The sequence below is a fragment of the Pleurodeles waltl genome, chromosome 7 (assembly GCF_031143425.1).
Source record: "Pleurodeles waltl isolate 20211129_DDA chromosome 7, aPleWal1.hap1.20221129, whole genome shotgun sequence".
Classification (NCBI taxonomy): Eukaryota; Metazoa; Chordata; class Amphibia; order Caudata; family Salamandridae; genus Pleurodeles; species Pleurodeles waltl.
Genome location: NC_090446.1, coordinates 21921785 through 22065963, shown reverse-complemented (window position 1 = coordinate 22065963; position 144179 = coordinate 21921785). Strand labels below are relative to the sequence as shown.

Here is a 144179-nt window from a genome sequence, read left to right as displayed (position 1 = left end):
CACACCAAGTGTGCACTGTAGGACATCACATCAAGACTAACCAACCACTGACATGTTCTGAAGAAATTAAAATTGCAAAGTACTGCAGAGACAAGAACTCATGAGACTTTACAAATGAAAATAGATAATGGGTCCTTCACAACTGATTTTTTTATTATTGGTTTTTCCGATTTCCCCTACCTGCAAGGCCCCCTCTTTGCTATATTTCTACTGATTTACCTTATCACTCTAGGAGGAAATCTTCTTATTGTGGCATTGATTTGCCAAGATTCACACCTGCACAGTCCCATGTATTTCTTCCTTGCCAACCTGTCATTCATTGATGTCACCTTCACCACCACCATCTTCCCAAAAATGCTAGTCAACTTTTTTGGACAAAATCCCCGAATCTCAATGAAAGAATGCTTCATTCAGTTATACTTTTTCATGGCCATGGTGTGCGCAGAATTCCTCCTTCTCACAGTCATGGCTTATGATCGGTATGTTGCTATCTGCAATCCCTTGCGCTACACTGTCATCATGAACAAAGTGGTGTGTTCTCAGCTCTCAACGGGAGCTTTGATGTTTAGCTTCATGGAACCGATACCACACACAGTCATGATCTCTGCACTGTCTTTCTGTGGTTCCCACCGGATCAACCACTTCTTCTGCGACATCACAGCCCTAATGAAGATCTCCTGCACCAGCACGCGCAGCATCGAGATGCTCATCTATGCCATCGGTTCGGTGGTTGGGATGTTCTCCTTAATTCTGATTCTCATCTCCTACATCTACATCATCTTGGCGATCCTGAAAATCCAGTCTGTTGAGGGCAGATCAAAGGCCTTCTCCACCTGTGCGTCTCACTTGTCTGTAGTGATTCTGTTCTACGGGTCTCTGATCGTTATGTACCTGCGGCCCCCCTCAATGTACTCTCTGAGCCAGAACAAAATCTTCGCCCTCTTGTACTGTGCAGTTGTCCCTCTGTTCAACCCGCTGATATACAGTCTGAAAAACAAGGAGCTCAGGGATACACTGTTAAATGCCAGAAGGAAATGTGCAAAACAGTAGTGGAAAATATTCAGAACTGATTCAGTGAGAATGACTGCCTTACTAATAATGATAGAGGGCCTGATTTAGATTTCAGGGGAGGAGTTACTCCGTCACATCAGTGACCAATATCTCATTCACTGAAACCTCAATCCAATAGGCAAATGGGATTTAGATTTCAATGGCTAGGATATCCTTCACTGTTGTGAAAAAGTAACCCCGCCGTCAAAATCTAAATCAGGCGTAGTGTTTGTGCTAACGAAAACAGGCAGAATTAGATCTTTCAGTCACTGTCATATGCCTCGATGCACTTGAGCTGGTACATGACACAGTGGCATAGATGCCTAGAAGTCTTCTAGGATTTTAGTAAATTTAGATCAACAGAAATCAGTATCTTACAATAGGTCAAAACTGGGCAAACAGCAAGATATTTGGAGCACTCTTGATGTTGCAACGCTAATAAACAATGTGTGAAGCAGCTATATTTTTTCCCATCTTGCAAAGTACTCCTGGTTCTAGGGCAGCTGTAGTTCATTTTCCATTCATGAGTGAGCCCCATGCAGTTTGTTTCCTTAATTTCCTTCACTGCGTGTCAACTGTGGCACAAAAGGTGAAGAATGGGTCAAAAACACGAAAATTGCTGATTTCTTCAAATGCTGGCAGGGCAAATAATAAAATCACACCTCTGCAGTAAAATATAAATGATAATCCAAGTTCTCTCAGTTAAAGGCACAGAAGGAGGATTATAAAGCGGGTGAGCTTCTTATTTTGAATGACTTTTATACAATAAAGTATCCAAGTTGGTGAATTTAACATGCTTTAGTTGTGTATCCACCCTATGTTTTCACCCTAAGGGTTCAGGAAAAATATCTCACTCTTGAAGCGCTAAAAGCTGTAAAATGAGCTACCTAGAGTAGACCATGATGATGTCATGACTGGGTCACCAGATGTGAATAGCAAGGTAGATCTTAATTTGTCCTCCACGGGGAGCTGACGAGGGTTACAAATTTATGATTATTCTTCTGCTTACACAGATTTATTGCAGAAAATATTTCATGTGTCATTAGTATTTGTGGAGAAACCAGGTCACAAAGTTGATCCATTGCTGCTGTTTGCAACACTTGCAGATGCTTTGCATCACCTCATTGGCAATGCAAGCCTATAGTAAATGTGGGTCATAGTGTTACAAGCCATCTAGCTAGATGTTCTAGTGAAGATGTTACATCCATATGTTACATCCAGATGTTACGGCCATACTAACAATCAGCAGGATTATTGCCATTTCTAGATCTATATTCAACACTAAGGCTCTCATTATAACCCTGGCGGTCGGTAACCGCTAGGGTTATTGTGGCAGTATTACCGCCAACAGGCTGGCAGTACTGCCAGCCATATCATGACCGTGGCGCTTTTGCCACGGTCATACAGCATGGACTGGCGGTATACCACTATAGCGGTCCCGGCGATCGTAATCTGCCAGGGCAGCGCTGCAAGCAGCGCTGACCTGGGTATTTCGACTCCCCTTACCGCCAGCCTGTCCATGGAAAGACTGGCGGTAAGGGGACTCGGGGTGCCCCTGGGGGCCCCTGCACCGCCCATGCCATTGGCATGGGCAGTGCAGGGGCCACCAGGCATAGCCCCATCGTGCATTTCACTGCCCGAATTTCAGGCAGAGAAATGCGCCACGGGTACTACTGCACCCGCTGCACATCAGCATTGCTGCATGCTCAATTACGAGCCAGCAGCAATGTTGATGTGACTTTTCCGCTGGGCCAGCGGATGGTAACACTGTTACCATCCGATGGCCCAGCAGAAAAGTCGAAATAGGGAGCAAGAAATACCGCCAGCACTGGCAGTATTCTGGCGCCCCCAGCCTCGGTGGTCTTCTGAGAAGACCGCTGAGGTTGTAATGAGAATTGTCATAACAAATGAGGCAAACCCTTATAACCCTTAGACCTGGGTAATTAAATATAGATCAACAAATTAGGTCAATTCGGAGGAAGTATATGCCTAAACTCCTATGGCATTTCTAATACCTTTTCAATCAAATCTAATCTCAAATAAATGTATAATACTTTCAAACAATTTATATCACCATTTAATAATTATTTTAATGAAAAAATATATCTCCTTCAATCATAAAAAACATCTTTATAAAGTAGGTGCTCCCATTAAACGGCACAGTGAAAGTGCAAATTGATGTACGCGCAAAAGTGTTATGTACAGTATATACACAAATGTGGTTAAAAAAGGTTGTAATGAGGGCCTAAGTTGTATTGATGAATAGTCAATGACACCTCAACAACTCAATTGTTATGGGTTCTCATCTTATGGTTGGTTTTCCTCTTGATCTAAGTCCTTCGTAATGGACATTTAATTATCTTCAATTACAAGCAAAGAAGTTTGTTCTTTCTTCTTCAAAAAAGTATACTATTGCATGTTAAGCAGCCATGATAGTTTCTGTTGCAGCTATTTGAGTAGGATGGCCAAGATAGCTTTCAACTAACTCTAAATTCTGAGAAATCACTTCATTAACTACAGAGCATGCATATGGCTCCTTTGTCACCGTGTTGTCTCTGCCACAGATCAAATACTACACAAACTGAAGAATGTTAATGCAGATATCCTGACAAAACTACAGGAAAATGCCCTAAGCATAACAGTAAATAGGTGCAACATTTAAACTGTGTGAATCTTAGCTTCTATACCTAAAGGTGGTCAACTTCAGGAAACAGTAGGGTTAGCAGTGTGCTCGGGGTGGAACAAACAGGCTTTTAGGGTATGCAGTGTATTCTTTTCTGATTTGATTTTTGCACCAGCTTCTTTCATGGATATACTCTGATGATACACACAAATGACCGATGCAGTAAGGTAAGTGGGAGAAATTGAATAAATTTGAAGGAACGGTAATTATGTAATGAAACATCCAAGAGACAAGAGTCAAGGAGCCAGACATACATCGGGGGTACTGAGACACAGCTGAAGAGATTTGGGGTGAAATGTTGGCTTTCTGAAAACATAGAGGAAAGAGATAAAAAATAGAGGGGTCTTCTCTTCAAATAAAGAAGGAATCCTACTGGACCATAAAACATTTTTGACTAGCGTTATTGGATCTCCTTGATGGTAAAGAAGGCTGAGCATGTCAAAAACAACTTCTGCCACTATATACTACTCACAGGAATCCATCAACTGTGCTTTTCGTATATGTACAATGCATATAATACAACGGCCACATACACAAACACTCACAACATACACAGATTACATTAGGTGGGAAAACAAGGCATAAATCTAACTGTCTACTGGCAAGATGCTCTCAGCCAATGCCAACTAACAATTGTTTGTGGTTAACCCTCTAATTACAGACTAGTGAAGGAAGATCTTTAAATGAGCCCTTTTCATCATCATCATCATCATTATCATGTCTCTTTGTCTCAGCTAAAAGCCATAAAAGTAATCATCACAATAAAACAATACATACAACCATGAATACAAGCATAATCCTAGATACCCCCTGTTACAACGTTTAGGCTAAAAAATCTATTTACAATTTTAAACAGAATACATTGCATTTAGGAATAAAAGGTCCAATAAAAAGATAAAGCACACTCCCCAAAGTAACTAATCTGGGCCAACTCCCCTTGTTCAACGTACAGACCCTGTACCACTGTTTGGTTAATCCAGACTATGTGAAAAAGCACTGACATAATCTTTGCACACAAAAGGTTAAAACTCTTAATGTTTGAATGATGTGTACACTCTGAATCACTCTTCTAAGCTGCCTGCCCTGGATATGGAGCACTATGCACAACGTTGTTTCTTTCTCTGACTGCTTCCTATCGCAGAACACTTCTCCCTCTATACTGCTGAACCTCTACATGAAAAATTGTCTGTGCCTTTCTTCTGCTTGATTCCTATCCTTTCTTTTTTCAAAATGACACTACTCCTACCTTCATGCTCTGCATTCTTTCCATTTCCATTTCTAGGTATAGTCTCCTCTCATCCCCACCTATCTGCCTTAAACCCTCTTGTTGTAATTCTGCAATTGGCTGATACTGCATTTCTTAGATCACAACCTCTCCTCTTTAAATCCTAATCCTGTAATCTAACATTACCGAACCACCAACAGCCTATCTATCTCACCAGTTCTTCATCTGAACCCGCATAGCCCCCACTAATGATCAGACCTAACTAGTATTATTATAACCTAGCACAAAATAAGTAGAGTAAAAGCATGCAATTTTTCTTGAGAGCACATGACTTATCACAATAACCACAGGATTAACCACTAACTTTGGGTGAGAATGCTATTCGCCCTAAAGCACTTCAACACTCTTCAGGGGTAGTAAGTGCTATGTAAATAAAATGGCGATTTCAAATACAATCACAACATTGTGAAGGGTAAATTGTGGAGGTGGGAATGTGTCAAAAAATTATTGGTGCAGATTTGTTTGATCTCCCTCTGGTCACCTCTTTTCAGCACCGGTAAGCCCAAAAATCACTTCCCTTTTAGGACTCTTAGTGAAGCTAAAAATATGTGCTACACACAAGCTAGCAAGAGATGGGTAAATGCAAATGAAAATGCAGCTATTGATCATTAAGTGAGACTGTAAGAGAGAGGACTTAAATTTAACTTAAATTAACTTCAGCAATCTCAAAATTATACTCCTAACCAGCCAGTAAAGTCCAATGAAATGGACCAAAACCAAGCTCATTGTTGTCAGGTACAATGCTGTATTTATGTTATTCTAAAACTGGCAGAATGTGAGATTTTCCCCGACTAGTACTTGCTGGTCCATCAGTGGCATTTGAAGAAAAGCTATGATGGACTTCTAAGGAAAGTAGACATAAAAAATTAACAAAATAATCAGGTCAGTGTCATAATTCCAGCCTGGCCAGCTGCAAGTTTGGAAGGAACTACTTTACTTCTTGAATCACAAAATAAGAAAAAGAATGAGATGTATTGTCCTTGGTAATTTAAGGTAAGTTAAGGCAACCACTGACACGCTGCATTTTGTACTAGATTTATCAGCACTGCAGAAGTACTACTCACTTAGTATAAAATGCTATTTGCAAACCTACTTTTAAAGACCTTTGCCACTGCCTCTCCTCTCTTTTCTGTGCAGATGTTTCCTTTTTTTTGTACTCATCACCTTGCAAACGTGCCCCAATATCCAATATTAAATGTTAACACCTCCTTAGGAAGGTGGAGTGTGGGGGGTGTCTAATCCTTTCAGGTAGGGTCTTAGGCTGTTGCTGTAACATGGATGTTCAGAGCTTACTTGGTGCTGACATTTGCACACATTTGCACACTTAAGATTAAGGTGTAAGTAGTATATATCTACGGCATGAGGACAGTGACTGAAAAATGTGGAATGCTTATTACTGAATGAACTTATTCTGACTTGTAAAAGATATATATTTTATTTAATGGTAACATGTTTTTATTTCAAAATATTATTTTATTATAAATTATTGTATTAATCCTTTTTTTTAAGTACATTTTATTTTGTATATAAAATGAAATTATTTAGCATACATTCCATACATACTATTTAGTTATTTTTAATACATAATAAATCAAAATAAATATTTTATTGTATGCATGATTTGTTTACCATAAATCTTTACAAATTTGTAAATTAATGAAATATGTTTGTTTAATACATTTTAATTCACTTTTCAGTTAATTGTGCTGTTATATTTTAATTTATTTAACCCAGGTTTAAGATAAATATATAAAAATATTTCAGCTTAATATTTAACAATAAAATCTTTTTACAATCTTCTTTAAAGTTTTACATCTTTTATCATTTTACCTATATTTGACAATAAAAAGATTTCCATCCCAGAGGTGGAACCCTTCATCTAAATGTGAAAAGTTATTAGTAGAAACTTTACTCTTGAAAATGTGGCTTCACGTCCTGGTTTCAGAGGGTGGAAACATGTAAGAGTACACTTTGAAATAAATTTATACTGAAAATGGGGCTGTTTGATAGAATATCAATGACAAAAATAATGTGTGGACCCAAGAACCTGCCAAAGATATTGAGGTCCAAAATTTCAAGATGGTAAGTGCAAATAGGTAAATATAGGTTTACTATTCTTAGTTCCTCATCTACGTACCTTGAAGAAATATATATTGTCAAGGTACATATAAGTGGAGCTAAGTATATTAAAACTTTCCTTACCTTTAGAAACCTACCTTCACAATAGTTTCATCTTCGATATTCTTTTTTCCACACAATAGTTTTGACTCAATATTTTGTCTAAACACCTCAAATGGTGAATATACAAAAGTAGTAAAGTTACTCCAAAGCGTAAGAGTAAATTTTCATATGAGTAAATCTTAAGAGGTAAATTTACCTTTGTGAATAGGTCCCTAGGAGTATAAGAGTAACAGTGTCCATAAAAACAGAAGACAGGAGAAAAGGCTAGCACCCAAATTAATACTTTTTTGCCTAGTCTTTGAAATTAAGGATACTTCAATGAGAAGCATGTATTGAAGGAAAGTCTACATTCATCAATACATTTTCTAGGTATTCATAAAATGTTGCATTAGATTCAGTGTTATGTAACATGAACAGAAGCATAATAGAATATTATTAAGGAAACACCACCATTGCTCCGGGCTGAGCTTCTGGGATGAGAGACAGACCCTAAGGTAGCTGCATTTGGTATGGAATACCTTGATTTGGGTATCATTCAGGATTGAATTAGAATATATGAATGGATGAATGGGAAAGGGGCATGAGATTAGTCCTTACATGAGTATTTTGATGTATGTTTAACAGAGAATAAAGAAGAATAGCCAAGAGCCTCCCAAAATGGGTGAGTGAAAGTATAGATTTGAAAGGTGCAGAAGTAATCCGACCTTGAATGTTACAAGTGTAGTTTGAGCTTGAATCAAAAAATCTTCCTTATGTAGAAAGTAGTAGTTATTAAACTATCCTAAATTGCTAGGTAGCATGAAAAGTATAGGTTTTGCATGCCAAGCTTCTTCCATACTACATCAGCTAAGTATTGCCATGTTTAGGTAAAACATTGTTAGTTCTAAAAGAAAGCACACTGTGGGTGAGTTTATAGATGTACCCAGAGAGATTTCCCCTACTACAGTGTACAAGGAGGTGAATAAACTTCAGTAGTAGTGATTTCAAGAGTAGAAATATCACCTTGCAGGATGGTTTATCCTTACACACAGTACATATGCAGATAATACAGCATAACAAAAAGGAGCACAGTGATAGGATTTTAGAAATCTTTGGGCCTCATTACAAGTTTAGCGGTCTTTTCTGAAGACCACCGCGGTGGTGGCCACCAAAAGACAGCCGTGTTGGCAGTAGTCTGACCATTGTATTACAACTCAAACTGTGAAGACTGCCAAAAAACAGCCATAAATCTGACACCATCAGGAGACGGGAGGGCGGGAAAGAGGCGGCTCCACCACCAGCACTGCCACGCTGACATCATTCCACCCACCAGATTATTCCCCACAAATCGGTACAACGGTTCTTTCACTGCGGAGAACCATGGCACTCAGAACCCACTACTGACAGAACACAGCATCACATTGGACTTTTTGAATACCCCACTCTTTTCACCCATACACACACCAGCCACACCTACCCATGGCACTATACAATGCACCCCGATACAACCCACAATCGTTTGCGACATTAATAGGATCACACATATGCCGAGAGCAGCAAAATACACATATATAGCACCATTACACCATGGGCACATACATACATTTCACTCAGCATACACCACACAACTGCACTACCAATACAAAACACACACAAGAGCACACACACTCACCACAAGCATCCCTCACTCACAACGCACCACCAACACCCCACCAATCACCCTACACTGCACCCTTACACACACAACACACACACACACACACCCTCAACACAACCACTACCATGTCCCCACAAAAGTACCCAGGGTTCACAGATGAGGGGTTGAGGGTCATGGTGGATGACATTGTCAGGGTAGAGCCCCAACTGTTTGGAGCACAGGCCCTGCAAACCTCCATAGGCAGGAAGATAGAGTTGTGGCAGAGAATAGTCGACAGGGTCCACTCAGTAGGCAGCCATCCACGCACAAGGGAGGACACTAGGAAGAGGTGGAATGAACTCAGGGGTAAGGTGTGTTCCATGGCAATGAGACATCAAATAGCCGTGCACAAGACTGGATGTGGGCCCCCACTTCCTCCCTCACAGTTCACTTCTTGGGAGATTAAGGTATTGGACATTCTGCATCCAGAGGGCATGACTGGAATACCTGGGGCTCTACTGACCAGGAAACCATCTCCCAAGTCCTGGGAGCATTCCAGCAATCCCAGGACCGGGTTGCACAGATCATAACCATGTTGGGGGAGAACCAAAGGCTGCAGAGGGTATACCACTAGGAGGTCATGCAGCAGAGGCAGGCCCACAGTGCCATCATGGCCTCCATTGCAGGGGTGCTGAGGGACATCAACACCACCCTGTGTGCTTCTTCCACCAACCAGCAGGCCTCTTCTGCTAGCATCATAACACCTGGCCCATCCACATCTGCAGCAGCTAGTGGAAAGGAGGCTCTGCCAGGGGTAGCACAGGCCTCAGACACCACTCTCTCTGTAGCTGAAGAACTCCCCTCAAATGAGGTCATCCACCCAGACATCCAGCTGGAGCAGATGCCAAGACCCAACCCACTACCATGAAGTGAACCACACGTGTTTTGCCTCACTTGTGTGCAACTGAGACACCCTGTTGACTGTTCAATGACATAACTCCATCTTCCCCCTGGCACATGGGCACTGGACCTGTGCAACCAACTGTTGTACCACCTACTCTGATGATTTCAACTACAATGACCCCTCTCATCACCTGTTGGACAATGTGTGCACCGTATTTTTTTTTCACTATTATTTACTATGCATAATAAACACCAATGGAACCCAGCTACTGTATATGTGTCTACATTCAGACATAAACAAATGTCATGAATCCTATTACAGATCTGTTTATGCCCCCCTACATCGAACAGGCAGTGGAATGGACAGCAGAGGGAGCCATGCTCAGCAGGAGACACAATGTAACAGATATGTTCCAGGACAGATGTCAGTCAGTCAAATATTCCAGGCCCACACAAGAGTATAGTAATGACCGAGCGTACCATCAGGTAGAAAACATGGAGCTACACACAGCACTTATGCAGTACATAGGTGTTGTACCCAGTGTACGATACCTCCTAAGCAGGGGCCACCAGAGATTACCTATACATCACCAGTCCCAGTATATACAGTATATACATGTAAACTGTCTTTAGCTGCCATCTGTCATGTACAACCCTCAATTCTAAAAGTAATTTAGCAATGGCTAATGCTTTGAATGCCTCAAGCCATAGGTAACAGAAGCACATATTCCAATACCAGTTAGTGGGTGGACTGAAATCAGAACAGGAGAATGCAGCAAACATAGCTCAGTACTGGTCTGTACATTGGGGCTGTGAATCTTGGTAACCTCAGTGAATACACTTGTTTGAGTTGAGACACTTTTACTGTGCAACTTAAAGGCAGGCAGTCTGCTCCCCCAACACACACATAGGGATAGGACCACATTACACCCCCACTGTTGAGTCTACTCAGGACGACTATTGTCAGCAAATCACGTGGATATATAACCCTTGCAAATCCACACCCAACATACCGTTATGTCACTGGAAGTGCTGATTGATGAGCTCAGCCTAGTCAGCTGCACCTTCCTCCTCTGACTCTTCATCACTAGCCATGTCAGCATTACCGGCCTCTGGTCCAGCTGCCTCATCCTTATCAGCTAGCAATGGAATCTGACTTCTCAGGGCTAGACTGTGGAGCAAGCAGCAGGCTACTATCATCTGGCGTACCTTTTGGGGCGATTAGAGGAAGGCACCTCTAGATAGGTCCAGCACCAGAATCTGGCCTTCAGGAGGCCAAATGTTCTCTCAATTACACACCTCATCCTCCTGTGGGCCTCATTGAAACTTGGCAGGGTACCTCATTGCTATCAACAGCATGAAAAAGTTTGGATAGACAGAGTCACCGGTGTGTAAAGATTTAAGACTAGTGAAATGACAGATACAGCAACAGGGAAGATTGTGATGAAAGGTGCCATAAAGCAGAAACATTAACCTATACATTCATACTAAGGAGCCAGGCCCTCTCTCTGTCTCTCTCTGTGTAGTTGTCCCATCATGTGTGGGACATTGTTGTTCCTCAAAATGAAGGAGTCATGAAAAGATCCAGGAAACTTGCCTGTAACCTGTGAGATGTATTGGTCTGCCAGACACACCAGCTGAACATTTATAGAGTGGTAATTCTTCCTGTTCCTATACACTTGTGCATTGGCACTGGGAGGGACAAGGGCATATGGGTGCCATCAATGGCCCCTATCACATGAGGGATGTGACCCATATCATAAATGACAGACTTCACGTGGACCAGATCTGCACCTTTAGGAAACCCTATGTAGCTGTCCAGGTGTTTAAAAAAATGCACACAGTATATCCTTCAACACAAGACTGACCATGGGCTTTGACGTCCCTGCTGACAGGCCCTCTGTATTCTGAAAGGAGCCTCTGGTTAGAAAGTGTAGCACTGACAGAACCTGTACTGTGGGAGGGATGCAATAAGGATTGCTTAAGACTAATAGCAGATCAGGCTCCAACTGTGTAAAAAGATTCATGATGGTCTGACGATTCATACAATAGGTTTGGATGATTTGCCTGTCCTCCAAGGTTGCAAGGTCAACTAGTGGATGGCACACTGGTGGTTGTCTCAATCTCCTCATGGCAGGATAGCTAGGATAGACAGGAGGGAATGTACATTAAGAAATGCACTTCACACATGTATTCAGGACATGTCAAAATAGCCCACATCTAACACAGTGGGACATGCGTAGCACTGCTGACATATTCTAATATGGGTATGCTGAATCGCTTTGGACACCATCTGGGCAGCACAATGCTACACCTGTACGTCGTATAGGACACATTTTACATGTGTAATGTATCATATGTGCCAGACTGAGCTGTCCTGCACTCATCACTAGTAAACCAAGGGGATATGCCAATATAGTGCCACAGCCCATGTGCCACCAACTATCTAAGCATGCCCTTCGTCGGATATACTGCAAAATCACGTCACTTTGTCATGCATGTCACATTACATACACTACCATGCTGCCAAAACATAGGCGTATGCCGTCATTTGGCCGAATATGTGTGTGGCACATTTATTTTGGCACATCTATGTATACTATGGGCACAAAATGGCAGCCGTCTGTCTAGCTGCACTGGACAGCTGGAAGTGACCTAAGTCTGCCAGCATATGCTGTCATGGCGGAAGGCGGAAACATCCGCTGTGCAACTTCTCATTGGTTAACATTGCCGTCTATGCAGGCCTGGGGCCTATGGCGATAACCACTTGCGGTGATGGTCCTGTACGTGGTGGCCGTGACCGCCATTTCCTACAGTCTTGCTCACTTGACTCCTGACACTGTTGGTTGCAAGACCTCCACGACCTGAGTTGCTGTGTTCTGTTTCTGGGAGCTATCATATCACGTCCTGCAGGTAATAGGGTCCCAGCCTTTACCCCAGAAGAGCTGGAGAAGCTTGTGGAAGGGGTCCAACCCCTGTATGGACAGCTATATGGGCACCAGAGGAGCAGGTGAGCCCAATGCCATAGTCATGTGTGATAGGGGTGCGTGTGACGGTGAGGATGGGTATGTGTGGGTACTTGGTGAGTCAGATGTGTATTGGCCACTGCTGTTGTAATGGTGCCATTGTGCATGACTTTCTCTTTCTGTCTGTGTCATCCCTGCAGATGAACCCCCATCAGAAGAAAGGGATCTGGAGTGCCCTTGCCAAGGAAGTGCAGTCCCTGGGGGTCCACAGCTGGCGGAACACCCATTGTCACAAGCTGTGGGAGGACCTGAGATGCTGGGCCCAGAAGACCGCAGAGGCCTAGCTGGAGATGGCCTCCCAACGAGGGCGGAGTACACGTTGGAGCCTGATCCCCCCTAATGGCCCACATTTTGGTAGTGGCCTACCCTGAGGTGCATGGGCATTTGAGAGAAGCACAGCAGCCTCAAGGAGTACTGACTGTATCCTGGATATGGCTTGGGTTGTATAGGGTTTGCTGCCTCACTGTAGCTTATGTGACAGTGTAGTGTATGCAACATGTATGTAGACTAGTGGGAATGAGTTGTTACCACCCGGCCAGAGTATAAGTTGTATATGTTTATGATGGTGTGCTGTCAGTGGATGTACATCTCCCATATCAAGTAATCTCCATGTCTGCTTTGTGGAGAATATCTAATGACATTGACACATGTGTGACTTCATCCTGCATTTACTGTGGATGTGAGCTTGTGTATCACCCTACCATTTGAGTCTGACCTGCTCAATCCATCTCCATTTGTGGCTCTAAGGTATCAGTCCACTCTCATCTGCACAGCACACCTGTATGAGCAATTGTGTGACTCACATTTTATCACAGGGACTATATACATCAAGTACTGGTAATGGTAGTGACTCCATGTGAGATAGCCATTGCATATCCACCACAGATATGGCCTGTATAGGACTGGACTTATGACTTGATAGTTGTATCCCCATATATTGGTCATCTGCCATCTATTGGTTATGTGAAGGTTGCTAACGTGTGAGATTTAGATTAGTACCTTAGATTTGGTCTGATTGCATTACTCAAGCATTTCTAAGTGCTAGACTTGTGGAGATTAATTCTTAAACCCAATGGAATAGTACTAGAGATGGTAAGTGCCCAGGTAGACCTCGTCATTGTAAATATGTAATGTAAATGCCATGTATGCCAATGCCCTAGCAATTACAGTGCAACATTGCTTAGTTGCTGCCTACATCATGTCTCAATGGTTACTTGTGGGCACATCTGATGGATTGGGACTATTTATGATATACTTGCCCTAGCTGAAGCAGGTGATTAGGACTGGATTTGGTATTGTAAGACTTATCAGATGTTGACCTGATACATGTGTTGGTTTTTCTCTCCTGAGGCTGCCCTATGTAGTAGTGGGATGTGTTGTCAGTGCAAAGGCTGTGGTGTTGGTCCATGTGTGCAAAATGCTTACATCTATTTTCTGTCTGAGATGTGTGTTGTCTGGAATCAGATACAGTTCCTAACAAGTCTACAATGGTGTGAGTGAGGGTGGTGTTATCACTTGTGAAGTCCTATGGGGGGAATTGCATGTCTGGTGGTATTGTATATAGACCATGATGGCATATGTGTGTTCCTGAGGTTCACCAGTTGTGACACTGCACACCCTGATTGAGTATGGATGTGTTATATGGGCCATTGCAGATGCTCTTAGATGTATGATCAGTTGTGATATCTATATATATGTGTATGGTGTCTGCAGAGCTTCCTCTGTGATTGGGTCAGACTAATACTCTGCCTGTACCCCAGACTTGTATTGTACACATCAGATGTCCCTGTAAGGTTGTCTAACTAGTAGTGGCTAAATCAGTGTTTATTTCTATATTGGCATTACTGAACAGAGTTTTAGGTCAGCCATGAAATGTGACAGGCAGATGCTGTGTGGTGTGTGAGTGGTGTAGTCTTCACTGTCATGGATATTGAACATAGGACATAAATGGATGAGCTGTTGTAACTGTACAGGTGTGATGTGTTAGGTTCAGTCAGCTGCACTTCCAATGGGTAATAGGTGCATAGAGAGTTATGATGTGATATCAAGGAGACATTTGTACTTCACCCCGGGCATGATGTGCATGCAGACACCTCTGTTTTGGTGATCATGTGCATGACTCCAGGCGTGGTGACTTACTTGGTTGTAGATGTAGGTGTGAGGCTTGGCATACAGGGTTGGGTAGTGGTGACATGTTGTGACTTGATGTAGGGAGTGTGTATTGGCACCTAAAATATGCTACACAGGATTTGAATAGTCACAGATGTGAATGTTTACATGTATGTATGTGGGGTATATGTTAACCCTCTCTCTCCATATCTCTCTCCCTCTCTCTCCCTCCCTCTGTCTATTTGTGGGCATCAGCATCAGCAGGTAAAGGAGAAGGGGCACAGGCAAGGTGGGTATGCTGCAGTCCACAGGACCCAGAGTTCTGATACCAGCGACAGCGAAGGACCCAGTGGCATGGAGGGTGAGGGGAGTGCCATGGGGAGACCGGATCTTCCAACTTATCATTGGTATCCTCCTCCAGTGACACTCCCTGGTGGTGGCGGACCCTTCTCGGACCACACGAACACCTTTTTGTCCACCACCTTCCTTACTACCACAGCTCTCCCTGTAGCTCCCCACCCAGTTGCCAGTGCCCGCTCACCCAGGAGGGTGGACATCTCCATCTCTGCCCCTGCCCCAGTCAGTCCTCCTGCCCTCAGTGAGGAGGCTATTGACCTCCTGAGGTTGATCTCTGTGAGTCAGTTGACCATCGTGAATGTCATCCAGGGACTGCCATCTCACATCCAACAGAACAATGCGTTCCTGGAGGGCATTCACGGTGCACTGGCTGGCCTACAGAGATTTTTTCAGGCTCTGGCCTGAACATTGACCGCAGCCAGTCACCCTTTGTCTACCGTCCCCCCTCCACCTACCTCTTCCGAATCCCAAACCCCTCTTCCCAAACCCAGGAAAGGCACACAGACACACAAGCATGCATCCACCTCAGCAGCCAAGGCTACCACTGACAAACTCAAGCACCACAAGACCCACCACTGGCATGCACACAAACAACACACACCTGTAGACACACCAACATCCACTACCTGCACAGACTCCCCCACCACACCTCCTTCACAGACACTACACCAGACACACCTGCAGGCACCACACAAACATTCACTAATCCACCCACAACTCCTATCTTACCCACAGTCAGCATATTAGCAGACCTGCAGACATTCACCATGGTCACCACATCCACAGCCACCACAGCCACCAACACCTCCACATGCAGCACATCTTCCATAGCTCCAGACACCACCCCAACAGACAGTCATCCATCCAGCATGGCATCTCCCAGCACCTCCTCCCCTCTCCTCCCAAGACACAGAAAAGCCCACACTCACCCACCCAACAGACAGCCAGCACCCACAAGCATTCCTCGCATGCACTTGTACCCAAGACATCCACATCAACACCTCTTACAACCACTCCACTCCCAAACCTTTTTTCTATGACTGCCCCATGTGTCTAAGAAGCATTTCCTCTTGGAGTTTTCCCTGTTCCCCAATCCTCTCCCACCAAGTGATACCTCCAAATGGTCTGTGTCCCTCACCATGTCCAGCACTCCCACCTCCAAGTCCTCCCCTGCCCCCCATTGGTACCCATGCCTCTCCCCCTGCCAAGAAGTCAACCCCTCCCAAGTGTTCCCATCCTCAGCCTAAGCCCCCTCCCAAGCCCAGAGACCACCCTCCTAAAACCAAGCTCAACCCCCCAATCCCTGAGATACCTGCCTGCCCTCTTGATGCCCCTAGTCTGTGGAGGTCATATAGTAGTCAGGAGTCATATAGGGGCACACAGAGGTACCATTTGTATCATTGGCATTTTGGACTGGCCGAATGACCCGACATTTGTAAAAAGTTATTTTTATATTTATCTATCTTTTTATTTATTTATATCTGTATCAACAATTTGTTGGATTCAATGTTTACATACTTGTCCTGCCTTCCTTTGCACATGGCTGTATTGTATTTGGCTGCTTTGGTTTGTGTGTGGCATGTGTGTTTGTTGGTGGTGCTAGCTGTTGTATCAGGGCAGCATGTGTGGGTGTGACCCTGCCATTTGTCCCGCTGTGATGACTGTGTAATTTGTGAAGGATATGTTTGTGTTTGGTACATGCATGTTTGTTGATAAATGGTGTATTGCATGTGTTGACATGTGTAATAGTGGTGTTGTGTGTCCTGGTGTGGTTGTTGTGTGTGCCTGCGTGTAATGATGGATATGTCAGTTGCATTGTATGTTGTGTTAGCGTAGAATAATGTATGCTTCATTGTATGGCTGTGTGATTGTGTATATTGCTGGTCAGGTGTGGTTACATGTTGTATGTATGTAGTGTCATGTGGAGGTGTGTAATGTATTTGCTTGCTGAAGTGTTTGTGTTGTTGCATTTGTGTTGTCATTGTGTGTATCAGTGCTGTTGTGTATTGTTGTGTTAGACTGTGCCAGTTCTGTGTGTCTGCAGATTGGTGTGTGTATTGCATGGATGTGCTGGCCGCGGTGTGTGTTGTTTGGGTGTGCTTGTTTGTATCATGGGTGTGCGTGTCTGTATGTGGGTGTGGGTGTGTATGCATATGGGTGTGTGGTTACATGTGTGTTGGTGTTGTCAGCCGTCCCTGGTGTGTATGTTGTGAGTGCGTGTGTACTTTGGGTTTTCCCTACAGTGTTGGGTAGGGGTGTACTCATGGCTGTTGTCATTGTCACCGTCGCTTATTCCTGAGTCGTTGTGTTATCAGGAGCAGTGGGAGAACTTCCAGTTCAGGTTCCATGGAGGCTCCGGACAGGTATGGCTTTGTGACAGTGAGTGTCTTCTTTTACAGTTTTGGCTTCCGCCAGGGTTTTCGTGGTGGTGCGACCACGACGGACATCTTGGCGATGTGCAGCCTCATAATATGTCTGGCAGAAATATGGTATCCACCAGCCTGAAGGTGGCTACCGCCGTCCGTGGCAGCATGACCACGCTGGCAGTAGTTTGGCTGTATTGTTGGTAAGACCGACATGGTCATAATTTGGCAGGCTTCGCTGCTGGCCCATTGGCAGTATGACCATTGCCGCCACCTTGGTGGTCCTGGAACCGCCAAACTCATAATGACCACCTTTATGTTTATCCATTTTTTCTGAAGCTAATAATGCTGAATTTAAATAAACGGCAATATTGAATCACACATATCTGTGATGAAGGTGCATCTTGTAAAAGAAAAAAAGCCATGGTAAATAAACTCCTGTGCCTGGAGTGCCAGTTGTGGCTGAGAAGCAGGAGTGGGGACACCATACTTTGCTAAACTATCAGAGGGGTGCATTATACTACAAGTTTCTATTTAAAGAGTTTGCGTGACCTATGACTTACCCAAGAAATACCTTTAGTTGGTCAATCTATCCTTTATTCATTAATGATGGACAAGGGAGAGCCTTACTTCACTTTGCATTCTGCATGAGATTTACAACATCTTGACAGCATCAGCTTGAAGTTTATTTGACTTACCTAGGAGACAATAGTGAAATAATACTGAATTTCATGGGAAAGAAAAAAGGCATGAATCATCTGGACATTGTCAATCTATGTATCTTTGAAAAATTACAAGTCAGTAGGTGAGTGAAAGTCTTTATGAGAGGCATAGTGAAATGGGCTGTGTTTAGTTGCTGCATATCAATGACAATGCAAATGATATCAGAACAAAGTAAGATCAAAGAGATGAGGCACTTACTGGGTGAAATATGAACTGGCTATATTGAAGAGGAGGTCCTTCCAACCAAATGCTTTTCAGCAAAATCCTACATCAACAAAACTGATGTGATGAATCAGAGTCCATTATAAAATGTGCATCACCATACTGAGTGACAAAATATAGTCCTGCAATATGTATGCATGTATGTATATATGTATTTGTATGCATGTATGTATGTTAGACCCGTCAGCATTAGGGTACTCTTCCCCCTAACCTTTTGCCTTGACCACTCCTATTTTTGCTGTTCTCGTTTTTGTTGACTTTAAGGCACTGCACTTTAGCACTGCTAACCTGTGCTTGAATAAGTGCTTTTGCTCTCTAACTAAAACATGGTAATTCTGGCACACACCCAATTTCTCTATTTAATTTGCTTGTAAACCCTTAGTAAAGTTGTAATTCATGTACACAGGGCCTGTAAATTAAATGCTACTAGAGGGTCTGCAGCACTCAGGGCCTGATTTATACTTTTTTAGCAACGCATTTGTGTCATTTTTTGACACAAAAGCAGTGCAAACTTACAAAATGCAATTATATTTTATAAGTTTGTGCTGTTCTTGCATAAAGAAATGATGCAAATGCAGCGCTATAAAAGTATAAATCAGGCCCTTAGTGTGCCACCCATTTAATTGAAACATGTCTCAGGCCTGCCATTGCAGCCTTTGTGTGCAGTTTTAAACTGACATTTCAACCTGGCAAAATAATCATTTTACCAGGCCCAAACCTTGCTTTTTAATACATACAAGCCAGCCCTGCGAAAGGCCCTGAAAAGCCTAGAGGGCAGGGTGCAGTGTGTAAAAAGTGTACATGTGCTTCTAAAATGTACATGCCTTGGTGGTGAAAAACTCCTAAATTAATTTTTCACTACTGTAAGTCTACCTCTCCCATAGGACAATATTGTCTTTTGTTAATATCTTTCATGAGTGATAACGGTCAATTGACAGCAGGTAGACAGGTTGAGTTACGTGTCTAAAAAATTATAATGAAAAGCCTTCCTTAATGGTAAAGTCTGATTTTAAGCCACAATTCTGAAAAAAGCTACTTTTAGAAAGTTGGATTTTCCTTGTTCCAGTCATTTGGTGCCTGATGCCTGTTTCTGGGTCACATGGCTGGGAGTTGCTAGCAGTTGGTCTTTGTGTGTTGCCCCCAGACACTGAGACAATGTGAAGCTAGGTTTTGGCACACTGACTTAATGAGAGAGAGGAGTTGTCATGAATGAATGAATGAATTAAATATTCTTCTATAGCACACCGCTACTCAAAAAAAGAGTTGCCCAGCATTTAGGCACTGAAAAGAGAAGGAAGCAGAGAACCACAAAGTGTAGGAGGCTGGCCTGGCTTGTAGTGGGTACCAATGGTACTTACACCTTATGCCAGGTCCAGTTATCTCTTATTAGTAGAGTGTAGTAGTGTTCTAGCAGCTTAGGCTGATAGAGGTAGCTATAGCAGAGCACCCAAGGCTGAATTAGGAGACATGCAAAGCTCATGCAATACCACTGATATCATATAGGTAGTATATCATAAGAAAGACAATACTCATAGTTACTAAAAAGAATGGTACTTTATTTTAGTGACAATGTGCCAAAAATATCTCAGAGGATATACTCTCTTAGAAGGTAAGTAACATACACAAAATATACACAAATAACCACATCAGGTAAGTAAACTAGTGCCAACACTGTAAAATACAATAGGATGCAATAGGCCTAGGGGCAACACAAACCATATACTAAGAAAGTGGAATGCGAACCATGACTGGACCCCTAGGCTAGTGTAGTGTGTAGAGGGTCACTGGGAGTGTAAGAAAAAACTAAGGGTGTAAAGAAAACCCCACCCCAAGACCCTGGAAAATAGGAGTAAAGTACTACTGTTTCCCCAGAACCACACTAAAGTTGTGATAAAGGATTTTGCAAGGACCACAACAGACTGCAAAGCACAGAAGACAGATTCCTGGACCTGAAGACCTGCAAAGGAAGGGGACCAAGTCTAAGAGTCGCTAAAGTGTCCGGGGGGGGCAGGAGCCCACTAAACCCCGGATGAAGGTGCAAAATGGCTGCCTCCAGTTGGAAGAAGCTGCAAGATTTGCAACAACGGAAGGAGGTAGGACGTTCTTCTTCATCCAGAAGATGTCCCATGGAATACTGGAGGTTGCAGAGTTGTTTCCTTGGCAAAATACCACAAACAAGCCTTGCTAGCTGCAAGAGTCACAATTGAAGAAAAAGGGTGCTGCCCTGGCCCAGGAAGGACCAGGATGTCGCAACTTGGGAGAGGAGACAGAGGGGGCCCTCAGCAATGTAGAGAGCCCATGCACAAGAAGGAAGCACCCACAGGAGATGTCTGAACATGGCAGTCATCTCAACACTACAAAGATGGGGCCACAACACCGTAGATCAACTCAGGGAGCTGAGCATAGCAGGACAGAGTGCTGGGGACCTAGGCTCGGCTGTGCAAGCAGGATTTCTTGGAAATGTGCACAGAAGGCCTTGTAGCTGCAGAATATGCGGTGCACAGGATTACTGTCTGAGGAGGGGAGGCAAGGACTTACCTCCTCCAAATTCGGACAGTTGGACCACTGGACAGTCTGGGTCACTTGCGTCCATCACCTGTGTTTCAGGGGCCACACTCGTCAGGATGAGAGGGGTCCTAGAGTACCAGTGAAGCTGAAGTTTGGTGCCTGCTGCAGCGGGGGAAGATTCTGTCAACCCATGGGAGATTTCTTGGTGGCTTCCAGTGCAGGGTGAAGACAGGCAGCCCCCAGAGCATGCCACACCAGGAAACAGTCGTGAAAGCCGGCAGGATTAGGCGCTACAATTTTTTTGCAGGTGCCCTGGAGCAGTCAATGGTCGATCCTTGGCAGAAGTCGAATAGAGAAGTGCAGAGGAACCCTGATGAATTCTTGCAAGTTGTAATCTGAGAAAAAGACCACCGGAGAGACCCTAAATAGCCCTCAGAGGAGGATTGGCCACCTAGTCAGGTATGCACCTATCAGGAGGGGTCTCTGATGTCACCGGCTGGCACTGGCCACTCAGACCTATATGTAGTGCACGCATGTAATGGTGTCCCTGCACTCACAAATTCGGGGAAAAGGCCCTGAACTATATAGGGGCACCTTTGCTACTGCAAAGGTGCCCTCACACTTAGTAACTTTGCACCTAACCTTCAGCAAGTGAAGGTTAGACATATAGGTGACTTATAAGCTACTTAAGTGCAGTGAAAATGGCTGTGAAATAACGTGTGCGTTATTTCACTCAGGCTGCAATGCCAGTCCTGTGTAAAGGTTTGTCCGAGCTCCCTATGTGTGGCAAAAGACATGCTGCAGCCCATATGGATCTCCTGGAACCCTAATACCCTGGGTACCTAGGTACCATATACTAGGAAATTATAAGGGTGTTCCAATATGCCAATTGAAATGTGTGAAAGTGGTCACTAGCCTATAGTGACAAATTTAGAGGCAGAGAGAGCATGAGCACTGAGGTTCTGATTAGCAGAGCCTCAGTGACACAGTTAGGCACTACACAGGTATACACATTCAGGCCCCAAACTATGAACACTGAGGTCCTGGATAGCAGGATCCCAGTGAGACAGGCAAACACACACTGATTGGGGGTAACATGCCAAGAAAGATGGTACTTTCCCACACAAACGTCCTGTCATCCCTGGAGCTTGAATAGAAATGTTTTCATCTCTTTTCTTAAATTTTACTTCCTCTGTGATGGACTTCAGCTGTTCAGGCACCTGATTCCACATACCAGGCACTTTGACAGTAAAACAGGAGCCTCTTCATTGCCTTTTAAAGCAGGGAACTGCAATTAAACCATCCTTACTAGAGTGCAGGGATCTCCCTGGTCTATACTCCTTGATCCTCTCATTGAGTTACATCAGCCACATACTGTGGAGAGCTTGGTGCATCAGGGTCAGTGCCTGATGAGTATGTAGATATTTTGTACAATAAGCTGACTTCCATGTTCTGCATAACTTGCAACCACTGAGTCAGGTATTCCAAGACACCCAGATTGAGCACATTGACATAGTCCAGCCTGGGGTGGATCAGTGTCTTAACCACTGTAATTTGTGTATCAGGTAGAAGATAGTGAAAAAATTTCCTCAGCATGCAAAATATGCACAAGCAACACTTCACAAATGCCAACACCTGTGCATCGAATGAACGTTGGACATCAAACTTAACAGCCAGATTTCTAGAAACTTCTGTTGGAGGGGGTGGTGAGGGCACTTTATTAGGCCATGCTTCTACCATCTTGGAAGGAGATTCTGCCCCTGGGTTGTACTACAATTTATTGGCCTTCAGCCAATCAAGCAGCACTGCCATCCAAAGAACAAATTCATCCTTTGCATTTGTAAAATCTATGAGCAGGAGTTGGGTACCATCTGCATATGAGATGATCTTGATGTCAAAGGATTCCACCAAGTATGCCAATGGGGACGTGTAAATGTTGAATAGTGTGGTACTTAGTGTGGGTTTTTCAACTTCTTTACTCCCCAGCCATACAGCTTTATCCAAACCACATGCTCACTTCTCTCTAGAAAATAATACCGACAGCTTAGGAAAGAGCCCATCAATCCCAAATGCTGCAAAAGAGCCACATATTGGATTAATGGACTATGAGGTCTCTAATAATGCTGTCTCAGTGCTGTGGTGAGCTCTAATCCCAGATTAGGAGGGATGGGGCAAGTTGTTCTCAGTCAGAAAAGTAGTGATTTATCACCTTTTCCAAAGCGTTTGAGGCTGCTGGATGCAGAGAGACTGCTCTAAAATTAGACAGGGGCTCCGGCTTGGCATTGGCCTTTTTAAGCGAAGGAATCACATTAGCTCTCTTCCAGTCATCTGGTAGAACACCAGAATGAAGTGAGGTAGCAAATAACTCCTGGTATAAATGAACAATATTATCTGAGATAGACTTCAGGATACAAAGAGGTATAGGATCAGTTGGAGATCCTGAATTACATTTTGCAAAGAAAGCTGTCACTTTTTCCACAGATGGGGCATGAAAAATCAACAATTTAAAGTGTGCTATTGGACCAGCTATTTTTCCTGTCCCTTGTCCCCTAGTTGAAATGTTCTTCCACACATTAGATTAGACAGAATTTTGAGGATTCTATCCTCAAAAAATCACTGAGTCGAACACATTGAGACCCACTAGACTTTAGCAGGGGGACGTAGATTTAGGGGCATATTTATACTTTTTGGTGCAAAACTGCACTAACGCAGTTTTGCATCAAAAGGTTTTGCACCGGCTTGCACCATTCCTGAGTGCCAGCCCAGTACCATATTTATGGAATGGTGCAAGCCAGAGCAAAAGGTGGGCTAGCGTAAAACAAAATGACGTTAGCCGGGTGAAGGTGGCAGTATGGGAGAAGGGGGTTTTGCACCAAAAAATTATGTTAGGCAGGCTAGATTAAAAGAAAAATTACTCCAACCAGCGTAGAGTAATTTTATGCTGCAAAACCATCCATACCACTTGATACCTATCTCAAAAAAGACAGGAGTCATGCCCACCACCCCAATGTGCCCTGGCCATGGCCATTGGACCCAGTGCTATGTAGAGGGGCCCCATTTTAGGGTCCCCAATAGCACTTTAAAAAATAAAATAAAATACTTACCTGTACTTACCTATATGTACCTGGGATGGGGTCCCCCATCCTCCGCTGTTCCTCTGGTGTGGGTGGGGGTGTCCCTGGGGCCTGGGGAGGACACCTGTGAGCTCATTGCATGGTGTTCCACTATGGAAATAGGTGCACAGGTCCCCTAATGCCTGCCCTGACCCAGGCTTTAAATAATAGTGCAAAGCAAACTTTGCACCATTATTTGACCCCTTCTTCCCCCTCGGGCCATGATTTTAGCACAGGGGAATAAATATGGTGTAAGGCCATAGAGTCATTTTTTGTACAGTAATGCCTACCTTGCATCTCATTGACGCAAGGTAGGTTTCCATATCCAAATAATGACTTTAACTCTATAACTGTGGGGCTACCGGGTCTAGCACCAAAGTATAAATATGGAGTAAGTTGTGCACCAAATTTGCATAAAAGAATGACGCACATTCTGTGCAAAACAAATATAAATATGCTCCCTAGCGTTTGTAAAATTGGTGACAATTTTGAAAATCTCCTTCCCATCACTTTCAGCCTCCTTAATACATTACATGTAAAAAGTGCAACAGGCTCTATCAATGTTCTGGTGGTACTTTTTCAGGGCCATTTCGTAGTTAAAACCATCTTGTTCCAGGTAGTGCTGCCGCCAAACACTTTCCAGTTTTCTTGCTTTCTTGAACTAATTCCTGCGAGAAGTATCGCCTGTGGTGGTAGTCTTTTTAATAGCCAGAATCTGAACTGCGAACCAGTTGCACTTCTAAGCCAAGACTTAATAACGTTATCACCCTCCACCACTGAGTCTGGGTTTACTGGTTTCGAACCCAACAGGGTAATCCTCAAATCAACCATAGACACCTTACCCCAGCACCTGCTCTTCCTCTAAAGAAGAGGAGATTGACATTCCTTAAGGCAATCAAAACGCCAAGAAAAAGGCAGTAGAAAATGCTCCAGCCATGGCACTGGGAGGGGAGTCTTCCTCTTTAACAACACTTCAACTTTAAAAATGTTCTAAATTACCCCCGCTCTAGTTTTTCTCATGATGTGCTGAATTATATCGTTTTTGAAATCTTTATTGCCTCAGTGAAGTCTTTTCATTTGTAATCACTCGTAAATGTTGTCAACATGTTATGTTTCAACATAGCTTTTTCCACATCCACATTCAAGCAAATAATATATATATATATATATATATATATATATATTAAGTCTTACAGGTGATCAATTCTCTTATGTACTTAATTTGACCATGTTGTAATTCAAACGTTGTCTTGTTTAAGCCATGGAGACATGTCTTACATTTTGTGCATTTCCAAGAGCTGATCTTTTTAGTACTAAACCAGCTAGTTCCCTCAGGTTTGTGGCCCCTCATGAAACTCTTTGTTGAAAGATCCCCATCTGATGTGTTTTTTAAAGGTTATCTTTGATTGCTTTGGTATCAGTTCCCTTAAAGTCTCATCCATTTTCAGTATCTTCCAAATTTCTTTCAATATGTTTCTCACTTCTCTATGATGTGTGTTGTAGTCTGGGATATATCCAGGCTCTTCTTCTTTGTTTAGTGTTGTTTGTTTTTTTGTTCCGAAGTAATCCTACTGATTTGCTCCTTAATGAACCTCCATGGGCTTTCAAAAATGTTGGCTTAAACGTCTGCACTTAGATCAACAAATCCTCCCTTTTCCTTGGTTTGGCTCTTCTTAACACATTATTGAATACCAACATTGGGCAGCCTCTATCCTTGAATCTTGTATACATCTCATTTGTTTGTTTTTGTAAATTCATCATTTTCTGAGCAATTCCGTTTCACCCTGAGTGAATCGCTGTATGACACACCCCATTTTAAGGACAGGAGATGGCCCCTGTTGGCGTGTAGTGTTCTGTTACAGCTGATTCATTTCCAATGGATACTGGTACAAATTCTATTCTCAACAATGGATACATTTGTATCCAAAAATTGATCTGCCTTGCACTAATTTCATGCATAACTTTACGTTTTTGTGGAATATTGTCAAATGATTTAATGAACTTCTCTAAATCCTCTTCTGCATCTCCTCATATCAAAAAAAGTCACTGATTTATCCGACCCAAAGTTTCACCAGCTGTAATAGTTCTACATTATTCTCACTCCAAATAGACTCTGCCTTCCACCATCCCATTGTGAAGTTGGCATACTTGGGGGCAAAAGATGTACCCATAGCTGTGCCTTGCTTTTGCAACTAATAATCTCCATCAACCAGAAAAACATTCTCTGTGAGGCAAAAATCCAGCATTTCTAACATCTCAAAACGTCTCATCAGCCTGACCGATCTTGATCTAAAAAAATACCTGAAAGCTTCCAGTCCATCTGAATGTCCAATCAAGGTGTATAGAGAAACAACATCTATTGCTGACATCAGATGGTTGGATTTCCAAGGTATAAATTCTTAATTCTGTTCCACTGAAGATCCTAGAAACGAGGGTAAGTTTGGCGCATATGGAAACAAGTAAATATCAATGAACTTTGAGGCCTTTTCTAGTAGGGAGCCAATAGAGCTTACAATTGGTCTCTATGGAGGGTCCTTGATGTTTTTGTTCACCTTTGGTATGGATATATATTGTAGGTCTTATGGGGTGGTCATTTTTTAGATATTCATATTCATCTTCATCCAGTAAACCAGCGTCATTCCAATATTTAAATCTTTGAAGGTATATTGTAGCAAATTCAGCCATCGGATCCTTTAATACCTTTTCATAATATTGTCTTACATTCAATTGTCTTTTGGCGTCTGCTAAATATTTTTTGAGACCCATTATAACAATGTTGCCCCCTTTGTCAGACTCCCTAATTATTATGTTTTGGTCTTGTTGAAGGTCATTTCAAGCCATACAGTCATCTTTTGTCAAGTTACTTATGTTGTTTCAATTTTTGTTTTTGAAGCACTTTTTGTGTTCCTTTTTTGCAATATCATTCAGGCCCTCTGCCATTATCTATTGGAATAAATCAATCTTATTGCCTGCTGATAGTTGATGGCAACATTCTGATTTGCACTGCTAATTACAGAACATAATACATCACTCTCACCATCTTCTATGGCATCATTGATAACATCACTGCAACAATTACAATAAACTTATTGATGAGAAAACTGCATGGTGGGGTGTGAGTTATAGTTACATTAGGGCATGACTGATGAATTTTAGTGGTTTTGTACCTGTAAAATGTTACATTGTCATTGCAATTCTCACCTAACTATAATGTTAATTTAACCTTTCTTTTTTTAAAGCAAATTATGTGTATCTGTACTTTCTGGCATTGTCCCCACACCCACACCTTTTGCTAAAGTTTAGTGCTCATTTTCGGATGGTGCATGTGTTCTGACCCATACAACATGTCAAACTTGACTAGACTCCTAATTGGCATACTTAACATACCTTTGCATCTTTAGTATATGGAACAGGGTGTACATAAGATGTGTAAGTTAAATGTCACTAGTGTACTGTAGCACCAGTATTGCTGCCAACTACAGTGAAAATGCAAACATGGCTGCAGCCCTACCACTGTACCCTGTCTATGTAGTTTTAAAACTGCAAACTCTACCTAACAAATGTAACCTTTTTTGACAGGTCTAAACCTTCCTTTAAATAGTAATAAGTCACCCCCAAGTAGACCTTAAATACCCATACGGCAGGGTGCACAGTTTTCAAAAGTAGGACATGTAAAACATGAATGTTCTTACAGTGACAATGCCCTAACAACTATTTCACTGTAGCAAGGTTAGCTGTTCCATAGGATGGGATTGAGATATAGGCCCTCATTATGACTCTGGCGGTGTTCTGACCGCCAGGGCCACGGTGGCGGTTTCACCGCCAACAAGCTGGCGATGAAGACCACCACATTATGAGTGTGGCAAATTGGCCTCTGCCAACCTGCCACATCCCCACTCATACCACCAGGGCAGTTGGACCCACCGGGCCGGAGATGAGCATCTTCGACCCAGCGGTCCAATGAAGACCACCAATGGTATTACAAGGTGGCTTTCCACCAGGGTTTCCGTGGCGGTAGCACCACCAGGAAAACCTTGGTGGAAAGCCTACCGGTGACAGGGAATTCCTTTCCTGTCCCCTGCAGATGATCCCCTCTACCCACCAGCAAGCTCAATGCCCCCACCCACCATCCATACCAGAACCACACCTTCTGGTACAGCGCCCCCACCCCCTCCTAGTACAGCACCCTCACCCCCTCCAAGTACAGCTGCCCCCCACCCCCGCATACACACACACAGACACCCACATGCACCCCGCATACACTCATTCATCAACACTGACGTACATGCATTTACTCACGTGCACCCGTACACACACTCACTCACATGCATCCATGCACGCATTCCCTTCAACATTCATACATGCATTCAAACTCGCATACACACACCCATACACACTTGCATACATACATGCATATAAACACCCACTCACACACGCACACACACTTACATTCATACATGCATACAAACGCCCATACACACATGCATTCACACTTACATTCATACAAGCATACAAACACCGATACACACAGGCATACACACATGCATACACACTTACATTCATACACGCATACAAACACCCACTCACACATGCACACAAAGCACCCACATTCCTCCCACCCTGCTCCCCTGTCGGACACCTGACTTACCTTATCCCGCGAGGAGGTCGTCTGGCAGGGAACGGGAACAGGTGCGTCCACCACTGGCATGGCCCCGTGATCAGGACACCGCCAGGGCATATTACAGGTAATACAGCTGGTGGTGTCCTGGGGGGGTTGGGCCAGAGGTGGAACCGCCCATGCGCCTCCACCTACCAGCACAACTACTGCAGGATTTCCACCTCAAAAGTGATGGAAATCCTGCAGTACTCGTAATATGGTGGGTGGAAGCATGCCAGCACTGCCCGTCTTTTAGGGCCCGCGGCTTTGGCGTCTTTGAAAAAGACCGTCAAAGTCATAATGTGGGCCATAATATTAAATTTAATAATGACATCCCTATCTAGACACTGGCTACAAGTACCTTCCTAGACTTTTTAAAGTATTTATTACAAGCCTAACTCACTGGTAACATTGAATGTGTAATAAACAATTTAGAAAAGCTTATTTTAAAACATCTCCTTTATTTGCCTAAATCCTCTAGAAGCCCATTTGCATAGCTTCCAGTTGTCACTCAGGAGAACAGCCCTTTCAATGAGGTGTGAACTTGCTCCCAGAACTGAGACATAGACCTAGTGTGTGAGGAGGTGTTCTGTTCCACTGACAGGATGACGACCTCGGCAATATCAAGGAACTCAATTAACTTGTGCGAGGCATACCCTGGCACGGGCAGCTGTAGCTAATTCCTGGTCCTGTCCGATCTATTTTCTCTCTAATGAACCAGACATCATTACAAGAAAGAAGCTGCCCCTAGAACTGGTTTTAAGTGAACACAGAGGAGGGGTTGCTCACTTACCTTGCCACACCTCTACAGTGGACATAGGGGCTCTGCACAGGAGAAGAAAAGTTGTGACATGTTAAATTTAAGTAGAGAGCACACTGTGGTATTGTTTGAGGTAGGGTTCACAGGAACTTCTGTAAAAGTGGGTCAGGCTACCCCTTGGAATTTTTTCTGTATGAGTTAGGATGGAGCCAGAAGTCATCCCTACCCACAGACTAGTGCCAGGTATAAATGTGACATCCCTGGGCATCCTCCTCGTTACACTGTTGGGTCAGAAAGAGAGATGAGGAAGAGCAACACGTTCTAGTGACACCTGTAAGGAGAAGCCTAAGGGATGGACCTGCTCCCACATATACCCAGTATAAAGAAGTAGACATTTGCCCAATCTTCTGTTAAACTACAGGGTCCCAAATGCTGCAGGAATTTTGTTTTCTGAGAGTCCAGCTTACGTGTGTCTATTGGACCTGCCCTGGACCCTGATGGTGCTCGAGTCAATCTTGACCCTTGAGTGCTGTTTCTGAGACCCTGGACACTTGCCTGTGTCAAAGTGTACTCCTCCTAACATCTTACAAAAAAATGGGCATGAAAACTCTTTGGATCCAAATACCTGTGAAGACGGGACAAACCTGCCAAGTCCATCTGATGAAGGTGCGTTGCCACATACTGTTTGATGCTTTTCGACAGCCAGAAATCCACTTCAGCAGGATGTTATGAAGAGGTTACAAACCATGGGGAATCCTATTCATTGACAGCTGCTGGATGAATCCAAACTTCAAAAAAGTGACTGGAGGCCTGATTTAGATATTGGCGGACACGTTACTCCATCACAACAGTGACGGATATCTTGCACGCCGAAATCTAAATCCCATTGAATATAATGAGATTTCGATTATGGGATATCCATCACCGTTGTGACTGAGTAACGTGTCCACTAGTATCTTAATCTGGCCCTAAGTCTAATGGCAGAAATATTTAGCAGTTGATAATGCCAAAAGTATTTAACCAACAAGGGATCTTTTGTGGGCACTAACATTTGAAATTCTCCCACTCAGAGCTTTCTTGCCTAAAGTTAACAGCTTCACAATGACCTTGTCTGATGGCTGTATTGCCTTGTGGACATCTTCTTGGCCCCTGCCCTGTTGAGGAGACTAATTTAGTGTTTGGCTGATGGGTTACTCAGTTGCAACGTGACAGATATTCCATCTGCTGTATTACAAGTGCCATAGAGTATAATACACTTGTAATGCGGTGGACAGAATATTCCCCGCATTTGTGACACAGTAACCCATCCGCCAAGGTCTAAATCAAGCCCTTAGTCAGAAAGTAAAATATCCAGCCAGGATGAGCCTGGTTTCTCAATCGGACTTGTGCTTCATTGTAGTCAGTCCTAAATCGTGGCTAGGTACCAGTCAAGTGCAACCAGATGAATGCAGCTGCTGCTCAGCAATTTATGCTGCAATTTGTACTCAAAACAAAGAAATTCATATTTCCAGTTTTTCTTATTGGATTTTTGTAATTTGTTATTGTAGTGTTATTTTATTCACTGAATTATTCTCTATTTTTATAAATTGGTACATGATTTATATTGTGTGGTGTTTTTGACTTTATTAGTGTTTTGGTACTTCTAAATTCTTCACACATTTTCTGAAGCCTGTCTTCTCTGTACCATAACTACCACAGATTGAGCTCAGTTTTCAATTACTGAAGCCTTGACCGGACCTAACAAGGTTAGAGTTCATCGTATTATGCGTAATGGCTGCTGAGATTACAATAATAATTTCTATCATTATGATACACAAAGTTCTGCTAATTGTACTTAATAAATAAACTTTCACTGTAAAATATCAACAGTGTGATGTGCCTTCTATTTTTGTGGTCTGAGGTTATGGTTCAAATATCTACAAATAAAGTCTGTGAATAAGGGTTTCTCTGGGAGGGTTTGTTTGACTCATAGCACTCTAAATCTGAATTTGTCTAATTCATCATAGGGAAGAGTTAGAGACACCTGTCTCCATTTTTCTGATAGTGCAACACACATTAGCTCTTGGTAATAAGGACATCTAAATGTGTTTCCACCCCTCTCATAAAGGTGGCTCAGTACAGCTCCATCTGATAAAAAGTCACATTATGCTAATGTCTTTTGACACCATAGAACTGTGGTTCCCAATATTTTGGCTTCTGTGGACCCACGCGTTATGATTACTGGAACCTAGGGACCCCCATTGAATCATTATTGGAGTCAAGGGACCCCTTACTAAATCATTACTGAAGGCTGGGGTCCTAATCTGTTAAGATTGTTTAATTTTCTAAGCGGCCGCGGAACCCCGGAAGAGGCTTTGGGGCCCCCAGGGTCCTTGACCACAGGTTGGGAACCACTGCTATAGAAGTCTTATGCTCTGACTAATGTTAAACATTGATACCCATTACCATTTTGTACACATGTTACGGCAAATGTTTTCCAATAGGTAGAAAACAAGCAGATGCTTCTTAATCCTTTAGGACAAAAATTAGGAAAATAAATTGCAAAAGAGTTGCAAATTATAAACATCAACAAATTATTTTTTTGTAGTTTATACAGTTGTAACATGTATGCTGCATAATTAGCCTGTGTTAAGGAGCTGAAACAAACTGAATTTACCATCTGCATTTTCTTTTCCAAATAAAGAAATTAGGAAACAGGAAAATGATTTACCCTCAAATTGTTGAAGCATTTTATATCATTTTTATATTCTAAATCTGTCAATTTGTCTTTAAATTCGAAATCATGGATGCATTACAATCCTTATTTTGTACTTAGTGTCTAAGTATAGCAAAAATAAGAAAGTATTACGCTTGCTACAATTTTGAAACTGGTTAAACCATCCGTATATATTATGTGGCAGAGTAAAACCTGTTTACTTTATTCTTTATTAAAAAATGGGAAATGGTGCAAAAAAACCTTGCTACATGTGTTCCTTTTTTGCATACGCATAAGGGTTATTTAATCTGGGCACAGGCGTGCCACTGTTTATAAATGTGGATGTGATCACAAGAAAAATATACTTAAACAATCGCTGCCTCATTTTAATACAAAAGGTACCTCAAGCTAAATACGTATAATTTGTAATTTTCTGGCACAACAACTTAAGCATTAGTTGAATGAAGAGAGAAAATGGTGATTGTCTTTCACTGTAGAGCTTTCATTCATACTATAAATGTACAGAATTATCCAGGATGTAAGGTCTCTTTTGTTGCCTCTTAACTGATGTAGTAAAATCACTGCTGCTCTTGGACTGCAAATTTTTTTTTTTTTTTTTCATCATGTTGCACAACATGTGTATCCGGTCCCAAACTCTGTTAATAAAATAAATTATCTTTATGTCATATTAATCCTGAAGAAAGATATGATGAAATCATGTCCCTTATTTTAATGAAACTCTGTGAAGTACCTCACTATATAACACAAAGACTGCTCTTATGCCATTTTATAGATGGGTAGACAACTGCCATATAATCATTGCTTATCAACATCCTTATCTTAAGTATGGGTTTGAAATGACAAAACAAGGGGCGTTTTGGGTTAAAAGCCTCAGGAGGTTCATAAGATGTCATTTATTAGTGTTTGGCTTCATATATTCAAGTTCTGATAGGAGAGAACACGTCATGTCAGAAAAACATAGGGTCCAGTTGTAAAATTCCCCATATTTACTCTTGTTATTAACTAACTAATCCTACTTAATCAAAGATTTCCTGCTCTGCAAAATGTTCTTTCCTTTAAATGCACTGAAGGACCTGATTAACAATAAACATGTTCACCTGTGGAAATTCCCATTTACTCCTAATTAACATTGATGTTTTAGCGTGTTTCACTTAAAAAAATAACAGTACAGTTCAAGTCCTTAACCGTGAGGCCACTCAATTATTTTTTTACTGATGCTGTTGGTTTTGAACTCTGCAAACTGGAGCATTGCTGACCCATCCCCTGTGTAAATGTTCTAACCTGTAATAAATGATAAAAATGGTTAATCTTTAAATGGTATAGTTGACTTACCAGTAAGGCCATGCTATATGGTGCAGGAGCTACATCAACTGCATGAAGGTTAAATGTCACCTGTGGATGACGCAAGGCTTCAGGCCTACCTGTGTAGCCTGATTGCTGCAGCTTTTAAACCAGCAGTCAGACTTGCTAAAATAGCCCTTTTTGACAAAAAGGTACATAAGTTTATATATTAAGTCACTGTAAAGTATGGCTTTCAGCCCACAAAGATGGTGCCTAACATTTCAAATGCATTTTTAAAAATATAATGTTGATCTGGTTCCTACATTAACTAGCCCCCCAAAGCTCTTTTCAAAATATAGGGCTATAATTGTTTCTATGTGAAAAAGGAAAGTACAATTAAAATGCTATTTCTGTAACATTGTTGTAGAATAAACTACATAGCCTATTCAAACACTGTTTTTAGTATTTATTACTAATCTAGTCATTGCTAAAATTGGAGGTTTAGGCACTGCTAAATAGTTTATACAGGCCCCCCCAAATTAAGCCTATTTCCTCTGTGTCCTAGCCTCCAGAGTTGAGCCCTGGTTTGAAACTGTGTTTTTGGCCAGAGAAGTTTAGAGACTTATTTCTTTTGGTAGACCGATGTTCACCCCAATTAATAACACACTTTTTTACACCCACCAAAATTGATTTTCTAAAAACACATACTGTTACTAATATTGTGCACAGTTGACAGAGCATTTGAATACTATGTAAGTAGCTGGTGAACTTCACAGAAATATTAGATTTTATGAAAGGAAAAATATAAAAACCCAATTCACAAAACAAATAATCTGCAAAAAAAACTCCTGCAATACTTTTTCATATGAAATTTTGAACTAAGAGATGTGCAAAAGAGACAAACTTTGAAACCTTTGCTAGACTTTGCCATCAGATTTATATTTTGATCCCTTCTGCCTGTCATGAGACTAATGCTAGCTAGATTCTTTTTCATGCTGACAATAGAAACAAAGAGCAAAGCTTTTGTCCTCATTTTCATTTTTTAATCAAAAGCAGAGCTAGCTGTTTCATGACTTTGGCTCTGCTTGATGATTTCTGTTTAAAGAAATCTGAATTTTTCAAAGAGGGCAGGCATACAATACAGCTTGGCTGGTCAAGGCTTTCACCTTTGCTCTCCTGTCTACTTTTATCTATTTTCCTACAGAAAAAGTTAAGAGTTGTTCATAAAGATTTAGTAGAATTTGAGATTAGCTACATTCAGGGGCATTTAGTTGTTTAAGAAGTTTAAATAATTATTTAGAACAATTTAATGCATTTGCTGGGGACAGAAACATAGATGTGTTTGGTTGTTTAACTTGAATTTAATATTCTTTGGATTTTGGTAGAAAATGTCAACTTTGGTCTTTGTCATTTAACCTATGTCAATACCGCTCAGTCTGATGTAATTCTAGCTTGTAAGAAGCCAATTAATTGAAAAACCCAGGACTGTTTGTTCTGAGAAGTCGTGGACTTAAGGCCTTATTTAAAGTTTGGCAGACTGAATACTCCATCACAAAATGGTTGATGTTCTGTTCTCTGTATTATCAGTACATTTTAGGCTGTGGCACTTGTAACACAGAGTGCAGGATATTCTCCACATTTTGACAGAGTATCCCTTCCAACAAGCTCTAACAGTGCCCCAACTTTGCATATGAAGGTTTTCATTTAAAGCTTAGTTAGTGGAATTACTAATTTTGAGAAACAGGGAGTTAGGTTCATTAGTCGATAAGTTATGAAAATGGTTCTATATTAAATGTGCAATTCTGCCCCCTATTTTGGCAAGTGAGAAGTGTTTCCATGGGTCTTCTACAATTAATTTAGAAGAAGAGGGCTTATTTCCTGGAAATATGGTAAAGGTAAATGAAAAAAACAAATATAAGGCCAAAATATACTAGTTTGTCAATCCAAATAACCTATACATTCTAAAAATTAGGGCTAGGAGATAGCCTACAGTCCGCAAAGAATTGTTGGAGGATAATTTTAGTTTAAATGAATCAAGTGTTTAATTCCAATGAAAAACCTGGCCAGAGGAAGTATCTAGCCATTAGTTCAAATCACCTAATAGAATGATATTCTTTTGATGAAGATATAACAGATCCAGTTCACCATAGGACTGGTATAATAATGTTAATGAGGAGTTGCAGGAGACAGTAAAGCGAGAGAAATGTCTGTAGGATTTGTACTGTCTTCTGTGACCAAAGTGTGTTTTTTGAAGGACTGCATTAGTGCTTTCTGACTGCCGCTTTTAGTTTTCATTTAATTAATCTGTAAGTCATCTCAATGCTCATTCTTGGAATTTTCTGTAGCTTTAGTTTGTTTTGTGGTGTTTTTAGCCTTAAATCTGCTATTAGCACCTTTGCTGTAACACTGACCCCTGTGTTGTATTGTGCTAAATACTAAGGTCCATACTGAGCAAGGAGGTTGTAAATCTGCCTCCATAGAGGTACACCTAACCCACTCACACGCGACACAGCTGCAATATTTTTGGAAATTAACAAACATTCCCAGGAGTGAATGTGTGTCAGGCATCAGTCCCCAGACATATTACTGGCATTATGAAGTTACGTGTTCTGTGGGCTCCCTTTCTTCTTCTGTGAAAGCACAGAGGGAATTGAGCCCCCTTCCCAGAGCACATTTTTCTCTTTGTGAGCAAATCTTTTTTTTTGTGAAGAAAGCCCTTAACCTAAACCATGATCAAATCTGTTCTCCATCCCTTTCTAGGAGTGCAGTTACTCCAGCCCTTTTCTATGTTAATATCCCAACTCTTTCCAGGGAGGGAAATAATCAAAAGCTCGCAAATCTACATATTTGTGGGTGCTTGCAATGTTGAAAGGCAAACTGCTTCTAGTAATACCCAATTTCATTGGCTTATTTGGGATTTACTGCAACAGATTTGTTTCCACTCGCGGCAGAGAAATCAGCAGTAGTAAATCTATTTACACCTGTTAAGTTCCAATAATGATGATGCTTCCACAAAATGATTAGAATAATTTAATTAAGTATGCATCACAAACCACCAGCCCTTAGAGACAGCAATCAACTCCCAACTGACTGTCATTTGTTCAAATCCCAGAACCTTAAGCGGCATAGAACACCATTACATCACAAAGTGACTTACATGACATTCCACACATAGCAAACTGATCCAACCTGATACAAGTCAGAACACATTTTTCCCCTTTACAATACAAAAATACAAAAACAAAAAAACAAAAAACAAAACAAAACTATAAGATTGACTAAAATACAAAGCTCATCATTAATGCATATAAGTAAAGCGAAAATGCATTGGAACAAAAAATTACAATCATACTTTGACATGTACAAACATATCACAATATTACATAGCATTACATAATAAACTTAACACTGGTTCTTGTTTAATGCTCAAACATTAAATAGTCTTTTTGCCACCTAGGCTTGATTCATCTTCTTCACTTCCAGCTCCTCAGTACATCCTGAATCCACAATGGTAGGGTTCCTAATTTGCCCATTTTGAAAAGTGTGATCACTCAATTTTACTAGCTTAGACATGCTCCACACATCTCTTGAATCCAAAATAGCAACATTTTTTTGAAGCTATTACAAAAGGACCCATTAATTTTGACCATCCCTTTTTTATCATCCCAAGTCTTTTCACTAAAACTCTGTCACCCACTTACTGCCTACTTACTTGCACACAATTCTTCGCATCAAAACACGCTTTATACTTGTCTTGGTGTTCCAATATATGCAAATCCAGATCTTCTCTAGAATGCTGTTCCTCTACTTCTGTGCTCAACCTTAACCAAACTGGGTTAAATGTATTGTATCCCATCCTCGTCTCCAATGTTAAGTTCCAATAATGATGATGCTTACACAAAATGATTTGAAGAATTTAATCAAGTATGCAGTATAAACCATAAACACTTAGAGACAGCGATCAACTCCAAACTAACTGTTCATACTCCAGAACTTTGAGCTGCAAGGAAAACCATAACATCACAAAAAGTCATACATGGCATCCCATACATAGCAAAATGATTCAACCTGAAAAGTTATAATACCTTCTCAGAAATATTGTGACTTTCTGGCAGGAACAAATGAAAATATTTTAGACTGTAAACCTCCATTCCATTTTGAATTGGAGCATGAATGTTATTTTTTTTTTCCTCCCTCCAAACTCCGAATGAGTCCCTTGATATCTTTTGTTAAAAAACCTCCTGACAAAGGTTTTTATAACAAGTTCTTCAAATCACACATAAGGAGATTGATATTACTAAATTGATGTCAGTATCAGAACTTGTGACACAGGATTAATGGAACAATACATGCAATGTGTTAGAAATGGGGTCTTTGGTTGGCAGTCAGATTACCACCTATGCAAGCAAGGACCCTCACTCTAGTCAGGGTAAAGGAGAATCACCCTCAGTTAACCCCATCTCACCCCTTTGGTAGCTTGGCACGAGCAGGCAGGCTTAACTTCAGAAGCAATGTGTAAATTATTTGTACCAACACACACAGTAACTCAGTGAAAACAATACAAAAGGACACATCGCAGGTTTTGAAAAATAGGTAATATTTATCAAAACAAAACAAGACCAAAGCAACAAAAATCCAACATACACAATTCAAGATATGAATTTTTAAAATAATAAGAGTCTTAGGACCTCATTACAACCCTGGCAGTCAAAGACCGCCAGGGTTGTTTTGGCGATTGTACCGCCAACAGGCTGGCTGTACAATCAGCCTCATTCCGCCGCGGTTGCACTACCGGGACCGGCGGTTTACCGCCATGGTTGTCCTGGTGGTTTTAATCCTCCAAGGCAGCGCTACTTGCAGCGCTGCCCAGGGGATTACGAGTCCCCTTCCCGCCAGCCTGTCCATGGCGGTAGAGACCGCCATGGAAAGGCTGGTGGGAAGGGGAGTCGCGGGGCATGGCATGGGCAGTGCAGGGGCCCCCAGGCACAGCCCCACACTGCTTTTCACTGTCTGCACAGTAGACAGTGAAAAGCACGGCGGGTGCAGCTGCACCTGCTGCACAGCCGCAACACCGCCGGCTCCATTAGGAGCCGGCTCCCATGTTACGGCCGACATCCCCGCTGTGCCGGCTGGCAGAAACTCTGTTTCCGCCCGCTGGCCTAGCGGGGATGTCCAAATGGGGCCGGCGGGAGTGCGGCCGCATTGGAGTCCACACGGCAGTCAAACCTTGACGGGTGGCCTTCGCCACCCGCCAAGGTTTTAATGAGGGCCTTAATCCTTTAGAAAACAGTGAGAAAATGTTTAATGCACAAAGTACCTTGCTAGTGTCAAAAATAAAGCTGCACGTGCAGGCGTACGTCGGAAAAGGGTAGCAATGCATTGATTCCTTATTCGCAAAAACAAGGCTGTTTGTCATTTCCTTCTCCGGTCGGGTCAGTGATGTGTCTTTTTTTCCCCTCGCAGGAGGGTGATGTGTTGATTTCCGGACAGGGCACCTCAGATCCGCACAGAGTCGGATTGACTTGGACGCCCAGACACGATGCATGGAAAATCCAGTTGAACGTATCAGAAAACTGCGCGGAGTGGGGTTTGAGTCATTATCAGCCTCCATTAGCAGGTGTCGTGCATTGGTTCTCCAGCTGCGTTGCGTCGATCTTCCAGCTGCGATGCAGGTGGAACGTTAATTTCAGCCACGAAGCCGGCAGCCAGTCGTTTATCAGCCACATCACGGAAGGTTCATCGAAAAGTTCCACGCGTGCCGGTCTGTGTGTGGATTTTCAGTTCTTGGCTGCCAGCTTCACCTCTCAAGGGCCCAGGGACTGGATCGGACACCACTTGGCAGGACAGGAGTCTCAGCAGAGAGTCCAGGTGCTGGCAGGGGAAGTCTTTGATGGCCCTGAGACTTCAACAACAGGAGGCAAGCTCAGTTCAAGCCCTTGGAGATTCTTACCAAACATGAATGCACAACAAAGTCCAGTCTTTGTCCCTTTTTACAGGCAGAAGCAGAAACTGCAGGATAGCCCAACAAAGCACAGTCACAGGCAAGGGCAGCACTTCTCCTCAGCTCTTCGGCCCTTCTCCTTGGCAGAGGTTTTTCTGGATTCCAGAAGTGATCTAGTTTTCAGGAGTTTGGGGTGCTCTTCTTATACCCCTTTCTGCCTTTGAAGTAGCCCTACTTCAAAGATAAGTCTCTGTTGTTTTGAAGATCCTGCCTTGCCCAGGCCAGGCCCCAGACACACAGCAGGAGGTTGGAGACTGCATTGTATGAGGGCAGGCACATCCCTTTCAGGTGTAAGTGACCACTCCTCTGCTGCAGTGATATCAATTGATAATGTTGGGGAAACAGATTAACCATCATTGCACTTTGATCACTCTCATGACATCAAAGCAATTGATACCACTTGATATTTCACTCCAGAAACATGAAAGGAAGTGTCCTCTTAGAGACATTGATTCTGAAGGCAAAGCATGAAATGTCTGTGGATGCAACTGCATTGAAAGCAACTTTCAACCCTTCAAATGAATAAAGATAATTTTTAGATATTGTGATGATTAAAGACATTAATGTTTCCTCTTAGATGCTGCCATCCACACTTTACTGCTTTTTTTCCAGATTCACCTCAGTGGGCTAGAGTTCAAAGACTGGAGAAATATGGCCACTCAGACTAAAAATAAATATATAAAATATAAACATTAGGACAAATGAATTTTTGGGAAAGAGTGACCTATTTACATTGGCAAATTGAGTACAGGTGCCTGTGTGCTAGCTGTCAATTACAAGACAGAGGCAAGGGTGGTTTTACCACCCCTGTCTAGGGCCTGATACCCTGACAGGTGACAAGTAGCACTCTACAAATCTATTGATGATTGATTGACAAATCAGATTGATATTGTTGCCTCTAGCTGAATTCTGTGTGGTATTTTCTACCAGATGTTTTCATCACATAGTCGGGTGAAGCATGCTTGTCGAGTGACAGTCGTGCTCTCCACCATAGAACTCACATTTGCCTGTGCCACTCAGCCTTATCAAGAATCAGGAAATCCCTGGGCATTCAATGCCAGGATGCAAGGCATGACAGTGGACATCACACATGCACCATGATAATTCTTACAATTATCTTGCTCAGGATTTGCAAGCTCCTCATACAAAGAATGAATCCATGGGATTCCTTCGCTGCTCCAATGCAATGGAATTGTACGTGATTACTATTTTGTGCATTTTATAATTATCAATTTACTGAGTATTTATCAGGCTTTATGTAGAGAAAATAGTACCAAAATGTTACAAAAGGGTAATTGAAAAGAGCTGGACATGGAGAAACACACCATTATACGTAGGATAACTGGTCATAGCTCTCTTCTGCAGAAGAATATTGTGTGGAGTAGAGTAGAGTAGAATTTTGAAAGCCTCTTATAAGGTTGTCTGAAAATCATCCTACTTTGTACACTATGCAAAGTGAGTTGCATTTTCAAATCTCCCCAGCTTTGGTTGGCAAAGGTTCAAATAAAGGTTTTTGTGAAAGAATTTTTTTTTTTAAAATAACTGTTTTCCCTCTGAAAGAGTTCTATTTTTGAAGTTTTCCTTCTACAAACCAACATTTAGGGGAAGATTCCTATGCCATTTTTTCAAATTTTGTTAATTTATGAACATTTGGAATTTTTAAAATTACGAATATTTGGAGTTTTTAAAATAGCCCATTTTACTGGTGAATAAAAAGCAAAGCCTACTTTCACAGTCAATTTGTTTCTACTAATCCAATTTAGGTTTAAATGAGGGTATCAAGTATAGATTAAAAAAAAAGTTCCTTTTAGCCCGAGCCGAGCTCCATCGTGGACATCACTACAATTGTGCATAGATCCCGGTCTACTATCTATGGCATTTTGTGCTTCTTGGCACTATCCCCTCTTAAAAAATACCAAAAAAAAAACATATCTCTGGTTTCTCTTAATGAATAATTGTCATTTCTGTGTCAATTTGTCTACTACAATTTAATTCTATTGTTTTTGGCTTGGATGTCTATTGTTTAGCATTTTTACTTTATTATTGTTTTGGTACTGTATAAATAATTTACACATTGCCCTAACATACACCTTTCCGCTCTGTGTCATGGTTACCAGCGAGCTGGGCTCAGGCTCCTTTAGTGACTTTAAGGGTTCACCCTGACAATGGTTGTGAATATTCCTTAAGTTGTGTAGTCACCCACTCCAATTAAGAATCCCATTTCCAGAATGATCATCTGTTCGATGAAGTCTGACAGAGATTTGAGACCTATTGGGACATCATTCACTGGACGTCCCCCTTACGTTGCCTGTAGGCCAAAAAATAATCTATTTATTTTACTAATAATATATGGCCTTCAGGATCCGTTGATAGCCCTCTGTTTTGATATGATGTTGAAGCATAATGAGCCTTTCCAAGTAGCCTTCGTGGACCGATCTGTATGAAAGCTATCCTGACAATAAGGTTCACAATCTCAGGTTCCCTTAGCCTAAAGCCACAGGGAATTTTCTATTACTTACAATGGATGGTTCCTCTCTGGTATAAAGCATGATGGGTTTGATTAAGCCATATGAGTGATACGTGAGACATTTATACGAAAGTCTCAAATGAGTTGCAGCAACTTTTTTGCTGGTTGTAATAATTTATATCTGAGGTACTATCTGGACTTTTCTACATACTATAAATTATTAAGTGAAAGGGACAGGAACCCCTGATGATTGAACGATTTGACTCAAATTTATGGGTATTTGGCACAGGGCACTGTAGAAAGTCATCTTGCTACGCTGTCATGTATCAAAGGGAAAGGGCATAAACTTGGTGTATGTAGGAAAGTACCATCTTGCCTGGCATGTTACCCCCATATTTCACTGTATATATGTTGTTTTAGTCTATGTGTCACTGGGACCCTGCCAGGCAGGGCCCCAGTGCTCATAAGTATGTGTCCTGTATGTATTCCCAGTGTGATGCCTAACTGTCTCACTGAGGCTCTGCTAACCAGAACCTCAGTGGTTATGCTCTCTCTGCTTTCCAAATTTGTCCTTAACAGGCTAGTGACTCAATTTACCAATTCACATTGGCATACTGGTACACCCATATAATTCCTTAGTACTGAGGTACCCAGGGTATTGAGGTTCCAGGAGGTCCCTATGGGCTGCAGCATTTCTTTTGCCACCCATAGGGAGCTCTGACAATTCTTACACAGGCCTGCCAGTGCAGCCTGAGTGAAATAACGTCCACGTTATTTCACAGCCATTTACCACTGCACTTAAGTAACTTATAAGTCACCTATATGTCTAACCTTCACCTGGTGAAGGTTGGGTGCAAAGTTACTTAGTGTGCGGGCACCCTGGCACTAGCCAAGTTGCCCCCACATCGTTCAGGGCAAATTACCCGGACTTTGTGAGTGCGGGGACACCATTACACGCGTGCACTATACATAGGTCACTACCTATGTACAGCGTCACAATGGTAACTCAGAACATGGCCATGTAACATGTCTAAGATCATGGAATTGTCACCCCAATGCCATTCTGGCATTGGGGGTGACAATTCCATGATGCCCTGGGTCTCTAGCACAGAACCCGGGTACTGCCAAACTGCCTTCCCGGGGTCTCCACTGCAGCTGCTGCTGCTAATCCCTCAGACAGGTTTCTGCCCTCCTGGGGTCCAGGCAGCCCTGGCCCAGGAAGGCAGAACAAAGGACTTCCTCTGAGAAAGGGTGTAACACCCTCTCCCTTTGGAAATAGGTGTGAAGGCTGGGGAGGAGTAGCCTCCCCCAGCCTCTGGAAATGCTTTGACGGGCACAGATGGTGCCCATCTCTACATAAGCCAGTCTACACTGGTTTAGGGATCCCCTAGCCCTGCTCTGGCGTGAAACTGGACAAAGGAAAGGTAAGTGACCACTCCTCTGACCTGCACCTCCCAGGGGAGGTGCCCAGAGCTCCTCCAGTGTGTTCCAGACCTCTGCCATCTTGGAAACAGAGGTATTTGTGGCACACTGGACTGCTCTGAGTGGCCAGTGCCAGCAGGTGACGTCAGAGGCTCCTTCTGATAGGCTCTTACCTCACTTGGTAGACAATCCTCCTTCCTAGGTAGCCAAACCTCCTTTTCTGGCTATTTAGGGTCTCTGCTTTAGGGATCTCACTGGATAACGAATGCAAGAGCGCATCAGAGTTCCTCTGCATCTCCCTCTTCACCGTCTGCCAAAGGATCGACTGCTGACTGCTCAGGACACCTGCAAAACTTCAACAAAGTAGCAAGACGACTACGAGCAACCTTGTATCGCCTCATCCTGCCGGCCTTCCCGACTGTTTCCAGGTGGTGCATGCTCTGGGGGTAGCCTGCCTCCTCCCTGCACCAGGAGCTCTGAAGAAATCTCTTGTGGGTCGACGGAATCTTCCCCCTGCAACCCCAGGCACCAAAAGACTGCATCACTGGTCCTCGGGGTCCCCTCTCAGCACGACGAGCGTGGTCCCTGGAACTCAGCAACTCTGTCCAAGTGACTCCCACAGTCCAGTGACTCTTCAGTCCAAGTTTGGTGGAGGTAAGTCCTTGCCTCCCCACACTAGACTTTCCTTTGTGCACAGCCAAGCCAGGGTCCCCGACACTCCTTCCTGCAGTGTACAACCTTCTGAGATGTCCTCTGGCGTCGTGGGACTCCCTTTTGCGACTTCGGGTGGACTCCGGTTCACTTTTCTTCCAAGTGCCTGTTCAGGCACGACTGCAGGTGCTGCCTGCTTCCGTGAGGGCTCCCTGAGTTACTGTGCGCCCCCGCTGTCTCCTCCTCCAAGTGGCGACATCCTGGTCCGTCCTGGTCCCCAGCAGCACAAAAAAAAAACTCTACCGCGACCCTTGCAGCTAGCAAGGCTTGTTTGCGGTCTTTCTGCGTAGGAACACCTCTGCAAGCTTCATCGCGACGTGGGACATCCATCCTCCAAAGGAGAAGTTCCTAGACCTCTTCTTTCATGCAGAACTCCAAGCTTCTTCCAACAGGTGGCAGCTTCCTTGCACCCTCAGCTGGCATTTTCCTACAGTGTATCTCCACCCTGCGCTGGTGCCATTTGGCAGCCTATTGCCAATGTAGGCACTCTTGCACCGTGGTGCGAGGGGCCCTGCATTGCATGCAGGATTACTTTTGTGCAGTTAAGGTACCCTCCCGCACAAAAACAATCCTGGGAGGCTTTTTCCTCTTTCTACATGTGCTGAAGAATGCTGCACACGTAGAGAGCAAAAATCAAGGAGTAAAAAAGGATACTTCTCACCTGGGGAGGCATACGACTTTGATGCATACCCAAGTTTACATGGTCCTGTAAATGTGGGGATGCATCAAAATACATTGGTGTTGCTCGGAAACACCCACTGCAATGCCCTAAAGCAGAGAAGAAGGTTAACTCAGATTTCTGCTACCTTGCCTTACTCCATATCGATGAGGCCATTGAAAGCCATGCAAAGTGACTTTGCTTGGCCTCATATATATTGTTGAAAGGTTTGCGCCACTGTTGCATCAGTGGTGCAAGCCTCTCATAAATATGCCCCTATGTCTGATGCGTACTCCAACTTTTCAGTGCCTGCTTTTGTTTCATTAAAAAATGAATACCTGCTCTACAATTAAATATGCAAGTGATCAGTGAAATAAAACAACCCCCACCTCAACTTGACACAGTGGTCAAACTAAGTGAAATTGCAAAGTTTAACACGTTCAAATAATTTTCAATTGAAGCAAAACATTTTTTTGGGAAATTCCGAGGTTTTCACTGTTTTTTGTGAAGATTGCTTCCAGCAACACCTGTTTGTGCTGCAACTGTTTTCACGCCATTTTTTGTAAATTGATCAACTTTGAATACATTGTGAAACTCATTAAGTTAAAAAAAAATTAAGTTTCTGGAAGAAAACTATGAAAACTTTAAACTCCTCTAGTCTGGCAACAAAAGTGCAACCCCTTTTAAAGCAGAAGGGCTAGATAATTTTCAAATAATTGTTTTTATCTTTGTTCTTAAAGAAGAGAACGAGGAGTTTACACAGGAACGATCTTGTTCAAGGTTGAAATTAAATCTACCTTAGACAGACGTTACGAAATTGACAAGACTAATGTCATATCAGGTGTTGCACAACTCATTACACAACCATACTGCTGTTCTATAAAAGTATGATGACTCTAAAGTTGTGCACCTTAAGACTTTGTGGTCAGAAAGAGAAGGAGAAAACACACGTCTGCCCAGCAGAGAGAAGATGAGACTCATATTACTCCTTCTGAGCCTTCTCCAATCGATTAGTGCCACAGAGAAGAAGGCGCACCACCCCCCACACATATTTACCCGACTGTTGGATCCTCAGGGCTCGATGGTGCTGCACTGGTTCTATGACTACTCCACCGAAGAGATAACTTTTGAACTGGAAGCCCAGACAACAGGATGGGTGGCTTTTGGACTGAGTACCAAGGAGGAATTGAAAGGAACTGATATGGTTATTGGTGGAGTATTTCTCAACAAAACAGTCTATTTTACAGTAAGTTGTAACATTATCTGCTTTCATCATTTTGTTATTGGGTATAACACTGAATGGGGAATGTGATACCAGAATATCAAAGCTCATGATGTTGTATCATAATGTTGAAGACTAAATATTGTATAACAAAAATATTGTGTCCTAAATATCCAGAAATAAACTCAGAGGTGAGTTAATAATAGAAAACATACAAAGAATTTGGATATATTTTATAATTTATATTTATGACACAACATATATGTCAAAAGTGTTTTCATGCTAAAATAAAGACAAACAGCAGGTATCATAAAAGGCTTCATTTAATAATCACATATTGTCCACAGTTCATTATTCTCTCACCATACAAAAGTTACAGATATAGAGGACTTGCATTGGTCTTTACGCAATCTGCCAAACTTTTCAAAGGTTATGAAATCCTGTTTGATCTCCCCATATTCATATTGCTCAATGTGTCTGTTATGTTGCAATCATCCCTACTGAATTCTTTCCACGGACTCCAAATTGTCTTCAATTACTTTGGTCATCCTCTGTTCCTGTATAGCACTTCCTTTGTCTGCATAAGCCACTCCATACTTTTACTCGATAGTGCAAACATTGGTGTCCACTGACTCATCCAAGTTTTACAATGTCCATACTGGTAGACGTCAAGGCCATGGACTGGTATCTGTTGGCGATGCCTTGGTGATCTTAAATCCCACCACATTCCTAGCAGTGTTAAAAATGGTTGTCTCGTCAATGATTCCCCCATCACAGATGTGACTCAGCACCCACCCTTGAGCCCAAAATGTTTATATTTGGGGAATCTCGCCAGATGTGAATCAGTAACCCTTTCAGGCCACTGCCTTCAAAGCATTTGTCACTGTCTCCTTGGCCCTTTTTTAGAAAACCACCCTGGATATTTGATACAATATTTTGAGCTGTACTAGATGAAAGCTAGCTTGTATTACCATTTTTCTCAGATGTCTACAGGCATTTTCCCAATCCTCCTCTTTCAGCCTTCTGGGACCCCATTCCACTTTGATTTGAGCTGGTCCAGAATCCTCCGACAGTTACTATTTAGAGTTCTGTAAACTTCAGATGTCAAAGGAGTGGTGCTGATAACACCTTATATTCGAGGGGGGAGTCATCCATTATGTTCTGATGTCTGTTTGTATAATGTTTAAGTGTAGGTCTCACTCGGAGATACCTAAAGCTTTGTGAGCATGATAAATCAAATTCTTGTTCTAATTCATCAACTGTCTTGATGTTCACATGTTTCCCATTTGTCAACTAAATTCTACAGTCCCCAAAATATCCCATCTTTTAATCCCATCAAGTACCTTAAAGTACTTTAGTATTGCTTTGCTATGCTACTGTAGGTAGACTTATTCCATGGGTGGAAGAATTATTGTAACATTTGTTCCTTGATTGTTTTGTATATGTAAAAGGAGAAGCCATGTAATAGTGGGTTAATGAGGCATTTGATGAATGTTGGACTATGTGTTCCATGGATTGCTGTGGTTGCCTGAGGGTTTGTTGGGTTCAACTGGTGTGACAGTTGGGTCCAGCGAGATATGTCAAGAGGCTAAGGGGGTTATTACAACTTTGGAGGAGGTGTTACTCCGTCCCAAAAGTGACAGTAAAGTGACAGATATACCACCAGCCGTATTACGAGTCCATTATATCCTATAGAACTCGTAATACGGCTGGTGGTATATCCGTCACTTTACCGTCACTTTTGGGACGGATTAACACCTCCTCCAAAGTTGTAATAACCCCCTAAATGTGTTGCAGCTCTGTTTCCAAATAAACAAGTAGAATTTTAGACTTCACTCTGACTCCATATTTAATTGTGGGAGTTGTTACTACAGTCTTGATGTCCCATGCTCCCCATTTCTCATCCAAAATTCTTCAGTCCCCAAAATATCCTATCTATTAAACCCCTCAAGTAAATTCTTTCATTCTGACTAGCAGTAGCCTGTCAGTTGATTCCCAGTGTTCTACTGCAACTTCATCACAGTGTTCTAAACAACAACTAGAGCACTAGCAATCTGTATTTATTGGCAGAAGTGTGGCACACCTGATGCTATCTTGATGGAATCAAAGCTGCACAATTTAAAGCTTTGCCTATAGGGAAGGCTGCTGTCAAACAACAACATGAAGGAGTTCGTTCTGATATAAATTATGGCTAATGCTTTAGAAAGTGAAAATTAGGACATATTTTCAATATGTTCTCGAACATATTTCTCATCCATCAGTAAAACATTTTTGAAATTAGAGTGAGAAGCACTTCTAACACACGCAGCAGCCAGTCTATAGAGTTCAATTGTAGTTCTACAGAGATCTAATGAACAACTAGAGTGCAAACATTATGCATTTCTGACAAAAGTGTGACACACATGAGCACCATCTTGAAGGAATCATAGATGTAAAACTGAAAGGAATTAACACCAGAAGATACTACAGTAAATTAACAAAATGATGGGTGTCCTTTTCACACAGATTATGGTTGGAGCTCCAGAAAGTTAAAATGAGGATGCATGTTGTATGAGTTCATAAATGTCTTCCTCATTCATTTCAGTAAAACCTTCTGAAATGCATATTGAAACATGTAGTTCCAGCATTAGCAGCAGTCTGTCAATTAACTCCCTAATAATCAACTGCTGTGTCAATGAACAACTAGGCTCTAGAGCAGTGGTTCCCAACCTTTTGACTTCTGTGGACCCCCACTTCATCATTAATCGAACCCAGGGACCCCCACTAAATCATCATTGGAATCTGGGGACCCCCCACTGAGTCATTACTGTAAGCTTGGGACCTAATTTGTCAATATTTATTAATAGTTAAAAAAAAAAATTAGCAGTCGCGGACCCCCTGAGAAGGCTTCGCGGACCCCCAGGGGTCCCCGGACCACAGGTTGGGAACCACTGCTCTAGAGCACTAACATTTTGCATTGAGAAAAGAAAAGTGAGACTGAATGTCATTTTGTTGGAATAAAGTATTTGCTGAGTAACAGGCTGAAGTAAATGAGTAGTGAGATATTCATGCAGGTAGGAAATCAGTGGATTATAATGTAAGGAGACCTATGGGTTTAGAGTCGTTTGCACCATAATGTGTTTTTGAAGGGGCCAAAAACTAGTTAAAGAGAGAGAGAATCATCTCCAGAAGTACAGCATCCCCTTTCCACAACTGCTTACTCAACTTAATCATTTTCTCTGTCACTTAAGGTCTACCTAATTTTAAAGTAGTAACATTTGATCCTATAGTTATGTACGGTACTAAGAGCTTAACGTTTGTTAAAACAAATATAAATTGAAAAAACAACAGATAAAGTGACGTTACACTGAGGTGTTGAAATGAGACACAAGCTAATGTTACGAAACCCCCAACCACTGAAATACACCAATTATAATTCAGTGAACTCACTATAACCTGCACCCTCTTAAGAAACGTATAATCCAGAGTTGAAATGTATTTTGTGTTCAAAAAGTGTGATGCTGTTTCTAATCTTCTGAGTCCAAACATATAATGTCCACCTACATGGCACTTTCTGAATAAAAAACAACACACTCTAGTGGCTCTTTGATGTCGCAGTGATATATGGTGGTACAGATTTCCTATTATTGTGGTGGGTGTCCAAGAAACCCAGCATTGAGTATAGGTGATTAATGCTAATTTACTGGAGGGTCCACCAATTTTCTAGTACAAAGTTAAGATAAGAACAATGTCATAGCTAAAAGTATAAAAAGCTGATGAGCAAGGATGTCTACAGAGCACCAGCCGATGGCTCCTCCGGTGTGAGAGTTCTTACTGTGTTGTTTAAAACCAGAATTACTGTCTACAGCCGCAGTGCCATGTCTAAAAGAGAGGTATATGAAAAATGGGCTGAATAAACCACTATTCATAAAGAAAATACTCATAATTGGGGTGCAGTTGGCCCCTCACAGCCCCAGGGTTCGGTGCTACTGCATTTGCTACACCATTGATAGCTACATTCCTGCAAGGAAAGATAGGCCAGTAATAAAGCCATGATTACTGAGGTATTTCTTATCCAGTGATGCTGAAATCTATTATGTAGACCTCACCAGTACCACCAGTTTCATGTAGGAATGTTATGCCAGCCATAAGAGGCCCATAGCTACTCCATTTTCTCCAGTGGATGGCTCAACATTCCAATGTTCTAATATACAATTACGGTTCACCTCTTGCCCTTACAGGATGGACATGTGGATGAGGACTGGCCTCCTGTGGTGGACGAAAAGCAAAACTATCATCTGCTCTCCCTCACTGAGAATGAAACCGCGACAACCATGAAGTTCAGCCGCAAGTTCCGAACATGTGATCCTAATGACTTGGATATAACAGTAATGTTCTTACTAAATCTTCTTAACAAAATGTTGAATTTTATATTATCGTATGATCAAACTTTCAATTTTTATACTTTTTGTGGGATCTAAATAATAGGTTTTGCGCCATAACTAACAACTGATTAGACCATTACATTATCTCTAAAAAGCACTTTTGTTTGCTGTGTTGTACCTCACATGTCCTTTCCAAATCTCCGACGTGGTCTTTGTATTCATCGTAAGGAACATCAACACCGCCTTCATCAATGAGGTTAAAAAAAAACATTGAAGTGATTGTACAATAATCACAGAATAGTTTCAAGTGGCACAGAATATACAAACAATAATCAATGAAAGATGCAAGAGAAACATCATTGTGCCTAGAAGAGAGGAACACATACCTTGCAAGTAGAAAAAAAAGAGAACTAGATGTCTTTCACTGTCCAACTAGAAAACTGTTGAAGTGGCTCAAAAGGCAAATATTTTAACAGATTAGGAGGTTAAGGAATCGGTTGAAGCAGGGAAGCCAGAAGATAAAGTTAGGTAAAAGGTTGCTTTATTCTTCATGAGGCCATCTGTCCATGGGGTGTCTGTGATCTATCTCACCTTTATTAGCGTGTCTGGCCTTAATAAGTAAACTTACAAGGGGACGCATATAAGTCGACAAATCTTTTAACTCGCAATTAGGATGTTCTTACCATAGTTCCAGAACACAATCAATAATCAATATGCAATAGTCAAGAAACATCAATAATGGAGTCAGAAAATGTCACGCATCATGACCTTTCAGTCATGAATAACCACACCTTATAGTAAAAGTTAGCATATTTATTTCCCTATATTAACAATACTAATGTCAAGTAGATTAATTGCAAAATCGTTGTAACACATACAGTAACAATACTGGTTATCTACAACAGGGGAAAACTCAATCTAATCAAACTTGAACAACACATTTTATGGCATAAATCAATAGCGAAGTCAGTTACATCGACAAAGTCAAACACATGAAGTTTAGCATAGAAATTCCACCAAGCATTAGTGTGAACCCTTAATTAACATATAATTAGCATCAGCATGTTGGGCTTCATGCAAACAATTTAGTAGCACAAATTTAGAAAAACATCTAACTAGGGCTCTATCAAAACAGCACAGTTGGTACCTAGAAAAAAAAGCAAATATGCATAATAATTACATGCCAATTTATACCTATCCTCAGGTGGATCAGCAAAGCAGAATCAGTCTTCGTCTTCAGGACATTAGTCGATCAGCAAGGCATCAGGATTCAGCAAAGTTCAGTAAGCGCAAATTCTTTGAGCATTAAAGTTAAGCACGTCTCAAGGTGCAAAGGAAAATAATAATCTTTCGGTCAGGAAAATATGGGCAATAGTGGCCATTCGCAAACGGGAAGGGATCCCTACAAGACCCCTTCCCTTTTGTGAGTTGGGGCACCAACATTTTTTAAGATCAGGTAATGGTCCCACATCCACTGCCCTCTCTTAAAAAATGAAAAGAAAACTTTTCATTTTTAGTTTTGAAATGCATTTCATTTTTCTTTAAGGAGAACGGGCTGCATTAAAAAAAAATGCTTTACTTAAAAAGTCACAGACATAGTGGTGTGATGACTCCAGCAGGCCACCATTCCTGTGAGTGCAGCCATTCCCAAATTGCGACCTGCATCATGAATAATAATGAGGCAGGTCCCTTGTGACCCATTTGGGAATTGCAAACAGTGTCTCAGACACTGTAGTACATCAGAGATTGCAAGTAACAAATTTGTGAACCGCTAAAATGTGCAGATTTTTCAAAATCTTTATGGTCATACATCTGGCCCCTTTTCTTTCCAATGGATTCAGAACAAATACTACTATGTTAATATTTTTTCAGAAGATAGTGTGAAAGGATGACAACAAGATGCTGCATCACAAACATGGCCTTTAGAAAAGCCCTTTAGACATGTTATATAGCATAGTGATTGAAATAAGTTACTGAAATCTGATTGTTGCAGTCAGTACTCACGGAGACCTAATTGATTAGATTGGGAGATCTGACCTACTGGAGAACCACTGTGCCCCTGTTTGTAACATACAGTAGTGACCACACGGAAGACAAATAATCCAAAAATGAAGAATAAATAAATTTAGCACGTAACACATACCTCTTTAACACCTATTAAGGATCCATAATTAACCTAAAGGATAATTGTTCCCAAATCCCTTTGCAGTTCTTAATATTTCCTTCTAATTTGGCCCTAATGAATATAACCGAGCCTGCACATAAAATTAGATAATGCATGTGATAGATGTAGGGCTACAATAGGTGTAGCGCCTAAAAAAGAGGATTAACTGTTTTAATGGTAATGCTTACACATGTATGCTTGATCACCTTTTTTGGTTTAGAAACTCCCTGTTTTCTTACACCGTTCAATCCAACAAGACTGAGAAGGGTACGCTTTCCATTTCTATGGTGCTGATTTTGTAAGTACTGCTACAAGGAAAGATGACTTTGTGTAGGACCGTCTTGAAGGGAACAAGGAACACATAGGATTAGCTTGTGTAGATTTACAGCAATGCAGGAGTCAAGCAAAAGTGTCCAACTCATTGCTGCATAAGTCATCATCAGCAATAAAACTGCATTAGGTACAAGGGAAGGGGTGAAACATGGACATGTAGCTGTGAGGTGATGCTGATGGGCTAAATTCTGAGTGTTGACCCAATGACAGCATAAGGTATGCAGAAAGACTATACATGGCTTGGCATAACTTAAGCTTAATAAACTAATAATGCTTTATATTTTGGATGTCTGACAAACTCTAGATTCCTAGTTTATAAACTAACAAGTTAGGGATGTCTGCTGAATTATGGTTCGGGGTCTATCTAACGTTTACCCGATTTTGGATATTATGTCCAATTCTTATTGGTGCAGCCGTTCTAATATTGTTTCTCTTTTGAGAGTCACCCATATGTCCCTTTCTTCTCCTACCTTTCAAACATATGGCCAATATAACGATGTACATCACCTTTTGAACCAATGTAGCTGCCTAGGTGAATGCCAGTATGCAACAACTTCCTCCTGTTTCACAACATGTCAAACAATGGTTTCCAGACTATAGCGTTCCAAGCTAGCTGACATTCATGGCATCATCACATTTAGGCAAATCTTTATCTCTCTCTGCTTACAACTCTCATGTCAAGCATACAATTTCTCCATTATACTTATCCTCCCTAGATTCCATATTAGTTGCACAATTCACACCTTTCATTTCTTCCAGAAGCAGTCTCCAAAAATGCCTGTTCTTTCTGCACCAAGGCCATATTTTTTCTAAGGCAGGGCAACATTTGATTTGACATTAGCCAAGTGACTAGTGCATCTACTCTGTATCAAGAAGGAAGAATTTGTTTCCTCCTTTAACATTATTCTTGTCATAATTTTTCTCCTTGCTACTCTCCCTTTTAAAAACATTTATGCTACCTCCGTATCCGAATGCACATCCTGTACATACCTTTCCAATAACCTTGTACCTCTTGCTATACTAATGGCCTCTTGTTTAGTGGTTTGTGACATGATCCAAAGATGCTCTTGACCTGTGAAGACTTTCCTCTTCAATAATATTTGATCACTCAAGTCTTGGTCATTATATGTACCGATCATTATGTTCATTCTTCCTGGCTCCCTGTACAAAATATATGATGCTAAAAGCCAATATGTGCCATATATTTCCAGCTTTTGCTTATTCGTGAATTGATCAACATGCAAACCCCTTGATATGCAGCAGGAGTAAAAAGGTTTCCAAGCAACATGTCAATAAATGCAGTTGCCTCTGATGAGTACAGGCATCTTCTTCTATAAGATATAATTATTCTTGAAATAGGTCCACCCACATACCCCCAGAGTCTTCCAGAAATAGTGATGAAAGTTGTATATTTGACATCATAAAAATTATCAACACAACAAATTAAAACAAAGTAGTCACCATTCTCAGTGAAACTGATGTTCAGTGACTGGAAGTGATGACACTTCAGCAAGGATTAATGAGGCAAACACTGTTTAATACACAACAACATCTGAAATAGCAATACAATTGTTCTAAGTGAATTATACTTCAAAAGTACATTTTGTAACTTAATTCCACCTCCTAACTACACTCTTTTGTCACCACGTGGCTCAAAGCGGAGGTGCATGGGACATAAAACATAGCAACACTGTTAGGCAGTGACATCTCAACCTTAATAGTAACACAGCATGGATTCAAATACTATCTGATCCAGTGTGACAGAGCTGATGTGATAGACTTCCTGAGAGCCAGCATCACACACTTTGACTGGTCTTTTCCTTCTTACCAAAATGATAGCACAACCAAGATTGGATGTGACTCAATGGAATGACCAAAGACTGCAAATGCATTCCGCACACCAGCAATGGTGGTCTTACCTTAAACTCCAGTCCTCTAGCCTCTCCCAGGTACTTGTCCACATCATCAGATTTCCTCAGAGAATGCTGTTGGTTCCATGACACCACTCCTTTCCTGCCCGTTGCCACTTTAATGATCCTCCTTGGCAAGAAGCCCCTGCTTGAAGATATGTCTAACACATAAACTTTATTTAAGAAGAACTTAAAAAATTGGAGCATTGCATATACAATCAGTAAAGCTTCTCACAGGTGAAAATTCAACCACCAAATGCTCTCATATTCAAACCTAATGCCCTCATATTCAAACCAAATGCTCTCATACTCAAACCCACTTTCAGTCTAGCATTCCATTCATTTCTAACTCCATGCATGCATACCAACACACACACCATATCACCATCCATACCCCAAGCCCATGAACATTCACACAGACTCATACCACAAATAGCTTCAAGCAATTGATTCCACAAATACTTAAACACTTACATGATTCGGTTTAGAAGGACATTTGGAAAATACAAATGGATGTTGTGCTCTAAGGTGCTGTGAATGACAAGGATCAACAGTTATTTATTCCTGTATAACTTCCATGTGGATTAATGAGATTGGTATTACCAGTTCTGAAAACCTACAACTCAACTGGGTATTGAAAAACAAACTTAACCTTAATTGAATCTTTGAATCTCCTCCAACATCCACAATGAATCAGGAACTCATTTGAAATGACAACCATAGAGTCCAAGCCGCAGCCGAAGGAATCACCTTCTCACAGTTGGAGTTTTCCTGCCACAGCCACACCAACTGCTATTACAAGTTTAAGATGCATTATCAACAATGTTTAATCAGTCACAGACAGTCTGTTTCTTCAACCCACGTGTTATTTAGAACATGGTTCCTCTGGCAAGACACTATGGTTATTCTCACTGCACATGGGGCTGCTTTGACTCCTTCTCACTGGATGCTTCAACTTCTTTAACCAAGAGATTCACCCTTTTTGAACTAGAGGTTAAAACACCTCTGAGCCTTAAATGCAACAAGGTCACCACCTGCTTGACTGATGTTGCTAACTGGATGAACTGTCTGAAGCTCAACGCAGACAATACAGAAGTGGTGATCTTTGACAAGCACAACTCACCATAGAACTCCATCTGGTGGCTGACCGAACTTGGACCCACACTCACAAACTCACGAAAGAGACCACCGAATAATCATCAACAGAAAACTGGACATGACTGCACAGTCAACACTGTCAATGTATCCTGATTCCATCCACTGAAGATGGTGAGGAAGATCTTCAATTGACTCCCAAGCAACATTAGAAAAACTGTCACTGGCTCTTTAGTCACTAGTAAGTTGGCCAAAGGGACCACCCTCCATGCCGGGATTACCCAGCAATGCACTAAAGACTACAAACCATGCAGAACTTGGCAGCCAGACTCATTATTGACTTCCCACACAGAGCACACATTACACCAAACCTCAGGGAGCAAGACCGGCTCCCGTTACACAAATGGGTTCAACTTAAACTCCTCGCACATACATTCATACCACTACACAACTCAAACCATACCTATCTGAACAGTTGCATCTCCTTTCACCAACTCCCATCTCAGCTCCAGGAATCCTAGTTGCACACAACCCATGTGTACATACAACCACATCAGGAAGACCTTTGTTCTCTTGCATCACTCCTAAAGTTTGGAACACCCTCCCTCTCCATACCAAAACCTCCCTCTCTCGCTTTGAATACCACAAGAAGCTGAAGACCTGGCTTTCGAATTAACCAACCTACTATAGGCAGGGCTAGGTACACACACCTGCTCAGGGCCAGGATATCCTCACAGGTGATATTGCACTTTACAACTACACAGAACCTAACATAACATTATAGCTACCAGTATCCAGATTCAGCACAGTTTTGATGAGCACTATCTGCTGATTTTGCCACTGAATTTTGGTCTAAATTGAGAATTCATATAAAACTGTAGAAACAACTGATTATTTATACACTAAAGCCTGCTGTCCAGGGACTAGTCAAAACTATTTTTTCTTGATTTGCTCTATTGTTACACATTGTACTATTTTAGCACTTTTGAGATTATAGACTTGCTTATGATTTTGGCACCACACACTTTGAAACTATGTGCCAAACTCCTTGACTCTTTGTTTGGACTCTTTATTTCTACCTGCTTTTTTAATCTCAAACATTTTCTGTTGGGCACTTAAGGGATCATGACTATCTTAAGCAGTACTCAATAGTATGTAACCCACAAAATGTCAGCAAATTTGTTGATTTGTGACTTCTTTGTATTGATTTACCTATTTTGTAATATAATACTTGAGAAAAAGACAATATTCCTGTCTTTCCTTATAGTTCTATTTTGGCAAGTGAATATTAATTGCATCAACAGACACTGTAGCTTATTTCATTCAAGAGGTTGAATCACCTGGACATGCCGGAAAATAGCACTCAGTGATGAGGAAGTTTCAATGTGTTCAATATTTTTTTATACCACTGTCATATAGCGCTTTCTGTCTCCTGATTAAGCCCAGATATTCCAGTATTGGTCTATGAGAATCAGAGCCACATCAGATACTCAGCTCACATGAGATACATTTCCATGTAATGAATAGAAATGAGGATAATATACCTAGTCAGTCATTGTCTTGAATATGTGTCAGTAATAACACCTGAAGGGACTACTTTTTTTGCAATTATTTGGAATGACAGATATCTTCAACTCAAGCCCTGCTGGTATATCCATATAATAATGGTTACATTTGACAATGAGCACTTCATCTACCATGTAATCTTCCAGACTAAGTGGAAAAACCTTTCAGGAGAAGATCTTAATAAGCTGTTGATAAGGTTTTTTTAACAGGGACAGAATATCCTAGTGCAAGAAGCAGGAATTGAAGCAACCTGGAAAAAGTCTTGAAATAATGTCTAATTGAGCCAGATGTAAATGTTATTGTTGTTTTTTTAAATATGTTGCTTATTAGCCCAAACAGAGAAGTGTATCAAAACATGCACAAGGAATAATTAATTTTCATACTGATTTATACAATGGCAAAATAAAACCAATGATGATTTTTTTCACTAGGGTTTTATTCTGGTATCAATGTTTCAACCTTACCTTTTTGATAGTCTTCTTTATGTTTAGCTCTCTGTATCCTATTTTGCCAATTTTAAGATGAAATCTGGGTATTTTAAACTATGATTTGTATGCTTTGGATCTGATAATCAAACTAGTATAATACAGTAAGGAGACACATTTGAAATATATGAGCATCAAAGCTGTAATTAAAAAATATGTGGGTTTTCTGCTCAATAACTGAATTAATTCAAAATGAAATTATATAGGGAGAGAGAGACCTCCTCCATTTAACACTAATGTATGGTGTCTTTTAAAATGCACAGCACATTTCAGTGACTCCAATTCAAATCTATATCATAACACAAACCCTTAATTCTGTTGATTAAATATATAGTCCCAGGTAAGGCTTCCTTCCCACATAGGAAGAGTTTCACACACCTAGGAGAGCCAGACAAAAGAGAGCACAGGTCATGGACAAAGTAAAAAATAAATTACTCACCAATTCTTCAAATACAAAACCCATACTTATATTAATAAAATAAAACAAAACAAATCAACACCAATATTTTTAGAAATCTGAATAAAAAATGCTAAAACAAATAACAAAAATGTATATAAACCATATAAAATAACACTATGTAAAAATACTTTATGTATCTTTTAAAAATGGCACTAACCACTCAATGACCCAATAAGCTCCACAGCCCCAAATTTTGAAGAATTGTATAACAAAGAAAACAGTGTTAAAATAAGAACAATTAAAATAATTAATATAAATGTAGTAAATATAATACATAAACCAATACATAGTTTAGAAAAACTCTACTTCCCAATAAACTCTAATCTGAAAAACATAACACTCTCAAAACATTATATTAAAACCAATGATGAGGCCCAATGATAACACATGAGAGCAAAACTAAATAAATTCATATTTTAATAAATAATACTTTAAACAGAAAAATTAACATCAAATACTATACTTATTCTGAACATTTAAAATCAAAATAAGTTTGTACTCCTGATATTTTACCTCAATACTCAAGCAAAACAAAATTCAGAAGCTGATATTCAGTGCCACACCAAAGCATTCATAAAACTCCAAAAAGGTAGATATTCTCTCAACTCAAATCAAAAACATTCAATCTGGCTAGATGAACACACCCACCAAAATCATCTGTGTTTCAAATGGATAACAGAATTTACAATAACATTCAAAAATGGTAATAAACAGATCAAAAAGGATTTACTGCAGGTACATTGAAAAAACACATTGTGCATTGGCAACGTGGTTATGAGGATCACTGCAGCAAAAGCCTCTGAGGACATGACAGAGTCAGTTTCAAAACAGTAAAAACCTTTTGAGCATTCGATTTTAAACCCAGTTGTAATAAAACAGCTCATTTATCACTCATATTAAAGGATGTGTTATAAGTCACAAACAAACAAACTGGTTTATGTTACAGGTGGAATATATACAAAGGTTATATTTATTTATTCACAGACTTATGTAGCAAGAAACAGACTCCAAATGGTCTCAAAGTTTCAGAACAGAGGTGAGAAAACAGTTCAGTAACATTGCAATAGGACATTGAAGTTACACACATGTGCAAACAAATGCTAAGGGTTAACGGTTATATAGTATGACCCGGGTGTATCAGAGCTCCCAACAAAGGCAACATCGGGGGAGCTGAGAAATATTCAGAACAATGTACTTATGTGGTTGTCAGAACTTACATGCATAGTCATGCCTGGTTACAAGGTATAAATCAGAATATAAACAACTGTTACATTGAAGTGCAATTGTCCAATCAGGTTGGAGGAAATGGTGGGACACCAAGAGGGAAGGGAGAGGGAGATTTGTCGTAGGACCTTAACTGGTCTATCATGACCAAGATTACAGGGGGAGGTGCTTCTGCAGGAGGAGTTTTAGTTCTTTTCTGAAGGAAAGGTGAGATGGGTTTGTAATGACAGAGGGTGGGATGGCGTTCTAGATTCTTAGGGTGGTGCCCAAGATTTTTTTTTTTATGGTTCTTGACTTTTTCAAGGCCAAGGTTCCAAGCCTTAGGGAATTAGAATTCCTAAGGGAGTTAAAGCCTCACAAAACATTTCTTGGTAAGGTAGATTGGAGCTCCAGTGTGGAGAGAGTTGTGGATGATGCAGGAAAAATTAAGCATGTTCCTTGCTTCAGTCAGGAGTATGCTGAGTGAGGAGTGGAAAGAGGTTAAGTGGTTAAATAGTTTTATACTCAAGACGAGCTGTGTAATGGAGTTGAGGGCTGCTCTCAGTGGTGTAGTCTAGTCCCGAGAAGACCAGTAATTGGACTACTGTTGTGAAGTCAACAGCTGGAATTAATGGTTTGATGCCTCTGAGAAGTTTCATTTGGAACTGTGCAGCCTTTGCAGTGGTGTTGGTGTGTAGATTAATGGTGTTACAGTGTCTGTTGAAATACACTTTTTTTCCAAATTTGTGCTATTTTCAACATAGATTCATGTACATTTTTGTATTTAGAATGCATTTAATTGCATAACAACATAAAACTACATAAGGATTTAGTGAGAACAGAAAACTGTAACCTGGTTGCCAAGTTCTCATAATCATATATACTAAAACAGCATACTGGACACATTGTTAATTAACAAAACATAAAAGGCTATCCTGCAACACTATGACAAGGCTAAAGAAATATGCCAAGAAGTAATTGAGATTGGGTTGTTCATACTTGCTTAATATGGCCAGCATTTAACAATAGACAGTTGAGTGCTTGTGTCTGTACAGTTTGAGGTGCTGAGGATTTTATCCAACCTTTGGAATATTGTGCTGCATTAGATGTGTAAGAAGTTATGATACCAACTTGGTACAGCAGACAATCTGCATATACTTTTCACCATTACCTATTAAATAGAACCACATTTGCAAATGGCGACCACCTTCCTGGCTGCAGACAAGGCATTTAACTCTATTGAGTGGCGTTTCCTGTTTGTGGTGCTAGAAAGAATGGGTATAGGTAAGGCAATATTATGCTGGAACAAATTAGTATACACTCAACCCATAGAATCAAGGTACATACTGACCATCTGCCTCAATTAGGTCTGATGGCATAACATGCAAGGGGTACCCACTTTTCCCCATTTTATTTGCTTTGGTTGTGGAGACCCTAGCTTGTATTCACTGAGAGCACCATTACCATAATGGCATTACATTTGGTGAGTATAATACTCTTCTTTCACTGAATGCAGATTATGTCCTATTAGTGGTTGGAGAACCATTCAGGAACTTGCATCCTATATTTCAACAGATTATCTTGTGTTGATAGTAGTTGGGAATGCAAATAAATTGGTTAAAGTAATGGTCCCTACTACAAATGATACAGTTCAGCCTACTCTAGAGTTCCAGTTAAAATAGCAGCCTGGCCCAATTGTGACATGCCATCTATCCTACATGTGAGCCAGAGGCAAGTTGATGCTAATATTAGCATAATGATAGGTCAAAGTATAAGACTCCCATCGCATTGATGAAGATGGTTATCTTGCCAAATTGCTATATCTTTTCTAGATTATTCCTATTTCCTTGAACACACTATTCTTTATTCAGTTGAAAACACTCATTATAAAACAAGCATGGGCAAATAGACGTCTTAAAATTAGCAGGATGAAATTACAACCAGTTGTTTGGTACAACTATCAAAGAACAGAGGTGGATTTGCAGTTGCAAATTTTGAGGTATACTATTTGGTGGTACAAGCACAGTCCCACTTCACTGGACACACAACAGTACAAACGCCCGAATTGCAACCATGAACATATGTTGTCACACCCACTATCGCTACAGGCAGTAGAATACCAAAAAGTCATAAAAACAACACACAAGTTCCACAGAGTGAAATGTACCACATGGTCCTGGTCACAATTAGATTCTAGAGGCAAAATTACAATGATCTATTCTGCGCATATCCCTCTGAAACAGTATCAACTACTGCAGATTGGTTATAATACCACAGCAATGCAACAACTGCAAAAGAAAAGTATATACACACTGAGACATTTACTCCTACAACACAAATGTAAGACTTTCCAGGAATACCTTGAGACAAACCCCTAACAGTTTACTGAACACAATAGCATAAATTGAAGTACGCAACTCTATTTGGATGGTTCTGGGTCAACCTGTGGAATGGTTTTTGTTATCGCACTTGTTGGCAACGGAGGATACACCACCTAGGTCACAATGGGCTCAAAATTTAGAGATCGAAATAACATATGTTCATTGGGCCTTTTGCAGCCAGCAGACTCTTCTAATGGGAAATACAGGCCAATTCATGATACATTTCTGCAGAGGGTATACTACACACCTGCCAACTTGAATAAGTATGATCTAATATGAAATTCTAATTGAATGCAATATAGTAGCCATGATGCAGGCTTTAGTCACCCCGTGTGGCACTGTTGAAACATAGCTATGTCTTCGGGGGGTGACAGATGTGATAGAGACCATGATGGAACAAGCTTGCAGCATCAGTTTGTATGTATCCCTGCTCTGCTTTGTAAAAAATATGCCCAAGCAATATAGAAAGCTGGATGCCACAGCCGTGCTTTATATCATCAGGAAGATGGTTTGCCCCAAGCTTCAAAGACATGACATTTTGAGAGGAACTGGAGGGGTCTGAGGACCTCTAACCTCCCCAGCATAAAATGCCCAAAGGAATTTTGGACACCAGTCAGGACCTCCGGCCACATGTATGAAGTCTTTTTGAGGCAAACACAAAAAGGCATTTTTACATTTATCAAGCCCAAATAGCAATTTGATAACCTGTTACTGAATACCAGTTTGGGTTTGTGATTCGATATTAGGAAAGGGCGCATTGAGGGCATCCTTTCCTAAAACCAAATTGCAGTGGGATGTATGAATGTTTTGTGACCAAAAAGTGGTCACAAAACATTCTCACTTTACTGCCAACTTAAAGTGGTAACCCATACGAAAATGGGAAGGGGTCACAAATGGACCCCTTCAAGCTGCCCTGATAGAGAAGAGATTGCCTTTATTAGAACCTGTATATATGTGCTGTTGTAAACAACATTAAAATTATATAATGTAAAAAAAGATTTGTGTGCAGACAGAGAATCCTGGGTCGCCTGTTACTTTTTTAAAATACTATTCCAATTTCCTTGATCATCAGTGGCTCCTCAGGAGTGATCAGAAAAGGCAACAATTTAAAAGGACATTTTCTTTACTAACAGTAATCTATCAGAAAATGCATGAAAGGGTCAGGAAATTCATGTAGGAAAAACAGATGGCCCCACTAATTGCAACACGAGCCACATACATATAAAAAATTGTCAACTCTATGCAGCATCTAACTACATATGTAGACACACTTGATTTGCATTTTTATACTATGTTTTAAAACGAAAATAAAATGATTTTAAAGAAAAGGAATACCTGACAAATATTACAGTTATATACTAATTAGTAGCTTATATCATGCAAGCATTTAATAAATTTACTAGTAACCGATGGCTGAAGCAGCATCATCCCAATCAAACTCTGTTTGCATTTTTACAAAACAAAAGCATTTTAGTTGAGCTAGACCTAAAAAAGAAAATAGCTGCTAAAATAAATAAAATCCTGAGAAGCATGTTCCTCTTTCTATGTGTTCCTCTTTCTATGTGTGCTTTGTGATACAAAAGTGACTGTCTCATAAATAGTCCCCAACATTTGTGCAGATATTGGGTGATGCAGTGATGAGCCACGCTTTGGTCTACCACTCTTCTGTGTTCTATGAAAGAGTGACCCCCAAAAGACAAACCCTTCCACCTTTCAGACTTCCTGCATGATTTTGTCTTTTAGCTTCCCTAGAAGGCCTCTTGGCCAGACTGCAAGTTCTTTTTGGAGAGCTCCAAAACTATAGGCCCTGAGAACTGAGATTTCAAAATCCTAGTATCTTTGCAAAATTCCCTTGAAGAGGTCTGAGCAATACTGGACAATGCCACATCCTCCTTCCTTTTCCTTCACATTGCATATCTTGATATTGTCTCTGCATGACCTTTTTTGCAGGTCCATACATCTTCCAAGAACTTTTTCAGTTCCTCCTCTAGGTGGGCTTGCAATGACTGGGATTGTCCCATTTCTTGCCTCACAGCTGCAATCTTATCTTTGTTTTTTTGTCACTTGCTCCCGGATGCTTGGATATCTTTATTTAATTTAGATAGGGCTGCGGTCATATCAGTTTTCAGTGCCTGAAGTTACTACACCTAAATATTCTGGTGAAGATCCAAGAGACAACCTTGCAGGTCTTCCTTTGTCAATGGAGTAACAGGCAAAGGTTTACTGCCATTTATGAGCAGCTACTTCCTGGCACACTCCTTTAACTGTCCTTCAGGATTTGTATGTGCTGCTCACTTTCCGATTAGGCATCTGAAACCTTCAGCTGGGCTTCGTAAGCACACTACCACCAGGGCTAGCCACTATACTGAGGCTGACATGCAAACAGCAGTCAGTTTTCACATAGAATCCTCAAACCTTGCATTAACCCGGTGCAGCTGTTCTTGTATTGTTCAGGTTGTTTAAACACTGCTGCGTCAGGTGTGTTAGGGCATCTGACCTTAATAAGTGAACTTACAAGGGGATGCAAATAGGTCGATGAACTTTTTGACTCACAATTAAGACATTCCTAGCATAGATCCAGTACATTATCAATAATCAATACACAACAGTCAATAATCAATTAGTAATCAATAACATCAATAATCAATGGAGTCAGTAATTGTCACACACCATGACCTTTCAGTCATAAACAACCACACCTTGTAGTAAAAGTATTGAATATTTATTTCCCTATATTAACAATGCTGAGGTTGTGTAGATTAATCTCAAAATCAAATTAAACACATACAGAAACAATCCTGGTTTTCCAAACCGGCGGAAGAAACGTAATCTACTCAAAGCTTGAATTACAATACATTCTAAAGTTATGGTGCAAATCAGTAGCAAAGTCAACTGCATCAATGAAATGAAGTAAATGAAGTTGAGCAGAGAAATTTACCAAGCAATTGTCCTTGTTATCACAATTCATTAGTGTGGATCCTTAACTAACATCAGATTAGCATCAGCAAGTTGGGCTTCATGCAAAACAATTTAGTGATACAAATTTGGAAAAAAAACATCTAACTAAGGTAGAACCATAGACAATCAGTGCAGTTGGTATCTAGAAAGAAAAAACAAATATGCATAATAATCACAGTCTGGATATACCTATCCTCAGGGTGGATCAGCAAAGCAGAATCAGTTTTCATCCTCAGGACATCAATCGATCAGAAAGGCATTAGGATTCAGCATCAGAAATTTAAAGGGCAAAGTTTTTAAGCATTAATGTTAAGCACGTCTCTAGTGAAGACGCATAAAAAATATTGACCTTTCGGTTAGCAAGCAAATGGGCAATAAATCTGTATAAGGGCAAGGGCAGAATAAGCTGGAATGTCCATCTTCTCACTGCGCAGTATTGTTATACTAAAGTTATCTAAACTATCCCCTAAATCCCTATTCATCAGTTAATCGTATGTCCATGGAACTAATATCCCAAATCTGTGAATTCTAATATTTCTACCTTCTCATATTGTTGATTGGTTCGTCTTACAATGTCTTCATCATCCGGCTTGTCAGGTAACAATATTGCTGCAGCTTCTACTCTTTTCAGTATCTTCATTGTTCTTGTCCTGGGAAAGTCACTCTCACACACATTACACATAAAATGTTGCATTAGCAAGAACATCATCTCCTAGCAGTCGGTACACACAAAAAGCTTTCATTATGAGCACATTTAAAAATACAATAGACATTCACAGTTTAATTCACTTGTTCAACATTTTTCATTAAATGCTAAGAAATACAGTTTTTCACATGAGGCCTGGCAAGTAGAACAAGACTTTCCCTAAGTTAAGGCCTACAATTAATAAAGCTAATGCATACTGCATAACCCTCAATATGACATATTACTTCATTAGTCTAACATATATTCAACATTTCAAAATATTTAATCATTGATTAGTACATTTTGTTAACATTGGTGGCCATTCTTCGTGATCACATTTTCAAATGCATTAATTACTTTTCTGCGTTATTTGAATTCCTACACAAACTTATTATTCAAAGTACATACACACTCATTAATAAATTTTATTAAGACATCTGCGCTAGCAGGTGCAGACATGTTTATACCTGAAAAAAGTGCAGAAGCATCCACCAAAGGGCCTCCCTTCAGTATTCAATTTCTTCCACTTAGGTTGTCTCTAATCTTCAATATGGCAGATCACCATTTCTCTTATCAATACTTCAGGCTGAGTGTGTCATGTCCCACCTCTCCAATCCTCAGCTGGGAAGAACTTCTGCTTGAGGTTGACGTTGTGTTAATTGGTGTGGATTTCCGGCCTCAGGGTGACTGGAGCTACAAGCCGTCATGGACGAGGACAAAAGTGGTGACCCTTCTGCTTCTAGTGATTCTTCATGACATGAATGGGCCAGCAGAGCCCACACTTCCTTCCCAAGTTGATACTGCTGTAAGGGAGTTTTAAGAGCTCTCCGCTCTGATGCCCAGTGGCCTGTCTGGGGTCCAAGGAGAGAGTTCATCAGAAAGGTGCCATATTCACCCTGACATTGGCCAGACATCCATAATGTATTATTGATTAATGAGCATGAGGACATCAATCCGGCAATGATTCACCTTCATCAATTGCCAATGAAACACAGAATCAAATATATGGTCTTAATGATAGCCCGTTCATCAGTGGATGCCATGCAGCATGGAACTTCCTGCAGACTGCTTATGCACTGTCTAGAATTCACGGTAAACAGAAGGTCCATACCATCACCCGAGAGAATGCCTGTAAATATGAATGTTTCAAAGATATGAATAGTAATTGTGGTAATCTGTGAATGTCATCAAAAAGTTACATGCAGATTCAGGTTTGGTAGTGCTGCCATCACTCTTTCATATGTAAGGGAATATATTAGGATATTTCGGTCCAGTTTTAAAAAGCATAATGTAGTGATGTCTACCTTAAATTATTTTAAATGATAGTTCACTTCACTATTCTTCAAATGGCTTAGTGAATAACTCATACATTTTGTCTTACAGAATGACACATTGCGTGTGTCGTCTGCATATGGTCTGGATGACACTCTACACTACGATGAAGAACACAGATTTGTAAAGTCTATTTGTTTGATGGAAATTGTTCAACCTGTGGTCATGCCCAAAATCTATTACACTCATGACATCAAATTAAATGATGTAAGTATGTATGTCGGGCAGAAACCTATATTCCCTGTACTCCGATCTTCAAATATTATTGTGGTTTTGCGAGGATACCATAATTATCAAACGCTATACTAACTGAACAGTCTAAGAATGTGTCTGGGGGGTGTCGACCTAACATTTGACTGACAGGGCGCATGTCCCTGTGATGTTAGCATCAGTCAGAAACCAAGCTGATTGGCTGTTAACCTGGAAGTGAGAGCAAATGATTGGCCAATGTCTCTCAGAGTCTCCCAAGGTGAAAGTGGAACGTGGTTGACTCTGCATTATCCATAATCCATAAATGAGTCTCGGAGGTAAAAACGACACATGACTAACCCCCTCATCCATCAAAGACCTTCAAGAAGGAAGTAGGCATACGACCGACTCCGCCTAATCAAAAAAGGTTTCTCTAAATTATTTCCTTCATATTTCTTTCACATTTCAGTTTCCACAGATCCCATGATTGGAGTTGTGCACATGAGTTTCTTATTTGTTCGCTTTCAACTTGCATGGGGTATTGCAGCATTTTTAATGAGAAATGAGAAATGTGATATGTTGCCTGTACATAGCCACAGGCCATAGGAAATAAGGAAATAAATATTTATCACAATAATCCATCATTTTTGGTTGAACAAAAGAACTGCTATTACCTGTAATCAAAACAGTAGTCATAGTCTGCAAGAGGGAGTGCTCAAGTAATCTGAGTCTGAATCAACAGACATAAACCTGAACCGGAATAAACATTGAAGAAAGAAACAAAAATTATACCAGACAAGCTGAAGCTTTTTGCCTTTGCTTCCTGTATTTTTGACTGTGTGCTGGATTTTGTTTTTGCTAGTTTTTAGTCCTCTGGGCACTTTTCCACTACTGACCAGTGCTAAAGTGCAGGTGCTCCCTGCGTAAATTGTTATTGGTTATCCATGATTGGAATATTTGATTTAAAATTAAGTCTCTAGTATAGTGCACCATGTGTGCCCATGACCTGTAAATCAAATGCTCCTAGTGGGCCTGCAGCACAGATGATTCCACAAGCATGTGTAGCCCTGTAAACATGTCTCAGACCTGCCATTGTAGTGTCGGTAGGTGTAGTTTTAAACTGCAATTTTCACTCAGCAAGTGCACCCACTTTCCAGGCCCAAATCTTCCTTTTTATGACATGTAAGTCACCCCTAAGATAGGCCAAAGCAGCCCCATGGGCAGGGTGTCGTGTATTTAAAAGGTAGAACATATACTTGTGTGTTTTACATATCCTGATAATGAAATACTGCTAAGTTTGTTTTTCACTATTGCAAGGCCTATCTCTCCCATATGTTAAGATTGGGATTGCCTTTAAATACCTTTTAAGTGTAATTTCCAATTGGGAGAAATTGAGTTTGGGATCGATGAACTCACAAGGCTGTGCCTACCCTCACACAATACAGTCTCCAACCCCCTAGAGTGTGTCTGGAGCCAGTACAGGGAGAAGCATTGTCTTGTGCACCACAACGACTTTCCTTTGAAGTTTGCCTACTTCAAAGGCAAAAATGAGGAGAGGTACTGGACTGCTGACCTCACAACTTTAGAGCAGTCCTGTATCAAAAAGAGACTCTATCAAGGAAAAGAGCTGAAGATTTGTGAGGACGAGTACTACCCCTTTGCTGTGTGTGCTTTGTTGGGTTGGCCTGCAGTTGCTGCTTCTGTTTCGGAGATATCACTGGACTTTGCTGGGTTTCCTGCTTGTGAAGGTTCTACAAGAGCTTGAACTGAGTTTGCCTCCTGTTGTGAAGTCTCAGGGACATCAAAGACTTCATCTGCCAGTGCCTGAGCTCTTCTACTGGGAGACATGACATGCTAAGTGGTGCCAAATTCAGTCCCTGAGCCCTTAGAAGTGGAAGCTGGTAACCCGAGAGGGAAAATTCATGCAGCGCTGTGTGCGCATCAGAAAAATCAATGCAGCAGCTGTCCCACAGCAGAAAATTTTATGCAGCACTGGCCCAGCAGCAGAAGAATCGACAAGGCACCTGTTCTCAATGCGGACCCTTCGCACAGCGTTGGGGAATTGACCCTAGGCATCAAATCTTCAACATTGCAGCAAGAACCTGAGGCTGCGTGTCCAGAAATCAACACATCGTTTTCCTGCTGGGGAAAGAATTGACGCCTACCTGGCGGGAAACAAATCGACAAATGGCCTCACTTTCGAGTAAGGAATCTACGCATCGCCTTGCCTGCGGCTTTATTTTTGACACATACCAGGTACTTTGTGCTAAAACAATGCAACCATTGATTTCTATGGACTAAGACTCTTTTTACTTTAAAAATTCACATCTTTGCTTGTATATGTTGGAGGTTTGTCATTTTGGTCTTGTTTGATTTAGATAACTGTTGGCTATTTTGTCTAAACTAGTGTGGAGTTCTTTTGTGGTGTTGTCACTGTTTTACTGTGTCTGTACAAATGCTTTACACATTGCCTCTGAGATAAGCCTGACTGCTTGTGCCAAGCTACCAAGGGGGTGAGCAGGGGTTATCTTAGGTGTGTGACTCCCTTATCCTGACTAGAGTGGGGTCCCTGCTTGGACAGGGTGTAAACTGACTGCCAACTAGAGACCCCATTTCTAACAGCCCACTTGTCCTCTAGATGGACCTGCTGTACCCATAGCTGTATTGCTTTTAGGATTTCCTTTAGCTGGTCCAGTTACTTTAATGGTGATCTGGGTTTTATAAGATGATAGTGAAATTATGTCTGTAACTATGCTCTTAACCTGAGATGGTTTTGTGTGGGAAGTTGTCAGGGTTATTCTCAGTCCTGGAAGCAATGGAAAGGGCTGGTTGACATACTCATGGCATTTCTGCAATGTTTTAGACGCACCTGTCATAGTTGCTGGTGCTTCCAGGACACTCCCACTCATGCAGTGAATTGGCTCATGTCTGTACAAGTTGTTAGTACCATGTGGCGGGAGAAACATGAGATGAAGCTGCAGTTAAAATGAAAAATAATGAAGAAAAGGTTAATGTTTAAAGTTAAAAAGGGAAGTATCAATAAAAGTAAATTTTACCACTCAAAGAACGTTATAAATTAAGAATTGCCAATTATCCTTGTAATGATTTCATCGTATGGTATTCTGACATTTTAAGTCAAGTGATAATTAATACAAATTATGACCGCATACCTATGTCAAAACATGAAAATCATTTTTGCAGGAATTTCTTGCCTTTCTTTACAAAAGCTGGAATAATTATCTCATAGTTGTGTCTGTTTATTCCATATCCCCTTTTAAGACGCTTCACAGCGGCTTGGTAAGATGTCTCAACTCCCCATCTGCAATGATAGACAAATGCAAATAACGTTTTATTAATAATTCCTTGACTCGCATTACAGCCTCTACTCCTTTTTGTCTTCCACTGCATGGTCCCAGAAAACTCTAACAGGTAATTGTGTATTTGTACCCACAGCCTCAAAGAATGGATGAATGCAAATAGCCGGTTGTAATCTCCGGCTCATACTAAGGAAGGAACCCTATGTTCACTCACCTTCTTATGAAAATCTCTTGAGAGTCTAAACCAAAACTATGGTTGATATTAACCAAAAAAGTCAAAGATTTATATCTCCACCTGAACATATTTTTCAATTTTCTTTATTTCCAAAAACAGCCGCTGTATTACCCACCCACAATCCCATTGCCCCTTTGTGAACATGTTTAGAGCTTACAATTGACCACGCAGGGCAAATACACAATTTTTCTTTTTTTTGTCTGCAGGAGAGACCTATCCCCATGCGGAGAAACCCCTTCCATCCCACCCCTAGCCTGATGGTTGTGGTCTGGAAGGAGAGGTACTTCAAGCCTTTGGTTTTTAAATCTCTGACCATCAACAAGGTGGTAAGGGGTTGGGTTTGCATTTGAGTTTTACCCGCAAATTCATTTGTAAAAGACTGGACAATACTTGTAATGCTCACTTACCACTCCTTGCACAGAATTTATTACTGGTATTTTGTTCTACCTGAGACGAAGAAACCCTCAGTAGTAAATCCATTTACATCTTCCAGAGTCCTTTTGTGATTCCCTGGCATGTTTAAACAGAGGTATGCTCAGCTGTAAACTAAAGTTTAAGACAGAAAATAACTTTGTGAATTGTTGCTAATTTTGTTTAGCACATTCTGTAGATCTCCTTCGGAATATTTCCTAGTTTATCCTTGACAAATTAAATGCTAGATCATGTAGCAGCCAATATATAAAGGGCCAGATTTATCAAGCCTTTTTGCAATCGCAAACGGTGCAAATGCCCATTTGCGAATGCAAAAATGCCTTTTAGTATTTATGAAAGGCATTCGCAACGCAAATTTAAGGAGTTGCTAAAATAGCGATTCCTTAAATTTGCAAGCCTGTTTAGAGAATCGCAAATTGCAATTCTCTAAATAAGAAATCGCAAATAAGGAATCCTTATTTGCGATTTCTAAACCACACGTAACAAGCAATTCCTTAATGCGAATTTGGCATTAAGGAATCGCAATTACCACCAAGTAATACTTGGTGGTAACCATGTGCAAATTTAAAAATGCATTAAAAATGCATTTTTAAGATTGACATGTAACGCACACATGCCCCTTTGGCATGTGTGCTCCATACATGTCCTGAAAATTTGGGGTGCAGCAGAGGGGGCCTTAGGCCCCCAGCACCCTGGGGTTTTGCATTTCCTAAATTGCGAATTCCAGTTAGGAATTCGCAATTTGGGAAATGCAAAAAATTCGCAAATATGGGCCTACCGGGCCATAGGTGTGAATGGGCTCTGTATTGCAATTTGCGATTTGATAATAGCATTTGCGATTTTTAAGGAATCGCTATTACCGAATCGCAAATATGATACATTGCATTTTGCGAATCAGAAATAGCGATTTCTTAAAAATCGCTATTTCCGAATCACAAAAGGCCTCCTTGATACATCTGGCCCAAAGTGTATTGCAACTTGGAAGCCTTTGATTCACAAAATCATGGGGTTTGTCACCGCAAAATATCTTTTTACTATATACAAAACTCACGAGCTTGAAAAGTCATCTCACTCGTAAACGGGGTTGTGTAACCCTCTCCAAAGCGGACTGCAAAGCGGAGAAGATGTGCAAGGGATTGTCACTTTCTCCCTGCAAGTAGTAGAGCAATATATCAATGGTGTGTGCAGGACCGGCTTTAGGGCACTGTGTTTAGCAATAACTTATGAAATTTGGATTTAAAAGCACCTGCTGAAAAGTTCCTTGTGCGTGCAGCCTTCAGGAATCAATTACAATGTCAAGATACCCCTTGTTATTAATGTTCCTGGTAGGGAGACAGAGATGAGAGTTTTGTCTAGTGGCAGCTTTCACTCGCCATAAGGTTGTGTAAAGGGTTAATGTGCCTGCTTCAGAGAACAGAATTATATTTTATGTGGATAGCTGAGTGGATTAGTAAAGCCAGTCTATACCACTGCTTTAAAACAAATGAAATGTATGTGAAAGGGGGCTATGGAGAGATGAGGGGCACCTTTGCCGGGTGGTAGTGAGGGAATCCGAGGAGGTGGTCATAGGATAAGGGGGCGTCAAAAAAGACGGTTGAACAGGGCACCACCAACACTAAAGCCAGCCCTGGGTGCGTGATTGCTATTGTGGTCTTAAACTATTGATCAGATACTGACACTTTGAAGGAGTTGGGAAGGCGTTGCAAAAATAAAAAAAACACTGGGAACAAAAATAACAAACTGGCAGAAACAGACAAACACAGACAGTGCAAAGGACAGACAGTGGGAATGCCGGACAAGAAGAAAGACATCACTCCCTGTCCTCTACATGAGATCTTTGCACACCAATGGTGGCCATTCTTGGGTCTCTGCTCCCATATCTGCATGCTTCCCTCTCCATCTTCATGACCAGTTTGGCCCACGAATACAGTTGTTCTTTACAAAATATAACAAGCTTCATCCCACAAGCATCTTTGGCATGTAGTTTGTTACGTCACAGATGAGTAAGCCATGTCATCACTGATCAGGGCCAGCTTTAGGGCCGTGTGGCCTCACTTGGGGACGCTGTGTTCAGGAAATAACTTACAATTTTAAAACACCTGCTGCTGAGTTTCTTGTACTTTAAGCCTTCAGGCAGCAATTAAAATGTCAAGATAATCTGATTAATGTTCGTATTAGAGAGAGACAGAGAGAGAGAGAGAGAGAGAGAGAGAGAGAGCGATCAGAGTTTTTTCTAGTGGCAGTTTGGACTCGCCATAAAGTAGCACAGAGGGTTAATATGCCTGCTGCAAAGAATGCGTACAGTGCAGATCACAGATCTGTATTGTATGTGGATAGCTGTCACAGATGTTCTTTTGTTGCTGCAGTTCAAAACATACAACTCTATTATAGAACAGTGACTGTCACAAGCTATCATCAAATAGCCTATGCAACCTGCACAAAATAGGCTAGTTTTTTCCTAGTCTTTGATTCTCCATTTCCAAAAGTTTCTAAAAAGAGTTTGGTTGGGTAGATATACTTTCCTGTTGGTGAAGCCAGCCGTTACTAGTGCTTTAAAACAAATGAAATGTATGTGGGAGAGGGACTATGGAGAAATGAGGGGCACGTTTGGCTGGTGGTAGTGAGGGAATCCGAGGAGGAGGTGATGGATGGGAGGGCACCAAAAATTATTGTTGCACTGGGCGCCACCAGCGCTAAAGACAGCCCTGTCACTGAATAATCTCTGCTCCATCATTTTGGTTGCTGAACACAAAAAAACAACAGAAAACAAAAAGTACAAAAAAAAGGGCAGGAAAGACGCAGTGAATGAGGAATACCTACGCAGATCCTAGCATTCTGCCAAACCCAATCACAGAAGTCTATGAGAGCAAAAGTCAAGGAGAACATGGCACAAAATCAGGGAAAGGGAATAGGCAAGAGTGCACCAGCATTTGGCAAAAGCAGGTCCCACTATCCACAACAGCTAGTTATTTCTGCCTGTAAAGTTTTGATAGGGTAGTGTGTAATGCACTAACATGGTGACCTGGGAACAAATGCTGTGGCATGATTAAAGGAGAGTTAAGAAACTTTAATGTTGTTGGGGGTCTTAATCAGAATTTTCTCTGTCTCCTCTCTCTCTGTAGTAGTCATTGGTGTTAAAATCATAACATCTCTGGGGAGCTTCTATACATTAAAATAGGGAGTCACAGAACCTTCAGAAGACTCAATAAAACTCATCTGTCCTGAGCAATTGGCCCACAGATCCCTGGAGCTCTTGGATGCCCAATGTCCACGGTTGTTCACCCTTGATGAGTCTGTGGTGATAATGATAATCGTGATCATGCGAGTGAGTGCCATAAGAGTGAAAAGGTTTGCACATCACTACTGAACTGCACCTGTATAGTCAGTAATATTGTTAAGGGCACTTTACACAATGCTGGCAAAGAGATATTAGGCTCAGGATATTTCTGATCTAATGATAGTTCTTTCATGATCTTTTTGGCCAGGTCCTTGACACACAGACAAGCAGCACTGTGGTCTAAATTCTAAATGTGTTTCCATCTAACAATTAGGGATGTAAAAGTATGTTTTCAATATTGTTATACAGCAGCAGATCACTGATATTATTTCAAATAACTTTTGGGACCCTCTCCCTTTTCGCAAATTTGAGGTCATGTTTCGATCTAAAAAAATATTTTTTTTTATGGATGTTGCATAGTGTTGAAAAACATAAATACAACATTTCTCTGCCAAAGTCTGTAACAGACTCCCACACATTACCCGTATTAAGAACACATTAAAAGAAAACAGTATCTAAAACCATCAATGTTTAAAACTCATTCAAGGTCATCAGGACAGGACTGTCTGAAGAAAAGAGCTGGCTCTATCAGGGACTCCCCTGAAACTCTGGGGCCCTGGGCCAGAGACTACTTTGGCCATGCCTTAAAACATCTCTGCCATGCACCCCTGAAAATACTTTTCCTACTCTCTGGACCCTTTGCCCCCTTGCCCAGGTGTCCCTCCCTGTCCTGTCCCATTCCCTTTGCACCTCGTTTTCATGTCTGGGATGAGTGTTGCAGGCAACAACATTCCCTGTCAGAGAATATCCAGCTATTGCACATTCTGTGGCATAAAATCAACTCTTATAACAAGACATTTAGGTTGGAATTTACTTTGAGAGAAGTTGGGCAAAGTCGGAAAACTTTGGCCAGCTTTTTACTGACTTGAGTGAAGTATGAAACTTTGTTCTGACTTAACTTATTCTCAGATTGTGAATTCTTTCTGTATTCTTTTTGCAATGTGTTGTTTCAGTTCCCCGTTCCAGAAGAAGACACAACCTATGCCTGCACATTTGTTCCGATGCCAGCAGTTCGGACGAAGCATCACCTGTTTATGGTTAGTTTTCATTATGCATGTTGTTATTTCGAGGTATATATGTACCACAGTTTGGAGAGATTGGCCCAACCCAATTCAAAGAATTGCATGCTGAGATGTCTGGCTGACAGATACCCTGATCAGTGTTTCATCGGAAGAGGGATCATATCACATGACCATTGTTGCAGAATCAACAGTTACAGATTAGGCCTGGTGGACTAGACACAGCTTAGGCAAAGTATCCATACAAATATATTTAAATATTAACATGTACACATTGGCATACTTCTCAAAGTGTGTGATGCTATTGCATCTTGATTGCCACTTAAAGTATTTGGTGGTGTTGGGAGTTAGTGTCCCAGCTTCCACATAGAAGGACCTTCTGCCCATCTACAACTCTATAAATCCTCCACCTAGTTTAAAAGTAAATATATAGCATGTCTTGTGGAATGTGGGAGTGGCCTGGAACCTATAAATACCACTAAATCCTATAAATAATTAATGGCCTGATTTAGAGTTTGGCGAAGGGGGTTACACCATCAAAAACAAAACGTATATCCCGTCCACCAGGAAACGATTCTATAATATCCTACGGAAATAGTAATACAGTGGATGGGATATCTGTCATGTTTGTGATGGAGTAACATGTCTATCAAACTCTAATTCAGGCGCTATGTTTGAGGGAGGATTGTTCCATTGATGCGATTTAGTTCCCTCTTAAGCAGAAAGAGCCAGATGTACTAAACACTGGTTGGAAAATACTGGCCGCAATTTGTGGCCAATATTTTTGTGACCTGTGTGATATTTTATGGGCTCAGCAAATCCCCTTGTCTGTCTTTCTTTTTAAATAAAGCAATATATATATATATATATATATATATATATATATATATTTTAAATGCAGCCTGCTTTCCTGGTATGGTATGCATTTAAATTAGAGAGTGAAATGTTTTACAAACAATTTTTAAGACTACGCAGTCTTTTGCGGGGCTGCTACCTACTCATAAAACTCACTAAATAATAAAACAAAAGTGATGGGCGCGGTGCTTGAAATAATCTCAGCCACTGGTAATTACATTGACTGCATCCCAGTCCTTCATTATTTTACACACCATGCCACATCAGTTTGGGTCCCGCCATATGAAAATCACTCTCATCCCTTGGAACAATCAAGCTTGAACTGCCAGGCCAGGTTCTACCTAAACCGGAACACAAGCAATCCAGGACCAGTTTTGCCCTAGTTAGGGCTCATCAGCAGGCAGCCATAGTTTGGCCATGGCAGACTACTCGATCTCTGCCATAGCCAAACTTCTCTGATGGCCCAATGGAGTAAAGCTCCTCCAATTTAGATGGGAGGACATATAGCCATTTTTAGTGCCCATCATCACCAGGAAAACCCTGGTAGTAAGGGGCAGTAAAAAACTAAAAATTACGCCCTCACCATGGGAGATGGCGCCCATGGCAAGAGGGGCTTTGGGATTTTTAACTTTCGAAAAGAAAATACATCTTCAGGATTTTTTTTGTTGGGAAAAAAAACAAAAAACTTGACAATGTTGATGGAACCGTGCATTAAACTTAAAAAAACGTCTGTGGTGATCAGTGTGGTGGTCATTTCTAAGTTTGGCTGGCTGGCTTTCATCAGGGTAACAGAGTCATATAGTCCAATACCACAACAGAAGTTAACCCCATTTTCCAAACATTAAACCTCTCATTAGGAGTTTAGTGGGCAGAACAGGCCGCTCACCAAACTCCTGCAGTCGGGTTACCGCCAGTGCGGTCCCCTTCTTGCAGCCCCTATTAAGAGTTTGCCGCTAGGTCAGCGGGCGGATACAAAGCAGACAGACTGCTTGCACCGCTGCCCTGAGGGATCAGGACATCCAGCGCCACCAGACTGACGACAAATCATGATCTGGCAGTGCTGGCGGTTCGACCCTGGCAAAACCACCAAGGTCGTAATGTTGCTGCTGGACTGCCACATTGGCGGCGGTCCGGCTGCCACCACAGCCCTGGCGGTCTGAAGACCAACAGGGTCGTAATGACAGCCTAAATGAGGCCTCAAGGCTCAGCACAGTACTCATTTTAATGACCATTAATTGGCCCCGATGAGATGAATGAAAGTTTGACCACTTTTTAAAGTTTAGTCTCATTGTGTGCATGAACGACATCAAATTATCATGAACCTTTTTTTACTCATGTTTATATAAATACCAATACATTTTGTGTTTTCATTGCTACATTGCTTTTCATCGCTACCACTTTACTTTGGTGATAACACCATGACCCAGTCCCATCTTATCCACAGTAAGGCAAAACTATGGTCTTTGTTCCCGGTCGAATGCTTTTTCAGGCAGTATCAAGCAAGGGTACTAGGTTCTCAACTTTATAATTTTTTGTCTGCCATAAGAGATTCATAAGTGTTTGCGAAAGACTGGTGAAAAGTTCTGGTGGAAAAGTCTACTAGTTGAGAATGGACACATAGTGGTATGTAAGCTTTCAGTCTAACGGCTAGACCTTTCGTAAGCATTTTCATGTTGCTGTTAATCCAAGATATTGGACTACAGTTTGTACATTTGAGAAGGTACCATCCTCACTTGGGTATTAGCAATATTATGGCCCTATCAAAATCAACTGGGAATGAGCCAATTTCCCAAGTACCTTTGTACGTTTTACATATAATTGGGTCAACAAAGTCCTTTATACTTTCATAAAGCTCTATAGGCAGTCCACCTCCACAGGAACCATTTTTGTAGACATATTATTAATTGCCAGTTTTATTCCTTTCTCTGATGTCTTTGTTCAAAGAGAGCCTGTCGTTGTGATTTAATTCAGGCAATTGCGGATTTTGTATGAATTGTCTATGTCAGTCACTGATTGCTTTCTATTAGATCTGTAAAGTGCTTCATAAAATTCACAGAATTTCACTGCTATATCAAGCAAATTCATAAATAGCATGCGTTGGTCATTTGAAATTGCCAGGATTGTACTGTTGAAGTCCTTCAGTATTTATTGGGATACAAGAAGGCAGGTATTTTTTTTGCTGTTTTTGTAATGTCATTTTTGCAAGTGGAAGGACATGTTTCATCCTAATGTTAATATGCACTACTGGGCATCCAGTATAGTATGCAGTGCATCTGTTTGTTACAGAAAATGTAATTCTCCCCTTCTCCACTCCCACAAACATTACCAACAATTTCTGCAGGACTATACCTTCAGTCTAATCTAGAAAAGGAAAAAAGTTGGAAATTCCTACGGTCATTAGCATTTATGTTGTTCACTCTGTTTTTTTCTGCTTATCATTTAATCTCCTGTGGTCCCTCATAATCTACATACCAAACATACCTAGAATTTCAATGGGGATCTCAACTTGTCTCCTGTCGCTGAGTGTCTCCTGAGTCTATTTCTTCCAGTTTCTGGCCATTATGTTGGTGTCCTCTTAGGTTGGTTGACTTCTCAGTGCTGAGTACTATATTGTCATTGTCACATAGACAGTAACGGCTGACCTATGTCCATCATAGTGAATTCAAGGGAGTCGCAAAATCTTTCAAGTATATCTGCATCATCATATTTCTTGATGTAGCTATGTAAGGTAATTGCCATCATAGGAGCACAAAAGTCCATACCTAATGTTCAGTTTTCTTAGTTTAGGTCTCAAGGTGAAGAAGCCCTTTTTTTAGATTAATTTGATGTGAAATCTCTGAAGTAATAATTTGTTGGTTTTAACATTGATAATGCACATTTTTTCACATAATGGGAATATGACATCCCTGCTTATATCTTTAAAGGCATGCCAGAACTTATCACGTAGCTCAATTTTCAAAAGTTGCCAGAACCTCTTGAAATTGGGTGCAGGCCTTAAGACATGAGGGCTCAGATTCTCAAAGATTTAGCATCAAGTTAGCGTTACCTTTATAACGCTAACTTAACGCTAACCGTTTTTGGGGATTCACAAACCAATGCAAATTGGTATTTGCATTGTCTTGTCTGGCGACTCACTGCTTTGCATTACTTTGTGTCAAGGGGTCGTTACATGAGTGGTACATGTGCGTAACTGTGCCACCACCCATGCTTTTTGGCACTAAACTCTGTTCTGAAAGAAGAAAGGATTTAGCACCAAAAATTAACACTGCTGAAAAGCAGGCCTTAAACAGAGAAATGTTTTAATTTCTCCCTGCTTTTCTGACTTTGCATGTGTGCCGCACTGTACAGCACACTTACAAACTAGGAAAAGTATTTCCACTTGTCTAGGCATAGTATTTTGTTCAGGAAGTGTACCCTTCCTGTAAAAAACTTCTGCTAGACTCACACACACACTGTAGCACTTTCGCTCTAAGGTGTGTGCGTGGCACACAGCAGCTGATATTAGCACTGAAGCTAGGAAGAGGGGAGGAGAGTGCCATATCTATCTTTCTATGTGAATATGGCACTCTCCTGCTTTCTCCTTGTTACGCAGCGCAGCACAGCACAGCACAGCATTTTTGGCTGTTGCACTGCATTGCGGGACATCTTTCAGAATCTGGGCCAAGGTTTCCAGATTCTCTGTTGGTGCTTTATCCTCTGGAAAGCTTGCTATTTAATGAGATGAGCAGACAAAAATAACTTGTTGTGAATTAGTTGCTGGATATATTGTGGGTCTTTGTCCCAGTGTGCTTAATGAATGATGACGATATCCTTGCATTTGATATTTGCATCTACTGTGGTACTTTAGAGACAGTTTAGTAGGCTTGTCTTCCGGAGGCTTATGCACATTCTAGCTGCTTAGTTATGAACTCTTTGAAGACTGCCAGTGATTTTCTTGAGACATGCTACGAGAAGGGCTCTTTCACTCGATAGTCAGCTTGGAGAAGTGGAAGACATTTTCAACCCACAGAGGCCAGTATGTTGACTCCCATGTCCACTGTCTTGAATAGTGGAGACATCATAGATTCAGAGTCAAAACGCATACCAGTTTCCTTACTTTCAGTGAGTTAGGTAGAAGGGTTCCAAGGCTAAACTAAGGCATTCAATAAATGAATCCTTGATCTATCTAAACATTTATTGACAAAACATCTTTGCATTAGTCTAATAGAATGAATGGATGAATGAATATATAGAGGATAACAACTTACTAGTCTGGCTACCACTTGGCTACCATGTGGTGGATCTTCATTGCTTTCCAGCTTGTTTTTTCCAGTTCAATTATCATCACATTTCTAGAATTTTTGCTTGTGAGGGGGAGATTACGGCAAGGAAGGAAGTCTGCCAAATATCCTGGCAGTGATGTGCCTTACCGTGATATGGGGATGTCTGGAAAATATTAATTGCATGTTGACTCTTCTGTCTTTACAGTATGTCCCACATGTTGACACAAATTTGGTGCATCACATCCTGATTTATGCATGCCCAAATGACACCTACATCACTACGGAAGTGGGGGAATGTTATGGGGGAGATGCTACCTTCTCGCAGTGCAGCCAAGTGATTTTTGGGTGGGCCGTTGGTGGATCTGTAAGTAACATGTTTTCATAAATTCATCTCTAGAAGCCATGATTTTGCAAATTTTTTCAAAAAAAACAATCTATCTATATTGTAAAGTTTTGATGAACTGTATGTGGACTGGATATGTAATCTATGCTCACAAATTAAAAAGGTGTACAGTAAGATGAACATCCGATTTAAATTGGTCTTTATGTGTTTTACAGCAGATTTTGTAAGACATGGTTGGGTAAATGTACAACCCCTTGAACTTTTAAATTAGATATATTTTCTTGTGCATGACAAAGGGAAAACATTTGTCATCATTGTCACAAATCTCCTGTCAGGAAATATCTTCCTTTCCTTTTATCAAATGTATTGTTTACTATGATTTGCCTTAGATATTTATCTTGGATGATTAAATTAGGAAAATTTTATTGTTAACTCTATTTTTAAATGTTGTTTATTCATTAACATTACATTAATAAGTTAATGTTTTACGCCTATACTAATGTTCTTTATCTATTGTTTATCAATGTTTCTGAGGGGTGTATAAATACTCAGACATACAGCAAGGGAAAAAGACAGTCATTAGTTGTTGTGCCAATCACATTTTGTTCTGCAAACATTACTCAGTTGAAAATTGGTACCTATGTGTTTATTTATAACAAATCTTATACAGATAACAAACATGTTACCAAAAAATGCAAACACCGAATAACCTGTTAAATTTGTATTTTGGAATGTTTAAGCTGTATTCATATTAAGAAATAGTGCAACTTATGTTATTCTCACATCTCGTTATGAGGTGCACCATTTATAAATGAAGACAATTCTTAAATATGGAGACTTAGAAATCACAAAATCAATTTGTGTTGCACCAGGTATTATTGGACTCCATTTCATGATACACAAGCATCAAAAAAGGGGTGGTGGTGGTTTTGGACAATTGTTGCCTCTGTACAGTGTTACATTGTTAATGATTTGTGACACAAAATACCTTTACATTTTATGAAGGCATTAGGAGTAACTCAATGTCATGAAACAAATACCAAACCAACAACCTGGAAAAAACAGCTTTCTGGGTAGAGAATAAATAGTATTTATTGAGGTACCATCATTGAAAGGTTTATAGCAGTAAGTGCATACATTTGTTGAGATGATATCAATGAAATTTTTATCATTAGTATGTGTACACATTTGTAATGATGATATGAATTAATGTATTCCAGCAATATGTGCATACATTTGTAAAGATTATATTAATGAAAGGTTTATAGGCAGTATGTGCATATATTTGTAAGGATGATATCAGTGATCTCTAACAGCAGTATGTGCATACATTTGTAAATAATATATTTATTAAAAAACTTTAGGCAGTGTGTGCATACATTTTAAAAGATGATATCAATGAAAGATTTATCATTAGTATGTGCATACGTTTGTAAAGATAATGTCAATGAAAGATTTATCAGCAGTAGGGGCACGCATTTGTATACATGTTCTGGTATTATGTTTAGTGCAATTGTATAGCTCACTATCACCCACAAGAGTATCCTGGCACTGGTTGGTTAATTGAAAAGCCAGGTACTCAGCTTCTTGTAGAATTCAAGAAGAGAGGAGCCTTTAGGAGAGATGAAAAAGGATGGTTTGTAATCTTCTAGTGAGCTGCTTGGTGATCCCGGTGTGCAGCGTGTTCCTGTAGTCCAACTTACTGGTGAATGGTTTGATGATGATATCAATTAAAGGATTATAGGCAGTTTGTGGATACATTTCTAAACATGATATCATTCAATAGTTTTTCAGTGGCTTGTTCATACATTTGTAACAAATACATTGATGAAATGTTTATAGGCAGTATGTGAAGGGAGCCAAAAAAAAACAACCACCCTAAGTGCCCACACATCTTCTGATAAGAACAGCACCGCACTTGTGTGGGTGAGCCAGAAGACCATGATACAAAAGGCCCTAAATGGCTACATTGGGAGATAGGTGATAGGGGAAGCAGCAGTATTGGGGGACCTGTTGTGGCGCCACCCATGCAAACCTACAAACCACAGACATTCTTGAAAACTAGACAACCGGTGGATTACAGGGTGGTGTTCCTTGCGTGGATTCCCACAAGGCTTACTTACCCACAGTGCCCTGGAAATCTCAAACTTTGCTTGAAATTATGCATTTTCCTTACATTTCTATGATGGAAACTGCTTGAATCAACAGGAATCCACAAAATTCCTATCACCTGCACACAGCCCCACTTGTGTGGCTTATCCTAGTGCCATGACAGGATGATAGATTATGTGGCAAATGTGGCTTTTAAAAAAAAATAATTGTGTGTTTTCCCCTAAGGGGCGCAATAGAGCCCCCAAGGGAAAACACATATTTCTAAAACAAATATATATGGCCCACAAAAGGGGCCGAACCATATGCTGAGGGCCAACCCCCACCTACATTTCAGTTTTTTTTAGGAATTTGTGGTTTTCCAGGGCAGGTGCTCATTTCCTAAAAACACAATTTGGGGCCAAAAAGGGGGCTGGCCATTATGTCAGGAGGGCAACTCCCTGACAATTTCATTGTTTTTAATTTTTTTTAAAACAAACGTTTTTTTTTACTTCTTCTGAGGGCACAATCTCGCCACGCCGGGGAAAAGGCAGTTTAAAAAAAAAAAATCTTGCCCTCTGGACTGGGGTCAGCCTGTGCACTACGAGTGCCGACCAGCCAAACACAGGTTTCTGGTGGCCTAGTGGGTTTCCTGGCTGTGGATCGTGGCACAACAACAATCCACAGCCACAAACCCATTTCAGGAAGGTATCGTTAGGAAGGGGAGATGCCTCCTTAAAACTTGAGGACTGGAGTGGGAGAGAGCACTCACCTGCTGCTCCTCATCACTCTGGCGGTGAATCTGTGATGTCAGCATGCCTCGCGGCATGCTGACTTCACAGGTGGGCAGGAGGGGACGGGCCAACACGGAAGCAATTTTGCTACACCCCTCCCTTTGGGGAAAAGAGAATGCTCCGGTGACACCCACACATAAAAGGTTAAGAGGAACACAAAGCATAACCTCATAGAGTGCAGTGGACTACTGTAGATGCCCTGGCTGCATCACATAAAGTGATGATTGCAGTGTACCTTGTTTTGTCAATCAGTAGTTTGAAAGGCTTTTTTCAATTTGTCAAGCAGAGGCATTCCAACCTTACTGTGTATTTATGTGCAATGAGTCTGTAGCATGTAGGACTCTGTGTGCTGTATGGTTCTGCGTCCTGAAGCCATTGGAATCCATTTTGGATGCACTTCCTTTGGCATGGCAAAAGACAGAGGATGAGGTAGATGGTAGATGGAATTACTATATTTTTTTGGTTCACGATAATGAAGTTTCTAGGCAAGGCTGGCCATTTTGTCTGTCATGATTCTTGCTTCTGAAAGGTCAAGTGAAGAGATCTGATATTTCAGTGTGCGACTGTTTTGCTCACTCATGCGGGAGCCAACCCCATTGCTATCTGCTGTGAGAGCCATCACATTGTGAGGAAGCAGCCTAAAAATCGCACCCGAAAGAAAACCAACCCAACTGGTTCTGAAGCTTTGGACACTGGATCCACATTTCTTGTTTGGGAAATGTGTATAAAAGTGGGATCCAAAACAACCTTACTTTGCTCTAGTCCCAAATTATTCTTTAGAAAGAAAGGGAATGCTCTGCAGAGTACTCACAAAGCTGCTGTGTAAAAAGGACATTAGTCTGTCTTTCAGCCAGTCTTCCAGAGGGAAGTGGATAACACCTAAAGTTGGCACTTTCCTCTGGAAGTGTGAAGGGCTGCTAAAGTGTGTAGAAGATTGCGCTTTTGACAAGAGAGAAAGAGTGTGCCAGGCTCTCCAGGAGGAAATTGTCCAGGAGGAGCCATCTAATGTGTTCCTGGCTAGAAGAGTACCCAAAAAAAGATAAGTAAAACAGAGAGTGAAGCCATGAGTGACTCATGCTTTGAGGGTTTCCCTCTCTAAAAAGTAAAGTTTCAATGTGAGCTCTGTTGAAGCTTTTTCAAAATCATGTATCACCATGTTTCCCAGCAATCTGCTGTGAGTCCAACATACTGGTGCTGTTTTTGCTGATGTCGCGAAGGAAACGTTTCTCAATCGAAGTGAAATGGTCTGATTGCCTTGGAGGCCACAACTGCAGAACACTCACTACCATTGATCATAACTGTCAAAGCTGAGCTCCTGTTTACAGTCAAATCGAAAGGTTGCCTCTGCTGAATATGAGTGTACCTGCACAGACCCCCATGTAGACTTCATCCAGGGGCCCATGTTCCAATGCAAGTTTGTCGATGTGGCCTCAGCAGACGCAATGCCACCACTATGAGGTTGGTATTTGAACTAAACCCACCATGCCACAAGAATGGTAGCTCCAACCACCTGGTAAAAGCAGGGCTTAGTGTACAACTGAAATGAGAGATTAGAAAATGCAGAAGAGTATGCAACATGAACTTGACACATTTTTTACAAAATTAACGTAAGATGTAAAAGACAGTAATCTGAATTGCACAAATGATCGGAAGGAGTATTTGAAGTAATCTGTTCCTCTGCCTACTCAATACATATGGCAAATGTATAAAGGGGACTGTAATCATTAGATAACTCCTACATTGGGAGCAAGACTATTGGAAATGAGAGGTGTAGCACTTCACGGATGAACTCAAATTAAGATTGTATTGCTATTGAAATGGATATCATTTAGTTTTGTTGTGGAATTAAAGTAAGTTATTTTTCCCAGAAGAGAAGCACTGGCCTGGACAAAATGTCACAGTGTCTGTTTGTTGACTGTTGAGTTCTGTGCTCTTGCCACCACCACAACCATACTCAGAAGACTTGGAGGGCTTGCCCTTACTTCATGATAGTCAAATGTGGAAAGGGATATGGCTCAGTTTTCAGAGCCACAGAAAGACAGTCCCCAAGATGCCTGTGACAAACAACCTTAATCACCACAGTTGGAGCATAGCATCCCGCTGTCTGCCCTGTGGCCCCACAAACGGGGTGTGATACACCCTTTCACCCTTTCACCCTACCTGTCCCCCTGTCCCTACCTTACTCTTCAAACATTTTCCTCATGTATTTAAACCTATTAGTTCTTTCTTGGTTAACCTATCATTATTGAAAGCCAGGTTGCCAATTATGCTCAAAGAAGGTATAGTTCTCAAAAAAGCTGTGGAAAAGTTGATTTCAAATTTATAACTATATTACCATCCTAGACAAAATTTGGGAAATACTTGTTTTCAGACAATTCTTCCACAGCTGGATTCTGATCAGATGTTAGCACCATCTGTTCAATCAAGTGCTAGGCCTCATCCCAGAAGTGAGAGTCCTCTTGCTGCCTCTACGATTATGTTCTTGTAATCCTTTATCATGGTGCTGCCACAATGCTTGTTTTTGGAACTCTTAGTAACATTTAACATCATGAACCACGATTACATAATTATCTAACTGGGGTGGCAGTGTCAAGGGTAGCTTAAGGTAACGAGCGTAGTCTCAGACCATTCTCTTTAAATCTTAATCCACCTTGTCTTCCCATCTTATTAACAGCTCATTGGCTCTTGTGTATGAGGCTACCACAATCACACGTGATAATTGCTTCAAATATATTTATTTCATTGTCTTTTAATAATATGTCTTGAGACTTCAATGGACTCAAAATGCAGAAGTTAGGGTTGGCACTGGGTTAAGAAGTCAAGACCAGGTCCCTGTCATGAGCCAATAGATCCTTACAGTGGCTTCCATTGGCTGAAAGAATTCAGATCAAAGTAGTTCACCTACACCACCTTGCTCCTGAATCTAGGACATCCACTTACAATGTTGTAAGGAGCTTTCACCGTTCATCCCAGGCTATATTACATATTCATGACTTCAACCTCAGCACCTTGGACGTCAAATCGTTCTCATAAAAGCCCCAAACATCTCACCCAAAAATATTAAGTATTCTTCCCTTCTGCTGGAATTATGTAGATACTGAAAATTGTTTAGATTAGTTAAATGCACTTAGGCTAGGACCAAGATACCCCTTCAGGAAGAGGTGCTATGTAAGTGCAGTCAGTCAGTCAGTGAAGTTATGTGTGGAGTCCTGTAGGGCTGTTGCCTCTCACCTCCTTTATTTTATATCTCTGCACAGCTATCACTAATCATTGTTGAATGAGGGTGGTATTTATTTTTTACTTAGCTGATGCTCATGTTTATTTTCAAATGATCCAATTCCCTAAGATAAAATTTGTTGCACCCTTGAAGGTAAAATCATTTCAAACTTCATTATCTGTTTTATTGTAATCACGTTACATGGGTAGAAACAGGATTTTCAGCCTGACATGGTAGTGCAAATTTAGAGGTAATTGGGCACCCCTTGTTGACTGTGACCTGAAGTCAGTATTTATCTCGAAAAAGTCCCTGAAATGAGGAGAACACATCTGAAAATTAGTATGAAAATCACATTTTTCACAGTTATTTCTCATTCAGGTCCCTGAACCTCATAATGATGTGGTAATCCTGTACCAGGTAACTATAGCACTCTGAATGAAGTACTGGGAGTTCTCACTCAATTATTACCATATCAGGTATTCTGAGAAACTTGTAATGAAGGCCTTAGCATCATCATCAACTCCTCTCTCTGGAGAGTCAGCTAATGCTGTTGTGGTTTACACCAATTATTACATATTAACAATTCAAAGAATCATTTCATAACTTTACTATTGGTACTGAGCATATTGAAACAATTAATTAAACAACTGACTACTCTAAAATGTATTATAGAAATGCCCTAGGTATTGAAACATATTAAGTTTTCCAAAACTATGCATATAATCAATTATCAATTGGTTAATGAGATGACTTATTTCTCCCACCCTCAGGAAACTGCATTAGTTACTTACCCAGACACAAGGCTAATTTTCAGTCTTCTTACTTTTAGGGTCCCATCTAGGCCTCTTTCAACTTACCTCAAGAAGAGGTGTAGAATTCGTTCAGGACTTTGTGATTCAATGGTGTTCTCAAGGTTGAATCAGTCATGAGTGGAAGGGCAATTGTGTGTGCTTCATTCCTCTGACCTCTGGAACTTAGGGGGCGATTATGTCTTCGGCGGACGGAAAAGGCCACCCGCTGAAGTCGTGAGGGTTGGTTGCTGCCAGTGTAGCAGCCTCCCCCGCTGGAGCCATTATGGGTTTCCCGCTGGGTCAGTGGGCGGAAACTCAGTTTCCGCCTGCTGGCCCAGCAGAAAATGGGCTACAGAATTATCTCTGGCTCATAATAGAGCCCGCGGCAATGCTGTAGTGTGAGGGGAGCACCAGCACCCGTCGCAATGTTCACTGCCTGCAAAGCAGACAGTGAACATTGTGACAGGGCTGGCCAGGGGGGGCCTCCACTGCCCATGCCAAGTGCATGAGTAGAGCAGGGCCCCCCCTGGGTCCTCCTGCACCCCGTCTTGGCCAGCCTTTTCATGACGGTGTTACCGCCATGAAATCACTGTAGGAGAAGGGGGTCGTAATCCCCAGGTAGGACCACCAGCACCACCAGGCCGATGTGAAGTCATAATCTGGTGGTGCTGGAGGTCCGACCACTGCGCTACCACCGTGGTCATAATATGGCACTCGGACCACAGCATTGGTAGCGGTACAACCGCCACTGCGGTCGTAATGAGGCACTTAGATCCAGAAGTTACTTGTAACACAAAACCTCATGTTCCTTCCAGAAAAAGGTTAAGGGTGTCATTTAAGGATTGGTGAAAGCAGATATGGAGGAAAAATCTGCAGATGCCTAGTCCTCTAATCATGTGGTTCACTTCTTTTAGAAGTGAGTATTGTGAAGTGACTACCAGTGGAGCCTCCATCCTTCTGAAAGCAGTCGATTAATGGCTACCGCCTTTTCTGGATCTGGAGGGCAACCTCAGGAAGGTCATTTTTTCCAATGCATATTTTCCCTGTTTGGATCCACCATCACAGCCTTAGAGAGTTAACAATCTCCCCAACACATTGGTAGAAAAATCACATTCTGTCGCTGTCTTTTCAGAAACAGACACCAAATTTGGTAACTTGTTTCTGAAAAGGAAAAAAGGAATGCTGAGTAGATCCCATCACATGCCATTCTAATGGGGTCTCTCAGTCCTGTGGGTAGCCCTCTGCCGGTGGTAAGATGGGGCCTTCACTGACCTGGCAGATATGGAGGGCCACTTTTCAGAGTCTGAATGTCTGTTCAAGTTCTTTTAATTCAGATCATCTCACATTATTACTTTTTGTCAGTGTTCTTATGCCCAATGTTCATTTGTTCTGATTTCTGAAATGTCACATATTTTCATGCCAGGTCATTGTTTTACTTTGCAAGACCACAAATAATTGACACTGATGTAATTTTCTCATTTTATTTCCTGTCAGCCATTTTTTCTTCCACCAAATGCTGGAATTCCTCTAGGGACGCCACTTGATCCATATTATGTCAGAATAGAAGTCCATTTCAGTAACTTTGATGCAATACCAGGTAATTTTTATTCTGCTGTTATGTATTTCTCCACTGGCAGAAATATTGTCTCCCATATCGACCACCAGGTATGCTCCTTGGACCCAACTCTGTAACTAAATAATCTATTAAGTGTGAAAAGAGACCTACATTGTGAACATGGATTTATATACAAAAGAAGGGATAAAGAAATGAGAAATGAGAATGGATTGAGAATTAATTCAGAATTTTCAGGGGACATCTTTATTGCATATAAGACATGGTAGGCTATACCAAGTCAAAAGACAGACGTTAGCTTAGAACAAAGAGAAAATGCATGAATATTTTGTTGATTTACATCATGCGGATGATGACTACTTTACCATGATGACCCTACTGAATCCATCAATCTAGGGATGAACGGTCTAAACATTGATGAGTTTGCCTGTTCTTGTATAAGGAAATAGTGGGAGTATACACTTACATTTCGCAAACAAACTTAGCGCCACCATAGTATCATTTTTTCGACGCTAAGGCAGCGCTAAAGTGGCATTTACCCTACGCCATATTTACAAAGTGGCACAATGCCTGCATTTGTAACCCCTTGCGCCCCATTATGACTGTGCCACATTATGATAAGCCAGGCATAATGTATGCAAGGGGGATGTTCCCCTGTTATGGGGGGGCGAAAAAATGGCGCAAGGAAATCTGAGAGATTTCCTTTCGCCATTTTTTTTTGCACTTTTAACCTCTGCTCAGTGCAGACGTTAAAAGGGTACATACGATTATTTATAATCGGCCCCTATGTACCCTGCAACATTTTGGTGCTACTCCTGCAGATTACATCAATAGCATAATAAAAAAAATACGCTATTGCTCCCTACACTGTTCCACGGTGTGCCCTATTTTAAATACGGCACACACATGGTGGTGCTAGGGGGGCCCTAAGAGGCACAAGGAAAGTGGCGCTGCACTGGGTGCAGCACCACTTTCCTTAAATCTGCCCCTAAGTGCATAACCTGTAGGGACTAATGTTTCTTTGCATAGATTGTTTCCCAATTCCCATGGATATTGGGTCAGCCCATAACATATTATACCTTTCTTTAGAGCATCATACAAAAGTACTTTGAGAGGTCACACTTCACTTCTGATAACCTCTTTACATTCCACATCTTCTGCCTGTGAGAGCTGAAACTTTTCATATAAATTATTTAGAATATTTCAGATTTGGTGCTGGACCACAGGCAATATACCTTGGAGGTGTAGCATGAGACACATAGAGGCTGAAGTCAAAACATTTAACAAGTTTCAATATCTCAATTACATTTCATTGAGAGTCAATGATGAGAGCTTGAATGAAGGTTAAGAATTTTTATTTTCAGTTTCTTAGTTTCTCCTCTTTAGTGACAAAATCAAGAATCACATATCAAAGATTTATAGATCAAATATAAACCGAACAATGCATGAAGCACATGCCATACAATTTAATTTGATACATCAAAGATGTGAAAGCATTTAGAAACTCAATAGAGTTCTATGGGAAGTACATTTTAGGTAAATGTCTCAGATTTGAATCTGTGTCAAAAATAAAGCAGCTGAAAGTGAATCTGAGTAGTATCTCAGAGAGTGCCTGTGAGAAACCACAGAGTATCAGAATAGATACTAAATGAGCCAAAGCCTTTAAAGCTTCCTCAAAGTCTTTCCCTTAAAGCTTCTCACACTAGTCTAGGAACACACATTTTATAATCAAACAATATTGAAACTTGTATTTATTTTCTTTATCTCCACCACTCGATCAGCTAATCAAATTCAACGTCTACATTAGAACAGGCCATCTTTCATCTACTAATGTCTTTAACAAAGCAGATAAGAAACCATTTTATTTTGTTCTAACATACCTAGTAAACTTTGTATTGGGTGCCAGCTCTCACCGGTCTGAGAGACAAAGAGAAAAGGTTCATGGTTAAAGTAATGCATATTTAAAAAGTTACATTTCCATTGCCATATGCTCGTTTTCATCCAATCTATTTGTAAATAAGCAGATTTTATGATATTACTAACGTATTTATTAGATGACCAATGAACGTGTGAAGGTTAAAGAAATTATATATGTCATAGCAAGGTTCATTGTTAGATGTGCAAACATTTTTTAACAGTTATTCATAATACAGTTTTAACATAGGGCACTAATGACAAAACAAGTCAAATATGTGCTTGTTGCATTTTACTTTGCATGCTGCTAAGATAGCAGAGAAAGAAAAATAAATGTTATTTCATTCTCGCTTTCAGGCCTATTTGTTTATTTCTACACCTTTAATTTTGCACATCATGTTTTGTTCATTATAAAACGCTCTTCCGTGCCCTTTCAGGGTTGGTCTCAAACAGCGGGATCCTGATTTACTACACTCCAGAGCTCAGGGAACATGACGCAGGCATCATTCAGTATGGCGTCTTTACATTTCCAATCCACTTTATTCCACCTGGAGCTGAGGCGTATAAAACCTATGGATTATGTCACACCGACGCATTTCATGAGGTATGACGCAGTCCATGATCTTGAAGCAATGTGTGTATTTATCGTCATTTGTTCCTCATGCTGCGCCCAGGAAAAAAAGCTTAACACCAGAGAGCTAAAGAAAAATGAGAAAAATGCAGGAGAAGACAAGGATGTATCAAATCAGGAGGACAGAAAGCAGGGCCAAGGAATGTAGAGTTTTATTAAAAAATAATAAAACCACAGGAAAGAAGGAATGGTGACTGGAAAGCTAGATTCAACATCAGCTAATGCATGACTCTTCGGCTACCTGTGCAACTGCAAACTGAGACTAACCATATACAAATTGGTCTTGGCCTGGACACAAATGTGACACTCCAGCCCGAAGTTCTGGGCGGCTTCTCCTTTGTATAGCAACACTAACAAGCATTGGTCTTTTTAAGATTGAGTCTCATGTGACAGTGAAAGTCAGGACTCATGTCGTACAAAAAAACAAAAACAACTGCTTGATGGGCGCCTGGGATTATTCACATCTAGTTATACTCATTCTTACTGTCATTATCCCCTTATGGAACAATTGTCTCCTCATAGTGTCCTCCTCGTCACAGTCCTAAACAAATGAGGCATCTTGCCCCTCTGTCAGTTTATCCACTTGCTGAGTATTTTTTTTAAAACAGCTAATAATTAGTGTACATCTGTTTTCTATGTCTATCAGCCAAACCCAATATCTGATCCCTGCCTCCACTTCCCCTCCATTTGTCTTTGCTGACTCACTGGCAGTTTACTTCAGATAAGCAAATGCTTCATTTTCAAGTTAACACATGGTAAGCTTTATTGTTTGATTATTAGTGTGGAATTCCTCTCATTTACTCACCAATTTTCTGAGTAGATGGCACTGTGGTCTGTTCCGTCTATTTGTGTTCTCCCCACCCATATGTTCAGTCATGACCTGGTGAGAATGGTGGTTCACCTTTAGTTCTCCCCAAGGGGCACAAAGCCATTCGTCTTCTCGGGTTGCAAGCCAACACTGCATCTGGCCTGAATAGAGGGAATCAAGTGTGAGGCACCTGGGAGTGAGCTGCCTTAAATTGGAATGGAGTTTACGAGCAACAAGTGCAGTTCAGACCGCTTCCTTCCAGTGCGGGAGCAAGCATGTGCCCATCATCCAGCAGAGCCAGATCCTTGCAGAGACTGCGGTGCAGCTTGGAAAGTGCTTCAGGTGCCCTTCTGCAGCATTACAGTCTGGAGAGCTACAATGCTGCAGTTTTCCCACAGAAGTACTCATGCCACAGAACCCGCTTCTGGCACCTGAAGGCTGGATTGCCCAGCTGCAGCAATTTTAGTAAAAGCCTCTTTCAGGGATCCTGGGCCCATGGTGATGACCTGGGAAAGCAGCAGGATTCCTCTGAAGACCGCTGGTGCCAGAGAGGTATAGGACTTGAGCACCTGCTAAGTCCAGAGATACAGGGACCTGTGAGCCCCACCTATCTACCTGTCACAAGTTTCCTCCCCCAATGCCAGCAAAGCCAGTGACCCATCTGCGACGGCGTCCTCCTTGCCGTTAGAGCAGAGGTGAGTCTTTCCATTGGTTCCCGAGCCCAGTCACAAGGGGTGTGCTGACCACTCTTGTGGATATTTACTCTGCCAATCCAGCGAGGGGCTGCACCAGAACTGTGTGAGGGCATCATTACCATGACCTCCCTGTGCTAACCTCTCCTTTGAGAAACAGGGCTCCCTAACACATTTGTGGTGACTCCCCAACACCCTGGCACCCCTCCCGCTGAGCTTTCTACAGTGATCCCTACAAGGATCTGACAAAGCAGGGACATTTTTCAAAGCAGGACAACATTCTTTGTGGTTCATGATGCCTTGTGCCATTACTATACCCTCCTGTTTGTGGGACCAAGAACTGTCCTGGTGCCACTTCTCCAGCAAAGAGTGCATTGCCCACTGTTCTATTTCATATGGTATTGATGAACTGTTTCCCTCTGGCTCCCCATACTTACTAAGCCATTCAATGCCAAAACCCAAGCACACTCACCAACTCTCATTCCCTGAAGCCCCGGCAAAAAGCACACCAGCAAAAGAAGTAACCCCTGAAGTACCTCAAATCCCTGATATTCTGGACATGGCCCTCATGATGCTCATGGAAGAACTGGCAGACATTAAAAGATTCATTGCTCTTCTAGTAAAGGGTATGATTGTACCCGTTCTGCACATGCAAAGAAATACTGGATATTACTACATTTTGTTTCTGGTGCAAAAAACAGATGGGCGATATCATCATATCCTGCATCACAAGGAGGTGAAGAAATTTGTGATTTTGGAACTTTTCAGGATGAGTAATCTATAATTCATAATTTCTTTGCTCACGTAAAGTAATTACCTCCTGATGTTGGATCTTGTAGGATGCCTATGTAAATGTCCCAATACAGACGGACACTCAACCCTTCCTACAATTTGCACTAGAAGACCAATATGTCCAGTTCTATACACTTCTATTCGGTCTAGCAACCTCCCCATGGATGTTTACCAAGGTATTAGCTCCCTCTGTGGCATCCTTGCAAATAAAATATATTTCTATATCTTCATACTTGAAAGCTCCTTGTCTTTTAAGAGACAAAATTTGCTGTGATAACCACAGTGCTACATAATCTGGGATTACTGTTAAATCATTAGAAAGTCACAAATGAATTTGACAATATTTTGACCTACTTTTCAACCCATCTCCATTGCAGTTTTCACAACTGCTGGTCTCTCACTACCAGTGTCTTCATCTGATTGCTTGACTATTGAGAGGTTTGGGCTGGGGGGTTAGGGTTTCTCTAAACAGGTAGATTTGTAGAACCAATGTTCAAGAAATAACTCTTCCCTAACTTCATATAAAAAACATTAGTCATTTTTATTCTTCTGGTGTATGGAAAAATCAGAATATGCCACGTCTATTGATCTGTTTCAGATTTTTCTACAAGGTGGCTTTCCTTAAAGGTTTGGCTCCATCTATGTTGAATTCTCAGTGGGATCAATTGAAATCTTTCAACAACTCTCAGGTGACCTCTCAAGAGTGTCACCTATGTTCACAAGAATTATGAAGAGTTTTGAACTAAAAAAACACAGCTCTTAATCCCTTACCATCCTGGGATCTGTTGACAGTATTTAAGGGTTTCCAAAATCCACCACTAAAACCTACAGGAGAGGCAAACTTTACTTGGTTGTCAGCAAAAACACTATTTCTGATTGTAGTAACCTTAGTCCACAGGTTGGGTGAGTTACAAGCCATAACAATTTCTCAACCATATCTTAAGGTTTTCACTGATTTAGTTGTTTTGCAGTAAGATCCTAAGTTTATCCCGAAGATTGGCTCTTCTTTTCATTTGGTACAAGTGGTGTTTTACCTGTTTTACAGGATGACACTGCCGTATATATTCCTTCCTCTTTCGGTGTTAAAAGGGCTTTGCATATTTATATGGACCATACAGAGCCTTTTAGGAACACAAATTCTCTTTTCTTTTTTCAAGGTTCAGGGGCAAAAGGTAGAAACATTTCTAAAGCTACTTTAGGCATATGGGTTTGCCTAGTGATTTCACAGGCCTACACTACTGAAGGTGAACTGCTTCTGAGAGTGCGCAGAGACACTCAGCGAGGCTCTCTTTACCTCCTAAGCATAGGTGGAAGGAGCTCCTATATTGTAAATTTGTAGAGCTGCCACATGACCATCACATCACATTTCTAACAAACATTATGGCCTTAATGTTTCTATTTCAAAACATCAACAGTTCAAGTTTAGTGTTCTCTCCTCAGCAACGAAAAAATTGTTGTAATGGAATAAAGTTATTCTGTCTCAGGTTTGGTTGGTGCTATTTTTTCGCACTTGGGAAATCCTCATTTGTTGAGGACTGGGAAAAGGAGGACTCCATGAAGGGGTAGTGAACTAGTTAATTATCTGCAGGCTTCTTTACCCAGATTAAGAGCCCTCCTCATCCCAGTTCACTTTGCTTCCCCACCTCGCTCCTGTATTACACATCCATATGTTGTGACTTTTGGATACATAGAGGGGGTGGGATCAGTTATAGGGATTGGCATATAGACATAGAAAACACAAGTATGCTATTTTTTGTCTGTTTCAACAAAAAAAAATGTGAACTCAAATAGTGTGTAGTTGAGTTCTCAGGCAAATGAGCAGAGGTAATGTTGCAAGACACCTCATTTGTTTGGGGCTGCGACAAAGATGACTCCTAATTGGGGTAACAAAGATTACTGGTAAGTAAATAGTTAAATCAAGTCCTTTGTATAAGGTCTCAAATACGGACATGTTTCAGGCTGCTGGGACCCATCAGTGAGGTGCATAATGATGTCTGTGGTATAGCTAACTGCGACAATCAAGTTTGAGGAGATGTACGCCACCTACAAGTATTTACAGAGGGGAAAAATATAGAGAGTGTAATAATTGACACTGGTGCCACTGGTGATGACACTGTGCATTCAGAATATTGCTCAATTAATTTTTATGTAATGTTGATGTATCCAAATACAGATTATATCCAATCAATTTGCTTAAGTTAACTGAATTGATGTTCTGATAAAGAATAACATTTGTTTGCTGGCAGCATATATTTGATTTTGTTTTTACCATAACATACAAATAAGAGATTGAGGAAATGGAACCTTGGAGAACACTAAAGGTTGGTTGAGAAATTCTGGCACACATTATGTCTGTAGTTACAAGCCAAATGTTCTTTACTGTTTTATTGCTAAGTGTGTCTCCTAATGTTGAATCAAATGAGATTCCCCTTTCCCTAAACCTAATAGAATGTTATTTTCAAAACAGAAGCATTTTTGGTGCCATCATCACCTCTGCCTGTAACTGTTATTTTAGTGGTCAGTTCTTTGACTCACAGTGAACCAGACTACTTAAGCGGTGGCTACTTGCCAGAACTGTAATTTCTTAATGTGTAAAGGTTTTTGCTGTACTGGTAGGAAACATGTGCTTGTGCTCACTCCCCAAAAATCCTGTAAAATTGGCTTGCACCTGATTATCATATTCGCATACTAGCATAAAGCATAATTATGCAAAGTGGCAAAATGGCGTAATTTGGGGTATTTCACGTAATAAGTGTGTTAAACCTGTCAGCCTTAGGTCGGTCTTCCTTATATTTTTTGCCTTATTCTTCCTGTTATTACAGAATTTGTTTTGGCCTCAGAACTCTGCCCACTTTACCACCGCTAACCAGTGTTTGTGTTCCCTCCTTAAACATGCTAATATTGGCTTACACCCGATATGCACATTTAATTTAACTTTAATTCCCTAGTAACATGGTATTATGGTCCCAAGAGCATGTATATTAAAAGTTAATAGTGGACCTGCAGCACTTATTTGGCGACCCACTTAAATAGCCTCTTTAAACATGTTTTAGGTCTGCCATTGCAGCCTGTGTGTACAGTTTTAAAACTGCCATTTCGACCTGGCAAAATTTATATTTTTGTAGGCCTGACACTTTCTAATTGATAACTACATGTCAATCATAGTGTAGCCGCTAAACAGTCCATAGGGCAGTGTGCAGTATATTTAAAAAGAGGCACATGTATGTTTAACTTTGACATGTCCTGGCCGTAAAAAACTCTCATAGGATAATATTGGGTTATTTTTTTGCATTTAATAAGTGATAACTTACATTTGAAAGTAGGTAGGAATATTGAGTTTGGTCTCTACAGAATTGTAATTTAAAACTCTCTTTAGAGGTAAAGTTGGATTTTTAGTCACACACCTGAAAATGCCACCTTTAGAAAGTTGGTATTTTCTTTTTTCAACCCTTTGTTGTTTGTAGCTTACATCATGGGACATGTGACTAGGTGTAAGTGGCAGTTTGTCTTTGTGTTTTGCTCCCAGACAGTGAGACAAAGGGGGAATAGGTGTTGGCCGGATGGACTATATCTGACATGATAGGGGGGCAGAGCTGTCATATGCTGCACTTGCACATCACAAAGAAATTGTCTCATCACACTCACAAATGGGTTCTCACTACTCTTTTGTGCCACAGACAAGCTGGGGCCAAGACAGGGAGGCAGTAAGCTATAAATAGTGTATATAGAGCACCAGGTATAAATAGTGGACCCTCACACCCAACTCATCAGTACAACTATGGACTGGTAGAAGACTTAGAGGGATTGCTCTGCTCCTCTGCTGCAAGAAGACTTATACTTTGCTACCATGCTTCTGTGCTGCCGTGATGCCTAAGTAAGAGAATCTGGACCTGCATTTTGAACACTTTGAATCCTGCACCACGACCCTAACTGCTGTGAGACTGACCTGTCCCCCAAATAGAGTCACCCCAGTCCTGGACTCTTGGAAGTGGACCTGAAGGTGCTCCGTGAGTCTAGCTGTGGTCATTTGGACAGAACCGATGCAGTATAACGCATTTCCTTTCAGCTCTGCACTGGAACTGCCACTGTGCAATGCATCACTGATGCAGGACCCTGCAACTCTTTGGAACACCTGCTCCTCTATACCTCCCTGATGAAGCACTTAACATCACAGCCTGAATCTCATAAGAACCACCGCTGCATGATGCATCCTCAATCTAGGATCTCACAATGCTCTACAACCAGGATTTATTGTGTTTGAACTTATGACTTAATCCCTGTCTGGCGTAACCAGGTAACCACAACTGGCGCTTTGTGCTTTTAAGCTTTATTTCCACTGAACTGTTTAAAATTGCATACATTCACTGGATTTATGTTTTTTTGTGTCAAATAATTTATTAAATACTACTCAAGTTTTCTAAATAGGTGTGGGGTTTTTCTTGTATTGTGTTGTTGCTTTAGCACTGTTTGAAATGCTTCATAATTACTTTACACGTTGCCTCTAAGTTAAGCCTGTCAGTTTTTTTGCCAAGTTAACAGAGAGTTATGCACAAGTTAATTTGGGGTTTGCCTGCATTTCGCCCTGACAACAATTATGGTTTCTGCTTGAGTAGGTTTCCACCCCTTCAGCCGAAACCCAATTTCTAACAAAGTGCACCCTAAAAATTTCCAAAGTTACATAAATTACACCAGTGTAATTTAAGTTTCACCCAGGCCTAGATAACATGTTAGTGAAGTAAGGAATGGTAGGGAGAACAAGATGATGAGGCAATAGAAAACAACTGGGAAAGTGCTGACCATTTGAAGGGTAGACTGTAAATCCTGAGTAAATTAAGTACTGGAACGGGGAAAGAAGAATCAGAGTAATGAAGATTTATGTTACTTAGGGGGTCATTCCGACCCCGGCGGTCCTTGGGTCGGCGGGAGCACCGCCAACAGGCTGGCGGTGCCCCGCAGGGCATTCTGACCGCGGCGGTTTGGCCGCGGTCAGAACAGGAAAACCGGCGGTCTCCCGCCGGTTTTCCGCTGCCCTCAGGAATCCTCCATGGCGGCGCAGCTTGCTGCGCCGCCATGGGGATTCCAACACCCCATACCGCCATCCTGTTCCTGGCGGTTCGCCCGCCAGGAACAGGATGGCGGTATGGGGTGTCGTGGGGCCCCTGGGGGCCCCACAAAGAATTTCAGTGTCTGCTTAGCAGACACTGAAATTCGCGACGGGTGCAACTGCACCCGTCGCACCTTCCCACTCCGCCGGCTCCATTCGGAGCCGGCTTCCTCGTGGGAAGGGGGTTTCCCGCTGGGCTGGCGGGCGGCCTTCTGGCGGTCGCCCGCCAGCCCAGCGGGAAAGCCAAAATGGCCTCTGCGGTCTTTCGACGGTGGTTCAGAATGAGGCCCTTAATCTAGACATTCCATCTCATTCTTGTACTGCACCCTCTAAACAAACCATGGGCCTAATCATGTGTTTTGTGTTTTGTGGTCTCACTCCCACTCTGATGCGGCAGTGGTCCCAAGTACTTTGTGGCATCAGCAATCATTCATCCCCCATATTTAGTTGTCACTGCTAGCCCAGCAGCAGTTTTGTGACTTGGGGGGGCAGAGGCAACATGCGGTCAGAAATTCAAGATATATTTTTCATATGTGTTTTGACTAAATAAGTGTACAATGTACACATATGCATCACATATGTAAAAAAAAGACCTTGTATGTGTACATTTCCATGGCTGGAGTCTGGCCATATATGCCCAGTACAGTCAATGGGATAAACGTGTGGAGCATACTTATCTGGATTTTCAGCCACAATGTTGTTTTTTTTCTTTGCGTTAAGTTGCTGCTGTGAAGGAGGGCCCTGGACGTAGGGCTCCACGTCAGAGACTGAAGGGAGAAGATGGAAATGGGTGAGTTTGCACCCCATTTCCTTCGATTCCACCATATTAAAGCAGGCGGTCTCCATGCCTCAGTCAGCTCAACGGACAGCGGGAATCTTGTTTGTACCACCCTCTGATAATTGCTTTTCCCCATGCCACCATTGAGGTAGTCGGCAAATGGCTGGTGGAGTTGGCAGGATTCCGGCGGTCTCTCATTCAGCAACCTGCCAACATCGTAATACAAGTTGGAGGTCGGGCAATCTAACGCTGTTTCAAAAGTGGGACCCTTTCTGCCAAACTCGTAATGAGGTCCTAAATCACAGGAAAGAAAAACACCTATTTTCGCTGCAGTACAGAACAGTCTTGATGTATAGAATGGCATGTTCTTCTCTACTGGCAAATGGAAAAGGAAGAAGTAGCAGTGCTCTGATGTGATAGTTCAGTGCAGTCTCCTGGGATTCGACGCCGGTTGCTTGTAAAACATTTTAGCCATTTCTTTTTGAGATATAATCATAATAAAAGTGTGTTTTTGAAATAAATGAATCTCAGCAAATGTAGGGATGACACATACTTTCATGCATACATGCACATACTCATAAACACACAAAAAAAGATGGTTGCTTAATATAAATGCACCTATGTAGCAAACAACACACATAAATAGGTTTATGCAAATAAATCTCTCTGGATTTATAATTTTACCTAATCAATATGATAACATATTTCATTTGGGTTCACATGATTAGAAGAAGCAATTTAGAGACCACAAACACCTTCATCATTTCACCACTGACCAGTTTTTTCACTTTCTCCACATATCTCTGTTTTTCTAGGTAAATGGCAACCATGTTGAAGACATGCATATCATTTCTTATTTAAACCATGGACACTTAACTGTGAGAGGAATCAGAGTACTGCATTATAGGTGAGTAAAGCTGAGTAACTTAGTTACTGTATTCTTTCCTCCATTATTGGAAAGGCTCAGGTGTGGTACATAAACACTTACGGCCACATTCTAAATTGGTTAGTGATGCTCTGTTTCTGTGCCTAGAACTGCAAATATTGCAGGCATGGTAAGACGTGGGCTGAGTAAACACCTTCATATTTAGAATTGTCCCCTGAAAGTTCTCTTGGAAATGACAAACAAATCTTCATCATTAAACAATGACGTAATTGCTTCATTCTGTAATGGGGGACCATTGTAGATTGTCATCCTTCATAATTTTGAAGATTACATTTTGAAGATACATTTTCCTATGAATCACCAAGATTAGATTGTCATCTCCTAATCGAAGCAAATCTATACATGAATATGGTTGGACTTTGCAATTGAGGACAGTAATTGAAAATGCAAGCACCTCTGTACCATAAAACCATAAAGTGAAGATATGAAAAAAAGAGAAATGTAAAATTACAGCTGGAATCTGAGTTCCATAGCCAATTATGGCAGTAATTCTTTGTTCCAACTCTTGAAAATGCAACATCATCTAGTGAAATGTCCAAGTGCAAAAAAGCAGGCAAGAAATATTGCAGTATACAGCTTTTACTAGCTGACTTGTGAATATCCCTAAACATTGTTTGTTGGTCATTTGGAGTAGCTGGCTGGGCTGCTCGGAACATCACATGGTTGTTGTGCCATGAAGTACCCTTCTTCTGCTGATCCAGGGAATAATTTTACACAGTATTGACACCAATATTACTCCATAAGCTTGCCAGAAAACAACCCTAAGTGTAACACTTTAAACCCAAGGAAAGGATTCAGACAACAAGGCACCATGGCTTTGTTTTAGCTAATCGACAAACCAACTGATCATCATTCAGATGTTCATTTTAACCCATGGCCACTAGTGGGTAAATATAATTATACTTACATAGCTGTGGTATCCCTTGATGAGCCGTTGCAGATATTTTTGGTGGCCAAAGGTGGATTAGTGGTGGATTAGTAGAGGGAAATAGACATTGTTATTGGGAACAGTGGAAGTGGTAGATATGTGAGTCTGTTACTTGGATGCATAGGTTAAAGGATGGGTTGAGGAGCAAAGATTTTAAATAGGATTATTTGGGGGTTCATAGTAGTAAAAGAGGTTTGGGGTGAGTTCAAGAGCCTGTTACTTGGATGGGTAGGATAAAGGATGGAATGAGGAGGGAGGAGTTGGAAAGGAGTTATTTGTGAATTCATAGTAGTAAAAGAGATTTCGGATGAATCAGAGAGTGGTGGTAGGGGATATTACAGAAGAGAAATAGGATGAGTCATAGAGTGGTGATCTGATGAGGTTTGGGGAGATTAGTTAAAAAAAATTCTCTGCAGTGAGAGTAAAATATATAAATATACATAACACTACAGGAGAGGTATACTTACATAGAAATTTTAACATGATACATATATGAAAAATAATCAGGCGATATAAAAGAGTACTAGAAAACGTTCTATATGTACATATATGGATAAATATTTATTAACTCAGGCTATTTGTTTTTGCTGTAAGTTAAGTGTTTTTATTATTTCATTTGTTAACGTTGAATCATTTGACTTGCCCCCAGTGCTTTAATCGTAAAGTACTTATGGATACAATTGTTATAATCATATTTATACACTGTGAGATTTATGTGTTATTATGAGAAAACAAATTGATATGCATATGCTCATCTTATTTGGTATTGATGTACCAATCTCCTTATATAGGGATGTAATGATAAAGTTATGCATTTACATATGTATCTATAAAGCTTGTATTTATTTATGTTTTTCTAAAACATATTTATATATTTATTTTTTATTCTTGTAGTAAGTATAAAAATAGATATAGACAGATACACACCCATAGTAATCCATATTATTTGTGTTTGTTGTTTTCATTCATTAATTAGTAATATTTGTTTTCATTGCTTGATTATTAAGAATCTTGTATTAGTTATTTTTTAAAGTAATAAGTGTTTGAATGGTTAACACGTACACTTAGTTTCTGTATAATAATGCTTACAGGTTGTGATACGAGCAATCATAATAAAAAAAGATCCATAGGCATGTAGTCAATAAATATATGTTATTTATGTAATGACCTATATAGATGCTAAGCATAAATATAAGCAATGTATACATTTTAACTATAAGTAATATATGCTTTGTACATTTGTTAATAATAAATATAAGAAAGTAATAAGTAATATGCACATTTGTACAAGGAGATATCAAAATCCATACATAGAATCAAAGTATATATATTTACAAATAAATTTATGTGCACCATTGGTTTCTTGTCCATACTATTTCTGTACATTTTAATTTTGAATATTGTTGTCATGTAAGGAAGAGTATGCTCTTGAGCAATCTTCTGAAGATTTTATGGTTATCTGTGGATCTAATGTTTGGGGGTAATGAATTCCATAGTTTGGCTGCTTGAACAGAGAAAGATGTTCCACCCATGTTTTTTTTCTTGTATACTGGGATTTTGAGGGCGGGCACCAATCTGGAGCTGGCATTTCTTTGTTGTATGCATTTTGTAATTTTCTTTATAATAAAAAGTGGTCCTGTTCTGTGTATTGGTTTGTGGGTCATACAAAGCAGCTTGAAAGTCGAGATTCTGGCATCTGGGAACCAAAGTGGGGATCTTAATGCAGGGGAGATATTGGCATGTGCTTTTTTTATGTAGGAGAACTCTGTCATTAGAGTTTAGAATTCATTGTAGTCTTTTCATACTTAACAGAGTACAATGGAGGTAGTAGCTTGGACCTTGTGTGGTCCTGGGTGGGGGAATAAGTGTTGCAGAGTTTTCTTAGTGATAAATCTTGATCTTGCTCACTCATCAACTTAAGCATTCTTTGATATTTTAGAGTCCATGAGATTTCTTACTTCCTTGGATACTTTAGGAGCTAGCCCCAGATTGTCACGTCAAGTGGAGATTGGGTCAACATTTTTTCCATTCACCACAGGTGTGTATTTCAGTTTTGTACACATTCAGTTTGAGATGTGTGAGTGAACACGGCTGATTGCAGAGGCCCCCTAACTATTTGCCCCCATTCTCCACTTTTTGATGGTGTTTTCCTGACTCTGATGGTGCCCTGGGTACTGCTAACCAGTCCCAGGGCCTGTGCTCTGTATAAACTCAGTATGCAAATTAGGCTAATTATAATTGGCTAAGTCATCCTACGTATAAGTCCTTAGTATATGGTAGGGCATGTAGGTTTAGGTACCCCAGCATAGGTAGTGCACCCATAGGTGCACTGATGAGGTGCCCAGTGTAAATTTAAATGCAGGCCTGCCTTGCTGGCTGCTTTTAAATTAAAGTTACATGCAAATTCGACTTTGGAATTAAAAGTAGTTCCAAAGTCTTAAACTACCTTATTTTTACACATAAGTCACCCCTAAGTTGTGCCCTATGTGACCCTAGGGCTGGGTGCCATGTAACTATAAGCAGGGACCTTATAAAAATAGTTTTATAAGCCCTGGTCAGGTGAAACTGCAAAATTTGTGTTTCCCTCATTGTAGTAAATGGCCTCCATAGGCTAGAATGTGGAGACTTTATTTTAATTTTAAAAGTCCCCTTAAGTAACAGATACCAGAGGTTTGGTATCAAATTAATTGTTATAATAAATCCCACAACTTCCAGTGTGGGATTTAATATAACTTGTTCAGGTAAAGAGTTTTAAACTTTACCTGAAAAGTTGCCAACTTCAGCCCTGCAGTATTGTTGCTGCTGTGCCCTGATTGGCCAGCCTCTGGCAGCCTGGCCAGGCTGCCTTGATGAGGTGTGACGTGGCCTGGCTCCACACAAAGAGATGTGCCTGGGGGAGGAGATCTCCCCTCAGCAGATGGTGAAGCAGGAAGGGGAGTGGCTGCCAAACTGGTCTTCAAAGGCCGGGAAGGACATTTGGAGCAACCCAGCAACACCCTCACATCCTGCAAACCCAGACAATTAGGTGCCCCCTTTATTAGATTAGGAGAGGACAGGAGAGGGGTGGGCTCAGCCAGATGTAACCTCCAAAAATCACTTTCAGCCTTGATGGATTTCTGAGGAATGTTGCTCCCCAGGATTGATTTTTGCCACGCTTACCAGGAAGTGGTCATCACAAGGGGAAGGACCCTGCACCTGACTGGAGAACCAGGACCCCCTGTTTTTCACCCAGGAGCAAGGATAAAACTGGCAGACCTGCACCCACACCTCAGATCCCTATCAGATTCCAATAAGGAAGAACTACAGGAGAAGAAGGACTGCCCTGCTGGACCCCTGACCTGCACCTGGACACTGCACTCTGGAGGACTGCACCAGCTGCACACTTGGGCTTCACTACTAAAAGGACTTTACCTGTCTTCTACTGCTTCAAGAAGGGAATCCCTGTTTGCTACAGGTACAAAGGAGCTGCCCAGAGTCCACTGCATCAAGTCCTGCAAGCAGAGCCTAGCTGACCAGCGTCCAGTGGCCGTTTGAGGATTCCGACCAGGTACATTCTGGGAATTGTAGTCCCAACGAACGAGTTACTTACCTTCGGTAACGACTTTTCTGGTGGATACATTAGCTACCTGTGGATTCCTCACCTGATGAATACTCCCATGGTGCCAGCATTTGACGGAAATCTTCTTACTAGTCTCTGCACGTCGACGAGGACGTCACTCTAGCCCACGCGACGCCGTCTGACGTCATACAGGCAATAAGAAGTCCTCGCCGACGTGCCGATGACAGTACCAACATTTTTTACGTGCATGAGCATAATAATAATAACCCAATGCAATGAAAGAGCAAAGCAACATCTCTTAATATTGTAAATCACACAACATTGCAATAAAATAGCTGTAGATTTAATATAACCTTTTTTTTTTTTTTTTTTAAACAAATAAATATATTTATACATACGAATCATGTATATACCCAATATATATATAGATTTATATATAAATATACACATATATACAAATATCATACATGCAAAATGTATTGCAACTTTGAAGACCAAAAGGAGCACACTCAAGGATTGCTTGGAGAGACCAAAAAGGCAACGGGGAGGCGGGTGGGACCGTGAGGAATCCACAGGTAGCTAATGTATCCACCAGAAAAGTCGTTACCGAAGGTAAGTAACTCGTTCTTCTGATGGATACAACTACCTGTGGATTCCTCACCTGATGAATAGAGTCCCAAAGCAGTACCACGCCCGGCGGTGGGTGCCTAAATGGTCAAACCAAGAAATCCTGCAGCACTGACCGTGCAAAATGACCGTCCCTTCTGACCTCAGAGTCCAAACAGTAATGTTTCACAAAAGTGTGAAGGGACGACCAAGTTGCGGCCTTGCAGATGTCAACCACAGGAACACCCCTGGCCAATGCCGAAGAGGCCGACTTAGCTCTGGTGGAGTGAGCTCTAATGCCCTCAGGCGGATCCTTCTTTGCCAAAGAGTAACAGATTTTAATGCAAAGAACAACCCACCTGGAGAGTGTTCTCTTGTGGACTGCCTTTCCTCTCCTCTTGCCCACGTATCCGACAAACAGCTGATCCTCCAGCCTGATATCCTTCATTCTGTCGATATAGAAGCTCAACGCCCTTTTTGGGTCCAGGCGATGTAGTCTTTCTTCCTCCTTTGAAGGATGAGGCGGAGGATAAAACGTGGACAAAGTGATTGTCTGAGCCAAATGGAAGGGTGAAACAACCTTCGGAAGGAAAGCAGCCTTGGTCCTCAACACCACCTTATCCCCATAAAACGTTATATAAGGGGGTTTAACCGATAAGGCCTGCAACTCACTCACCCTCCTTGCAGATGTTATAGCTACCAGGAATACTGTTTTAATAACCAAATACCTTAAGGGGCAAGAATGCATAGGCTCAAAAGGGGACCCCATAAGGAAAGTCAGGACCAAGGACAAATCCCATTGAGGCATAACGAATGGTTTTGGAGGATATTGATTCAGAAGACCTTTCAAGAATCTGAGAACAATAGGGGATTTAAATAACGATGGTTGGTCTGGAAGACAAATGAAGGCTGACAAGGCCGACAAATAACCCTTAATGGTAGCTACTGCACAACCTTTCTGCGCTAGAGACAGTGCAAAAGACAAAACATGTGACAGATGAGCATGTAAGGGATCAATCTGTCTCTCTCCACACCACATAACAAATTTAGACCACCTATTAGCGTAGATAGATTTAGTGGAGTGTCGCCTGGCCGCTAAGATAACATCCACTACATCAGGCGGGAGAGAGAAGGAACTCAGGTTGCCCCGTTCAATCTCCAAGCATGTAGGTGCAGACTCTGGAGGTTGGGGTGTAAAACCTGCCCCTGCGACTGCGAGAGGAGGTCTGCCCTGAGAGGGAGACGGAGCGGAGGGCACAGTGAGAGTTGGAGAAGGTCGGAGTACCATACCCTCCTTGGCCAATCCGGAGCTATTAAGATGACTTGGGCCCGGTCTTGGCGAATTTTCCTCAACACTCCAGGAATCAAGGGTATGGGGGGAAACGCGTAAAGCAACTGGTCGCACCAGGTTATCTGAAACGCGTCCCCCAACGCTCCCTGCATCGGATACTGGAGGCTGCAGAATAACGGGCAATGCGCGTTCTCCCGAGTGGCAAACAGATCTATCCGAGGAAACCCCCACATCTGGAAGATTAAACAGACTTGATCTGGATGGAGACGCCACTCGTGGTCTGCCGAGAATTGGCGACTGAGACTGTCCGCACGTACATTCAAGACCCCGGCCAGATGATTTGCCACCAAGCAAATCTGATGGTCCTTTGCCCAGGACCATAGCCGAAGAGCTTCTCTGCAGAGAAGGTACGACCCTACTCCTCCCTGTTTGTTTATGTACCACATCGTGGTAGTATTGTCCGTCAGGACCTGTACCGACTGACCACGAAGGGATGGGAGGAAGGCCTTGAGAGCCAAACGTACAGCCCGTAACTCCAACAGATTGATATGAAACACCTGTTCCTCTGGAGACCAAAGCCCTTTGATCTCCAGATCCCCCAGATGAGCTCCCCATCCTAGGGTGGAGGCATCCGTTATTACCGTGGCCACTGGTGGCGACTGCGCGAACGGCTTCCCCTGTGAAAGATTGTTGCCCGCAATCCACCACTTCAATTCCACAGCAGCATCTCTGGAGATCTTGACAGTACCTTCTAAATCTCCCTTGTGTTGAGACCACTGCCTTCGGAGGCACCACTGAAGAGCCCTCATGTGCCAGCGAGCATGCGTGACCAACAGAATGCAGGAGGCGAACAGACCGAGCAGACGAAGGACCTTGAGGACTGGAACTACCGCTCCATTTCGAAACATTGGAACCAATTCCTGAATATCTTGAATCCGCTGAGGCGGAGGAAAGGCTCGACTCAATGTTGTATCCAGTACTGCCCCTATGAACAGGAGGCGCTGAGAGGGCTCCAGGTGAGATTTGGGCACGTTCACCGAAAAGCCCAGGTCGAACAACAACTGGGTTGTTGACTGCAGATGATGCGACACAAGCTCCGGGGACTTGGCTTTGATCAACCAGTCGTCCAAGTAAGGGAATACTGCTATCCCCTTCCTTCTGAGCTCCGCCGCAACCACTGACATCACCTTTGTGAAGACTCGAGGTGCTGAAGTAAGACCAAACGGGAGGACCGCAAACTGATAGTGCTGCGACCCTACCACAAACCGGAGATACTTCCTGTGCGACTTGAGTATCGGGATATGAAAGTAAGCATCCTGCAAGTCGACAGACACCATCCAATCTTCCTTGTTCAACGCCAAAAGCACCTGTGCTAGGGTCAGCATCTTGAACTTTTCCTGTTTGAGGAACCAATTCAAGATCCTCAGATCCAGGATTGGTCTCAACTGACCATCCTTTTTGGGAATCAGGAAGTATCTTGAGTAACAACCTCGACCCTTTTCCTGCTCTGGGACCAACTCTACCGCGCCCTTTGAAAGGAGGACTTGAACCTCCTGTTCTAGCAACAGGAGGTGTTCTTCTGAACAATAAGATGGGCGGGGCGGGATGAGGGGCGGGAACTCCCGAAAGGGAAGGGCGTAGCCTTTTCCCACAATGCCGAGAACCCAAGTGTCCGTTGTGATAGACTTCCACTTGTGGAGAAAACGCTGTAATCTTCCCCCTACAGGAGAGGAGTGAGTGGGAAACGGTGGAAGCCTAAGGCTGCTTCCCCTGCTGCACCCCTCCAGAGGACGAGGAAGAGGCAGAGTGCTGTTGAGAGGCTCCTCTGGTACGGACCCCACCCCTCCCCCTCCCTCTAAATGACCTATAGGGGAGGGAAGAGGCGGGTTGCTGGAACCTCCCCCGAAAGGAAGAGGAATAAGAGCCACGCCCAAATCCCCGAAACCTCCTGAAAATTCTAGAAGAGGCAGAGGAAGAAGGAGCTTGCAGTCCTAACGATTTGGCTGTGGCTCTGCTCTCCTTAAATCGTTCCAAGGCTGAATCTGCCTTGGCTCCAAACAGTCTGTCCCCATCAAACGGGAGGTCCAGCAGGGTCGACTGCACATCCGCAGAGAACCCTGAGTTTCGGAGCCAGGCCTGTCTTCTTGCCACCACAGCCGTGCCCATCGCCCTGGCCACCGAGTCGGTCGTGTCCAGCCCAGACTGGATAATCTGGGTCGCGGCAGCCTGGGCGTCCGAGACCACATCCAAAAGACCCTGGGGAAGCTCCGTGAATGAAGACGAAATATCATCCATCAGCGCATGGATGTACCTCCCCAGAATGCACGTGGCGTTGGTGGCCTTCAACGCCAAACTGCATGACGAAAATATTTTCTTGGACTGCGCATCCAGTTTCTTGGAGTCTCTGTCTCCAGGCACCGTCGGGAAGGAACCAGGCGCTGACTTTGAGGAACAGGAGGCTTGCACCACCAAGCTCTCCGGCGTAGGGTGTCTAGAGAGAAAGCCAGGGTCAGATGGTGCCGCTCGATACCTCCTGGCCACAGCCCTATGAACGGCCGAGGAAGACACCGGCTTCTTCCACACCTCCAACACCGGATCCAGCAAAGCCTCATTAAATGGCAAGAGAGGCTCAGCTGCAGCAGAGGCCGGATGCAATACCTCTGTCAGCAAATTCTGCTTTGCCTCTGCCACCGGCAAAGGCAGGTCCAAAAAGCTTGCTGCCTTCCTCACCACAGCATGAAAGGAAGCAGCCTCCTCCGTATATTCCCCTGGAGTTGAAAGGTCCCACTCAGGGGAAGTGTCCAGCCCACTGGCTGTATCCAGACCATGCAGTCCGTCTCCAGAGTCCTCAATCTCTCCCTCCTCTAGGACTCGCTGGTACTCTTGCTCTTCTAAAAGACGGAGAGCACGCCTCCTCGAATGAAGTCTCTCCTCGATACGCGGAGTCGACATGGCCTCCGCCGACGTCGAAGAACGGCGCCGATCTCCAGAAGCATCTGACGCCGCGTCCGGCGCCACAGGCAGCTTCGGCGCCGAGGCAGGAGCCGGAGGACGAGGTCTTGGAGCCGATGGACCAACCGGAGTCACAGGGCAAAATCCTGACTTCGACGGAGGGGCAACCTCCGGGGCCGAAACATCCGAAGCCACCGGAGCGGCCACCGACGCCGGCACCGGCGCCGAGCCCACATTCCCAAAAGGGAGAAAGGGCATAAAGGGTGCCGGCCGAAGAGGCGCAGGATCACCCAACGAAAAGGCCAAGGGCCCCGAAGGACCAGCCGGAGCAGCTCCTGGAGCCATCTGCTGAAAGATGGTATACATCGCATTAAGAAACGCGGTACTATCGGCTCCAGGAGTGGGAAAAGCCGGATACTGGGGTGCCTGGATCGAGGGCGACCCCGACGCCGGCCTCGACGTCTGCGACGCCGGAGAAAACACAAGAGGCTGCACCACCTCAATCACTGACGCCTGACCAGGTGAAGTCGGTGACGCCGGAGAGGGCAACGGCGTCGATGGATGCGGCGTGACCGTGGGGCTGACCTCCCAAGTCCTCCGACGCCGAGCCGAAGGTGACCTCGAACGAGACTCCTTGCTGGAGTGACGTCGTGAGTCTCTACGGCGCCGGGAGTCTCGATGACGCCGGTGAGACCTTGGCGAAGAAGACTTCTTATGATGTTTCTCCTTCTTCTTTGACTTTGCCATGAATAACTTGGCCTCGCGCTCTTTGAGGGCCTTCGGATTCATGTGTTGACATGAATCGCAAGTCGAGACGTCGTGGTCGGAGCTCAAACACCATAGACAGTCGGAGTGAGGATCTGTAACTGACATCTTGCCCCCACACTCTCGACAGGGCTTGAAACCTCCTCTGAGACATTGTTACCGCAGAGAAGACTACGCAGCAGACAATACACTGTAACCACGAAGGTAACAGTAACTCCCTCGAAGATAACCGTTTCGAATGCACGGAAAAAAGGGAACTGTCATCGGCACGTCGGCGAGGACTTCTTATTGCCTGTATGACGTCAGACGGCGTCGCGTGGGCTAGAGTGACGTCCTCGTCGACGTGCAGAGACTAGTAAGAAGATTTCCGTCAAATGCTGGCGCCATGGGAGTATTCATCAGGTGAGGAATCCACAGGTAGTTGTATCCATCAGAATCCCAAGGAGCAACTCAGAGCTTCTGGAACTTGGGATCAAGTAATGGACACTTCAAGGACACAAAAAGGACCTCTGGAAGAAGATCAAGATGTTTATAGACGTTTGGAGCAACTCAATTAGTTGAAGAGGTGCATTGCGGGAGTTGTAGTCCCAGACCCCAAGAGGCACACCAGAGCCTCTGAACATTTGGCTGGTGCTGTGGACCACTTTCCTGAATCAAACACTTCTGAAAGTAAGTGTGACAGTGTTACCTCGTGGGTGGCCTGAACTCTGGACTTTGTTCCTTTAACCCTTTGAGCGCTAGTTGCTTCTATGCGCTAGAAAGCATTCATTCTTTAAAAATTCATATCTCCGGTTCCCCTTATCCGATTTTATTTGTTTTGGTGTTATTTTAAAGATAAAAATATAATCTATTTATATAAATTGATTTTTAATTTTTAAACTGTTTCCTGTGTTTTATTTTATTACTGTTTTGTGATATTTGAATGCTTTACACTCTGTCTCCTAAGTTAAGCCTTGTCGCTCGTTGCCAAGCTACCAAGAGTTGAGCTGGGTTTAATTTACTGAGAGCTAACTTGACCTAAGCGGAGGTTAGTGGCCTATTGCTAAGTGTAGGTACTTACCTGCCCTTACCAATAACCCATTTTTGAGTTTCCAATGTCTTTGAGGCTTTCAAGTTTAGGAAATATTTGTGTGTAATCTGTATAGTTAGGGAAGGTGAGCTAAAATTCATTAATCTTTGCTGGTAATGACCTCATGTAGATGTTGAAAAGGTGATAGTGCCTTGAGCGATCCCTGCGTTTATAATCTAGGGTTTAAATGCGAAAAGAGGAGTACGGATGATGATTTTTCTCTTTTGAAAGTAGAATGTGATCCAGTCAGGAAGTGCTTCTTGCTGGATAGAATCCTGTTTGAAAGTCAGATGAAGTTATCTTCAATAAATTGAGAGACCTGGGTGAATGCTGCTCTTTCTAATAGACTGCCAAGGAAAGTTCCGTTTTCAATAGGTTCATAGTTGTTTGGGTCCTGAGGGTCCAGGTTTGTTTTCTTTAACAATGGGCCTATGTATGTCTTTTTTAAATCTTTGAGAAACCTCCTGTTGTCAAGTAAAGAGTAATTGTTTTGACTGGGGTGGTAGCAGCAGTTGTTAAAAGGGTGTTCTTGAAGATTTTTGGTAGACAATGTTAGAGGGGCAGCTTTCCGGCCTGCTTCTTTTGAGAACATTAATAAAATCAGTTTCAGATCATTTTTGGAAGGAATTCAGAGACTGGGTTAACTAGGATAACTGACCTTTGTGGGGGGATTGCTGAAAAAGGGTTGGTGCTGGTAGTTTTATTTTGATATTTTGTTTAAATAGGAATCATGTCTGCTTTGGTTTTGTAACGATTTGCCATTTGGTCACTATATTCTTGGGAAACAAGATGATTTCCTTCTCTGTATGCAGGTTTATGAAATATGGTCAAAATTGTATAAACTCATTTTGCATTCTGAATTCTGTTTGAAAAGTAACTTTTGTGATAGAAGACTTGTATATTCTATTGTGTTTTTTTTCAGGCAAGGTTTGTCTTGGTTGTTGTTTGTTTTGCACCATGTGTGTTGTAGCGTTGGAATTTGTTGTTTTATCTGTTTTATGTTATGTCATAAATTCTATAAAGGACATAGCTGCCCCAGCAAAGTGGCTTCCCAGCGCTAATCCTAGAGTGTAAATTTGCTACAACAATGGCCATGGAAGGCATAATGTCCAAAGAGAAAGTCCTAAGAGGAAAAGAGCCAGGTCATCAACCACGTTTTCCTAAAGGAGAAGTGGTTCTGGACATTCCTGATGGAAGGGGGAAGTGCACTCCAGAGAACTGGAGCTTTTGCCTGAAATGAGAGGCCTCCCACCCTTACTCTCTTGCTGCAAGGGACAGTGGCCAGCTTAAGGTTGGCTGAGAGCAGGGACTGTGAAGGTTGATACAAGGATAGCAAACTAGACAGAATGGGGACCCCTGGGGAGAATAAGATTTTATGAGCGATGCACAGGGTTTTAAAGCGCACACGCTTCTCCACACTGAGCAGTTTGCAAAGGAGGCCGGAAGCAGGGTGGGATTTAAGAAGAACAAACAACAGGCAATCTGCAGTGTTTTGAACCCGCTGCAGTCTACAGTTACAACAGTCTAGCCGGTATAAGATTGCTGCCTGAATATTGGTCTGTCGAGAGCAAGGGTTTAAAAATCCAAGAATGGGTTTGGGGCTTCACAGGAGCCCGAAACACATGCTTGACACTGATTTCACCTGCGCTTCAAAGGTTGAGGTACCGTCCACCCATACTCCAAGATTTTTAACAGTGGTTGAAGGGGAGGTTTGAAAGAGGAGGCCCACCAATGGTCAACTCAAAGGTGGGGGGCCTTTCCTAATAGAAGAATTTCTGTTTTGTTTGAGTTCAGTCATAGACAGCTAGCACCCATCCATTTGGTGACAGCAAGCATTCCCCTGTGAAAGTTGGCTAGGTCTGGCTTGGGGTTAGCAGAAAAAGAAAGCACAGGCTTGATGCGTAGGAAACAAGCACAATCCCCAAGGATTTCACAACCTGAGCCAAACACTGAATGTAAATATTAAACAAAGTCAGGCTCAAAGAAGAGCCCTTGGGAATGTTGTGGCGCAGAGTTTTGTATTCATCCACTGTGCTTGTTTTCTTTAGGCATGTTTTGCTGTTTTTAGTGGAATTAGAAGCTTCCAAGAGCACTCATAAACATTTTACCAAAATCTTTGTTGGATGTTAGTTATGTTTCTAGGCCCTCTAAATAATTTTTTTTCCAAGGTTGATATGTGCTTGCTAGTAAGGTGGTTTTACGTGTGGAAAGTTGTGGAGACGTGTGTTGGAAAGCTACCAGATGGTGGTTTAACCACATGACTGGAGTAATCCTTTGGAAAATGACTTGTTTTGTGTTGGCAGAAATTACATATAGGATGTGGCCAGCGATGTGTGTGGGTTTGGGGATAGTCTGATGTAGTTTAAGTGTGTCTAGATCAGTGAATATAGTTCTGGGATGGGGGTATTATGTTTATCATACCATGTTTAGGTTGGAGTGTAGTGTCAGAAGGTTTTAAACTGTATCTAGAAATGTGTCTGGGAACGTAACATGGATTGGTGGTGATATGTAAAGAGAAAGGAAGTTAGGTGAGGGGTTGCATCTGGTGATGAGGGCCTCACAACCTTGTATGAAAAGATCCCTACCTTTGCTTAGATCAATTGATTCCTTAAATATAGCAGATAGTCTGCCCCCTCTTTTGATGTGTGATTCTTTGTAAGAAATTAATAGCCTGGAGGAACAGTTTTGTGCAATACTGGAGCATGTTATCCCCCAACCATGAGTTGGTTATGAAGAGCAAGTCAGATTGTGTGTTTGTGAGTAGGTCATAGATCTGATGCTTGTTTTTAGAACTAGATTGTGCATTTATTAGTAGGCAGATAGAGATTGGTGAACATGGTGAACAAGCTCACATTGGAACCGGCTGGGTCTAACTACTCAAGCATCTTAAAAATAATCAAATGGCCCTCTTTCACTAATGGTACCCTGGCGCAGGAGGCCAATGGCCTTCTGCAAATTTCACAACAAATTTCAAGAACAGCCAAAGATCAGTGGGAATCATTCATCAAAACCTTTACAGAATAGTTTTCCAATAAAGTCAGCCCAGCCAGGGAGTGCCTCAAACTCATCCCTCATCCCGAACTCCTCTAATACAACATTCCAAGTAATGACCTGTGTATATACTGAATCCACACTAATACATTTTACACAAATAAATCTTCACTTACCTCAATGACATTCAGGAGTAGATATTATGGTCGTGATATATCACAAGGTCGACATTTCATTGTGAAATTGTGACCTACAACTGTCCTAACGATATTCAACTAGAAATTGACTTTTTGAATCATTCTGCCACATGAGCTGCATTTTGGAGCCTCTGCCTCACTTTATGTATTTTATGTCTTTTTGCCTTTGTTTCTATGATCCAAATAGAAAATTAGTTTAATAAAATTCCATTCAGTTTTGGCACATTATGATGGGCTAAATCATTGGACATCAGTTAATAGCCCTTACATTCACTTGTTTATTTATTAATATGTGAATTTGTGATGGCATTAAACCAAGGGAATTTTGTAATCAATCGCCTGATGTGGTAGTAAACTCAAGTTTCATATGAATTGTTCATCTAGGTCTCCTGCAGTTTATCACAAATATAAGATAACTCGGTGCATCATTAATCTATATTGTTGCTTGTTTTGTGAAATTATTTTGTTAAGTGAAAAAATGACAAAACAAATAGTTCAATATAGTAGGTATAGTTGTTTTAGTGTTCATGGGTATGTACGCTTTATTGGGAGGAATTGACTTGACTTCTCTTAACATGTGTGGCAGACATACAAGGCTGCTTTCACTGATGGATCTGATGAAATTCACTCCACCATTGGTGCCTTGAAAGCAGTGTCTTACTCCTACCCTGCAATATATCTTCACCTTATACATATAATATAACCACAACAGATATCCTCAATTGAGCATTGGCTGCATCACAATCTCAAAAGTACTGCTTACCTGCCAATATCAGTTTCTTTGGTGATCCCTGTGAATAACACATGGTTTTAATTAAATTATGAAGATTGTTTTTTTCCTGATCATTTGGCTTAGCAGTTGAAACACAAGGTATGAATCAATCTTTCAGTCTGGTGCTGCTACTGATGCCCAAATGGGCTACATAAAACAAATGAATGAATCACTGAAGCTATACCACTGAGTGAGTACAATTTGTCAAAGCTTTCTAAACAATAACAGATTTGTTAATCCAGGTTCATAGACAAATCACCAAAACTTCAGCAAAATGTACACTCACAGCAGTATTTCATTTGATTTTGAAGTGAAACACAGTAGGAGCCATCCGCATTACTTAAACCTAAAGCACTCAAAAGAAACTTAGAATTTCATTGAAGTAAACCTGTTGAAAGAAAGCATCACTTTTCTTAATGTAATTTCTTAATGTAATTTCCTAACAGAAATGGCACATTTCTTGGATCCTTGGAAGATGACAACGGCTATGACTTCAGGCTTCAAGAGATACGTCACTTCAAGGAAGATATCTTGACTATTAAAGTGGTATGGTACAGACCAATCTTCCTAAAGTAATTGGCTGTCATTACTGTATTGTCATCCAGGGAAACAGAGTGATGAGACTGGTGCTAGGTGTCAGGAGTAACTTTCACTGAAAGCCGATCCTTGTTAGGGCCTGTAGAATTGTTGTACTGTAACTTCTAAAGATCCTTATTTATAGGAATGTGCTAACTAGGCATCTGCCCATTGACAGATGACCCATCTACCTCCTTCTTAGACCCCGACCCCATCTAGAGATCACTTGAGAGTATCTGAGTCATTGGCAGGGCTGGACATGCCTTTTATTCTACTGGACATTTCCTCGGGTGGCTGGAGCCCTTGAAGGCCAGTTTTGAAAGCCCACGTCTGTTCCTGGTGCCTCTGTCACTTTCCCCAGCTCCCCCTTGTTAAGTGCAGCATGTCAGGGAAGGCTTCAGGTGAGAGAGAAAGAGAGGGAGAGGAAGGTGGAAGGAAAATTATGAAAAAATAGGATAGAAAATAGGGAAGGAGAGAGAGAAAGAGAGAGAGAGAGAGAATGGCTGGCTGGAAAGGGAGAGAGAGAGAGAGCATGAAGAGGCAAAAGGAGCGGGGCTGGTTTGAGCAGGATTGCCCAGAAAACCTTCGGTTCTCCAGCGGGGCACTGACCATTGGAAATTCTCTGTAGAGATCTGATGCCTTAGGAAAGGCATCATAGGGGATGTCCTACTTTGAGTAGACCCTCTAATTCGATTCTCACTGGCATCCAATCTGTCCAGGTCTGCAATTTCAACAGTCCTAGACACAGACTGCGGGAGAACGTCCAGCAGCTGCAGGACATTAGTTATGTCATTTCTAGAGAGATCACCATGTTGGGGGGTCTGTCTTCATAAATTACATAAGTGACGGAAAGTGCTCTATTGTATTTTCTCCGCAGTGGCTCCTCCTAAGGGGTAAGGCATGGCATTTGGTGAAAAATATCTATACAATAGGCAGACAACTCTAAATTTGTACTGTTTCTAAGCTACCTGTAAGTGACATTAGCGAATGCAATGGACGTGGAGGTAAAATACACCTTACATATTTGTGAGTGGTTATTGCTGCATTTGATAAAAGTTCATGTTGAAAAAGCTTTCCACTTGGCTCATGGACACGAGCAGGAAGTCAGACCACACTTCCACATTTGACTGACCAGAGAAATGTTGGAAAATTGGCTTTTAGAGATACTGGATCATGGGTTACGCCAATCCCATAAGCAACAGAGACTAAGGGCCTGATTACAACTTTGGAGGAGGGTGTTAACCCGCCCCAAATGTGACGGATATCCTACCCACCGTATTACGAGTTCCATAGGATATAATGGACTAGTAATACAGCGGGTGGTATATCCGCCACATTTGGGACGGATTAACACCCTCCTCCAAGGTTGTAATCAGGCCCTAAGTGTGTGTAGAGTGTTCTTTGAAGCACATGAGTGAATTTCAAGTTATAAGACAGAGAAGGGACTCCATTACTACAGTGACAGAAAATCCCTTGCACCAAATCAAAGGTCCTCCTGCCTCATTTAGGGTCAGGCGGACTTTTAGTATGTTGATGACAGAGACTGTTCTGAGCCCACCACCGACATACAACTCTGCTGGACCAAAAGAATAATGACTGTCTGGGAGTTTTCTGTTCATCTGCCTTCCCTATTTAGAATGGGTGGACAAATGGCAAGTTCTCACTGTCTGTTACGTCCAGGTAAAACCTGGCAGAAAGGGGCAGTGGAAAACTCCCATGGACAGAGGTTCACTGCTTCTTTTATAAAAATAAAAAAAATCATACTTTAGGATTTTCTTTTTGAAATAAAAGAAAAGTTGTAAGTTTGACGTATGGCTCCATCATACTTTCATAGCATTTACAGGAACTGCTCTACTGGTGGAACCTGTAAATGGAAGAGATGTCCTATGGGCTGGCAGACAAATCTGGTGGGCAGGTACGTTTTCAGGGCGACAGAGTACCTTACTCCTTCGCCCTGACAGTGTAAATTACTGTCCACCAAACTCTAAATCAGGCCTATAGTTCCTGAGTGAATAAATCTCTGCTTGCAATAGGCCATGACCTCCACCTAACCATTTTAATCTAGCACTGTGAATAACAGGAGGGTGCAGCCAACCCCAGGCAATGGACAGTTTGATAAAGAGGTAACTCTGATGATAGTCATCCTGAGCTTGATGTAGTTTTCACAGGGATTTGAACTGTGATCTCTCCTTATCTGGCAGCTGATAAAGTCTTTTCAGTAAAGATGTTATGTGGCCCTGGCACTTAAACCTGAATACACAAGCAATTTGTTGGTTTGCATGCTAAAGAAAAACTTCCGCCCCATCTCTCTTCTGCCTTTCCCAGCCAAAGTAATAGAGAAGACCGTCAACAACAGCTGACCACCTTCCTGGAAGACAACAACCTGCTCGACCCCTCACAAACCGGATTCCGAACCAACCACAGCACTGAAACCGCCCTCATCTCAGTCACAGACGACATCAGAACCCTGATGGACAATGGTGAAACAGTCGCCCTCATTCTCCTCGACCTCTCGGCTGCCTTTGACACCGTCTGTCACCGCACCCTAATCACCCGCCTCCGCTCCACCGGGATCCAAGGCCAGGCCCTGGACTGGATCGCCTCCTTCCTCGCAAACCGTTCACAAAGAGTTTACCTCCCTCCGTTTCGCTCAGAACCCACCGAGATCATCTGCGGCGTACCTAAAGGCTCATCACTCAGCCCGACACTCTTCAATGTCTACATGAGCCCCCTCGCCAACATCATCATCACCTCCTACGCCGACGACACCCAACTTATACTCTCCCTCACCAAGGACCCCGCCAGCGCCAAGACCAACCTACAAGAGGGTATGAAGGACGTCGCAGATTGGATGAGGCTCAGCCGCCTAAAGCTGAACTCTGAAAAAACTGAAGTCCTCATCCTCGGCAACGCCCCGTCCGCCTGGGACGACTCCTGGTGGCCCACGGCCCTCGGCACCGCACCGACCCCCACAGACCATGCCCGCAACCTCGGCTTCATCTTGGACCCTCTTCTCACCATGTCCTCCGCCTGCTTCCTCACCCTCCGCATGCTCCGTAAGATCTTCCGCTGGATCCCCGCCAACACCAGAAAAACCGTGACCCACGCCCTCATCACGAGCCGCCTGGACTACGGCAACACCCTCTACGCCGGGACCACAGCCAAACTCCAAAATCGCCTGCAACGCATTCAAAACGCCTCGGCCCTCCTCATCCTAGACGTACCCCGCAGCAGCCACATCTCCGCACACCTGAGACACCTGCATTGGCTCCCAGTCAGCAAAAGGATCACCTTCCGACTTCTCACCCACGCACACAAAGCCCTCCACGACAAGGGACCGGAATACTTCAACAGACGCCTCAGCTTCTACGTCCCCTCCCGCCACCTGCGCTCCTCTGGCCTCGCACTTGCTGCTGTCCCTCGCATCCGCCGCTCCACGGCGGGTGGGAGATCTTTCTCCTTCCTGGCGGCCAAGACCTGGAACTCCCTCCCCACCAGCCTCAGGACCACCCAGGACCACTCCGCTTTCCGGAGACTCCTAAAGACCTGGCTATTCGAGCAGCGTTAACCCCCCCTTTTTTCCCCTAGCGCCTTGAGACCCGCACGGGTGAGTAGCGCTCTTTATAAATGTTAATGATTTGATTTGAAAGAGAGTGGAGAGTCTTTGCCAGAAGCAGCATTTATACCTTTACAGTAACTCAAACTTTATGTCACACGAGCATTGATCATGGTGTTTTTGCAATAGCACAAGTAAGAGGGAAATGTCTGCGCACTTCAGGATTACGATAGAGGAATGCAGATATACTGATTGTGCTCATTTAATCATTTCACTAAACCTTCTCATTTCAAGAAGCAGGTTTAGTATGCCCGGCAAGCTGAAAGGAAGGGTGTTTTGTCAATAGGCCACAGAAGCATTCTAAGGTCCCTAAAACACTGTGCAGCTGATGGATCCCTCCTAACACTTCAGTTGACACTGTCTTACTGTTTTAGTAACAGTTTGTGGGGTCTCTTATCCTGATGAAGCATCCCAATGTGCAGTTGGTGACTTACACTGCCACCACACTTTTCCCTGAAATACAAGAAGGCCATTGATCTCCCTACTTTGTTGCATCAAAGAGGTATAGCCATTTGACCTCCACCTCCTGAGATATGCAGGATAGCAAGTTCTTTGTTCAATAGATGCATCCAGGGGGAGTTGCTCAATAGCTTCTCATTGTAAATTAAGTATAGATGTTTGAGGGCAGAAAATGTCCCCTTTGTTTTCATTTGTTTTAATGGAAATAATGGGGGTAATTTTGACCCTGGCGGTACGAGACCGCCAGGGCTAAAATGACAGAAGCACCGCCAACAGACTGGCGGTGCTTCCTGGCCTATTACGACCGCGGCGGAAGCCTTTCGTGGCAGTTGCAGGGGCCCCCTGACAGGGCCCCATGGAGCTGCACCCGTCGCACAGATGCAACAATTTGGAGCCGGCTCCTGTGTTGCGGCCGAGATCCCAGCTGGGCCGGCGGGCGGAAACCAGGTTTCCGCCCGCCGGCCCAGCGGGGATCTCCAAATGGCCGCGGCGGGAGTGTGGCCGCATTGGCGGCCGCCCGGCGGTCCGATCTTGGCGGGCAGCTGATGCCGCCCGCCAAGGTCGTAATGAACCCCAATGTCTGTTAGAATTAGAATGAAGGCTGTTTGTAAATGTTTATTTGCGATGGTGCAACTGCGGAGAGTTACCAGTGACTGATAAGAGAACCCTTAACTTTGTGTGAGAATTCCGTTTTTTTAACATGGAAGATCAGTGCTTTCCATTGAGGATTGGCTTGCTCACACTTTTTCTGCCCTCTTCTCTGTTGGTGGATGTGTTTGCAGGTAATCCACAAAGTTGGCTGCTGGGGCATACCTGGACCTCTGCATGCAGAGGTCTTTGCATGATATCTATGTGAGAAGACCTTCCCAGACTTCTCTTTGAGGAGGATGAACCTTATAAGTACAACAATAGACTGAATACTGACTGGTAGCTGGTATCTCCCTCACTTCCATGAGTATGTGAATATAATTTGGAGCTGCACTGATGCTCAGGTAACATCTTTTTGACTCAGAGCAGTGCAGACTCGGTTGTTGTGTGGTACATCCACAATGCTATCACTACTCTGAGAAAAATAGTGATGCCTATATGATCTGTTCTGTTGCTATCTACACAGCCAGCCTAAAGAAATTACCCTATGCCTTGAAGTCCATTCTCCATCTCACCATATGACCAGAGCTGAGCTGATGAAAAATCAACCACAATAACAGCTGATGTTTACAAACATATGCTGAGTTCCTCGGTCAACGCTCCAGGAACTGAGCTGGCATGGTCTAACTTCCCAGGAATCTGCTAATGGTGTCTAGAAGACTAAGGGGCTAAATTCTCTGTTATGCACATGTACAATGTGTAATTTTGCTTCTAGATTTACTCTTGCACTTATCCCAGAAGTTGTTTGTACCAAGGTTAATCTTCTTGGAATGCGAATCACAGCAAATTATATTTGAGTCGAATAAAAGGAAACATTAGTTTGGGGCTAACAGTCTGTATTACACTAAATAAGTAATATTTAATAATGTTCCTTTTGTTTTCATACAGGGTGACGTCATTGTTGTGGAATGTACACAAAACACAGTGGATCGGGAGACAGTTACATTTGTATGTACTTTTCACCTTTCAGTTTCCTTTTTTCTTGTTTACTAATAGTAACTATGTAGCCCCAACTCCATTTGACTATCACCACTCATTCTGTGATTCACCATGGCGTCCATATTGGGTGAATCATAGACCTTTCACTGAGTAATGATGTCGACTCCTTGATTATATTTCTTATGCTACCTACAAATAGTTGGTCTGCTTTCTCTACATAGGAATCTATCAGATCGCGCAGTCAGGAATAATTGCATTAGTGTAATCAAGCAAAGTGTTAAAAATTTTGACATACACCACACCAGGCTTTTTTAAATGGTCTATTACTGAAGTGGTTGGTTTAGAACTACATAGCTGAGTGATATGTTCAGGATATTTTTTTAAATGGGAGCATCACCTTCTCAAGTTTTTTTTTTTTCTAACATTATACCAGGCTAACTAAAGCAGGGCACCCCACAGTTAGGACCTGGTACACAACAGAAATTCCAGCCTTCTCAAGTTTGCTTCTCAAATTTAGCTCAAATTTGTTCCTGCGGCTACATAGTCGCAGTGGGTAACATGCACACACCTTCTATAATGTTGAGCTATGACATGCGGAATGAGTCATGGTTCTGCCCTTTGGATCAAACCTCTAGTGCCAAGACTCCACTTTACTGGCTCCATCGTAATCTACAAGACTTCAGATCACCATTTAGTGTAAAGTCTAAGAGGTTTGCCTCTTTCACAGGCAGCTTTGTGGTTCACTGTCACCTTGGTGCTCTATGGGCCCAGATGTATTGATACTATACAGGAAGTCAAAGGAGAGGGAGATGTGAGCACACTGAGGCCAAATTGTGGTGACAGGAGATGCACTGACTATACATTACTTATGGGTACTTTCTAGCAGTGCAGGAGATCACGTGGCAATACTGTGCATCTGTTAATGAAGGGCCAGCAAACCTTTACTAAATGAAGCAATCGTTAATCTGCTTTCTGTACTTTATGTGAAGGTAGGTGGCACGTCAACATGATTCCACTCCACTTTGGGGCTCATCTTCTTCAACACATAAATAAAAAGTTTATATGAAAACATCTTTCACACAAATGCAGATCCCACTGTCTTTTGTATTCTCCTGTATCATTAATTTGATAATCTTCTGTTTTTTCATCTAGGGTGGTACCAGCACACTCAACGAGATGTGCCTGTCATTCTTGTTCTACTACCCAAGGACAAACATTTCAAAATGTTGGGGATTCACTGATGTGATATATGTAATCAATGAGCTTGACCTCGAACCAACCACAGAGTAAGTCAAAGAGAAAATTATTATTTCTTCTTTTGAGAGCATACCTTTCAAAATGATTTAGCTGTTTCTCTTTCTCAGCTCACATACATACACTGACGATATGTATACATAAATACATACAAGTATGCATATATATACTACAGATATATATGCTATATTTATATGATATGCTATGTGTACGCTATATAGCATATATATGCATATATGTATATATATGTGTGTATATATATATATATATATATATATATATATATATCGTCAATGATTATATATATACATGTACATATATATATGTATATATTTATATATATATATATATATATATATATATATATATACATATATGTGTGTATATATAGAGAGAGAGAGATAGATAGATAGATAGATAGATAGATAGATAGATAGATAGATAGATAGAGATATAGATATAGATATAGATATATATATGTCTTAAATTCAATCCGTTTCCTAAGTCTGACAAGTTCCCACGATAGTGGTTCGAGTCCAGGTCAGCCTCCCGTAGCATAAGTGTCCACAAACGCTCTTCACAGTCTTTGAAGAAGTACACAAATCAGCAACGTATAGCACCTTGTTGTTTATTTAATCTCCATAATCGATAGCAACATGAAACAACCCAACGCATTTTGGCGTCCTACGCCTTGTTCACGGGTTACTCTTTCACACACTTGCTTGACAATTTCAAACCTACATACAATAACTAAAATAAACAAATGACCACCACCAAAAACCAAAATAAACATAAACGTGTAAGCCATCTTGAAACATGCCCTCGTATATATGCAGATTTTGTGGGCTATTTGTTTCTCTTTTCATACATTTTCACCAATTAATTTCCCATATTAGCTTTTTGATATTACTTGCCAGGATTTAATATCCCACTAAGTTACCTACTCCATATCCCCCAAGTGTGCTAATTCGACATGCCATAACATCTGAGTCACATCTCATCAATTATCCATAGTATTCCCATTTGTCATTAATTATTCAATATTGCTGTCAGGATTTCACATACTGTATAACACATCATTATATTAACTTCCAAATATTCAGCTCCAGTGAGCATTCTTCCAATAAAGTACTGCTGTGAATAATCAATTCCTATGACACACTGTCTAGACATCATAATATACTGTTATACAAGAAAAACTCCATTCCTGAAGATATTATCCTTTCTTCATTACGATGAAATCCAGATTTCAGGATTAGTCAAACAGCAGCCTCTATATTCTTTCATCAACTCTGCATAAACATATATATGGGTAACACAACAGCCACAGAGGGAAAATATAAAGATTAAATATAAAAAAAAGGAAATTATATAGTGGAAACATCACAAATAAGGAAACATATAAAAGAGAAAAGTGAAAACCCATATTAATAATCACGACCAACCTAAGATGGCAATACCACAAATAGACTAACAACTACAGACAGTGACCTTACCCACAAATTTTTAAAAAAACTAATGAAGCCCCACAGAGGCTTGCCCTGACACAGAGGGAGCAAATTTCAAACTTTTAAAATCATGACCTCCCGACTGCTCTCTTTGTACAATTTTCCAAGGAGATATATGCAATTAGAGCATGGGGGAGCATCTTCTCTAACATTAATAGAACAAAGTCAGCAAAGGACACCAATTTTCGTTCCTTATTCTTATTCTCCAAGATGTACTTCTAATGCCTCATCCTTGTTCAATCCATTCAGTGTTTTTGTATTCCAGATATTATATAATGAGTCTCTTGTCTCCTCAATAGTAATTCCCTATTACCGCCTCGCTTCAGGGGAGGTATCTTATCAATTATGAAAAAACTCCTGATCAAATGTCTGGCAATTGAGTAATGTGTATCCACCTGAGTGATCGCTCTCATATGTTCCAATATGCGTTTTCTAGTGACATGCTTAGTACTACCTACATATCACTGTTTGCAAGTGCACTCCAATATGTATACTGTGAAGTCACTGGAACAAGTAAGCTGAGTTGTAATGTCTATCATCTTACCTGTGAGAGGTGAATGATATTTTGTCCTAACAGTACTGTATCTACACACTTTACAACTTCCACAAGGGAAGAAGCCCTGTTTAGACTCATTGCCCTTTTCTTGACTTATATCACTCTTGCTGAATTTGTCTTTCAGAGCTCTGCCCCTTCTAAAGGTGATGGTAGGGAAATCCCCAAGGACCTTATTCAAAATAGATTCACTTCTTCGAATCGGCCAATATGCATCGAAGATCCCTCTAATATCCTGGGCCCTATTGGAGAAAGTAGTAATGAATCCACATTTCATGTCTTCTTTCTTTACATGTAGGATTTGAAAGTTTTTCCCTCTCCCTCAATCCTGTCCCCTGTCTGGCTGTTTTTATGACTCCTACTTGAGAACCTTGCTCCGTGAATCTTTTTTCCATGACTTCACTTTCCACCTTGAAAGATAGGTCTGTACTACAATTCCTTCTAACTCGTAAAAACTCCACATATGGGAAACTCTCAATCAATTTCCTAGGATGACCACTAGTCGCATGTAATAATGTGTTGCCAGATGTTGGTTTCCTGTAGAAACTTGTGATTGACCCAGTGTTTTGTACTTTAACACAAATGTCCAGAAATTCAGCCTGACCAGGATCCATGTGATCTGTCAATCGGATATTAAGGCCCTCATCATGACCCTGGCGGGCATTGATGAAGTGGTGGTAATACTGCCAACAGGCTGGTGGTAATTGCCGTCAAATTATGACCATGGCGGAGACAACTCCCATAGAGAGCCAATGTACCACACCAACCGCCAGGGCGTTAACACCACTGAAGAGACGGCACCCAACAACAGCCAGGCGGAAGACAAAGTACTACCCACCATATTTTGACCCTGCAATCTGCCAGGATTTTTGGGGTGGTACCAACACCATCAAAAGCCTGGCGGAAACACATCACAGAAGAGCAAAGACTCACCATCGGAGACACAAGGAAGGACAATGCCGCCATGGAACCAGAACTGCAAGTCTTTCCGATGCTCATCTACGTCATGCTTCACCTGGAACACCAACGCCGACGAAGACGATGACAGTGAGTACAGCCGCCTAGCACACAAGGGAGGGAGGGAGGAAAACAAGAGTGACACACACGTACAACACCCCCCACACACACACACCATACACACAGCCAGCTGCAGATGAAAAACAGTGGCACATAATACACGGCACAAGAATGCAGTAATGAGAATGTATTGATATAAACAGCTACCAAGTGAACCAATGGTATGAAAAACAGATATGCACAAATGTACACAAAGGGCCAAAGCCCAGTCCAAAGTACAAATGGCCCACATGGCCACAGGGCACAGTCCAAGGCCCAACTTGAATCCTGACTTCATCCAGATAGAACTATGCAGGGGCATCATTATGCAAGTGAGCAGGCACCTCAAGGGGGATGGGGGGCACCTCAGCTGAATACAGGAACAAGCCCACTGGTTCTGGAGGAGGCTCCATGCCCATTTCATTTTGCTGGGGAGTGCAAGGCCTTAGTCTCTCAGGTGGATGACTTTCCCACTAGTTCTGGGGGGGCTCCATGCCCATTTCTCTTTGCTGGGGAGTGCAAGGCCATAGTCTTTCAGGTGGTTGACTTTCATACTGGTTCTGGGGGAGGCTCCATGCCCATTTTTCTGTCCTGGGCTGTGCAAGGCCACAGTCTCTGGAGTGGGTGACTTTCCCACTGGTTCTGGAGGGGACTGCATGCCCCTTTCTCTGTCCTGGGGAGTGCAAGGCCACAGTCTCTGGAGTGGGTGACTTTCCCACTGGTTCTGGAGTGGGCTGCATGCCCATTTCTCTGTCCTAGGGAGTGCAAGGGCACAGTGTCTGGAGTGGGTGACTTTCCCACTGGTTCTGGAGGGGGCTGCATGCCCATGTCTCTGTCCTGGGGAGTGCAAGGCCACAGTCTCTGGAGTGGGTGACTTTCCCACTGGTTCTGGAGGGGGTTCTGTGCCCATTTCTCTTTGCTGGGGAGTGCAAGGCCACAGTCTCTGGAGTGGGTGACTTTCCCATCAGTTCTGGAGGGGGCTTCATGCCCATTTCTCTGTCCTGGGGAGTGCAAGGCCACAGTCTCTCAGGTGGGGAACATGCCCACTGTTCCTGGATGGAGCCCCTTGTACAGCAATCCCTGGAGGGTGGCCTACATGGCTTCCACTGGTAGTGATGGCTGCACTGTGTCATCTGTAGGTGAGGGCTGCACAGTGTCAGCAGGTGAAGGTGCCTACTGGGCAGCCTCTGCTGGAGGTGAGGGGTGCACTTCCTCAACTGGCAGTGAGGGCCCTGTGGCCACTGGTGGTGGTGGTGGTGGTGTCACCCTGACAGACTCAGCTGGAGGTGAGGGCTGAACTTTGTTGGCAGGTGGAGGTGCCTCCTGGGCCGCGTCTGCTGGAGTGCTGGAGGTGAGGGATGCACTTCCTCAGCTGGTGGTGAGGGCCCGTGACCACTGGTGGTGGTCGAGCGCTTCTTCCTCTTCATTGCAGGAGGCATTGGATCCGTATCCTTCCTGGCAGAAGTTGAGGGCTTCTTCCTCTTCATGGCAGGATGTGTGGGCTCCTTACCCTTCCTGGCAGGAGTCGAGGGCTTCTTCCCCTTCATGACAGGAGGTGTGGGCTCCTTCCCCTTCATGGCAGGAGGTGTGGGATCCTTAACCTTCCTGGCTGTTGGAGTTGGATCCTTCACTGACTTGTCACCACGAGTGGGTGGTGCCACCACTGTCCGTGTGGACTGTTTGGCTGAGGTGCTGGGCTGGGTCGTTGGGACCCTGCTCTTACAGGCAGGATGGTGGGGACAAGAGGTAAAATTGGGCGATGAAAATCTTCTTAGGGATGGTGGGGCGGAGGTTGAGGGGGTTGTTTGTTGGAGGTGTATGTCTGCTGGACTTGGGTGCGTGGGCAGTGTGCTGATGTGCGCTGGATGGCTGTTGGGTTTGTGAGTGATTGCGTTTGTGTCCTTTATGAGTGGGGACATACAGGGTGGGAGAGGACACAGGGGACATGTGCATGGATGTTGCGGAGGTGTCTGCTAGTGAGGTGTGTATGCTGCTTGGTGTGGTGATGTTTGTGGTGGATGTTGATTGAGTGCATGCAGGTGTGATTGTGGACGTGACCGTGAGGGAGGTGGAGGAGGAGGGAGAGAAGGTGGAGTCAGTAGATGTGGTGGTATCTGCAAATGTCTGGTGTTTGTGTGAGTGCATGTGGGATGAAGTGTTGTGCCTGTGTTTGACTGTGCCACTCTTGTGTGTTGTCTTGTGTGCATGCTCATCTGTATGTGGGCATGGTATAGGTTGGAGTTGAGGAGATTGGGACTCGGAAGTTGTAGCTGGAGGGGGGACGGTAGGAACAGGAACAATGGCTGCCATCAGAGAGGAGGCTGGAGCATGAATTAATCTCTGTTTGCCCGCCAATGCACTGTGGATGCCCTCCAGGAATGCATTGCTGCATCTGGGATACCAGCCCCTAGATGGCATTTACAATGGTTGACTACCCTACAGAGATGGATCTCAGGAGGTCAATAGCCTCCTCACTCAGGGCAGCAGGGCTCACTGGGGCAAGGCCTGAGGTGCCTCGGGTGAAGGAGATGCCAATCCACCTGTGTGAGCAGGAACGGGCAACTCGCTGAGGGGCTACTGGGAACGGGGTGCTGGTACGGAGGGTGGTGGCTGTACCTGCAGCTGGGGTGGTCACAGAGGTGTCAGCCACCACCAGGGAGCTTCCATCGGAGGAGGTATCTGAGTCTGTGTTGTCACCTCCTGTCTCCGCCATGGTGCTCCCCTTGCCCTCTGCCCCACTGATTGCTCTCTATCATTGTTGGTGTCCTGCCACCTTAGTTTGTGTAAGGTGATGTATTGTGTGATTTTTAGTTTCCCTATGCTTTGCATGCTTTAGTGATTGGTGTCCATGCAGGGCTGGGAGGGCTGCTCATGCATTGGTATAGAATGCAGGGCTAAGCATTGGGGTTAGTCATATGTGTAGTGTGTGGGATGGAGTGGAGTGATGGGAGTGAGGGTGAGGGGGTGTGATGGCATGCAGGTATGGGGGGGTGATAAGTGGTAAATGTTGACTTACCATTGTATAATCCTCTGACTACTCCAGCGAGTCCCTCAGGATGCAGTAATGCCAAGACTTGCTCCTCCCATGCTGTGAGCTGTGGGCGAGGAAGTGGGGTCTACCGCCAGTCCTCTGTATGGATAGCTGGTGACCTGCTGCCACAGAACCTACCTTCCCCATAGGTCATTCCACCTCTTCCTGATGTAGTCCCTTGTTCTTGGATGCTGTCCCACAGCACTGACCCTGTCCACGATTGTCCACCATAGCTCCATCTTCATGGCAATGGTTATTTGCTGTACCTGTGCTCCAAATAGCTGTGGCTCTACCCTGACAATTTCTTCCACCATGACCCTTAACTCCTCATCAGTGAAACAGGTGTGCATTTGTGGGGAAATGGGTGTTGTGTGGGGTGTGTTGGTAAGAGTGTGTTGAGTAATGTGGTGGGGTGTATGATGTGAGGTGCGTGAGGGATGTATGGATGTATGTGGTATGTGTCTAGTTGTCTCTGTGCTGTCCGTGTCAATCTCCTGGCAGTAATTATTTTTTGTAAAGGGTTGTGGGTAATGTGTCTGTGTGTTTTATAGCGCTGTGGGTGGGTGGGTCTTGTGTGTGTATGAGTGTCAGATGTGGGTTTTTAGTATTGGCCAATGTAGTGTTGTTTTGTATTTGGGTGTCAATTGTGAGCGGTGGCGTGTACCACCAATGGTTTACCGCCATTGAATGTCCGCCGTGGTGATTCGTGGATCATAATGTGGTGGGCATTATTCTGATGGCGTAACGGTATGGGTGTTGGTCACGCCACTTTAGCACTGACGTTTGGGCTGGCGGATTTGTGTATGTGTCAGTATTCAGTCGGATTGGTGTATGTGTGTGTCATAATGTGGGGAACTGATATTCGCCACCACAGCGGTATGTTGGCGGCCTTCACCGTGGCGGTATGTGGAATTTACTGCCAATGTCATAATGAGGGCCTATATTCATTATCATTCAATTTCTGCACAAAATTCCTAGCATCCTGTATTTTACCTTTTCCAAATCACAAAGATATCATCAATATATCTGAGCCACAGCATTAGCATTAAATTCCTGTAGGGAACTACTGGCCTAAGGTTGGTAACTTTTATCAAGAGTTCTAAAACACTTTCCCTGTCTATTTTACACTAAATTTAACAGTGGCAAGTTGTTTGATTTATGATAAATTTTAATTTGATACCAAACATGAGATATTTAGCTCCTTCCTATGGAAAATAAGACTTGATTATTTCAAAATTAAGTCTCTCCGTATTAGCCTATGGAGCCTATTTACTACAATGGGGAAAAACAAATTTGGCTTTTTTTCCCTCATCAGATTTATGTGTAAAAATAAGGTCACTTAGGACTTTGGACGTAGTTTTAATTCCAAAATTGAATTTGGGGTTAACTTTAACTTAAAAGCAGCCAGGAAGGCAGGCTTGCTTTTAAAGTTGCACTGGGCACCACAACAGTGCACCTATTGGTGTTCTATCTATTCTGGGGCCCCTAAACCTACATACCCTACCATAAACTGGGGACTTATAGGTAGGTTGGTACAGCCAATTATAATTAGCCTAATTTGCATATACAATTTTAATCAAAGTACAGGCCCTGGGACTGTTTAGCAGTTCCCTGGGCAACATTGGGGTCAGGAAAACACGAGTATGAGGGAAAAATGGGGACAAACGGTGAGGGCGCTTCTTCAATCAGCCCACTTTCCCACACATAGGGGGTCATTCCAACCCTGGTGGTCGGTGTTAAAGCGGCGGCCAACCCCCAAACAGGTAGGCGGCCGAAAAAATTGAATTCCGACCCTGGCGGGAACCGCCAACACATCCCGCCACTTTAACACTCCGACCACCCCGGCGGTACAGACAAGCAGCGCGGCGGTCACCGCCAACAGACAGGCGGCAGACAATGTACCGCCCACCCTATCACAACTCACCAATCCGCCACATTTTCCGGGGCGGGAGCCCCGCCGATAAAAACACGGTGGAAACAGACTACGAACGGGAAAATGCTCACCTCTACACACTCCACGAGGAATCTGGACAGCATGGAACCAGAACTACACATCCTACCAGCTATTGTCTACCTGCTCCTCTACCAGGAGCACGAACACAGGCGCAGAAGACAACGGTGAGTACTGCACCTACGACACACGGGAGGGGGGAGGAGAAAAGATTACCGGCACACATATACGCGACCCCCCCCAACTACCTACACACCAATGCAGAGCAACAACTCAGAGTGACAACCCCCAAACCCCCCAGAAGAATGCAAAGACAAAATAATAAGTAATTGTAATACAAATATATTGTAAGGCAAAGTAAATAAGTAAGACGAACATCCCATAACTATTTACACACATGTATATTGTCCCGTCAGAATTGTCAGAATTGGCTTTCTGTCATTGTACGTGGGCCAATGGTCCTCAACACATGGGCAAATCCCACACATGAGACCCGAATCCATTGGAGAGAACACTGCGGGGGCATTAGATAGGAAAACTACAGGCACCTCAGGGGGAAGGGAAGGGGGTCCACCTCAGCCACATGAGTCCACGACGCCAGATCCACGAGGGGCCTCCACGGCCAATGTTCAATCCTGGGGAGTGCAAAGCCACAGTCTCTCAAGTCTCTACAGTGGGGGGTTTGCCCACTGGACCATCCTGGGGAGTGCAAAGCCACAGTCTCTAATGTCTCTACAGTGGGTGGGTTGCCCACTGTCCCATCCTGGGGAGAGCAAAGCCACAGTCTCACAAGTCTCTACAGTGGGTGGGTTGCCACGGTGTGCCACGCCAGCGCATTGACCACACATTCCATTGTCACACTTCACAGGTCAGGCAGCCGCCATTTCAAGGGCCCACATGGCTTAATTTCTACTGCGTCACACAGGCCTAGGCGTTGCATTGCCACTCATACAAGCCATTCAATGCATAGCAAAGTGTGTTCTGTGCAAGCTGTGGTTACGTACCTGTGGGTTGCTTGACTCTGTGCTCCATGTTGTCCTTCCTAGACACCGTCCGCTGGGACTTGCGAGGAGATGGAGGAATGTTCCCGTGTACAGACCGCTGGTGGACCTGTCGACAATGGAAGAAAGACATGTCATACTGACATACAGACTTGACCGAGCCACTATACAGGAACTGTGTGCCCAGCTGGAGCCAGACCTGATGTCCCCCATTCGCCAACCCACAGGGATTTCCCCTCTGGTGCAGGTGCTGTCAGTACTCCATTTTTTGGCAAGTGGATCATTCCAAACAACAGTGGCCATATCATCAGGGATGTCTCAGCCTATGTTTTCTAAGGTTATGTCCAGAGTGTTGTCTGCCCTGATGAAATACATGCGCAGCTACATTGTTTTCCCTGAGGTGGGCGATTTGGCTACAGTGAAGGGTGATTTCTATTCCCTTGGACATATCCCCAACATCATTGGTGCCATTGATGGGACCCATGTGGCTTTGGTTCCCCCCAGTGAAAGTGAGCAGGTGTACAGGAACAGAAAAAGTTATCATTCGATGAATGTCCAGGTGGTCTGTTTGGCTGACCAGTACATCTCCCATGTAAATGCCAAGTTCCCTGGGTCAGTGCATGACGCGTACATCATGCGAAATAGCAGCATCTCTTATGTGATGGAACAGCTACAGAGACACCGTGTGTGGCTAATTGGTGACTCTGGTTACCCCAACCTGTCGTGGCTACTGACCCCAGTGAGGAATCCCCGGACCAGGGCAGAGGAACGGTACAATGAGGCCCATGGGCGGACAAGGAGGGTGATCAAGTGGACCTTCGGCCTCCTGAAGGCCAGGTTTAGGTGCCTGCATATGACAGGTGGATCCCTAATGTACTCACCAAAGAAGGTGTGCCAGATCATCGTGGCCTGCTGTATGCTTCACAACCTGGCTTTGCGCCGCCAGGTGCCTTTTCTGCAGGAGGATGGTCCAGATGGTGGTGTTGTAGCAGCTGTGGAGCCTGTGGAGAGTTAAGAGGAGGAAGGCGAAGAGGACAACATAGACAACAGGAACACAGTGATACAACAGTATTTTCAGTAGCACACAGGTACGAATCAACCCCGCCATTTTACATTTACTTAAAGTCTCCTGCCTCTCTACTGTCTGTGTTTCCCCCCAGTTCCTGTTAACTGAGTTGTGACTTTCCCTTCCGTTTTCAGAGCTGTGGGCCCCACTGCGTGACCTCTGCTTTGTTTGCCCATGGACTACAGCTGTGTGACTGTGGTATGTTGTCATCACAATGTAACTGAACATTTTGGCACCGTTATGTCTAATACATTTGTTCAAAATACAAGCAGACTCCAGATTGTTTAAGTGCAATAAGTGAATTTATTAAAGTGCTAAATTTAGGGACATGATTGAAAAACGGTGATGGGTGATGGTGGAGTAATGTCCATGGCAGAGTCCAGTTTTCAGTCTCACAGGTGCATTGTCCATATGCCTGTGGAAGGATGGAGCAGGGGCAGTTAAAGTTTGGACAGGGTGACAATGTGGGACAGTGGGATGACATCAGGGGGTATCCTTTGCTGGCGGGGGTCTTGGCATCCTACTCTGTCTTCTTCTGAGATCTCAGGTACCGCTTGCGGGGTGGTTCTTCTTCTACAGGAGGTGGGGTTCTGGTGGCCTGTCGTTGTGTGGGGGCCTCCTGTCCACTAGCGCCGGCGGAGGTGGTAGCCTGGTCTTGGTCCATGCTAGTGACAGGGGCCCTTTGTGGTGCCACATGGTCCTGCAATGTGGTGACTATCTGGTTAAGAGCCACGACGATGGTCCCCATTGCGGAACTAATGTTTCTCAGTTCCTCTCTGAACCCCATGTACTGTTCCTCCTGCAGTACCTGGATCTCCTGGAACCTGGCCAGTACCGTCGCCATCGTCTCCTGGGAGCGGTGGTATGCTCCCATGATGGAGGAGAGGGCCTCTTGGAGAGTCGGTTCCCTGGGCCTGTCCCCCCCCTGTCGCACAGCAGCCCTCCCAGTTCCCCTGTTTCCCTGGGCCTCTGTCCCCTGGACCGTGTGCCCACTACCACTGCCCCCAGGTCCCCGTTGTTGTTGGGGTGGTGGGTCAACCTGGGTGCCCTGTAGTGGTGGACACACTGCTGATTGACGTGTCCTGGAGACAGAGGCATGGGCCCGCTGGGTGGGAGCTGTGCTGGTGTTCCCAGAGGGGGTTAGGTCTGCTGTAGCCTGTGGCTGTCTGTGGGGAACCGACTGTCCCGAGGTCCCCGATGGGCCGGGCTGGTCATCTGGGTCCAGGGAGACAGAGCTGCTGTCATCACTGGGGGCCTCTTCTGGGGGTGGGATGGACATCTCTGGACCCTCCTGGGCGGTGTGGTGAGTTCAGTTCCTGCAGGGGTATAAGAGTATGGTTATTGCTTCTGTGTGTGCCATTTCGTGTAATGGGTGGGTGGCCGTGTACCCCAGTGCTGGCATTCCCTTGTGGGGGCTTTTGTGACGGTGGCTTGTGGGGGAGATGGGTATGTGCAGTGGGCATGCTTTGGTGATGGGTGTCCATGCTTTGGGGATGCATGCAGAGATAGGTTTTGGGATGGGTGGGTTGTGATGGTGAGCCATTTGCAAGGAGTTGGTGTGATGGGGGTGGGGTTGAGGGTGGGGGTATGATTTGGCATACAGGTGGGGGGAATGAAGTAGTGAAGATTTGACTTACCAGAGTCCATTCCTCCGCCTACTCCTGCGAGGCCCTCAGGATGCAGGATGTGCAAGACTTGCTCCTCCCATGCTGTGAATTCTGGGGGAGTAGGTGGGGGTCCGCCGCCAGTCTTCTGCACCGCGATGTTGTGCCTTGATACCATGCAACGCACCTTCCCCCGTAGGTCGTTCCACCGCTTCCTGATGTCGTCCCGATTTCGTGGATGCTGTCCCACAGCGCTGACCCTGTCCACTATTCTGCTCCATAGCTCCATCTTCCTGGCAATGGTGGTGTGCTGCACCTGTGTCCCGAAGAGCTGGGGCTCTACCCGAACTATTTCCTCCACCATGACCCTGAGTTCTGCGTCAGAGAACCTGGGGTGTCTTTGGGGTGCCATGGTGTGGTGTGGATGAGTTGAGGAGTGGTGTATGTGTTGTAGAGTGTGGTGAGTGTGGTGGTGTATGGTGTTTTGTGCGTGGATATTGTGTGGGTGATGTAGTGATTTGCCTCTGTGTGATGGTCTACTCTATTCTGTGCTGTCTCTCTCTGTCCTTCAGTCGCAATTGTGGTCTTAAGGGTTTGTGGGTGATGTGGGTGTGTGTTTTATATTGTATTGGGTGTGTGGGAGTGGTGTGTGTATGTGTCTCAGGTGTGTGTATTTGAATTGTCCAATGTGGTAGTGTTTTGTAAAGGTGTGTGTATTTTGACCGCGGCGGTGTGCACCGCCAATGGAATGCCGCGGTTGAAAGACCGCTGCAGGGATTTGTGGGTCGGAATGGCATGGGCGTATTTCTGTTGGCGTGACGGTGGAGGTTTGGTCATCGCCAGTTTTTCGCTGGCCGTTGGTGTGGTGGGATTTTGTTGATGTCGGGTTTTTGGCGGTTTGCCAGTTGCGGGTCAGAAGGACTGTGGCGGTTTACCGCGACCGCGGCGGTGTTATGGCGGTCTTCTGACCGGCGGTAAGCGCCTTTTACCGCCGAGGTCAGAATGACCCCCATAGTATTTAAAATTAGGGCATTTAGAAATTTTATGTTAACAACCCTTACAGTGACAGGTACCCAAAAGCTAAATGTTACTGTGTCAGATCTATCTGCCCTACGTAGAAACCCAGAGTGCATAATAAAATCATAATATTGTATTGATGAAATGGGAGTAGCTAGAAAAAAAAATAAACAACTATTATTAATTGGAAAATATGGAAAAGCAACTTTTAGAAAGCTATTTTTTCTTCCCTTAAAGTTCTCAGAGGCCACATTTGCTTTTGTTGTCCTACTTCTGGCAGCCAGTACTTATTATTTTAATAGGTGTGAAGAAGGTATGAAATATCTCGCAGGACCAAACAACAGCCAGACTTGAATTGTCAGAGATACGTCTTTTGAACCTCATAGAATAAGAAATGTGGGGGCTGTGAGCATAGCAACCTTTTTGTCATTTAAGTGTTTCATCCTGCTAAAGTGTCAAAGTCTGCTTGACGGGTCTGCTGGTTTACACAAAACACTTTAAGGCACACTTGAACAGAGTGTAGGATTCAAAGTTAATTCTTGTGTATCCAGTGTCTGGTTGCTGAAGGACCTGTGTTGTCCCACAAGACCTCTGTCTGGGATTTACATATAACGCTCAGGGTATACTTAAAAAGAAGGGAAACAGGATGCCGAACAGTTCTTGTGTATCTACTATCTGGTTGCTGGAAACCCCAACCTTCGTTCCACCAGAATTCTGTCTTTTGGTTTACTGTGTGGACAATGGCTGCCTCAAACTGTATTTTAGTGCTAGGTGAGGTAGAAAACTAGGATTACCATATGATACTCCTCACAGACAAACACAGCCTGCAGAACTCAGGGTGAGTATGGTTGAAGAATTTCCCCATCTTAAAAAAAAGCCCAAAATGGGTGGGGTTGCTTTAGGAATTTGTACTCCATGGACCAGGTGTGCCAAGGAGCCACTCCCACTCTCTAGCACATGACAGGCTTGAATGTGCCATTCTGGGGGTACCAGCTTCGGAACAGAAGTAGATCTTAGGAAGAGGACTGGACCTGCTATCTGTGAGCTGAGACTGGACCTGCTCCCTTGTGCACCCAGAATAAAGAAGTGGAGTTCTGCTAATTCTGCAATGACACAACAAGCTACAAGAGGCTGTTTCATTCAATTGCCTAGCTGACCTGTGGCAACTGGACTAGAACGTGACTCTGCAGTTGGCCTCTGACTGACACCCTATGGATCTCGACATGCCTCCCCAGAGGTCCCGGGGGACTTTATGAGTCTACTCCTGTGGTGGATTGGGATGCACAGGACTAATTGAGAAGGGAAACTATTTGGTTAGGATAAACCTTGTTTGTGTACCTGACTCACGCTTGATTTAGGTCAGTGTCAGATTGCACCTACCATGACCGTTGACGTTCATTGGCTCTTAATGACTCTTGGTGCTATTCCTACTTAAAACCCTTGTAGAAGTCATCTCTGGTTCACCTTATTTTTGTAATTTCAAAGTAATCTTGTTTATTAAATTTTACTCTATTTTTGTCATTTGATTTGAGGTTTTTATTGATTTATTACTTTTTTGATACTATATAAATACTCCACCCATTGCCCCAAGTTAGGCCTGTCCGCTCAATGCCATAGCTTCCAGGGGTCTGTGCTCAGGTTAATTTAGTAACTTTGAGGATTCACCCTTGTTGGAAAATGGGTTATTGGTAAGGGCAGGTAGGTACCTACACTTAGCAATAGGCCACTAACCTCCACTAAGGTCCAGTTCGGTCTCAGTAAATTAACCCCAGCTCAACCCTTGGTAGCTTGGCAACGAGCGTCAAGGCTTAACTTAGGAGACAGAGTGTAAAGCATTCAAATATCACAAAACAGTATTTAAATAAAATACAGGAAACAGTTTAAAAATCCCAAACCAATTTATAAAAATAGAGTATATTTTTATCTTTAAAATGACACCACAACAAATAAAATCGGATAAGGGGAACCGGAGATATGAATTTTTAAATAATTATTATTTTTTAGCGCCTAGAAACAAAAAGTGCCAATCGGGTCATCTGGTTGCACCTCGACCGAGGCAAAGTCAAAGTTTAAGGCTGACCGCGATGGAGCCCTGCTCGGCTACAGGCCGCGGGAGGCCTCGGTTAAAAGTTTACCTTCACACTTAGTCTTTTTTTCGAAGATTTTCTTCAGCGGGACGAACCTGCCAGTCCAATCCGACCTCCTGGAGCACTTCTCCGGATACGTGATGCTGGAATCCTCGGTGGAGATTTTTACCTTCGGACTTAGTCGTTTTTTCGAGGTGAAAATCCTTTGAACGGGGTAAACCTGGATCTTGATCCGACAGTGGTCAGCTGGTCGCTTTCTTCAGGAGTTGGTGCAGGGGACTCTGGATAGCAATTTTCCACCTGTAGCAAACAGGGAGTCCCTCCTTGAACCAGTTGAAGCCAGGCAAAGTCCTTCTTGTGGTGAAGCCCAAGTGTGCAGCTGGTGCAGTCCTTCTGAGTGCAGGTTCCAGGTGCAGGCCAGGGGTCTAGCAGGGCAGTCCTTCTTCTCCTTTGATTCTTCCTTGTTGGAATCTGATGGGGATCTGAGGTGTGGGTGCAGGTCTGCCAGTTTTATCCTTGCTCCTGGGTGAAAAGCAGGGGGGTCCTGGCTCTCCAATCCGGTGCAGGGTCCTTCCCCCTGTGATGACCACTTCCTGCGAAGTGTGGCAAAAATCTATCCCAGGAGGTAACATTCTCTAAAAATCCATCATGGCTGAATCTGATTTTTGGAGGTTACATCTGGCTGAGCCCTCCCACTGGTGTGGCTAAAAGTCATAAACACACCCCTCTCCTAATCTAATCAAGGGGGCACCTAGTTGTCTGGGGTTGCAGGATGTGGGGGTGTTGCTGGTTGCTCCAAATGTCCTTCTCTGCCTTTGAAGACCAGTTTGGCAGCCCTCCCCCTTCCTGCCTCACCATCTGCTGAGGGGAGATTCCCTCCCACAGGCACATTCCTTTGTGTGAAGCCAGGCCACTTCACACCTCATCAAGGCAGCTTGGCCAAGCTAGTAGAGGCTGGCCAATCAGAGCACAGCAGCAAAAACAATGCAGGGCTGAAATGGGCAACTTTTCAGGTAAAGTTTAAAACTCTTTACCTGAATAAGTTATATTAAATCCAACAACTGGAAGTTGTGGGATTTATTACAACAATTAATTTGATACCACATTCTTGGTATGCATCATTTAAGGAGACTTTAAAAATTAAAATAAAGTCTCCCCATTCTAGCCTATGAAGGCCATTTACTACAATGAGGGAAAAACGAATTTGGCTGTTTTTACCTCACCAGGGCTTATAAAACTATTTTTATAAAGTCCCTGCTTATATTTACATGGCACCCAGCCCTAGGGGCACATAGGGCACACCTTAGGGGTGACTTATATGTAAAAATAAGGTAGTTTGAGACTTTGGAACTACTTTTAATTCCAAAGTTGAATTTGCATATAACTTTAATTTAAAAGCAGCCAGCAAGGCAGGCCTGCCTTTAAAATGACACTGGGCACCTCAGCAGTGCACCTATGGGGGCACTACTTATGCTGGGGTCCCTAAACCTCCATGCCCTACCATATACTAGGGACTTATAGGTAGGTTAACTTAGCCAATTATAATTAGCCTAATTTGCATATCCATTTTACACAGAGCACTGGCCCTGGGACTGGTAAGCAGTACCCAGGGCACAGCCAAGAGTCAGTAACCACCAGTACCTGTCCAAAAAGTGTGGGGGTGACCAGGGCAAAAAGGAGGACTTTCCTACAACCCTGACAAAAGTTGGTAATATTCTTTGAGGTGGGTAGTCACCGCTCAAATAATAATCCTATTTCTTGCACACACAGGGCCTGATTCTGAATATGGCGGACGGCCTCCGCCGTCCGCCATAGTCCCGCCGCCAAATGACCGCACCGCGGTCAAAAGACTGCGGCGGCCATTCACACATTTCCTCTGGGCCGGCGGGCGCTCTCCAAAAGAGCGCCCGCCGGCCCAGAGGAAATGCCCCTGCAACGAGGACGCCGGCTCAGAATTGAGCCGGCGTAGTTGCAGGGGTGCGACGGGTGCAGTTGCACCCGTCGCGTATTTCAGTGTCTGCAAAGCAGACACTGAAATACTTTTTGAGGCCCTCTTACGGGGGCCCCTGCAGTGCCCATGCCATTGGCATGGGCACTGCAGGGGCCCCCAGGGGCCCCGCGGCACCCCCTACCGAACAGGATGGCGGTAGGGGGTGTCTGAATCCTCATGGCGGCGGAGCGCGCTCCGCCACCATGGAGGATTCCCCCGAGCAGCGGAAAGTCGTCGGGAGACCGCCGACTTTCCGCTTCTGACCGCGGCTGAACCGCCGCGGTCAGAATGCTCGTGGGAGCACCGGCAGCCTGTTGGCGGTGCTCCCGTGGTCGGTGGCCCTGGCGGCCATCGGCCGCCAGGGTCAGAATGACCCCCACAGTATTAATAATATTACAAATAATGCCTTACTATGTAATGTAGAACTAACAACAGGATACAATCAGTTTCTTTATGTGGAACAATGATTTAGTTGTTCGAATTGACATTATTTAATACATATTTGTTAGAGATGTTTAACAATATGCTGCACTTTCTGTTAAAAAATAATTCTTAAAGGAACAGAGGCCTCATAAATGCAGTATTTTTGGCTTGCTACAGAAAGGTGTCCCTTTATGAGAGCAAAAGTTTTTTATAAATAAGGGGGTCGATTAGCTTTAAACTAGTCATAATTGTTAGCAGTAGATTCAGTTTTGTTATCAGGATTAGCCAAAATAGTGTGAATAGCATCAACAGTAGATGTAATAGCAGCAGAATTAGTAGTGGTAGGAGAAGCAGTAATAAAAGTAGCATTTGAATTATAGTAGTTGTGTCAGTGGTGGTGGTATATGTTTTTGTATTGAGACTAGTAGAAGTAGCAGCATTAGTATCAGCAGATGACATAGTAGTAGCAGAAGTAGTAGTTGCATTACTTTGAGGAGTGCTTTATAGACCTGTCAAAGTTTAAAAGTCATAGTGAGTGACAGGTTCAGGAGACATTAACACTTTTATTAAAAGAAAATTTAACTACAAGAGTATTTTCCTTTAACAGCTAAAAGCTCTTTCTGCCATACATTTTTATTTGCTTGAAGTAGTGTGTCGTCATACATTTTCCAAAGTTAAGAATGCCGTCAGCATGGCAAAAGTTTTCCAGTTGAATTATAATTTTGTTACATGAGTTGTCAGGATGAGGACAGCTTTCTGGTCTCATTATGGTGCCTTACAAAGCAGGCAGTATGCTCACCTTAAACAAGGGGTCGGCTTTTCCTCTTCAGTTGGCACCATATATTTTTGTTTGTTTCCTTACTGGAAGAGATTTGTGTTTGAAACTAAGTATGACTCTTGGCTGGGCTAGTATCAAACTAGCAAGTCTTTTCACCTATCCCTGTTTTTCTCTGACTCCTTTGCTTATGATTGTCTCCTTTCTGTTGTTAGTGTCATGGAAGCCCTTAGCATTCTATATGATGCTGAATGGGATGAGGAGTTGATCAAGAAAGCTGAAAAAGCTGCGATGGACTCATTTCAGACTGTATACATAGAAAGCCGACAGGTAAGTGTCTTGAGTCATGTGCCACATCAACACCTACGCACATCTACTCTAACCCTAAGGATAACAGGAAATTCATTATTCTGTGCATTTAGGATATATCAGTAGCAGTGGGAAATGACTGTGGAACACTGCTCCATGCAATGTGCAGCATATGTTTTAGGCAGTATTTTATTGATGTTTGTGACTTCTCAAAAAACAGATTTCACTGTGGGTCACAGACAGAATTGTATACAATACTACACAGAGTAGGTTCTGTATCAGCACCTTGATCATGAATGGATGATGCTCTTGTTGATTTCTGTTCCCTGTGTTTTATTGGATATCTTTCCTCTCTGTTTCTTTTTCTGCTCCCGGTTCATTTTTTCTCTGCTCTTCTGGTAGGTTAGGAGTCTAAGGAGCACCATTTGTCATGTAACCGCTTCTGAAACTTGGATGAGTAATATACTATGCAGGGATATTTTATTCCGCTAGTGATTTGACAATAAAATTGATCTAAATGATCTACAGAGGTATTCTCTATAACCCTCAATATTCCTTTTGGGAAATTACTCCATCTGTGTAATTAATAAAAGAGACCTATTGAACACCACGTAACTTTTACAATAATACAATTAAATATATTCTAAATTGATAGAGCAATACCATACAATACAATACACAAGAATAGCATTCTGAAAAACATTTAATCAATGTAATTTGCGATCTCACAGGGAATGAAGTGAGATCAATTAAAATCTCATCTATATATGCATTGAAAGGAAAAAACTTGGAGCAGAATGTAAGGAATAACATTTTCTAGCCGAGATCTAATCAATAGTCAAAATTATGGTTAGCATTAAATTTGTTGTCTAGGTTGTGGCCGGCTCACTGCCATAGATTCATGGTAAGGACAAGAAAAGTTCAAAGCAAGAGCACTTAGTAATACAGTACAAGGGAACACAAAAAAAAACTAGGTCAGCCGATTCCAAACATGAAGTAACATAGGGGTCACCGCTAGGTCCTCTGAATGAATCACACACGAAAACATTGCACAATATGAGGACAAACACATTTAAACATACTGACTATTCATGAAGAAGAACAAAAACAATCTGTGTGGTCACAAAGATGAAATGTGTTAAAGAGAGGAAAGGACAAGATATCACCAAGAGCAGTGATGTTGAATGAACAGTCCCTAGAATGTGACAGCAACCTAGTCATAGTGAGGCTGTACCTAATCCGAATAGCATGAAGGAAAAATGGCATACAGATGTTCCAGGGATTTTGGAGAGGATGGGAATGAGCCTAAACATGTATGAATACCTTAAAATGCAATTTATACAAATCCTTTAGCGTAATGAGAACATTGATAATGAGCATTTAACAAATATATTGCTTGATATATTCAATTTTGGTGCCCATGCTAGAATCCCATATAAATTGAACACAGATGGACCATAACTATGAGGGTTACCTCAAGCTGTCAGTGACAGAGAAATGGTTCTACTAGCCCTAACCAGACCAAGGCATTTGGACTACCTAGGGTTCTAACTGACTAGTGAAGTCTGTCGTGATTAGAACACTGTGGAATACATTTATAAAGATTGTGCTAGATTAAATATAAGAATTGATGCACAACCCACCTGAATCATGATGTCAACCATTGCACATAGCAATCCTCATCCTGTAATGTGCCAAAAAGACTTAAAATTGCATCCATGTGCCGCCCTGGAAGTGAACATGGTCCATAGTTTCCAAGCAAGGCAATGATTATTCAACAGTACTGTGGGCACATCGTTGTTTCTAAAAGTGTTTTACCTGTTAGACACTGGAATTGTGATGACATGTAGGGGTGTACTAAACCTCCTCTTTAGCTGAACTGCAGGTGTACTTTAAGTATTTAGCAGCTGAATAGAATTGAGTTAATATGCTCAAACAAGTATACATGGTATGAATTTGATTTTCTCATAGTGGAATAAATAACCGTATATTGTACATCTGAGATAGGAGAGGGTCAAAATTTTTTCAAGTTTTCAGAAAACAAAAGATGTCCCAAGAAAGGTGAATAGAAATGTCCAAGCCATTTAGAATGTTGTGACT

At 42.5% G+C, this 144179-nt stretch overlaps 2 protein-coding genes across 2 annotated transcripts; both read left to right on the top strand.

Annotated features, from left to right (window-relative positions):
* Positions 1 to 114: 114 nt before the first annotated feature.
* On the top strand, positions 115 to 1050 carry LOC138246741 (olfactory receptor 5V1-like). Its single transcript, XM_069201506.1, has one exon. It carries the CDS (start codon positions 115 to 117, stop codon positions 1048 to 1050), a length of 936 nt encoding a protein of 311 aa, XP_069057607.1.
* A 44696-nt stretch (positions 1051 to 45746) lies between these two features.
* LOC138246740 (DBH-like monooxygenase protein 2) lies at positions 45747 to 123744 on the top strand. The gene is made up of 11 exons (XM_069201504.1): positions 45747 to 46057; positions 50254 to 50400; positions 67021 to 67176; positions 75433 to 75516; positions 80821 to 80979; positions 89343 to 89445; positions 91773 to 91939; positions 100956 to 101047; positions 116663 to 116762; positions 122404 to 122463; positions 123607 to 123744. The coding sequence occupies exons 1-11, from the start codon at positions 45782 to 45784 to the stop codon at positions 123742 to 123744; spliced, it is 1482 nt and encodes a 493-aa protein (XP_069057605.1). The 5' UTR covers positions 45747 to 45781.
* Positions 123745 to 144179: the final 20435 nt, after the last annotated feature.

What these genes read in the sequence shown, in the direction of transcription:
- LOC138246741 (XM_069201506.1), top strand. Translation starts at nt 115, where the DNA reads ATGAAAATAGATAATGGGTCCTTCACAACTGATTTTTTTATTATTGGT.
- LOC138246740 (XM_069201504.1), top strand. Translation starts at nt 45,782, where the DNA reads ATGAGACTCATATTACTCCTTCTGAGCCTTCTCCAATCGATTAGTGCC. An exon ending in CTAATGACTTGGATATAACA is followed by an intron (nt 50,401 to 67,020) that starts GTAATGTTCTTA and finishes TTTGTCTTACAG; the next exon opens with AATGACACATTGCGTGTGTC. An exon ending in ACACCGACGCATTTCATGAG is followed by an intron (nt 91,940 to 100,955) that starts GTATGACGCAGT and finishes CTGTTTTTCTAG; the next exon opens with GTAAATGGCAACCATGTTGA.